The sequence below is a fragment of the Cyclopterus lumpus genome, chromosome 13, assembly GCF_009769545.1.
Source record: "Cyclopterus lumpus isolate fCycLum1 chromosome 13, fCycLum1.pri, whole genome shotgun sequence".
Classification (NCBI taxonomy): Eukaryota; Metazoa; Chordata; class Actinopteri; order Perciformes; family Cyclopteridae; genus Cyclopterus; species Cyclopterus lumpus.
The window spans coordinates 11,916,140-12,047,216 of NC_046978.1; the positions used below are offsets into that span (position 1 = coordinate 11,916,140).

Sequence of the window (131,077 nt, forward strand, 5' to 3'; positions counted from 1 at the left end):
GCCGATACTGGAGCATTATGAGCTATTTGTTTTGGAGTGTTGTTTCTGGACAGATTCCACCAACTCCTAAAGGAAATATCTGGCTCATTAGCTAATTGCCCCACTATTGTTTGTCTGCTGCTGTTTTTGTTGTGTTGGTGGTGCTGTGCAGGTAGTGTGTGTGTTTTTTTAGAGCTTTTTTTACTTAAAATAAACACCTGCTGCAGATGAAAAACGACACTATGAGAGTGAAGCAAAACGGTATGATTCAGCTGTTAATTCTCAGTGGATTCATCATTACGAGCGAACCCTTTTCACATTACAGTCATTAGAGCCATTGTTATTGTTATTATTAATTTGAACCCGACGCTGACGCTGTGAATTAGTACAGCCTGTGATCAGATCTTCCCTCTTGCTTCCTGCTTGTTGGTAAATGCAGCAACGTGACCCGAGGAGCACGCCGCTGCTTATTTCCTCCCATTTCCAGGCTTCTCCTGCTGAGCTGCGGAGGCGTGACTCAACCCAACTTCCCCCTGCTAGGCAGAGAACAGCCACGAGGCCCCACAGCTACACCCATGCTGGAATATCAGAGCATCTGTCCCCCTTGCGGCTTGCCTTTCAAACCGCACAACACCATCTTCTCCCAGCACCAGCATCTTTCAAAGGCAGAGCCAATGCTCAGGGAATATATTATCATCGCGGCCCGAACCCATCTGGTGGAGCGACACCTGGGAGGGTGTTTTCACCAGGAGGGGAACTCTTGCCCTGCAACACTAATACAAAATCCCTCCATCACTACGAGTTTTCAATCATTAAAATTCATTTGATTCCTTTTCACTGCTTTCCAGAGAAAGGACAAGTAACGGTGACGATTGTGTTTTTCAAATCTTTTCTATCATGTCTTTTATCGGAGTTCTGATATCAGATATTAAGTGAAAGGAACCATCAGCTATTTCTTTGTTGCCGGTGCAAAAATCCCAAAAGTTGTGTCAATGAATAACATGCTTTGATCTAATTCATCATAAGACCCAAGCAAATTTTCATTTAGAATAGATGACAATCATAGGCAATACAAAGCTCCAATATTTCCAAAAAATGAAATGCTTTCCTCCTGAAGGGTGTTTTGGCAGGATTTGCTCATTACATGGTTCACATAGCTTCAACAAAAGAGGAAATTGGTTTCTTCATTATTCTGTTTCACAACAGGTCTCTATTGGACAAAGATGGTTTTGACCTGAAATTCGTAGATATTCAGATGTTTTGCATTCCTAATGAGACATGAAACAAAAAAGAAGAGTGACAGAAATCACTGCATTTGTTGTCTTTCTGGGGAGAAAATAAATGAGCTTCTACATCAAATACTGAGTTTTCTAGGTTGTGCATGTTAATTACAGAATGATGTGGCCTACACTTGAAATCAGAAACCCAATTGTGTTCATAAACGGGTACACAAGAACACTGATTGTGTATTGATTACAGCCCCCGGATTATAATTAATGTGCCTTATAATGCACATTGATTTATTTTCTCTCCCTATGAAAGGATGGGGACCAAGCATCCTCTTCTACTTGCAGGCATGCTGGACATGTTGGACCACTAAATCAGATGGCATGCAATCTAAATTATCCTTTGCACGCTTCTTCATGTTCATGCAGATACATTTGTTTATAGATTTGATAAATGTGGCGTTTCTAGGCGTCTGCTCTCGGCTGCAGTCTCGTGACACACCACAAGTGGAATAGAGCTCCAGGTGCTGTTCAACATGGTCAATATGCTGGTCAGGAAGCCCTGCTCCAGGTCTATCCAGACCCTCAGATAAAGATCAAAACTAGTATCTTCAGTCCCCATGGGGTCATCCCTGTCTTCTCAGGGCCCTGTGTTCCCAGAACACTCAGCACAATATTAATACATTACTTTCTGTGATTGTTGACTGCCAACTTTTCAAAATGATTATTCTTACAACACGCATGGTTCGGGCTTCGGGTATCCGCCAGTACCGAGTACCCCACTGACACCATGCCGACTCACTGTGTGGAAAGGACAGACTTTTATGTCTCGGGCAACAGGAAGCTTGACTATAATATTGCGAAAAGGAAACTTCTGGTGATTGCAATATTTAGACTAGTGTCTCTCGTGGTTGTAACATTTCAAAAAACTATTTATTGAGTTCTCAGATTATTATTTTTTCTCGAGTGGGTTATTTGGTTCTTTATATTTTTTATCAAAATGTGTTTATGGAGTTAAACCAAAAACGGGCTGATTGCATTGGAATCACTGAAAAAAAGGCAACACATTTTAGGTTGTGTCGGTATCACAGCGGCTGCTGTTCTTGCAATCATGTTCATCAGTTTTGAGAAGTATGTTTAAATAGGTATTGACTGCTTGCAAGAAATGTGAACATTTACACGTCTAACGACAGGTGGGAGTAAGACCGCTGTTTGTCCCGTGTAAAAGTTAACTGTAACTTAACATACATAATGTAACTTAACTTAAGTAGGCATTTTACACCAAACCATAATTTTGTACTAAACCTAACCAAGTGGTATTGTTGCCCAAACAAAACCTAGTAGTTTTGCTTTAATTCACAATTCCATGAGTTTAAAACTATGACGTGTAATGACATTATCATAATGTGCGGATAGGTGCTGTTTGCCCTGTTTGAAGCAATAGATGGTACTGATAACTAATAATGACCATTTTATGGTCTAATTGGAAAAAGTTTTAACCCATTTAAGACTCGCAGGCTTTGTCAGCATCTGAGGGAGCTATTGTTTCTTTTCTGCCCCGCGTTACGTTGTGTTATCCTGAATAGCTTGAGAGTGTTAATCACGAAGTTTTGTCATCGCCAGAGTGGAGATGAGTTTTAAAATCGTGTGAAAAAAATAACTGTACTGATTTAGTTAAAGAGAGCAGTCCATTCAGAGAACGTATAATGAAGCCATTGTATTTCTTATAGGTTGGAAAAATTCTATAATCTTTAGCCATTTTTTGTAATTATTGATGTGTTGAGGGATATTTCAACAACTGTAATTTCTTTTATACAGGCGACAAATGCTATCATCCCAAAAAGGGTTGCCATCTTGATGAAGGTGATGGGCATCTCATGTGGAAGTATAAGTCGGTGTAAATGCATTTGCCAGCCACATGTCCTGTCTTTTATTACAGAACATGTTTTAATAAGATCCTAATGTCACTAATAGTTACTACAAGTCATTGCGACAGCACCAAGAACTCAGTTCAGTCCTGTTGAATAGAACATGTCTGTGATTATGAGTATCGAAAACAAAGCTGATTTAACCTCATACTCGACTCTATGCCAATAAATGTGTTATATAAACACTTTTTTTTCTTTTTTCTCATATTTTCTTTCAGGAGACAGGACATAAAGGAGATGACATCCTGAGAGACTTGAAGATGTCCACCATGCGCATACATGTCATCAACAACGGGGTGTAGAAGCTGGACATTATGATGACATCAACACGGGATCTGTGGCCGGAGCTCCTTGCCATGAGGCCGGGACTGAACACGTGAACTCGTTCAGAAAGTGCTCTTGCTTTTCCCCCAAAGTACTTGGCACAAAGACCAAAATCAGTGCTGGATTTCTCCGGCTGCTGGAGAACATTTACCATGCTGTGAAATGCAGCTTAATAAATAAATAAGCAATAGTGGGGAGTAAGGCTTGCATTTTTGTCAGGTTTGAGTGGCGATTTAATATTGGAGTAACATTCAGGTCTAATTTTAGAATTGTGCATGATTTTCTTTTTATTATTCTAGTAAGATTAGGTGAAAATGTTCATCTGAAATATTTGACATCAACTGTGTTATATTTTATATTACTCTATCAATGAATATTAACACAGTCAGCATTAGTAGCAGCATGAATATGAGCCTTTAGCTAATATGTAACACTACATGAGCATCAAACATAATAGCTCCCATAATTTGTTCTTGTTCATTATGCAATGCATATGTATCTTGTACACGACATTTAAATATTATTTACAACATTATATACATTTGAAATACTGTATACCAGACTTATGAATAGCATTACTCTTTGTATCATAAACTGAGGAAACATGGGGCTAATTTCAGATTTGAAAATAAACAATACGGGGAGTCATACAGTGGGTATCACAGAAGCCATATGCTCAGTCCCCCCCACCGCCCCCCCGCTGTGTAGATTCCAGTGGGATGAGAACATTAATTCTTCATGTGGTCCATGTGGTTGACTGAGGAGTATCTTGTTTACGTCTCTGCACTATATTCATAATATCAAAAACACAATCGCATGACGCTGCATCATACACCATTCTTTCCTTTTGAAATGAAATTCTGTAGAATCACAAATGTCACTTACCCAAACTGTATATCTGAATTTCACTGTACATTCAATTCTAACAAAATAATCCAGAAAATGTTGAACATCAAACATATTACTTAAACTAGAGGAGAGCTGTGAAGCTTCTTTGTCCACATCGATTGCCTTTTATTATTTTTTATACAAGTGAGAAATGTCATCTTCCTCTTATAACTTCTGCAGTTATCACTGGTAGGCTGACTGAATGCATATTGACTCTGCCTGGAATAATAGCTTACGAAGCACAAAGTCTGGCCTATTCAAATACTGCTCCTTTGCAAATGCAGACTCATGAGCTCCACTGAAACCTCCCAGTAATTTGATTTCCACCTCCTTTTCCTCCACTCCGCCTCCCGTCCTCGCTGCTCCGACCCTCCCTCGTTTTGTGTTCTTTCCCTCAGGATCTTCCACCATATGTCGCTCTATCCTTCCTTTGCATCCCGCTTCCCTGCAATGGAATTCATATTTCACAGACGGCTCCTCAGCCATTTGTCTTGCCTACAAATTGAGGGTGGAAAGAAAGTTTCCGACCAGCAGCAGAACAATACGCATTAAAGTGTTCCCTTTGGAAGTTCTCCAATCCGGGGCTCCTTATGTACACTGTCACACACACGTGCTCTTGTTCCATTTCTCTCTTCCCCTGTCTTCTTCTCACTCCTTTTCTATCCATATATCCCTCCCATCTCATCTGCTGCACCATCTGTGCAGCTGTAATAAGCAGGACTCATGTACTCTCTTTCTCTCCCCTAATGATTCTGGCTCATCCCCCCTCTCCAGGCATGGCCCCTCCTGCATGGCTGTTTTGACACGATTTTCCCACGATGGGGCAACCAGGCAGGCAGGCGCACACACACACGCACACACACACACACACTCTACGGGCTGCCATTACACAGAACGCTGCTTTCATCTTTCAGTGAAAGCATGCGGCGGGCATCAATGCGATGACCTTACACGTGCTCTTCTTCCGTGGCGTGTACAAGATGCTTGATCACGCACAATTACTCCGAGAAAACAAAGCCATCTCCCTCTTACAGGAAGAGTGGACAACCTTAGATCTCACAATTCAAGTCTTCACCAACAGCACACTATTGATCTGAGCCAGTATCCACGCTGACATCCCACTCAGCTGGATAATTGGGAAATCGGTGTGAAATATTGTGTGAGATTGGAGTCTTCGGAGACAGTCTGATGCGTTTGTCTTTAGCCATGTCGAGTGTCTAGTAAAAGCACTGTGCCACAGTGCAAATGGTAACAGGCTTTTGTGGTGTCTTGTTGAAAACGAGGAGGATCATCCAATACAACAAAGACCTCTACTGCCCCACAGTGGCACATTTGGGCCGCAGGCCGGAAAGGACATCAAAGGGTAGAACTGTGTGTTCACCCCCTTCTGAGAGGTCGGGAGAATATTTAACAAATAAATAGGATATAGGACATGTTAGGATATATTAACTTCATTTTCAAATAAGGTGGGATTCAAAGACAAGACATGTTTCCATACCTTAAAGGTACAGTATATTTACCAGCCTCTTATCCAGTGCAATGAGATACAACACAAACACTATTCTCTGCAAGTTTAGAAACGTTATGTTCATTTCACACAAGATATCTTTATTTGTGGTTTTCTCTGTGCCGACCTCACTGGATTGGGCGAGACTGGAATAGAAAAAGGTACCGTTACACGTCTTTTATCTACGTTTGGATCTCATGTTGATGACAGATGTGCTTGTGCTGCCAGCAGTCAATTCAATCCGATCAAAGCCCGCCCACACAATCCCGAAGAAGCAGAGTCGCAGGATTTCTTTCTGAACTTTAATTGTTGCATATTTAGAGGTGGATATTTTATGTAATAGAAAAATACTTAGGGCTATGGCCATTACAAAACATTCATACACACTATTCCTACAGTGAAAAAATATTAGTAAACATGAAGTCTCTTGCAAATAAAATAATTAAGGGAGCACACGGTGATCCCCTTCGAAAATGTATTCAAGGTTTTTAAAGCTTTTATGCCATATACTGTTTTTATTTGAAATTACATCCAAAGTGAGCTCTGACAACATTAATAAACATATTAAAGGTTTATGGTTCAGCTCTGAATAAGATATGCTGTGTGAGAGCGAAGTCGATACATTTATTTAAACCATAAAGCCAGAATAAATCCATAGCCACACTTGACAATATCATAGAGAAATATTTAAGAACCAACGAGGAGCCCCGCAAAGAGATATGAAGTTTGTGAACTGCATAAGCAAGGTGCAGGTCTGAGAGATTCCACCGTTTCAAGTTCAAAATCAGCTGAGACAATATTACATTTTCCTTCCATTAAATTAAAAAATATCCTCTTAAGCAGGGAAAATCCTATAAGACGATTCCTCTAGAGTTATTGATTAGAAAAAGCCAGTGCCGGATCAATATGCCTAAGCTATCTCATATCCAGCTGTAGAATGCCTCCAGTTAGCCAATCCTTCCAGTTTAGAGGTCAAGGAGTTGGCCTGTTCTACAAACAATGTACCTACTAAACTAAAGACATAATGAGAGAAACACATTACACAGGAAGACCGGCTCGACGCCTCAATAAGTTATGGATAACGGCATATTGAATGGAAGACGCTGGTAGCCGAGATTCACCATCAGAGGACGGACAGCCTTCCTGCACATCCCCCATCCCGGGTCTCCAGACTGCAGGGATGCTGGTGCGTGGGGTGAGGATTATCCCTGCAGGTCAGAGCAGGTTCCTGCAGCACCAGGAGAACTCTGTGGATAATGAGCAGTCTGTGATGTGTGCTGCAGGGCCGAGTGAAGGCTGAGCCGGGGAGCAGTAATGAAGCCACACAGACGGGAATCAACACGCCTACTATTTTTAACTTCTACATGAGTTTAAGATTCCACACTTTTCTGCACATATTCATGCATCTTATTCTTCTATGTAAATCAGGGAATGGGTGGTATTTTTTATAATTTTGTTTATATTGTATATATTTATATTATATATATTTTTTTTAAATAACTTTATTTATATAGCACCTTTAAAACAGGGTTTACGAAGTGCTCTGCATAGAAGCAAGGCAAAACATAACATCAATACAAGTAAACATTTCAGAAATACAGGAGGCAAAGGAGACAATGCCATATAGGCAATGAACACAATAGAGGAATAGGAAAATACAAATACAAAATAAAGCAGAACAGACAAACTAAAATAGGGGAACCAAAGGGAAACTGCATAAAAGGACGATATCACTTAAAAGCAGTTCTATAAAAATGGGTTTTATAAAGTGATTTAAAAGAAGCTACTGATTCTGCTAGTCTTATCCCCTCAGGTAGGTCGTTCCAAAGTCGAGGGGCTCTGATGGCAAAACCACAGTCACCCTTTGATTTAAGCCTCGACTTTGGAACGGCCAGAAGGGCCCCACCGGAGGAAAAGACAGACTCCTTTCTAAGTCCTTTTTTTCCCTAATTTTCTTAAAGACTCCTTTCTATAGCCATGAAGACCAATACATCTGAAAAATGTGAAGCACTTTCTAAAAGGAAAAGAGTTTGCATGCAGCTGCTGGATCACTGGCGACGACAAGACACCCTGACTTTTACGTCCACATTATGTAATGCACTCGTCACCGCTGCGTTACAATTCGTGCTCTGCCCACGGAACTCGCCTCACACCGTCGTCCTCAGATTTGTGTAATTAAAAAGACCTCATCGCCATGCTGCCGAACTTACATCACAGCTCCATCTCATGACGTGAACACAACACATTTCCGCTACAGCGACGTGGTAATATGCGAGTTATCAAAAGGAGCAGGTCCTACTTGAGTTATTTCTGAAAGCGAGGCCTGAAAACATTAAACCACTTAAACACAGAAGACACACGGCTGATACTGTGTGGGTGGCAGTTATGCATGGGGATAAAAGCAAGAAGACACGGCCTATAGATGCACTCAAAAGCATATTACTAGTGCGATTTCTTCTTTTTTGCATGGACCGCTGCACCCATTGGCCCATTTATAGTCGATCTGTTGTGTGCACTCATGCTCAGGGGAGAGAAGCCGTAGAATCCCTGCTTGGGCCTCATATCTTCATAACCAAGAGGGATGCATTTTCTTATTTGAGGCGCAAATTTCTCATTACTTTTTTTTTGGGGGGGGAAACCATTTGAATATCTATATGGACTTAATTTCATGCTTGACCTGCATTTCACCATAGATGTAAGAAGAAATGCCAAAGACAATGGCTGGCTCGGAACGATCTGAAATGGCCAAATCGGTTGTCTTTGTTTAAAAATAAATAATTATAGTTACATTATTGTTCTCGTTGGCTTCATAAAGTTCTCGAGCTCGTTGACTTTTCTCTGGTGACAAACCAGGCCGATTGTCAAACACTGACACAAAATGGAGAAAGAAAATTAGGAATCATCTTGGTTGTTAAAGTTATAATCCAGTTTTTTTTAAATGTAATTCATGCGCGTAATTTCTTCTGCAATAGCCATTAAATGCATTTACAGCCAGTAATTACTTATCTCTCAAATATGCACATACATATACAGGCACAGTAGATGCAGTATTAGCATCTTCAGTATATAGTCGTACTTATTGTTAGTGACAGATTCTGCCATTCCCATGCTGGATTCAAATTACTTTCGGATTCACAGGAAAACAATGCATGGAAGTAATCCAATGTGATTTTATCTCAATGATGTCGCCATTTACCGTTTGTTTACTCTTTCCACCATGTCACAGCTGTATTAGGTGAACAATAATCCAAAACAAACATCCCACAGCTCCTGTTTCCCATTCCGTCTTAAATGCCATCAGCTCATCATTTTATCCTTTGAGACCTGTGCGTGACATTGTCATACTTGGTAAGTTAATTCTTGAGGTTATGGCCAAAAACATGTTCTGAGGTCAGTGACCTTTAACAAAACAAGGGCAAATCAGTTCATCGTTGTGGTCATCCCCAAGGTCCTAATTCACTAAAGGCGTTGCCGAGATATCGCCTTCACAAGCATGGACCAGACGGACATACAAACCCATAACAATAATACAGGCTGCTACCGGTGCGGAGGCATAAAGAAAAGAACAAAGTACAATTTTGACATGCAATGTTACGTTAAGTGTTGTCTAATAAGCACATGGCAGAGGGGTTGCGGCCGGAGCCGGCTTGTGCCCGATAGAGATTTAACCAAAATGTTGCGCTCGCGCCGGTGATGTTCATCACTGTATTTAGCATGCGAGCGTCTTAATTCCTTGGTTGATTTGTAAACGTGTCTTAACTGTCTTTAGAACTGCTGTGTTTTAACATCAATACATTCCAACTTCAGATGGCATGCAAATAGAAGGTGTGAGTCCGGCTGCAGTTCAGCACCACACTTTGTAATTTATTTTGTTAGTAAGGTCAATACGTGTGGGGAGGAGCTAATGTTGGGATCAGGAAGAGTCCAGAAGTGCCGACATGATCTGAATCTTCTGAAATCAGCAGAGATCATTTACCGCCACGGATAAATACTAAATTATTCATCGAGGGAATTCTCAGTTGATGCCAAATCTTACCCTGTTCCCTCTAAAAAGAGATTTGATTTGGAAAAATATCAGATCCTGTTAAAAAAAAAAAACACACAATTTAGTCAGATGTTTCATGTCCACTTGTTTGAAGTCTGCCAGTGGAAAGGAGTGATTCAGTGCAACCACAGATAATGCAATCCAACCTCATTTGGCCCCTCTGACTCACTGGAGCATGAGAGCGGCTGAGATGACGAGAGGCAGCAGGAGGCCAGAAAACACTCGTGGGCTTCCCGCGGTGAGAGTCGCCCCATACTGGTCCAGGAGCTGCAGGGCCACACCATTGGTCCAGCCAAAACCCAGCTACGCAAAGGGGCAACACAGCCGCTCGTAAGGGACGTTGTCATTTGTGTTTAGCACTTTAGCAAAGCAGCGAACTACAGTGATGGCTGATCAGAGAAATAAAACAAGTGACTCATTTCTGTTGATGGAACGAGAAAGAAAATCAAAGTGAAAAGTAGACGACAAGATCCAAAAGGGTGAGATCATTATTTTTAAAATTTTTAAAAATCAAGATGAAGACAAAGAAGTGAGGAGGGTATATGTGTAGATGAGCATGCAAATGTGTTCACGTTGAGGCAGAAGTGAGGCAAAGAGAATCGACGGGGCTCGCCATGAAATTAAAAAGACTTGTGTGACTATAAGCACATTAGTTTGACACCAACACATGAAAGGAAATACCTGAACTTCATATTCTCCTCCACCACCAGGTTTGCCATCGCCGTTCACGTCATACTGTCATGAGGAAGAAAATTACACATTCTGAGCCAACGGTGTTATCACTGTGCAGCACAAGCTCCGACTTACAGAAACCTCAGACGAGTCACCTTTTCAAACATGGCTTCATACTTCATATACGCCAACCAGTTGGTCTTGATCCAACGCTGGGCCAAACCAAATGCTAGTTGTTGAGCATCCTCTGAGGGCAGTTTGGATAAACCTGGAAATACAAAACTTGCCGGTAACATTCAGCAGGACGGTGATCATAATCATACATTTTGCAGCCAAAGAGTTTTTAGAGCCAAAAAACCTCAAGTTAGATTGGATTTCAAGTCAAATATAAAACAACTTTATGTAAATGCCCCAATTAATTTCTGTCCTGAGGTAGTAATCCACTAAGGAAGGAACACAGCAATGTCCCAGTAGAGGAGACAATGTGGACACACACACGGAGAGAGGCTGCCAAAACTTCTCATTGGATCCTAATTTAATCATGGCACAGCGGTCAGGAGGAATTTGGTGTTCAGTATCTTGCCCAGGGACACTGACATGTGGAATGGAGGCTCCGGGGATCGAACCATCTGATTAATGGACGGGCCATTCTACCTCCGGTCTGAGCCTCAGCCACTGGATGATAACGATGCCAGTTTAAACACCCAGAAGATTGGCTTTATTCATTCGCTTTTTATGAGGGGATACATTTAACATGCCTTCTGGACTTCAGCGATACACACAGAAGTCATCTGGGTGGGTAACACTCGACATAAACATAACCGTTTTCAATTTAACTCTTTAAATACGCAGTTATAAACAGCCTCAAATTGCATCTGAAGGTCTGGTTTTACCTGATGCGTTTCATTTCAAGTCCATGTGCTGGAGTACAAGGCTAAAGCAAATGGGTAGAGCACTACCCTCGGACCGCAGTGCATTTTCAGAAATGATTATGCCAAGACAACCGAGCAACGCGTTGATCAACTGATAAACCATCATCAGTTCAGGTTGCAAGAATGATAGCAGATCCATTTAGGTCAACCTACCGTCGATGAGCATGTGTTGCAGAGGAGGCCACGCGTTGGGGTAGTCCCACTGCTGCCCAGACTGGCTCAGCGACGTTGGAACTCCATTGGGGAACTGGAGAGCACCACTCTTCTGTACACATGAGAAAACCAGCAACCATTAGAGCATGGTCTCAAACTCTTGGCCCCTCGGCCCACGAGTTTAAGACTATACTTGACATCACACGCGTGATTTTCGGACACTTTTATTTGATTGAAGTCTGTGAAACTCCCTCCGGAGAACGGCCGGTCAACGCAGAAATACCGCATCGGAATGTCGAACACTTTGTTCGGCTAAAGTAGTTTACGGTTACGCGCTCGAGTACTTTCTCCAGCCAAAGTACGGGACATCCAGCCCCCCATAATTCACCGTGGATGGTGTAAGTGCAGCGTTCCATTTTGAAATCCGTGAAATGTCACCGGAGAACACCCGCTCAACACGGAAGTCCCGCATCCAAATGTGGAACACTTTCTTTGGCTAAAGTGGTTTACAGGTACGCATTGGAGTACTCTGGCAGCAAAGAGTAGACAAGAGAAGCCCATGTTCTGAAGAACTGTTCATGTTCTGAAGAACCCATTTAACCGTTCATGTTCATTGTTCTTAATAAAATTTAAGATTGGATCAGTTGTACTTTTTTTTGGAATACTTAATGCGGCCTTGAGGCTCTACCTCCAGCAGCCACCAGGTAAGTTGAGTTTGAGAATCCTGCATTAGAGCGTGCTTGGATTTGACCAGTGCAGTGTGTGTGCGCCATCTGCTGGAGCAAAAGAGCACAGTTCATAAAACACAGCATCCTAATAGGGAGGCTTCTCAGCAGGAGGAGGATTCATGGCTCTAATGGTCAAAAGAATTCAAAAAGCATGCCTACTTGTTTTAAATGTATTGTTAATCGTTTTTTTTCTTCATTATTAAAAAGGGAAAAAAGGTTTTGGGGGTAAACATCAGAAATGCTGCTTCACGTCTCAGCTGACCGGAGGGGCATTTAAAGCTGTGCGTCTGATTGACATTGTTAGACCATGTGGGAGGGACTAGGTCAACTAACTTGCCGACATGTTGGTGTATTGTTGGTGGTATTTGGACCACACCAGCAGTAACCGGACCAAAGAGACATTTGCAGCTACGTCTACATGTGGTTCAATGTTAATGCTAAATTGGCCATCTAGCCTGCAAAATGACATGAGCCGTGCACTTTTACTTTAAGTTAGGCTAACCGTGGTGGAGCTGCAGTGGCTAACAGGAGACGAGACATACTGGCCCTCTGTGTGCAAGGACGGAAACATAGTAATAAATCATCCACACTCACTCAACCTATCTGGATAAATACAGGTTAAATGCACACAGACTCACTTCATTTGTTCAGGTTTTGGATACAACAAAAAAGGCTGCTTTAGCTTCTTTTTTTTTTTACCTTCAGATACTGGACTGCCTTCTCTCCCATCTCGGGCCGAGAATAGCACTGTGCCCAAACAGGTGCCAGGTTGGAGGGGTAAAACTCAAAGTGCTTGGAGTGCGTCATCAGGTTGAAGTCAAACCAGGCTCCCCTCTCAGCATCCCACAGCACAGACTCCATCGCCTCCAGTCTGCGGGCGGCATGCTGGTCATACAGTGCAGCTGAGTCACCATCACCTGTCAGGAAACAGCACATCAGCGTTACGCAACACCAGTTTGGAGATAAAAGCAGTGTGCAGGCCACAGTTAGTTCCAAGGTCAAAGACTGCTGGTGCGCTCACCCAGTATTCTGTGAAACGAGGCAAGAGTCTTCTCATTGAGGCACAGAAGAGCGTTGAGGTCAGTGGGCAGGACCTGACTAGTGCCGGTGTCCCCGAGGCTGCCGTTGATGTGGCCGTCCGTGTACCAGCGGGACGTGAAGTCCCAGCCAGACTCTGCACCCGCTTTCAGATCCATCCACAGCCGCTCCTTACAGACTGAGGGCGGGGGGACACAAAACATTATAATGTGGCACTTTTTCATGTGCGTCTTGTTCAGACTGTGCATATTTTACGTTGCCACACGCAGTAAAACATGCACGGTCTGAATTACCTGCGTGTTTTCATTTTTTTAAGAAGGAATGTCTCCTATGTCGACTATTTGTGATTGAGAAAAATATACACTACAAAACAGGAAAAGATATTCTGAAATCTGAGAAAACACTTTTTTCTGACTTATTTTATTTTTTAAACCATCCAAAAGAGTTTTTTTTCTTCTTCTGACAGCTTTTCTTAAATTGAGCGGTCAAGTTGTGTGTTCAATGTATGATATATTCATTACAAGATGGTACTGAGGAATATTCAGAACAGGTTTGTTTTGCACAGATGATCTTTGAATAAAGGGGAATATATTCACCTTTCTGATGAAGAGCAATTTATGTTCTGGACATTCATTCCAGAGCAAAGCACCCAACAGAGTACCATAGCAGGGTGACACTCAACTCTTAAGGTGGACTCAAACAATAAACACTAATAAGCCATTACCATCTGTGAGTCCTTCAGCTAATTCCAGATCATCTGTGTAGGACTCAGGCCTAGAAAAAAAGAAAAATGAAACATGGTGACCGTAGGTTCAGGCACACCCTACAATACACACACCTTTTAAATTAATTTGTATTGTCTACAAGATGCATTTCAGTACATACCTGGGCAAGCCCACCTGCACATGATACCGGTTCAGTACATGCGTTGCTCCATTTACTTTCACAGTCACAGAGCGGTTCTGCATCCAAAATCGGTACTCCTGCTCCAGAGCTGGTAAAGCTGCTCTAAACCACGTTTGTATAGACAGCAGGGAGCAGTGGTTAGACTTCAGACTACTTCTCCCACTCCTCCATATCGTCACACACACTAAATGTAGGGACGTCACATTCTAATTAAATACTGGAGGCGCAGACAGACGAGCACAGATTGAGATTTAATGCGCTCTTTTTTTCCTATTCTGGGAGAGACCCGAGGCAGCTGGACAATGATGATGCTCCTGGCAGGACATCAGCTCAGACCTAAATATCACCTGAGGAACTCTTTATTCTTCGTTGCTTGATAGTAGCTCTCTACCATTAGAGTGAGGAATGGAGGCTGACTGCGCCTTTCATAATAAATCCGCCCACCATTTGGAACGAAGCCATATCTGCAGCAGAGTGATTGAAAAAATAATTAGTCCACAAATCTTAAAATCCCCAGCCGAGAGCTCCGTATCCAAAGTGTACAACCGTAGATTGCTAAATGACTTATTCAAAATGAGCCCGCTGAACTACCTGCAGCAAGCTGGACTTTGTTTTCTTTCGTTTTAAGTGCCATGAAAGATGAAATGTGCTTTGAGGCTTACCTGTTGACAAGGTAGAGCAAGTTTTGAATCATCCCGTGGGCCGTGTCTGTCATCTCCGACAGCAGGAGCCCATTGATGACCCAGTAGGAGTCCCTGTTGGGCACAGAGAGGCTCACATCACTGCACGTGCCGCCCCCCCCCCTGAGAGACGGGCTTCATCGCTTACTCACCAGTAGTAGAGCTCCCTGAAGCGCCCCCCCGGCACAACGACGGGATGCGGGGTGTATATCAGCGAGTAGAGCTCTGGGTGATCTCCAACGCCAGCAGAGATCTGGAGGAGAAATCATTGACGATTTAAAATCTGTGCACGCTTCACTTGAAGGCTGCAACTGACGACTGTCAGCATTGTTGACCAATCTGAAAGATTCTCAGTTAATTTTATTTATTTATTTTATTTATTTATTTTGCAGGGACAATGCACACCAATCAACAGTTGGACTGTAAGTGAGCCAGAGTTAGCCAGAGAGGCTAATTTCCATCTGCTGTCCCTGGCCAGATGTTTTTAAGGCAGCCTAATCATTTGGTCTACAAATCAAAAGATAATAAATGGATTTTTCTAAAGCCCAATTGGACATATTCAAATTGCTCATTAGATCCAACATACAGAACCAAACCAGGAAATATATTAAATTTACAGACAAAAATAATTCACATTAGAGAAACAAATCCAGTGAAATTTGTTTGCACGTTTGTGTGGTGTGAAGGTACAGTATGCCGGGTCAGTGCGTTTGAGCTCTACTCGTCTCCACCTTTCTGCCGAGCGACTTCCATAGCATGTGTATCTTTTCAGCCCAGTTACGTAGTTCTTGGTTTGCTATTCCTCCCAGGAACTTTGGCCTGTGTATATATTTAAAAAAAAGAATCATCAAGTCATGTCAATCAAGCAAACTGAAGAAGAGTGCTCTAAGAATTGGGTCTCACTGGTCATGCCAGTCTGGCGGCGTCCATGACTCAAACTCTGTCCCTGGCTCCTCAAAGTACGCACTGAGGAACTCCTGCAGCTCGGCAGGCGGGACGGTGGCATTCGGCCATTCACTTGAAAGGTTTCGAAAAGCAGACAAAACAACATCTGGAGAAGACGGGGAGCAACAAGAGCAGCCACGTAATTAACAAATATGTCAGGAGAAAGAAGAAAAAAGCTTTACCAACATCTGACTTACCAGGACTTTCCCTCAGCTTCATGTCAACAAAGTATTTGTCATCATCGAAGAGCTTGGCTTGCTGTACCTGATGCAGGATGGGCCCGGCGCAGTAGATTTCACTGGAATTAAGGTATAGAGTTGTGAATTATTAAACAGACATGATGGACTGGTTTAGAAGTACAAAGTCCATCAGCGAAGCAATAAAAACAATTCACTAGAAATAAGATGAGGGTAAAGGTCTGCTGACAACTTGCTTATAGGCCATAATTCAACACAAATATATTAGAAAAATCTGCTACAGTGGTTGAATTGGAGAAAAAATAAATTGATAAAATATGTTAGATTGCGTCACAAACTGAGCAGATCGGTTATTGTTGGAGGCAAATTTAAATTAAGAGCTCAAGTTTAAAGGGTCTAGGGTGGTCCAACATGTCGAGAGAAAATAAATCTGTATCTGCCGCACATTACCGGAACTTTCCATTTGGACTACTTCCTGTTCTTCCTATTCTGTTGATTCAGTCTGTGATCTACACAAACCTTTTAGAGACCCGTCAGTCACTTATCTTACCTGTCACACGGTGGTGGGAAAGCACCATTTACACAGGTGGAAAGCGCCACCGACGACAAGCTAAACAGCACCAACGTGAGCATCTTGAGCCGTGCGCCAGAGTACAGGTACGCGCTTCCTCCAGGTCACAGGTCGTTTTGAAGCGCGCCCCCGCTATATCCGTGAGGGTTTAGTTCTTTAGCTCAAACCCTCGAGTGCTTGAGGGTTCTATGGCAGACATTTTGAGCCCTTTACGAACCCTTTCCGTATTGGTCCCATTAGACGCACTTTGCCAGAGGGAATTACCCACAATTCATAGCAATGCGACTTTAAACATGCAGTTAACAATGGAGACGTAAAACAAAAAATTTAAACTAAGATGAAGGCACATACAGGTTCAGTCTGATAAATGACATGTGCACAGCATTAAGGATTAAAGATGACATGGAAAGCTCATGAAAGCAGGGGAATGCAAGCAGACTATAAACAGATTAATACACATTAGTTTTGTCATTGAAGCAGTTTTGAAAAAAAACCTGGGAGAGTATTAAGTAACATAAATACGTGGTCACGTGATATGTTGCAGCAAAGTGCTGTCCCATTCGTATTCACACTATTTCAAGCCCACACTCAACAGGTGACGTCAGTAAGTCCCTGAGGGTTCAGGTGTCGAGGCCTTAGGGGGGGACACTGGGATCGGGCCTGTCTGAAAAGAGCAGCAACAAAGAGCTGTCAAGGTTCAACAAGGACAACAAAAACACAATAAATTTCAGTGAGCTTTATTAACAAAACTTTCAATCGAATCCAATAATATTCATGACATCTTTTAAACTTAAGTCCATTGTAAAATTAGCTTCACTGAAAAATTTGCCAATTAAATAACCAAATTTTCATAAAAAAAAAAAAAAAAACTGGTTTTAAATTCTTCCTTAAATTTAGAGACTTTTTAAATAAGGTAAACTCCCCTTGAACGTTTCATTTGGAAAACTAAAATAAAAGCCAAGGGCAACTTTTTCAACCCTTTTATAACCATTAACATAACTTTGGAACTTTAGATCTTATCCTGTTTAATTGCCCAAAGGCTCCTCCCCATTTTTTTTATTTTTACTGATGCATCACTGATCAAAGAAATCCCTAATGGACTCCTCCACATCCTCCTCGGAAGATAAGCGGCCAGATTGTACACAAAGCTGTGTTTTCGTAAATGTTTCAGAACCATCGAGAGGATGAACATGTGCATCAGGGCAGCAAGAGCAATAATTTAGCCACCCCACAAATACAAAACAAAAAACACCTTAAAGAATGAGACAATTTAGTTACACAAACTATCCAATTAAATTGCCCGATCTGGGGCAAGATGCTCTTGTCTCAGTCTTTAAGGTTCTCAAAATGGCAGCCACGGGCAGTAAAGCAGCCTTCCATCAAAAGGCAGCAATATGCCAAATCTTAATGTTAAAGTTTAGCTCTGAAAGCATTTGCTGTGGAGATTACTGCCGGTGGCTGACAAACAGGCAGCTGCCAAGTGCCTGCACAATTGGATCCCTGTTCACTCGGCTAATGCTTCATTTAGTTTGAATATGTTTAACAAATGCAACCCTCCCACCACAACCAAAACAGCCAAATCAGATGTACATGTATTTAGGGGACAGCAATAGAGCCGAGAGAACAGGGATCAGTCCTAACCAATGAGAAATAAAATGGTCATTTTAAACTGAACATTGTTACACTATTTGTATTTTTTAAAGACATTCAATTCAATGTGCAAATGTACTACTCCTCATTGATTAGAACAGTGTAAAGAGCATCTCACCATAACAAAAGGGAACCTCGTTCACAAAAAGGTTTCCACTGATCAAACAAGTGGTCAGAGGACCTTAATGCCAAACAAGGTTGTCGTGTTGCATAAAAACACACAACTGTATTCCAAACCCAACATATCACAATAAAGGGCAGACAAATAAGCCATGAACTCAGCAGTCCGAGGTGCCCACGTTATTTTCTAAACACGCAGTCCGACTAATGGTAATATGTAATCCTTCATGCCCATTCCCCCGCTGTGCCATTTTCTGGTTTTTAGATGTTCTGCATCACACTTTCCTCCCATTTGGGCATTATGGGCGTACAAAAAGTCAATAAGCTTCAATAAGTTATTGCCTGAACCCATCTCTGTGCGTTAAGTGCATTTCAACCTGCTCAGTTTGAGTTCTTTTTTTCTTCTTTTAAATGAGGCATATTTTGCTAGCTGGGGTCATTAAAGCCAGCTAGCTTGCAATGCACAGAGAGTGGATTCCTGCTACATTTTAAGTCAGATTGTTCCTTTTGATGCATTTGGCAAACACTTCAAAAGGGGGAACATAAATCCACAGCTTCAACATTTGTGAAGGGATGTAGCTGTGCTTAAAGAGCATAGAGAACGTAACTGCTAATACCGCCACGGAAAACAAATCGTCAATTCGGCTGCACCGAGAGTGAGGAGTAGTACTACTACATGATAGAATATTATTTATCTTCCAATAACACCCACTATAACTGGAGATCTTAAGAGTGTGTCTCAAGAGTCGTTTTCACAAGGTAAGGCTGGTGACAACAAAGAATTCATTACTCAAATGCACAAGCTTGACAAAGCCGTCTGTCTTGACAGAGCAGGAGAATAAGGGCAACAATTTAAACAATCTTAATTTAAGTGCAACATTGAAGAATTCCACTCTGAAGGGGCTAAAGATTATAAGTGTACTCTGCCGCCAAAGGAAATGACATGCACAAGCAATTTTAAAGGTTTTAGATTCTAATAAACTCTGCAATTTCTAAAATGATAAATAAATTCACAGGCCAATATTGCAGATCAAACAAACCAAGTGAAGAAAACAGTCTCCAGTTTTAACAGGAGAAGGGTGTGTATGGGGGGTTTAGTTTGTTGGCCAGCCTTTTATACTTGTTTAAAACAATCTTAAAATGAAGGTATATACACAAGGTGTAAGGTGCACCCCACATGTTGGCTGCACATCTCGCAGAATAAAGTATGGCCATCCATAGGAAGGTGAAACACAGGACCAAAACAAAACAAAAAAGAAATGCGTTCCCACAATTAAACTCCACCAAAACAGGAATCGTCATGACTCATGGTGTTGATGCTGCTTATTCATTTTTAGTGTTCTGATGCTGAAGACCGGAAAGGATCTGGGTCTTTTAGAAGCACAAGCTTCTACACAAGCAACCAGACAGTCTGGCTGTCTGTCTCTTGGAACAAAATCCAGCATCTCTGTCCATGGAACATCCAAGTTTGTCCTCGTTTATCAGCCAGACTCAAGTGCAGCGAAAGCCAGCAAAAAAAGATCAGACCAGCCTCTCTCCTAATCTCCATTTCTTGCAAAGGGATGACCCAACCAATAACAGTTATGAAATCATCTATGCGGTTGGACGTTAAATTAGTGGAACAAATTTTCAATTCGGCGAGTGCATGGCATGAAGTGAGCAAGATGGCGGATAATGACGGGTTATTACTTTAGAACGAGTTTATCTGCTTGTTAAGGCACTTGATACAAATTTGTTAAAACTTTCCAAAATAAAACATGGAGAATGGAGGGTGTCGTATGCGGTCTGGCGGTGCTGGCTTTGCGTCATTGGTGGATATGAATCTTCACAATGTGCACTGATACATTTTCGGCTTGGTCCCGTGCTTTCCTCCCAGTGCTTATGTCTTCAGGGTGTGATGGTGCAGCACAGAGCCCTATAAAAGGCAAATGAGTTCTTCCGAAACGCTTGCCATCAAAATACACATTCCTTATGGTGGCATCCAAAATAGGAAGACAGACGAACTGTACATAAAAAATAAAACGAGAACTCCAGGACGGGGGGAGGATGAAAAAAAGATACAAAGGGGAATGAAGGTTGGACTGATCTGTCGAGAGAAAAGAGGGAAAAATAAGTTAGCTGCTTGGTTAAAATCTAGTCTCGTAACTACAGCTCTATTTACATTAGAAGCCCAACGATATTGACATAAGAGTTTAATTATACACCATGTAGTTCCCACAACAGTGAGGACTTTCCTGGTACAATTTTATTTATTCTTATTTCCCAGGTAAACTTCATTCATGAATTAATTTAACTTTGGAATCTGAAAAAGAACCTGGGCCTTCACTAGTAGCAGATACCCATTAAAAACGTTATGACGTCCCTAGATTTACTTTCTATATTTGTACAATGAAAATATCCTTTCTCGAATTCACTTGAAGGTCGGGCTCAGACACTTCAGGTGAGACAACTTGTTACTATAAGACTATTTCAGTTGAAAAGCTGCAGTCTTTTAAAGTGGTAACAAATGTCAAATGAAAAGGGGATTATTGCTCATCGTTTTCAGTCTTAACCTTAAACACAAGGCGCTTTTCTCAAAAATTGCGACGTTTACTAAAACGTGTATATCCTCAACCACAAGGGGTATTTGAATAATTTAAAATACACTTGAGAGATTAGTTAAGATGTGTATTTTGCAGTATATGTGTTACTGGTTAATGGCTATGGAAGACTGAACACAGAAAAAATATAGATACAAATAAAACATTTCCAGGATGAGTATCTTTAAAATGACGCAGTCGAATGCTTTAAACTACTATATTATACCACAATATGTTACTGTAAGTCACAACCTCCGGGGACACTTCTCACCTGTAGCCCTTTCAAAGCCCGAGCTATTTATCAAAGCGTAAGTCATTTGCATGTACAGTCAATGGAAAGAAATGTTTGTCTGGTTCATATTTTGCTGATACTTTCGACCACAAAGTACAGAACGTTTGAAAACAGAAAGATTGAACTCACTGGCTCAAGGCTTGACTTCTTCGCCACTCTCACTGTGGTACTCTGCCACGTATAGGCTCTTGTCGATGATGCCAGGGATGGGCTTGATCTCTGTTCTGAGCTGCTCCTCAATCCCCTTCAGGTTGAAGCGATCATCGTAAGTGATGAGGTTAATGGCTAGACCCAAGTGTCCAAAGCGGCCTGGATATTAAGGATGTGAAGGTTCAAATCAATATTGTATCATTGTTTGCTACCCAAAATAAGTCTTTGTACAAGAGCGGCTGCACAGAAGAAAAAAAACTAACCACAATTTAAATGCAACCAATATGGGCTCTTACCAGATCTCCCAATGCGATGAAGGTATGTTTCTCCCAGCTTAGGAAAATCAAAATTAATCACAACATTCACAGCTTGAATGTCAATTCCTCTTGTGAAGAGGTCTATAGAAAAAAAAAGGGCAAGAAATTAAAACATATTAGGCATTTGGCCGACAATTTGAAGTATCTGCAGAATAAGAATTTCAAGACAAGCAGCAATTTTTTTCAACCGACATGAGCCACAACAAACTAGTGTTATCAAAAATGTAGGTAAACCTACATATTGATACTGAATGGTTTCAATACTTATTTTCTGCAGTATTGATACACAAGTAACAGCTGCGCCTTTCTGACAAACAGCTATTTCTCACATAGAAATGTGCTCAATGTGGCATACATTTTTCAAAACATTTGGTATCAAGTGGTATTGTAGTTAGAAATGTCAATATTGTATTGTGACAACAGCAAACAGCGCCGTTTGCCAATGTGGACACTCAGGCGTCGTCACAATCACCGAGCGTACGAGTCTCGCAATCCAATCATGGGGCAAAACCCTTTCATTACTAAAACCCAGGCCGACGGCACGCGCTAAACAGAACTGTTTGTGTGCTCCCACAGGTAACATGAGAATAAAATAGATTGGGCTCTTAAGAAACATTTCAAACGTTTCAGTATTACCTTGTAGGAACACTGAACACGTTCACAAAAGACTACAGATAATAGGCTACATCTAAAAATAGTGTATTATTAATATATGCAATATAATTACACATGATACTGCTATAAAGTAAATGCAAATTAGTTCCATTAGTTTTAGCCCCTTCTGCCTCCAAAGGGTGCTCGAAAGCAAAATATTTGTATACATCATAATACGTTCCAGCTTCATGCGGCAGGTATTGCTCTGTGCATGGTAACCATAGCAACCACTTTATTCAACTTCTGACTCTCCTTGCCTTTAACAAGACAAATTTCTCCGTATGAAAAAAAAATCTGGTTTGTATTCAGGCCTCGCAGCACACTATTGTTGAACAAATCAGTTTTAAGAAACACCAATGTTTTTTTTTATTTAAACACATTATGGAGTTGACAATTTAGGTTAAAAAGATTGTAGTGCGGCATAGCTGTATCATTCCTTTAAACATTTTAACCCCAGAACTGTTCCGCTTTGACAGTCCAGCCCTTTTTCTAGTTTATGCCCATTTAACATGACACTTTTTGTAAATTTCATAATAGCAATATATCTAAAAAGGCAAAAAGCAGGAATTATGGTTTTATCAGTTTCACTGAATCTTTTATGGTGACCAAGAGCAGCCTATTCAGTTTAAAAGATGCAGGGAAAATACTGGCCCACACCAAGTCTGGTTAAATGTGTACACTCAACAGCTTCTGTAGTACTTCACAATCCGACTTCTCCATGCTTCACCACTTACCAGTGCAGACAAGATTCCGGCAGAGACCGTTTCTGAAGTCGTGGAACACACGGTTGCGATGCTCCTGGAGATCAGAAAAGAGACGTCATGTAAACCTCAAGTGGTGGATTCTGCTGTAAAACCTTTAAATTGCTGTGGAAGCAGGTTATGAGTGTATTGCTCTATTGTTATGGTCTGTAAAACATTTTATTATGTATTAAGTACAAACTAAGCTGCCAAACTGGGTTATAATTTTAATAAATTAAATGCATTTAATATAGGCTTGCCGTGGCAATTAATTTCCCAGTGTTTAGACATGAACCAAATCCATTATTTGCCCACCCTGTCGTTTGTAAAAAAATATATATTTTCAATGTCGGACGACAGATGTCTGCCAAATACAGAAGAATCCCTGATTAAAGGCAGCCTGTAATAGTAAATGACAAATACGTGAAGTATATGTGTTCCAGTTACCCAGGTGTCAACAGGACTGTCTCATCTGGACAAAACTAGTAGTGGCAGCAACACTACAGAAATAGAGCATTGGTGTGAACTGAAGTCCCACACAAGTAACGGTACATGCACATCTGTGCAATGCACCACTTTAATTAATGCACACCAAAAGTAATAGTAGCAGCTGTTCTAGGACGCATCCATCGCCACCCGGTGTATTTTGGTCTTAAAGCTGGTAGAGCTGGCATTTCTGAGGCAGTACTTTGAGCTGACCTGTCTCATCTTGGCATGAATGTAGAAACATGAATAACCAAGCTGGGAGATCTTCTTGGCGAGGAGTTCCACTCTCTGCGAGGAGTTGCAGAAGATTATTGACTGGTTGATCTGGAGCTGTAAAATAAAAATAAAACAGCTGTAAATCCTGGTGAAATTGTGAGGATTCTAGCCATTTGTCTCATCTAATCATTTACATTTAATATGTCCAATTCAAAACAAAAATGTAAAAGAATTTTATTAGAACTGGTAAAAATACTTTTTTTACAACAGTTTTAATGACACATCTGAAATTGACTAACACAATCACAAAGTTCAGAAAGGCAACACTTACCCTGGAGAACAAGGTGTTAAGGCAATGGACTTTTTGCCTTTCAGTCACATAAGCATAATACTGAGTCACACCCTTGAGTGTCAGCTCCTCCATCAGGTTGATCTCATAGGGTTTCTGCAAGTGTGCATTCTACAAAGGATGTGAAGACGGGAGTTATATTCAAGTTGTGCTACAGATTATGGAGGCAGCTTTGTTGGTTAACAAATGATGAAAAAAGTACTTCAAATAAATGTTTAAAGAAAAAATATTTACCATAAACTTCTGAACGCTGATAGGGAAGGTTGCAGAATAAAGCAAGATTTGCCTCCGTTTGGGCAGGAAGCCCAGCATTTCCTCCATCATAACCACAAAGTCCTGAGACAGGAGCTTGTCAGCCTATTGAGCAGAGAACCATGGGGAGAGGCACATTGAGAGCCATCGAAAGAACGCTTCAAATGTAAAGAAGGTCACACTTGTTTATTTAGGAAAACGCCATACTGGTCAAACAGAATAAAACAAACTGTTACTTACTTCATCCAGAACGACCATCTGCACTTGATTGACTTTGGCCACTCCTTTCTTGATGAGGTCTAAAATTCTCCCAGGAGTGGCAATGATCACATGTACTGTAAAATAAAGAAAGCATTGGTAGAAAAAAAGGCAATAAATAAGACACAGGATCTTCACAAAAGAAAGGCAGTGTTAAGAATTGAGGATTTTTAAATGTATAGCATTATGAATGGATTAGGATCATGTCCATACACTGACAATATTCAGAACAACCACCTAACATTGTGGTTGTGATGTGGTCAGTAAGTTAGTCTCTTTTTGAGAGGACATAAACCATTGACATCCAACCAAAGAGGGCAGAAACCATTGACATCCAACCAAAGAGGTCAGAAACCATTAACATCCAACCAAAGACAGAAACCAATGACATCCAACCAAAGAGGACAGAAACCATTAACATCCAACCTAAAGACAGAAACCAATGACATCCAACCAGAGGACAGAAACCAATGACATCCAACCAAAGAGGACAGAAACCATTAACATCCAACCAAAGACAGAAACCAATGACATCCAACCAAAGAAGACAGAAACCAATGACATCCAACCAAAGAAGACAGAAACCATTGACATCCAACCAAAGACAGAAACCAATGGCATCCAACCAAAGAGGACAGAAATCATTAACATCCAACCAAAGACAGAAACCAATGACATCCAACCAAAGAGGACAGAAACCATTAACATCCAACCAAAGACAGAAACCAATGACATCCAACCAGAGGACAGAAACCAATGACATCCAACCAAAGACAGAAACCAATGGCATCCAACCAAAGAGGACAGAAACCATTAACATCCAACCAAAGACAGAAACCAATGACATCCAACCAAAGAGGACAGAAACCATTAACATCCAACCAAAGACAGAAACCAATGACATCCAATCAGAGGACAGAAACCAATGACATCCAACCAAAGACAGAAACCAATGACATCCAACCAAAGACAGAAACCAATGACATCCAACCAGAGGACAGAAACCAATGACATCCAACCAATGACAGAAACCAATGACATCCAACCAAAGAGGACAGAAACCATTAACATCCAACCTAAAGACAGAAACCAATGACATCCAACCTAAAGACAGAAACCAATGACATCCAACCAAAGAGGACAGAAACCATTAACATCCAACCTAAAGACAGAAACCAATGACATCCAACCAGAGGACAGAAACCAATGACATCCAACTAAAGAGGACAGAAACCATTAACATCCAACCAAAGACAGAAACCAATGACATCCAACCAAAGAGCACAGAAATCACCATTCACATCCAACCAGAGCACAGAAACCCTTAACATCCAACCACAGGGGACATAGCACCTTCCTGTCAAACAAGAGGTTTTTATTTGCTTATCTAAAACCACATTACGTAACAAACAGTCATTGTCTTTAGCTGAACAGGACAGTTTAGAATAAGAACTAACGTGATGAAAATGAACACAGCATTTATTATGAAGTCTGTTTCACAACATCAGGGTAAATACAATGTGTGGCAATTGTGAAGTTTACCCGTTTCATCAAGTCTCATGATGTCATCACGTAGGTTGGTTCCACCTGTGGTTGCCATTACCTTTACTCCACCCATGTGTTTGCTGACCTGGATACTTATTTGGCTTACTTGCAGAGCCAGTTCTCTGGTGGGCACTATGACCATAGCTGCAAATACAGAGACACATACTTGTGAGAACATGCATACATAACCCTGAACAAACTTAGTCTTAATTTGGACACTTGCAGATAGCTTTCGCTTAACTATTAAAACCCATCAAGACATAATTACAGGGAGAACTGTCTTAGGTAAGAACACAATTTTCAAGTGGTTATGTACAATTATTCTGTCGATATCTATAAGAACAATCTATAAGTTCTCACATAGATTGTACATTTCATTACTTTTAAGCAATTTTGTCTTTAAAATCCTTTCTGATTATACCTCTCTCATTGCAGTCATCTATTGCCCTGCTGTGGCAAGTTTGTTTTTCCAGCAATTTTTATAATAAACCATTTAGTCTTTATTTCAGTGACAGTATGACCCTGAGGTGAGACCGCATTAACAGCACAATGTTTTCCAATCCCAGGTCTCGGCATTCTGCTGCTGACACTTATATAGGGATATATGGGCCTTACATTGGGGCATTACTTGTGCTAATTTCCTATTCTCACGAGCCAATGCTTATTTAGAAACACGTCATTTACACAGTTATCTGAACTTAGAAGTGTTTTCTGAATCTGACTTGGCACACTCGAACACACGAAAAAAATGAGTTTAAGACACCTTGATCCATGCATTTGGGCATTAAATACAGTGGAAACAGAAAGCAGTTTTACACATTGGATAATTCAATTAATGTTCTTACTCTATTCAAATAAGACCATACAAATGAGTCTGCAACAAACAAGGATTGTAACTACAGAGACTGATTAGGAAAAAAACTGCCAATATTCCCTTTTGAAATGCTGAATCCTTCAGAATTTGGGTTTGAAAAATGACTGACTTAGGAAAGAGTCATGTGACATTTTCTGCCACAGTAAATGTCACCTTGTATGCAGTCTCTCTTCAGGTCAATGCGTTCAAGTAAGGGAATGAGGTAGGCTCCACTCTTTCCCGTGCCATTTTTGGCTCTTGCCAAGATATCCCTTCCTGACAGTGCAATGGGAATGCTTTCCTCCTGTACAAAAAGCAGTAATGACAGATTCATACACAGTACTACTTGATATGGATGGGTACAGTCAGTGCATTTTTGGCACATAGCCAATTATGTTTGCTCTAACAAAATATTTTCAAAACATTCAATAGTTGGTCAATATAACATGTAGAGTGGATGGAAAGTAAACAAACAGTCCAGGGTCACAGGATCGATAATACCTGCCGATCAGGCTGCACCCTTTTGGGGTATAACAAAATGGGTCAGATAAGGAGAACTCACAGGATCATCAAAGTAATTAAGATACAGTATAGGACCAAGAATGCAGGAGACAACATATAACCCATTAATTGCCTTCTAGTTTCGCTTTCTGCACTTCTGCTCCCTCAGCAATGCAAAAGAGCACTGTGAGGGTCAGATGGAAGATATAAAAACGTTGGCGTTACAGAAGGTGATGTGCAGCATCATTTACACTAAGAATAATACTGATTTAAAAACAAAAATATCAAAATCCCACTCAACATAAAATAAATACAATTCAAATTGGTAATAAGAATGTATAGACTGTATGTTTACACTAGCATTTAATTTTAAGTGGAAGGCTCTTTCATAACCATATTATAACCTCATACAATATTGAACCATAAACGTCACACTAACCAGATTTTAAACAAATCTCTATCGTTAGGTTAAACTTTGACCTTGATGCAGAAAGTATCATTTAAAATCAGCAAAAGGATTTTTCTGATTTTTAAAGTAGTCAGTTTTGGTAACGTATCAAAGTCATGGTACTGGAATGACTGCCAGGTTTTTTTCAAATGCACCCAACTCTATAATTATAAAAACAGACACTTTACGAAGCACAAAGACCCCATCTTGGTTCAGCTGTCAAAAAAGATCAAATCTGAGTTTTTGTCTGCATGTACCTGGATTGGAGATGGCTTTTCCCAGCCCATCTCAAAGATTCCCATGAGCAGCTCCCTCTTTAGGCAATAATCTTCAAACTCGTTGCCTTTAGTTGAAGTCACATCCTGCAATCATAACAATGATTAATTGGCATTTGTTTGACAAGATTTAAACATATCATGAGATTGTAAACTAGTGGATTAAGGGGATAAAGTTAATGCAACAAACTAGCTACACAGTATGAAATTAAACACAATAAATGTAAAACTAAAATCAGTAATTTGCAGATTCATGCATTAAGTTTCTATTTGAGCTTGAATAGAAGCAATGTTAACACTAAAGCATGGTATTCCCAAAAAAAAAAAAATTAATTCAAGTCAAGAAGTCAAAGAACCATCTTGTACCAACCGAAGTTTTCATCCTTGTGTCTTTTGGGGGCAACTTCAAACTTTTCTTCCAGTCATCTCCGGGCCTGTGGAGGGTTATGTTCATGTAAGCAATACGCATCGCAAATACCCGTTTGTAATAATTGTGAATGTTAAGTCCAAATTCTTGGATTTGTAGTATTGAATAACTTACTTGATGACAGCATTAGTTGTTGGGGCCAGTTGAGCGTTACCATTGTTGATTGTGCCTTTCATCTGATTAAGTTGCTGTTGAGGGCCTCCTCCACCTCCACCTGGTGCTCCAGCAGGCTTAACTGAGCCTCTAAGCTGTCCATTTTGGTTGGACAAGCCCAAAATCACTGGGGTCTCGGTCCTGGCAGTACTCATACTTACTTTTCAATTCCAATAGCAATGAAATATTTAACGTCTGCTGGAACCTGTCTAAATTTAAGATTGCAGTTCCCTCTTCGGGACTAAGAATTATCCAAATGTAAATTGTTCAAATCCTGTCACAGCAAGTTCAGCAACAGTGTCGCTGGGTCTGTGACGTCAAGTGTCAAAATAAGCAAATGACCCCATTTAATTTTCAGACAGCTTGAAAACACGTATTTCTTAAGCAAATCAGGTCTTAGCATACAAGTAATCTGCCATTGTCGTATGGAATATCATATACCAGAAGGCGTAGCTAGCGCTCAAGTATTGGCAGACTGTTTAGCTAACTAGCCATCTTGTTGAGCTTCACTGAGCCGCTGCGTCCTCTCAGGTTTCTCCAACACTGAAACATACAGAGACAAAGTGTTAAAAAACATCACACGCGACAAAACATGACAACTGTGTGGCAGAAGGCAAAATGCTGCGTTGAGAGGGCACAGAGGCATATGGAGGTCAAATATAATATAGTGGATAAATAACCAACAGTAGCGCCGGACTGCTGACTTGACGTCAAAGGTTAGCGGACACAGCTGTGGCTCATAGTGTTTTTTAGCTAGCTAGTTAACTGAGGGTGACCGTTGTTAACATGAAGACAACGTTGATATTGAAAATAAAAAATAAATACTTACAGGTACCGTAACTCTAACGCATATGCAGTTTAGTGGATGAATATCTGGACACATTTACGTGTATGTTAAAGCCGGCCGTCTCACCAACGTCAGAGATGAACCTAGCTAGCGTTTGTGCTAACCCCCGAACTAACGTCATCTAATGTTAGCTTCGTGCTAACGTTGTGCCGTTTCGGTACACAACGCTAAAATACGGTTTAAGAATATTTTTTAAACAGTCGGTGTTTTATAATGCTGGTGAAAATAAAGCTTGCCATTGTTCCTAATGTTAGAACAAACTAAAACAACTTGATACCCACCATCAACCAGCTAGCCATCTAACGTTATCTATCGTCGGCTCGCTCAGCCGAATCGATAGCTAGCTAGGTTAGCTAGTTAGGTCTGTTAGCGAGCTAACAAACTGGCTAACGATGGCAAACAGTGGACGTTGATTGCAAAAGTAACCGCAAAACGACGGGGAGTCTGGTTAACAACCACCCAGACATCTAAACAGGCTAAATGGGCACGCACTTACCTTGGATAACTGCGATAATCGGTTCTCTACGCGGTGTTTGTAAGGTGTACAGTTTTTTTTGTAGCTGACTACGAAAGAGTCTTGTCAACCAAACGTTCAAGATGGCTTCCCCTCGTATTTGTACCGCCCCCATCCAACTAATCAGCTGATTTCATTTTAAATCAGCGACTTACCCAGGGGGTGTCCTGTCAAAACGACACGTTCAGACCGTTTTAAATTGGCATCTGTTGATCTGGATCTAGCGAACCGGTAGTTTCGTTGGTATTGTGTGCCTTCATTGAACTCTTTTATTCAAATGAAGGCATACGCTCATGTATTGTATTTATTGTTATACCCAGATTGGGAGTAACAATGTGAAAATAAAAGGGTGATATAAATAAATAGCAAACCCAGAGGAAATACAGCCAATATATTCGGTCCCACCATATTTCCTTCTTCTTTATGTTATTATTATTAATAATGTTATTGTTGTTGTTTTATGGATACATAACTTGACATTATTTTATATTCATTACAGTTAAGTAAGCTGCACTCTACTGCTCCATATCATACTATAAAGCTAGTTTTTTTAAAAGCCTACATAATAATTACAATAATAAAGCATCTAGGGCGGCATGGTTTTCCTAGTTTCATACTAGTGATGCTAGCAACAAAAAAAAGTGCCCATGTCGGGCAGCCACAGTCTGGTCTGCTGGCTCTGGAGCAGCTCCACTGGGAGTTGGAAGTGGAAGGCCTTGCTAAAGGGTTCTTCAGTGGCTTCCCCCAGTATATACTGTCGATGGCTATAGCAAACTTGACTTTCTGCTCCCACCCTATTCTCTGTAAAATCATGGTCAATTAAAAATAATGACTGTGTTGACCTTTTTAAAAAAAAAAAAATTTGTTAAATGATGCAATCAATAAAAATAGAACCGATACCAGTCACAAAGCTGGGTGATGTCTGTGGTGATCTCAGTCACACCAACATGTTATTGTTGTTATTGTATTGTTGTTATGCCTGGATGTTGTATTCATTTGTGAGGGTGTGTCTTTTTTGCTAAAAAAATATTAAAATAATTCAGACCAATTCAGTATGATTGCATTGCTTGTCAAAAGCTAAAATACACAGTTGTGTGTTTTTACTCGGACTTGCATGACTGCTCTGTCATCTTTACAATAGAAAGCCGTATTTAAAGCTTTTGTCTGAGTTGACTGTCTGTTTCCACCAAGCGTACCCGCAATGAAGGAATTGGCAAAGCAAATATAGAAGGACCAGCACTAGCAGGAAGTAAAAGCACATTTCACAATATGGCAGTGTATGCAAGTAACCCAATTTGTGATCTGGCTTTAGACACAGTTTGACAATCAATTTGGTTGCCTTTGTTGAATGTTTTTGCCTGCCTTAAGCTCAATGTATCTTGTTTCCTGTTATAAGAGACAATGCTTTTATTTTGAAGGTGGCTCGCTGAGTTCAAACGGAAGTCTTTTGAATGCAAATAGAGACAGTGAAGGTATTAGTAGGAAATTAGTAATACATGTAAAAAACATCAGTCAAGTGCAGGACCATCTTTCGGTTGTTCAAGTGACCCAGATTTACCCAGATTTACCCACATGGCGGTAACAAAAACCTTCATCTTTGAGGTAAGACATAATTAAGAATTAAAGTGAATGGTAAGGTCTATTTTATACTCTATAGTCGGCCACAATCTGATCTGAATGTCATTTTAGATAAACTTAAAATAAGCAACAAGTCTTACTGTGATTTAGTGTCATGTCTTATGCCCTTTAACTGCTTGTCCACCTTCCAGTCGATAACATCTACTTTTTCAGACATTATAGCATAACTATAACTCTTTCACACTTTCTAAGCCTCTGCTGCTGCATCTGGCATTTTAATGCAATATATGTTAAGGTTTCAAGCAACATGTACCTACTTTCTATATAATTAGGAATAAACTACATTCTTTTTTTAAATAGTCACAAAGTTAAGAAATATTATGCATAGACTACAGTAGCTTAAATTACTGAACCTAAAAATGTACTGAAACAGATGCAGGTCTGCTTCATTGGGTGCATACAGTTTCTTTCCGGTTTACTCACCAGGGAAATACGCAATGAGATAATTCCCTGTAATGTGTCCTATATGTTTATCATAAAAGGAGGGTGATAGATTACATACAGTATGTCTAACCACAGGCTTCAAAAAGACCAATGACCAAACTAATGTAAAAGGTACAACATATATTCTTTTGCACTAATGCTATCTTTGTTCAAATCACATCCCATTTTATTATCTTTCTGATGATCTACATATACAAATTAAATGTAAGAACTACATTTTTGGAAAGGAAATTATATCATAAATGGTATTGAAACATTATGATACAAGAAGACGTTAAAAATGTAGTCGTTTAGGATCAATAATAACATTGACATAATGGTAACAATTATTACATGTACCAAAAACATTTTTCTATTTATAAGGGGAACCGTTATAACAAAAGTATGATGTAAAAAATCTAAATATTAAAAATATATATTCACCAGTCTTATGCAAAGGCACTATTTATTTTTATGTTTTCAGGGTTGTGCATTGACTTTTGAAACATTTGATTGATCTATATATATATATATATATATATATATACACACACACAGATTGTTGGTGTTAAAATAAATAAAAAGTATAAACAAATAGTGTTCATTTATCAGCCACAAATGGATGGAGGATGTTTTGGCATATTTGCCCAAAACATTTCCAACTTAACTGTTATGAGGAAGTGAACAAAATCTGTCCTATTGTGTGTTTCCTGCCTAATAATTTGACTGACAAGACCGGAACAAAGACAATACAAATTGCTTTTGAAGCTAAGCTAAAGCAATTGTGATTTTTGTCATTTCAATTCATTATTGTAAAAACATGTTTTAGAATTAAGCAAAGGAAAATTGTGTATTATTCCACACAACGTGATTCTCAATGATGAGGTTCCTCAAATTACCATGTTCCTCTCTATATTTCACAGCTGGCAGACACAGCGGTGGAGAATTCAACATATACATACGATTATGGAAACGACACAGAACCTTTAATCTGTGATGAGGGTACTGCCATGCAGACTGTGCATGCCGTTTTGCAACCTGTGCTGTACAGCTTGATCTTTCTGCTGGGTGTGGCAGGGAATGGCCTGATGGTAACCGTTCTCCTGAGACGTTGGCGCCGCCTGCGCATAACTGAGATCTACCTGCTGCACCTCGCCGTGGCTGACCTCATGCTCCTTTCCACATTTCCTTTTGATGTAGTTGAAAATGCCGCCGGTTGGCTGTTTGGAGACTTTCTCTGCAAGCTGACGGGTCTGGTGCACAACCTAAACCTCCACTGTGGGAGTTTCCTTTTAGCTTGCATTGGGTTTGACCGGTATTTGGCCATTGTTCATGCCATTCCCAGTATGCAAAGTCGACGTCCGAGAACAGTGCACCTAACATGCGCCACGTTGTGGCTGGTCTGTCTGGGGTTATCAATCCCCAATGCTGCGTTTCTTTCTGTGAGTGCAGATGCCAGACAAATATCTCATCTCTCCTGTTACTATCATGATTATGGGATCTATGCAAACAACTGGGTTTTGACGAATATAGTCTTAGATCACGTGTGCTTTTTCCTACCTCTGGCTGTCATGAGCTACTGTTACACAGCAGTAATAGTTACATTGTGCAACAGTCAGAAAAGGCAAGCAAAGCAAGGAGCAATTAGACTGGCTTTACTCCTCACTCTTGTCTTTTTCTGCTGTTGGCTGCCATATAATATCACCTTATTGATCAAAACTATGGTAGACATGGAGGTCATCTCATATGAAACCTGTGAACCTTATGTCCGACTGCAACCAACCGTTGATGTGACGAAAAGCCTTGGTCTCTCACACTGTTGCCTGAACCCTTTCTTGTACGCCTTTGTTGGGGTGCGCTTTCGCAATGAGCTATTACAGTTACTTTGTAAATTGGGCTGCAGCCATGTTTGCCTCCCTTTTATCCGAGCTCAGGGTCACAGTCGAATATCCACTTCTGACGGCGCAACCAGCACCATGTTCATCTAATGAACGCTCGTACAATGTCAGCTGGAACTGAACCGCTCCCGTTCTACAGTAAATCATTTGTACAGTAATGATGGAACATTTTATAATTTATATAAAATGTTCTGACAGTATAATACCCACTGCTACTGTGATTGCATTTAAAATATGTTTTATTTGCCCAGTCAAGAAAATGTTTATCATTTGGCCAGAAACTGTTTGCTTGTACTTTAGCTACTGCTAATTAAATTCAATAAAGATTTCATATAATATACAGCAACCATGTCCCTTTGTCAGTGTTTGCAAACAACAGTAATTGACACAATAACCAAAGCTAAAACCATCATGGAGATCAGTATTATTCTATTTTTAGACTTCTATTAAACACTGTCTTACAGAACAACTGCAAACAATCACAAATTGCATCTTATATACAGCAAGTATAATTAATTAAATTAATATATGTATATACACACACATATATACATACGTATACATACATATATATATATATATACGTATACATATATATATATACATACATATATATATATATACACATACATACGTATATATGTATATACATACATACGTATATATATATATATATATATATATATATACACACACATACGTATATATATATACACACATACGTATATATATATACATACGTATATATATATACACACACATACGTATATATATGTATGTATATATATACATACGTATATATATATATACATACACATACATATATATATATACATACGTATATATATATATACATACGTATATATATATATACATACGTATATATATATATACATACGTATATATATATATATACGTATGTATATATATATATATACATACGTATATATATATATACATACGTATATATATATATATACATACGTATATATATATATACATACGTATATATATATATATACATACGTATATATATATACATACGTATATATATATACATACGTATATATATACATACGTATATATATACATACGTATATATATACACACGTATATATATACACACGTATATATATACATACGTATATATATATATATATATATATATACACATACGTATATATACGTATATATATATATACGTATATATATATATACGTATATATATATATATATATACACACATATATATATATATATATATATATATATATATACGTATATATATATATATACATATATATACATATACATATATATATACGTATATATATACATATATATATATATATATATATATATATATATATACATACATATATATATATACACATACGTATATATATATACACATACATACGTATATATATATATACATACATACGTATATATATATATATATATACACGTATATACATATATACACGTATATACATATATATATATATACACGTATATACATATATACACGTATATACATATATATATATACACATACGTATATATATATACACGTATATACATATACACATACGTATATATATATATATATATATACACATACGTATATATATATATATATATATACACACACACATACATATATATATATATACACACATATATATATATATACACACACACGTATATATATATATATATATATATATATATATATATATATATATATATATATATATATATATATATGTTGTTATTGTCCTTTGCACAACAGTTTGGTAGTTGGAGAAAAAAAAAATCAATGATATTAAAACAAATAGAAATTTGAGGCACTCTCCTGACTGCCACGCTGTTCCCACGACAACTACACACATCTTTGAAATATACATATTTTACAGTATTTTAGAAAATGGCTTCAAATATGTTATTGAACTGTATTACAGTGCTTTTAAATATTACATTTTTAATCAGTTGTAATCGATATCTTGAACTGATTTATTGTTTTTACAGTTCCTCTTCGAATAACGGCAAGAATAACATTAATGAAAAAATGTGGACACAATGGTAAGGTAACCAAGAGGACACTTTTTTTCTTCTTTTCTTTTTTATGTGAGCTGGATCAGAATGGCATATGGGCCATACCTCCGGGGCCATAGCCAATGGAACTGTCCAGAGATATTCCCCGTTGTCTGAGAGGCTGGGGGCCCATCATACCAGCCTGTGGGTGAGAAGGGGCCATCATCGGACCCTGAGGGGACATTAGAGGACCCTGGGGGCCAAAGGGTTCCCCCGGAATTGACATGCTTCGCTGCTTAGCCTGCATCATCATAATGTTTTGCTGTGCCATCATATTGTGTGAGTGCTGCTGGGAAGACATCATGCCAGGGTATGGATTGGAAGGATGGTGAAGAAGGCTGTTTGCCATCATGGCTTGCTGTTGCTGTAGCTGCTGTTGGGGCGCCATGCCTGTCCTTCCCATCATATGTCCAGGGGGGCACATGGGGCCCATGCCCCCACCAGAAACCATACCCCTAGAGCCCCCCTGAGGAATGCCCATGTTATGGCGAATTCCAATATGTGAGGGGTGAGGCGCCAGCTGCTGTTCAGCCATCATATTCTGTAGGTTTGCCAAGTGGGGGTTGGATGAGGGGCCGCTGCTGTGTGGAGGACCGGAAGAAGACAGCTGTTTGAGGAGCTGCTGTGGAGTGAGTTGCTGGGATAGTGGCCCCTGATGCTGATTCAGATGTGGCTCACTCTTGGGGAAATACTGAAGAGTGCTACTGGGCTTATCAGAAGGAATGATACGGGAGAGATCAAACTCAGGAATCCCTGAGTGAGTGGGTCGTATAACTTCACTTAGATCCGGGCCATCCCCCATGTGCAAAGAGGCAAATGAGTCTGAGGGATGAGAGGGGCGCTGGTGAGGATGACCTTTTCGAAGCAGACTAAGGTGTAACTGCTGTGGTGGTAGAATATCCTCATTAGACTGTGAGAAATTATGTGACATTCCTCCAATAGGTGAGTGCATGGGCCCATGGGGTGGTGGCTGTATGCGAGAAAAGCCTGCTATTTGATTCTGAGATAAAGGTGAAACATTGCAGGGCCCCATTCCATCAGGTGCACCTCCTCCCATCATGGCAGAATTCATGGCAGGCATGCCCATTTGGTTTGGTGAAGAAAGCACAGGTCCAGATGAGTCATGTGGCAGGTGTTGCTGACCTTGGCTTACAATACCCATGGGGCTTTGTGGAGCACTGTGGGGCCCAATGGAGCCCTGGGAGACAAGTATCTGGGAGGTCTGGGGATTCCCCATGTTTCCTGGTGATAAAGCAAGAACAGCATGTGAAAAACCACACTATTAACATTTGAAAAAAGATTATACCATTCTACTCATGAAATATTAATTGGAGGTCTATTCATATTTTTAAACAGCTCTACTCAAATATGAGGGTTTAGGCAAAGAGAAGGTTTTTAATAGCAAAAACCATAGATTTAAGATATATTTATTTAGAATATTTAAAATTAAGAATGAACACACTTTATGATTCTACTGCTTCCTTTCGACACACTGCCAAACTGTATAAGGTGTTCTCTATCTATGTCACAACGTGTCCTTGTTTCATACCTCCAATGCTGACACCAGATAGAAGAGGTCGATCTGGCAGCATCTCATCATCGGAAGTGGCAATTGTTTTGATTGCGTCATGGTAGAGGGGAGTAGAACTGGGCATGGCATATTTGGACATCTGAGACATGATGAGTGTTAAAGGATTCTGAGTTGGATGGTTATCGGGAGAGGAAGTGAATGGCATACTAGGATTCATAGAGCCTGGCTGACTAATCGGTGTGGAGTTGGAACTCCTGGGGGGAAGCGATTGGCCTGCAAAGCACATACAAAATAATGTATTAATATCACAGCAATACAAGGAACAGCATTAATGATGATCCAGCATCAACTTGAATTTTGTACCTGTCTCAGTGGAACTACTTCCCCCATTGCCCAGTACCTTCCCACCGGTTGGACCACCTGGACTTGGGAGAGCCGTTTTAGGAGACGCCCAACCTGGAGAGCCCACAGCCATGGTTGGGGACTTGAGTTGTCCAGGAGAGGCAGACGGAGAGTGCAACCCAAGGCTGGAAGACCCCATTAACTGGGGAGACTTCATGGAAGAAGAGGAAGGAGTCCCAGCACCAGACGCAGAGGGATGAGTGGGGTGATGTCCTGCAGAGGATATCTGTGAGGGTGACTTTAGTCCTGGAGCAGAGGGGGAAGCTTGAAGTGGAGATGGCTCTCGGTTTAGGGATGGAGATTTGAGCTGATGAGGACGAGGCACTGAAGGAGAGCTCCGGGGATTAACATTGATTGATAGGTCAGAGGGGTGTCTAGGTCCAAGGTCTACTCCCCTGAGGACTCCAGTCATCGGCATATGACTAAGTCGCGATGTACCTCCCATTTGATTATGACCTTGCTGGTCAGGTCCAAACATCTCAGGGCCAGGTTGTTGAAGAAAAGGCCCTTCCACCTGTCCTCCAGAGAAGGGACCATGATTGGGAAACTGGAAGGGGCCATCCGGTCCAGGAATCATTCCCTTATTTACTCCTCTTCCATTCTGTGAAGCCCTGATTCGTGAAATCTCTCCATGGCTAAACATCTCACCTAAAGTTCCCCCTACAGCAGGACCTCCTCTGAGCTTCTGAGATAGCATCATCTGCTGTTGCTGTTGTTGAACATTCATCTGTGGGTTCATGTTCATTGTGAGGGTGCTCCCCAGAGGAGAATCCACAAGATCTCGCATCTGAGGACCCCCTCCAGGAGAGCACATAATCTCCCGTGAACCTGGAAAGTCCATGGGGTCTCCTCGAGTGGAGGGTGGACCCCGGCCCATTCCCATATTGTGAAAGTCTGGGCCCCCGGAATTATCTATTATTCTCGAGCCCAGGTTGCCCTGTTGCTGCTGTTTAGCTAATCTGTCAAGTTCAAACCTGGAAAGCCCCTGCATCTGCCGTTTTTCCATGAGGCGAAACATTTCCTCATGTGTTAATAGATGTTCTGGGTCACCTTGCAAGTGCTGAGGCGGTCCACCAGGGTAGCAGCCATGAAATGGACCCCCACCGCCCATGTTGTTGGGCATATCATCGAGCCAAATCATCCCTGGCCTGGTGGGCCTTTGGGGTCCTAGACCCTCCACGGATAAAACTCCCCCTTTACCACCAGGAAAACCGCCTCCTCCTGGTGGCCCTCTCTGCATCTGTCCCAGGAACCTTGGACCACGAGGCCCCTCTTGGTGCATGTCTATCATTCGTGCATTTCCACCCATTCCCCCTCCCATCATATTGCCAGGACCCCACTGCTGGTCTCCGGGCTTGCTGTGGTAGGGGGGAGGGGGTCCTCTCATCATCATAGGACCTTCTTGCATGCCAATCTCTGTCATCATTCTTAAGTGCTGTGGATGTGAGGGGGGTTGTATTTCCTGTTGTCGTCTCTTCTCTTGGTAGTATTCTTCTTGAAGCTTCCTCCATGCTATTTGCTCTGGGGTCAGCCCATCTGGTCCAAGTAAGTGACCCATGTCGAGCCCAGGTGAAGACAGCTGGTGATGGGGATGTTGTGGTAGGTTATGGTGAGAGTCCATGAGAGGGTTGTCAAGGGCAGGTCCAGCAAGGGACTGTGTTTGAGAAATGATGGACTGGAGGGGTTCTTCATATTTCTTCATCCCGCCCATCGAAGCCAAGGCTGTCGACAGCATATTACCACTACCGCAATTTCCAGAGCTATTTGTACCATCCTCGAGAATACCGCTTCTATCAATATTGTTGTTATTATTTAGGTTGGAGGAGTTAGTACTAGCATTGATGTTCGTGGCTCCTGTGTCTCCAGGGCCTCCACTTGCCCCACTGCGCAGAAGCAGCCTCTCTATGTCTCTCAGTGTCTGCAGAGAGCGCTCCCTGTGTTCCAGCTGCTCTTTTGAAAGACCATCCATGTTCCCCGGGCCACTCCTCTGGCCTGGATCACCCTGTAGGTGTGCAGAGAGGATGGAGGGACTCCCCGAGGGAGAAAGGGTAGCAACAGGAAGAGACATACCTCCTGCACCCTCCCCATCTCCAGCTCCTGGGAATGGGCCTGCGGGTGTGGTCGTACTCCCTCCCTCCAACCTATGGGCGACGATACTGTTATTGTTGGAGGCTCCGCCAGGTCTGGTCTGGGAGGATTCATTATCGCAGTGTCCTGCTGATGACGCTGTCCCTGCAGGATGTAATGGGCCTCCAACACCTGCAGAGGCTGGCCGTGGAGTTCCACATTGGGATTTTGGGGTGCCTGTGGGTGGAGAGCTGCTGGAGTTTATCTTCTCAGATAGGTTGGGAAGCTTCCCTGATGAGTGGCCCTGTGGCAGACAAAAGAAGAAAAAACAATTACATTATACAAGTTATTATTTCTACTAGTAATTGCAGTTATTATATTATACAGTATATTGCCTATTTGTTAATCTGCCAAAACAACATATAGTGCACTTTCTTAGTACAAGCATTTACAGCAGTCACAACAACCGCTGATGGAAACAGGAACAAAGAGTTACCGGAGACCAAAATAGCTAAACGAATTAACCCTGCCGCATACTTTGCATCTGTGGTCTTTACTGTGGAAAAACACTTGTACTCCCACGCGGTTTAACACAAACTAAGACAATCTTGTTTAATCTGATGCTGAGCTGTGGATGGCTGACCTGCTCCAACTTGGGGCGTGAAACATTTTGCTGGTGAAACACAAGGATGGAATCGGTCTGTCCTTTCATTACTGCCTCTGCAGCACTGTCAAACAAATAGAGCAATAATACACATTAAATATACATAGCTGTTAACTGGAGATTGAATCATAATGCAAAAAAACTAAAGAAATAGGATTGTTGATGAGAGAGAGAGAGAGAGGCAATCCAAACATTACACTTCTGATGTGAATAATTACCTGCATTACAGGCCTACAAATAGTGCTCACCTGTTAGCTAGGCCAGTTGTGAAAACATACACCACTTGCTGGGAAGGCTGAGGTGGCTGCTTTGTCTTTAGTCCTGGTTCCACTCCACATCCCATTACAGGACCCGCAGGTTCAGACATGGGCACTGCAGACAGGCGATCAGAGAGCCCTTGAATAGGACCTGCCAGGCCACGCTCTCCTGTGAAAAAGCAGCAGCACACTGATTTAATTCGGCTACAGTCGTATTCTGGTTTATAATTGCAATACCAGCGCATCCTTTTGTTTACAACATCTAAACACTAGATGGAGCTAAAACACATGTAAAGCCCTATCAGTGGTGAGGAGCAGCACAGCACTCCAAGCTCCAATCCTCTTCCTTTCAGTGTGTGTGTGTGTGTGTGTGTGTATGTGTGTATGTGTGTGTATGTGTGTGTATGTGTGTGTGTGTGTGTGTGCAGGATCTGAAAAAAAACTAGATAATTAACGGCTTTAGCCTGTTGTTTTCAGAGAAAATAAAATTGAGAGGGGGTAGGGGATTTCTACATGTAATTCATACAGCCTTCAAAGTTACAGTCACAATGACACTATTGTTAGTGAGGTGGAACTGGCAATGTGTTCCTCTCTGTGGAGATGGAGAGACTCACGGTGGGTCGCAGTGTGCGGCTTGTCTTCATCCTCCTCAGTGTCAGGTCCAGAGCACCATTCATCTCCACTGTATGGCTGTTTCTTCTCCAGAACACAGCGCCGCTTACTGCGCATAACACCCTCTAGAGGATAATACACACATCAACTGTTGGACAACAACAGTATATACACACTTTACAGGGTATTGTCCATGTTATTTTCTTTGTATAATTTATTACCAATAGTCTAAACACACCACGGTATTTTCCAGAACCAGAGGCTGATGTACTACTATCTCTAATACATTTTAGCTATAAGATCAGTCTACAGCTGCCTTGACAAATGTAACAAATCACTTTAAATCAGAACAGGAAGTAAAATGGGAAAATCACTTTAAACTAACGCCATTTTTTTTCCTGTGCAAAAAGTGAAACATTTGTAAATCAAACAGCCTGAGCTGACTCAATTAATTAAATAAAATTAAATACTGCAATTATTTGTTCTGCTCATCTCTGTATTGATTGCATCTTCTTTTTCAACAATATGCCATGCATGCTCATCACATTTTGAGAAGCATGAGCTGAAGCTAAGTGACAGAAAACTGCTTTCCAGTCAACACATCAAATGAGCTTGGGTAATCACAGACTTAAAAAAACAAAAACACGCTAGGACAGCAGAGGGAGGGCTGCCCCCTTGACGCAGAGAGGCAGCATGACATAGCTGACCTCGTCTTCTGTCAATGTTTTTGTTGCCAGCAGTGGTTCATCTTAACCAGAAACATGAAAAGAAAAAGAAACCTAACTGTGCTCATATCTTTTTGTCTCCGACTTCCAGGTTTGGTGGTGAATTGATTTGAGTAAAGAGATGTACTTCAACAAGCAGAAATTAGATCACAGAGAATGAGACAGAGACAGAAGAGACTTCCTTATCTCTCATTCTCTCGCTCTTTTGTCCTCCGTTGGTCTGTATTTTGGAACCATGCCTCTCCTTCGGAGTGTGCATGTGTGTTTAAAGAGATTCAAGTGGTACAGGAAGCCCAAATGAGTTTCACAAACTCACATCGTCGTCCAGTCACATGAAGACACACAAGCACGTTAATAACAACAAACAAACCCAAATCAAACACTTTGCACCGAACCACAAGAACACAAATATGTACCGAGGCACTCGCAGACAAAAATAACTTTAAACTCTTCCTAACCACTCATTGTCTCCGCTTCAACAACAACCTCTTTATGCTTACTAAGGTTTTTCTACCTAACAAGCCGCCTCTCCCTCTGAGCACTACAGAAAGCCCAGATGCTTTTTCATCTGAGACACGTCACTGCAGCGCGGGCATGGCACGAACTATCAAAGGCCAGGGGGAAATTCTGATGCTTCACTGAAAGGTCAGGGCTTTTCAGCGAAAGAGAAAACAAGTTATTCTGTCCTCTCAGTCCTTACGTTCACTTCCTGCTGTGGAGGAGGTGAATGCACGTAATCTGGTACTTTGGGTAAAGATTTTGCTGATAGGAAGGTGAAGGAAGTGAACTTCAGCATACTTGGAACAGAGAAACACTGTCTGTACGTCGCACACGCTGACACAGTTTTGGGCGTGCATGCCTTACCTCCTTTCGCATCCGTCTCCAGGGCTGGAGGAACGTCATTTCTTGATTCCCCAGAGTCGATCGAGACGCTCCGCTCCCGCTTGGATTTGGTTTTCTGCATCCCTCCAACGCTGCTGACTGATTGGCTGACAGCCTTTAGCCCAGGGTTGCCGGGAGAAAGCTGGCTAGTTTTGACTCCATGGCTCCCGGCACCAACGCCCTTTGGACCCAAGTGGCCAGCAGCTCCTTGCGGCTGCTGAGCCTGTTGGTTTATACCGGGTATTTGGGATCGGCTGTCACAGGTGACCTGCTTGCCATGATTGGCCAGTTTATTGTCTGGGTGCATTTGATTGGCTGGTGATTTAGGTGGTGGTTTGGTATGGAGAAAAGATGTTTGTCAGTGGAGCTCACATTGCTAACAGGTGACACTGATGGAGAAAAGAAAAAATCATGAGCATCAGCATTTCATAATCAAATTCTGTATCAGGCCATACAGTGTAAAGACAAATTCAGATCACTTCTCTCCAAGGCCTAATCTGGGAGTAATAAAGTGCTGCAGGAATGAATCCTAAAGCATAAATTTGCATTTTGGCAATTCTAGTTAGCTCACATCTGGAAGTTTTTGTGTAGATGCCTGAATAAGCTCTACAGTCATCACAAGCTTTAACATCTTTTAGAAGGAACCAAAGCGATGCCATCTTCCGGGTTTGGCCTCCAAAAATAGGTCATACCTGCAGCACTGGACACAAACCTTAAATTGTGCCTACACTGACGGGATGACTGGCAACACACTCTGGTTCCGGGTTAGGCCTTGAGAGCAACCTCTTCAGCCTGTTCACTCACCTCATCTTAACCCGACGCTCAACTGATACATTGCCATGCTGCTCTCCAGGACACTTCACTGACCACACATGGACCTGGGGGACAACAACAGGGTAATATCATCAGTGGAGCCAGATAGCAACCTTTACAGTTATCTCTCCATCTGTCAGTGTATGTGTCCTCAGCCTGTGGCTCAACATCAACTTCATGAGCGCAGACGGAAAAGAGAGAGAAGTCAAAAGATTGATAAGAGCGCAAGGCCAAAGAGACACTGAGGTAACTGTCCCTTTAAAAGGGAAAGAGAGCAAAGACTGAGTTGAGCTGGGGGTGGGACCTGTGGCCAAGAAGCAGCTCAGCAGTGTTTTAGGTCCCTCCCCCTACCAAACACTTAGCAACCCACAAAAACTCCACCACACATTCCACAACCCTGTCTGTAGCAATACCTGTCTCTCCCTTCCTCACTGAGCGAGACTCTCTCGGTTTCACACTTTTGAGTGGAAACAAAAACAGGCAAATCACAACCCAAAAACTCAATACAAATTTGAGTTAGTAATAGTTAGTCTATTTAGACACACCACCAATCCTCATGGGTTAACAGCATTACCCGCATTTTAGTGCGACCCGAGAGCCCAGATGGCATCGCGTCAGCTCTCGGATATCCAATTCTAGCCTTGCTGGTAATGTCAGCCTTAAACTGAGTAGGATTCAAGCACAACATCAAGAATGGAGGACACTTCTAAGCACATGATTTTCATTCTGGGTTCAAGTCCATAGCTGCAAGCTGTCGCCCTCTTGACACCACCACCTGCCTGTGTCCATAACCTCAAGCTTCTGATTTTAACCTTTGCCCCTGGACTGTGCTTCTCAGTGAGTCAAAGGATCGGCGTTCAGTCTACAAACTAGTTGTACACATTGTTTTCGCCGAGTATCCAACTTGTGCACAGAGCAATAAAACCCATATTAAGTATCTGCAGGTCTCAACAAGACTCAACACCTGTTGTTGGTTAACAATGGCTGGTCAAAACAATCATCACAGCCTGTTCGAAAACATCCAGCAGAGATACTGGTGTGACATAATGCAATCTTGTGTAAACATTTCCACTGGCTTCCATTTTTGGTCCATGACACAATCCCACCGCTGCACCCGACATCGTGAAGTCCCTCGAGTCAGCTGTCCCGCTCTAACAGAATGTGTACCGCTCACTCACCTCGGCGGGTGATGGTAAACACAGCACTGTAATTAGTCATTAACCAATACCGGCTCATGTCGCCACAGAAAAGGTGCCTTGTCCATTGGTGGAGGAGTTCGTCACTCATTAACTCAAACGGGGACAGTCTCACGTCGCTCCTGTTGACAAAGTGTGACTCACTCGCTTTTGTGCAACACAAAGTGGAGGCAGACTAATCATATGGGGAGTCGGTGACCTTCGAGTGGACAGTCGAGGAAAGATAGGTTTATCTAAAGTGAATACCAGTCTTAGTAGATATCAAGGAGAGTTAGACCGTCATTTCTGCTGCAGTTGATATGATCAACAGGGGAAAAGGCGAAGATGCAGAGTGAAATAACTTTGAAGCAAATACAAGTCATAGAAGGCTCTAGTGAATCTAGTCTCTCATCCAGTATTTTGTAAACCTGGAGTAAGGCCTCGCACTACCATTATCCCCACTGGATTGGAGCCTATATTTAAGTGATCAACTAGGAACTTGACAGTGACTTTAACACAGTTAAAGCCTTCTCAGACTGAATTGAGTTTTTTTAGGTTAGGTTAGGTTTTTTTAGGTCTTTTTTGAGTACTGCACCAGTGAATTGAAATAATTGCGACTATTGAAACAACCCTAATGAATAATATGTTATCAATGTTGTTCCTTGACCTTCTGAAAGAGCAGCTAGACAAGGTGCTGGCGTGACTAGCAATTCTTGGTTAGCACATTAATGTTTAACTGAACTATTATGTAGTCACAGGTCTCAAACAAAGCAGCGTTCCCTTTCCAAGCCAAGAAATTATTTTATTTGGAAGAGTCCCAAGACCCACTTTGTGCTGCAACATCTGGAGAAAAGAGCCGCAGACAAGATTATACAATTAAAACACAATGTTTTACATTACTTTATTTAGACCTGTAAACGCAAGCACAAATGAATAACTTGAGTAAACAAATTAAGTAATCTGAAGGTACACGTTATTCATTTGAGTCCTTGGCACTTCTTGATCATACACACAGGTCATCGCCATACAAGTTATGAGGCAACTTCTAAAAGCAACCGGTTGCACCGGTGATGGCAGAGGTGTGTCGTTGCAGAGTTTGGATGCCTTGTTAGCAGCCGTGACGGCGACGTTGTTTTTGTTTTCACCTTGTGAGAGTGTGTGTGTGTGTGTGTGTCCCAGCGAAAACACACTGTACATATTTCTGTGCGTCTGTCTTTGGACAGATTTTGTCACCTTAATAGCATCACAACTATGCAAGATGCAGTCAGGAAACATTTATGCGTGTGTAAATAAGATCTAAATGGCAACCGAGTGCGCCAGGTAGGAAATGGGCAAGAGGCCATTGGCTCCACCACTTCCCACCCACAAAAAGGCATTGTGGACCTGGATAGAACCAACACCAAACTTGATTGGCGTCATCTGCATTAATTACATCCTGACCTCAATGCACAAACTGAACAAAACATTTCATAACCATAATCATAATTATGGTGACATTTGAGTAACACATCTATCAAATCAAAATGACTACTATACATTTAATCTGAAATTTAAAAAAAATAATGATTAGGGACACCCATTTTTTCAGCCACAGTTCTCTGCCAAAGCAGGTTTGAACATTCATTCTCAGTCTGGCCTTTGTGTTCATGATGATAAGTTGCAGAACTCCATCTGGCCTCACAGAGTTGTTTTGTTTTCACGAAAGTCCGCTGCTCTGTTCGAGCTAGTGAAATATTCAAGTTTAAACTGTGCTATCACTATTTCATGATGAAGCTCATAGATGCTGAGCATCCAATGAGTCCAATGGATTAACGCAACATCTCCAGTCAAAGTTGGAGCCATAGCAATACAGTGTTTGGCCACACATGCTCCCAAACTACTCTTAATTGTGGTCAAAGTCCTATACTCTGAAAACATGAATGGACGTTACAATGGACATTCACAACATGGAGAAGATAAAAGCATCTGTCAACTAAAAACTGGAACAATTTTATATTGTTGGGAATAGTGGGTTATATACGTAACACCCCATAGACCCTATTTTTTTTTATAGATCACTCCCTAGTTTCATTCTGTCTCTTTTTTGTTGTTTATTCTATGTTGTAACTAAAATGAGCATCATCTAAAAATCTGCAAATGCAATGTCAATTGTCTGAAAGACAACAAATTATGAACAAATAAATAAATACAAAAAATTATCCAAATAACGTCAGAAATCCTGCATTTCATTCTGGAGTCAGCTCTGCCATCAGAAAATGTCAACAAACAAGTCTGTCTGAGCGAATATTTAAATGAAATATAAAGTCAGTGGTACTGACGGACTGGAATGGTTTCTTGTTTGAATTGCCTCAATTCAAATATATCTGTGTACTTGCTCTGGAAACTACACTTTTAGCTAAAACTAAAAAGCGGTCTCATTAAATCCTACCTTCATGAAGGTTATACTATTCAGGTCTTTGTTGAACTGATCTCAGGGCTGCAACAACGAATCGATAAAAGCAATTATTAAAAGTTGGCAACGAATTGCATTATCGATTCATTGTGTCGCGCGATTATTACGCCACCCAATAAGACATGTTTGAGTATAAAAAGAAAAAAGTTGAGTTGGGAGCCGAGCAACAAAAAAAAAGCCGGTAGAGCAAAGACCATTGGAGAGACCCGTAACATTGTGCGAGAACTAATGGTTCTACAGAGACAAGCCACGCCCCCTTCCTGCCCGCCTGCATGCTGCTGCTCCGGCAACGCTGGAAGCGAAAGTTATCGAGGCGGAGTCGGTGAAACTCCGAGCTGTGTGAGCCTACGGATGATGTTATGAACCCAAACACCAGGGCGTTAGATGTTCCGACGGTTATGGGATGTCCACAACAAGTATAAAGCAGAACTAGTGGTTATTTATTCTGTGGTGAACGGCGGAAATAACTGTTTTTAAGGAGACAAGCCACGGCCCCCCTTTTCCTGCGGTTTATCGTCTTATTTATGTACAATTTCTTTTTTCTATTAAAAATTAGCAGGAATTTACGGTACCTGTTACCTGTGCATTTTCTGGCACAGTTATGTTGAATAAAGGGTTGGAAATTAATACTTTTGTTTTTTTGATCCGATTCATCGAACAAATAATCGACAGATTAATCGATTATTAAAATAATCGTTAGTTGCAGCCCTAATATATATACACATACATACATACATACATACATACATACATACATACACACAGTATTTCCGCTAAAATCAACACAAAAGGAAAGCCCCTTGTACTTGAAGTATTAAGAGTTCAACAAATCTTCTTCACCAGTACTAAGCCGCTTTAAACATGTGCCTGTATGTTCCATAACAGCGGGCAGCCTGTATTCTTGTATAAGAAATGGTACAGGGAGTATAAAGGGCGTCAAAAGATTTCTACAAAAAGCAGGAGAGAAAATCATTGTTTGTTGGGATCAAACTGTATACAATAGGCTGGGTCCTCTAGTTTCAACACAAAAAACAGGCGTGTACAGTTAAAAGACACGCATATCACACAAAACTTTGTAATATTTACTACGGCCAATGTTCATGAAGTACACAATGTTGTCCAAAATATATCCACCTGTTGATTATGTGTGCCCGAGACACAAGGAGCCAGCAGAGAGACTGGAAACAAAAATAGGAGGGCTGGCATTATTATGTTCATGCCCTGATGTCCACGGTTCTTTAAAAGCATGTTAGATACTTAAAAAGCCATCAACATGAAATGTTAAAAGCAGAGTTCAGCTGGGAATATGTTTCTGCAAAGGTGAGCTGTTATTCAAATCAACAAATGTGTTGGGGCATAACATGTCTCCATTTCCCTTTCCTCATTCTTACAACTTGTTTGGGAAACAAATTCAATTTTAAAGTGGGACCTTGTCCAGATACGTCCAATCACTGCTCCAAAACAAATTAGGGAAATAATTAAATGATTCAAAATCCACTGCGCATGGTCTTTACGTCTGAAGCCAACTCATTTTGGAAACGGAAACAAACACACACACACAGTCTTTTAAGAAAGTTCATGGATGATTTGATTTCCAGGTTTCAGAGTGAATCTCAGGACGACGATACAGCAACCATAATACAGGTCAGAATGTATGACTGATGTGTGTGTGCGTGCGCATTAAGAGGCTGAGGTCCTATTTAGTCCCAGTGGGTCACACAGTGCCCTGTATTTTTAGAGCGAGCTGGTATTAATAGACCCAGAGAGCCCGGAGAAGTCGGGGCCAACGGTGAGAACAGAATACGAAGCCAAGTCCAAAACACAGATGCCACAGGGCTGCTCTGTAGATTGACACCAGTAAGCACTGAGGCCAAAGTGTTTAACAGTACTGATGAATGAATAATGTGTATTGACGCAGGAGCGCACGCAGCTGCAACAGTTGAGACCTTTTTTCCGACATCAGCGAGTTAACAAACTGCATTTGCGCATGGCGCCAGTCAGATCGCCTAAGAGAAGGAACATTGGCCGCTTTGCTCTCCAACTCAGGACAAGGCCACGGCTAACACAACATGTATGACTGTTAACAAAATAAATCATCTGTGAAGGACTGTTATTAAGTTGAAATGTGTCCTTGCGGGTTCCTTCTTCAGTTTTTAATCAGATATTATGGTGATCTAATATTCCTAAAGACTGGGTCGGGACCCACAGCTTGGTCGCCAAATACATTTGCTAAATTTATTCCAGTCCTTTATTTAATACGTAGACCTGCTGTAGACCTTAGGGGAACATATGGGAGCCTGATTGATTGTATTGTTCTGAAAATATGTCCGATTTATAACAATGAATTTAATATGAAAGGTACATTATTTTTAACCGAAAGATGAAATAAAACAAGAGCCTGTTAACTTTCATTAAATGTATTTAGATTTATAGGTTTTCAATAACAAATTCATAAAACTGACATTTTCTTTGAAATTGCTGATTTACTTATTCAAGTAAACAAAGTGATGCGGAAATGGCAGAAAAATGGTCAAGAACTGTTCATTTATGCGCAAATTTGCTCCTCTCACAATTCATAGAGAAGGTCTTTTGTGATTGGGTCGCAATGGTTTGCCATTTTTTGTAAAGTTTGGGGAACGTTTTTAACATTCACATCGGGTTCACCAGAGGATATTTGTTGGGTTGAGTTAGGATTCCTATTCCAAAGTTTAAGAGCATCACAAATGTCTGTTATATTATTGAACAATTGAGGAACACAGATATAAAAATTATGCTAAAACATTGTTGGAGGTACTATAAGAATATTGCAGTGATTTCTCCATATAGAGCCAGTTGACAACCAATCTCTCTCATTAATACTTGGTATTGTTGTTTATTGTGCACATTTACAAATTATCAATATTTTTTAAAAAGAAGCATGAAAATATGTTTTTTTTGGTTGACAAATTAAGAACACATTTTGAAACTTTCATCTAGACTCGAGATGAAAGTTTCAAAATGTGTTCTTGATTTGAAAAAAAACTAAGAAAAGGACTTTGTTGTGAAAATAACATGAGTGGCACTTGCCCAGGTGAAGCTGAGCATTTCTGAACTTGTCTCTGAAAGGCAACAGCAAAAGTCACATTGATTTGCAGTAAATATTCATTGATTTGCAGTAAATATTCATTGAGTTATGTTTTTGTGTGAAATTGATGTTTTGTTGGTTTTGTTCTTTGAACACAGTGATTTTGTTTAGAACTGATGCATGGTTCATTTTGTGCACTAATAAAATATATACCTATGATTTGAAGAAATCACATTTTATTTATCCAATTACGAAGGGTTCGGTGAATGCGCTGATGAAGCTTGCAGGGTTCAGTACCTCCAATAAGGTTAAGAACCACTGATCTAGAGCTTGGAAACCTATTTTTTGCTGCCCTGGAAATGTTGTGTTAACCTCATTAGTTCAAGTACTGCTCCCTAAAAATGTTCACATGCAGCTCTAGTTCATCACAACCCGCTCAAATGAAGCGCACTCGACACATCTGATGGTGGTCTTGTGTTACACACATGTAATGTGGGCTATGTGGCTGGTGCAATGACTCCCTTCATGTCCCCCCCCCCCACTTAGTGAGAATCAGAATATACATCTGATCATAAATTTCAAATATCACAACTGGTACTCCTTCTGATGTGAAATCTATAATGAACTGGCTAAATAAAAAATGGCTGCACCACCTTCATGAGAGAGAAATAGAAAAAAGGTTGAAATGCTTCTGTCTGCTGCCATTGCGCTGTAAGAGCTGAACTGATTTGCACACCATGCGACTTTAGAAAAATCAACAAGGACGAAGACTGGGGAGCTCAGCTGGGTTTAAAGATGTTGAATCGGCAATCGAGCCCCTGCCAACTTGCACACATGGAAAAAAAACAAAAATCTACTGACACTGAGGATGTGAAACAGCTTCCGAGTGACAGCCATCAGTACTTTGAGTGATCATTGGTGCCAGCACCCGATAAATCACAACCTTCAGGCTCTCTTTGACGAAAGCAGTTTCAGATCTTGCATGATTGTGTTGGAATCCCAGAAAACCAAAAAGGTGAACAATAAATTCCCTTATCTCTTACAATGTGACCTAATTGGAAAGCACCAACCTTCCATGTCTTATAATATAGCAGCTGATCGCAGATTATGAACTGAGAAACTACTAGCCATCTTGGGGAAATGACCTGGAGTTGGTGCAGCCAATGAGAAGGCAGTGAACTCAAAACTCTTTCACTTTTAGGTAGAGGGATTATTTTTGTATGCCGTCAGCGAGCGAGGAAAGGACACGACTGGAACGTGTTCAAAAGTGTTGCAAGAGGAAAAGAAAAAACACAGAATACTGCATGTTTGGCATTTTTGGTCAGAGCAATGAAGCGAGTATGCTAAAAGTGTAACTAGGCGGGGAAACCCTGTTCATGGATTATTTTCCTTTTCCATTCCCGCCTCCCTTCAATCAAATGCTTGTTCTCTTCTCCCAATATGCACTTTGTTTTTTGAGGAATGTATAAGTGTACACATAACAAGAGGTTACTGCAGGTCAGCACCCATTTCCATAAACACTTAAGAATTAAATGGATTCAGTTGGTCTGATGATCCGTCTTGTTAAACACTTTGATAAAAAGTATTTTTACTTTTATGAAATTTGAATCCACAAACTGGGAGAAGTCTGTGATCTGTATAGCTGCCTTTTCTGTACTCCCAACTCTCAGTCTAGTCATCGGACTTGTTGGTGCTTAACTGCAGTGCATTGTGGGACAGTGCACAGGTGACAGCCAACAACAAAAAAAACATTCAGCACACTAGGGGGGTTGTGGCAGGTTGCTGTGGCAACACAACATGTCACGGGGCTGAATAAATATAGGCTAACCAGTAGGCGATGTGCAGAGAGAAGGGCCTGCAACGGGGGAAAGGCCACAGAGAGAGAGAGAGAAAAATGAAAAGTGAGACATTTGTGAAGATCTCAAAGCAGCGCAGTCTTTTGATGTAGCAGGCCACCGATGACTAAGGAGATGACCTAAGATCTACCTTCCTTTTTACACCAAGGGGAAAGAAACATAACGAATGGTACAAAAAGTACAGAGTTGAGCTGAGGACGATACATTTTTAGCTAAAATATGAACTGATTCCATGAAAGCCAACACTGATTTTATGTGCTACAATCAGGGTGGATACTGCATGCGTTTGTAAAATATGCATTCCGGACTGGATAAACTGGGATAGACGTGGTAATGTGGGCAATTTACTCTGGATTTATTGTCTATTCCACACAAACGTTGATCAACTCAACAGGATAGAAATTAAGTGGTAAGAAGACTGTAGGCACCTCGCCTGTGATTTTGCCTCAGCTCGGGTGACAGGGAAGTACTGGGCTCATTTTGGACAGAGGGTCAAGGGTTGTATCCTTTCCAACACTTTCTGGGAAAAAAGCCAAATAGAGCAAGGAGAAAAAAAAAAGACCAAACTGCAGCCTCAGAAGAGATAGAAGGCCTGCATTACGAAGCATCACAGAAGCAGTAGGCCGATGGACAGCAGCCGCTGAGTGTTGAAGTGAACACACACACCTACCAGTCTGTTCAAGTGAGGACACCCAAACTGTCCGATCTCAGACGGTGTCTCGCTTTTTGAGAATGCACTCCTCACAATGTGGGAGTTTGTCGCGAACGTTTTAAATACGTCCAACACTTTTTTCAGATTTGGCAAATAAACCAAGTACTACACGTTGTTCTCCTGGGGAGCAGTAGGGTTTGCACACAGCGTCTTCTTCCCACTAAACACGTTTACAGTAGCAGTATCCAAAACGTTAGCTTGAACATAACCTGGCCTTTAATAAAGTAGCCCACCCTGTCAAACAACTTGGGGAACAGAAAGACGACAATTAGAGTTAGTTGCATCTAACCCTAGCATGGCCCTGGTACAAGTCATGACTGTAAAACACGGTGAAGGTAGAAAAAGAAAGGTCAGCGCTGAGCTGAAACAATAATACATTTATTTATATAGCACCTTTAAAAACAGAGTTTATAAAGTGCTCTACATATAAGCAAGGTAAAAACATATCAATACAAGTAAACATTTCATAAAATACATGAGGCAATGAACACAATAGAAAATTACAAATACAAAATAAAGCAGAACAGACAAACTAAAATAGGGGAAACAAGGGGAAACTGCATAAAAGGACGACATCACTTAAAAGCAGTTTTAAAAGAAGTTACTGATTCTGCTAGTCTTATCCCCTCAGGTAGGTCGTTCCAAAGTCGAGGGGCTCTGATGGCAAAACCACAGTCACCCTTTGATTTAAGCCTCGACTTTGGAACGGCCAGAAGGGCCTTGAAGGGCCTGAAGGACCTTGAAGGGCCCCACCGGAGGATCTAAGGCTGCGAGCTGGCTCATATGGGGCTAACATTTCAATGATGTAGGCGTGCTTTAAAAGTGAGCAGCAAAATCTTAAAATCAATTCTAAAACGAACAGGGAACCAGTGGAGAGAGGCCAGGACTGGAGTCATGTGATGCCGTCTGTTAGAACCAGTCAGAAGCCGAGCTGCTGCATTCTGGACTAGTTGGAGGCGGGAGATGGATTTTTGATTTATGCCGGAAAGGAGGGAGTTGCAGTAGTCGAGTCGAGAGAAAATGAGTGCATGAATTACTTTTTCCAGATCTGAGCGTGACAATATGGGTTTGATTTTTCTGATTATTCTTAATTGAAAGAAGCAGGACTGGACAATTTTTTTGATCTGTGATTCAAAAATGAATTGAGTCAAACATTACACCCACATTTATGGCAACAGGTTTTAAATAAGCAGCCAGGGGACCAAGTTGACTCTTGATCAGACTGGTGTTATTGTTTGGGGAACTGAATAATATGACTTCTGATTTGGAGTTATTGAGCTGAAGAAAATTTTGAGCCATCCAGCAGTTAACGTAAGAGAGACAATCTAAGACAGAAGATAAATGATGATGCCAGTTGTGAAAAACTTACAGATGGAGAAGATTTAAAAGAAAACCACAGAAAGAGGAAAATTCACCAGGATATTTATTGCAATGGATATAAACAAACAGGAATTACCTGCATAGTGTTTGCACATGTTTGGCTAATTGTATGTAGTCTAACAGACACTTTGTAAAGTGTCTGTTAGACTACATTTTTTTTGGGGGGGGGTTATGTTGGGTTGAATAGTAGAGTGTCTTAGAAACAGACGGAGCCTCCGGTTGAGCTGTAGAATCCCAGTCAGAGCATGTTTGTTTGTGCAATATTTTGTAATACAATTTGCAATACACACTGCTTAGAGGGAATAAAAGTATCCACTATTAAAGCCACACAAAGATGAAATACTATTGAGCATTCATTCAGCAGGCAGTACAAGTCAACGTGAGAACACACGCACACACACACACAGGATTTTATGCAAATGTCGTGTATTGATTCTCCAACAGCACCTGGCCTCACGGTTCTGTGCTGCTAAAAGTCAAACAGATATCAAACACTCCGATACAAAACTAGGACATGACCAACCCCAACTTCACCTAGAGAGGTCCTGCACACTTTTATCAACAAAAGAAATTCAGTTCCACAAGCATGTTGAGCCCTGCTGAGGGTTATAATAGCAGTCAGTTCTGTTCAAAACACTGCGGATGGTTTGGATTTCAGAAGCACCACCACACCCTCGGGTCCTCTAATGGGTGAAAATATCTGCGTGGACAAAGGCTTATATCTACCATTATATTAATGTATTGTATAAGTAGCCAAGAAATTGTGCTTGAACACTCGAAAGCAATTGATCAGTCTGAGCATTAGAGCATCATGCCATCACAGAATCCTCCAAATTATTTGAAGATAAGGTGATGAAAATCCAACTGATATGATGTTATAAGGATTCATATACTGAAGTTATGGAAGCAAAGTATTCCGACATATACAGGATTAAAAAATAAGGCTTGCCCAGGGCCAGTAAAATGCCACGTCGGGCTAGTAAATCTCACGACTGTGGTAGTATTATAAAAAATAAACACATTTTTATGATGAAAGTACCTCAGGAGTTAGCCTTCTTTTATGCATTGTTTTGTTGCTTTTATACCTGTACAATAATTTGTTCATTTTGTGTTTGTTTTTTTAACGACAACTTGAAACATGAGCCATCTCGCTTACTTCTCATCTGTTGAGAGTTGCACATGCACAGTAGTTGGGTGTCAGAGAGGGTGTGGGCAAAACTCCGGCCTCACGGGAAAGGAGGAATGTGGGCTTGTTGGTCAACAAGCCTGTGATCACACCTATACAGTGGGTTTTGTTTCTGGAAGATTCTACGGTAACGCATTGTCCTGTTTGAGTCATCCAGTTGAACTCAGACCAGTTTCAGAATTGTAAACAAAGTCCCACAGATCAAAACGCATCTAATTTATCAGATATTGGGGAAATATGGCGGTATGACGAGAGTAAAAAGAAAACAAGATTTCTCTCCTTGTAACCACTTGGCTCTGCTTTTGAGTAAATCGTACACTTTGTGCACACATCAGTTTTGAATGCATGAAGAAATAATTTAATATCAACATCCAGTTTGACATTTTGTGACACACAACTTTCCCAGAACAGGTGTACTGACCAAGAGGTGAACATCTATCGCCCTGCACCCATGAAACAGTGTACAGTATCTGAGGGTTCAGCACCGCAGTTTGCTTGTAGAGGGATCGAGACCTGCATGCTCACAAGGTCACGGAGCGGTTATTTGGTCCACACCCGAATTCAAGTAGCATTGTTCTCACCTGACCAGACAAACAAACGTTAAAAGAGCCTACATGCGACGCCTTGTGTGACTAAATATATGAATGTCATTTGAAAGGTTGAGAACCAGCAGCAGAGTGGACAGAGTACTCCTTTTTCACAGAGACTGCATGTAAAAATATGCAAAAGATAAGCACAGAGAAAAGGCAAATAACCACAACAGACACTGGGACAATTAATGTGAACCAGAATGCAAGTGTCACAAGAGAACACTTGGTCTAAAGGCTTTCTATTCAGGGATTAGACCGGGGTCGTTGCCTTTTCTTTTCTCTAGGCCGACAGAGTCCAGAGCTTAAGTGTCTTCTGCCCTGTGGAAACATTCTCAATATCACATTATTCTTTCATAGCTCACCTTAGCGGTGCTCCCTGTAACTCACCCCAAAGTTCTCAGATCACCTAACCAGATAAGAAACACTTTGTCAGCAGCAAACTAAATTGGTCTCTGCTTGCACGGGGAGCCGTCTGCGTGGACATGCAGTCCCTGTCACATGCTTGTTTGTTTCAAATCAACTCTGGACAAAAAGAGGCAGGAAATAGGCTTTTCATTCACACCCAGAATATGTCAATCAATACGGCCTGCTGTACAATTATAGACACATTAGCCTTCTCGCTGCTACAAAAAGACTTCTTTATTGTCACTTGTTTTTCATGTAATTTTTTTTATGAAAGAACAAGCTACCAAAGTGCACAGAATTGCTGAAATATCAGTTTGTGAAGTGCTAAGCAATGGATGGACGACAAATTAAATGTGGTCTATTAAGCCCTGTCAGACTAAAGTGTTCATCATTATCCACAACAAACACATTTCCAAGGAGACCAGAGGATAAAACTCAGACATAAACACTAAATAAAAACGTGCACCTACAGGTAGACAGTTGGCTGTCCTTAGAATAAAAGATGCTCCGAGACATCTCACTTCCAGTGGAAAGCACCGTGCCACGTACTGAAGCCTTGAAAGACAATTCGGATCAAGTTGCAAACTCTGTTAGGTGCTATATATAGCTCACCAGGATATTGTAGATACACAAACAGCATGGAGCATGGAGCACGCACACACACACACACACACACACACACACACACACACACACACATAGCGTGGGTGAAGGGAAGAAAGAGAGGGAGATTGTATTTAAGCATTTAATTACTGTATATAATTAGAATAGCTACCATTATAATAGTGGCAACGGTTTATCGTCACATTTACATTGTTACAATTAACTTCAGCCAGCATAACATGTCAGTTGTCAGGTGACCTTATAAACTTAGCTTGACGTCCGGCCGCACCGTACACGCTTGTCTGAGTGGTACCGAAAAACACAGCGGGGCAGGAAATGCCCATTAAAATATTAAATATATACGTTTTCTATTCCATGTCGATAATGTATCTTACGCCATGTTAAACGCTATAACGTTGACCACGGCGGCAGTAAAGGGGCAGACGGTGCGAAGCAGCGCCAGTATCCACAGCATATGTTCTCCAAAAAGCCCCCTCGCGAGTGAGCTGGAGTGACAAGTAGCGCTGCGGTCACGTCACCCCGCTGAGCGTTTAGCTGCTTAGCTCAAACACATTCAAATGTTGCCCTGGCTGCGTCTGTCAGCTCAGCTCTCCCGATGAGCTCGTATTAATAATGCACACATTATTGCGGGGCGGCGGGTTCATGATTGTCGCGTGAACGCATAATGTCGAGCCAGCACCGCACCGCCGCGAGGACAACGTAAGGACACACATGCCCCTGGCGTGAACCCCGGCGGCGCTCACGAGCGGAGACTTGCTGCGCCAGCCAGATCCACGGGCTAACTTAGCATGCTAATTCACGTCTTCGCTAGGCTACTCGCCGTCGTACCACAACTGCTGGCGGACACATGCTAGCTAACAGAGGGGGGTTGAACTTTGTTACAGGCTCGCTAGCGCACCGGGTAGACTTCATAAAAAGGAAGGGAAAGTTACACGAGCGGACGCGTGACGGGGACAGCTCGTGAAACGGGCAAAAACGGCTAGCGCGCTTCGGCGGTGACAATGTTGTGAAAAGCCGTGAGCCCTACCTGGTGCGCGAGATCAGAAGAGGCCGATGTCAGGACTGACGGCCGGTCGACATTCCCCGGAGTGGCCGCCACCGCTTGCTCCGTTCGCCCGTGCTCACTGCGCAAGATGGTCCCGATCTCGTTTGTTTGATAAAGAGAGAGAGATGGTGCCGTGTTGGTTGTTTTTTTTTTTTGGACGGGAGATTCAGATGGTGGTAAATAACGCGGCGTGTCTAGGTTGAAGTTTCGGTTGAAATCAAGGGACGCGTCACCTTACAGCGGTTCATGACTCCCACTATTCAAGATGCAGAAGGGCAGGACGTTGCATTTCTCTGCGAGTCCATATCACTCCCAGCCGCTGACAATAATTAGTGTGGCCACACGGGCATCCGTATGTCACTGGACTGATATGTCATACCGGACATCTGTGCTGGCGGAGAGTCGTTTTTTAAAATTGTTGGTTATGAGAATGGAAATGTAAGGGATATAACTTCCAAATATGTATATATTCATGTTTATTGGCTAATATTTTCAGAAGATTGTGATGTCAACACCCATATATTAAATTTTGTCCCTGAGATTTAAAAGGCACTGCAGGCGCCTTAATCAATCAATAATAATAATCAAATCAAATCGGTGTCTTTATTTCCAGGATTATCTGATCCAGCAAACCAATCACCTTTTCCATCTCAGACCACATTTCTGAGGAAAGCCATCCTGCAGTAGAATTAAAATGAGTAGAAGTAGCCGAAATCACAAACCACAGTAAACGGAGTTCAGACGCTTCAGCTTTGGGGAATCCATTATAAAGTTACTCAGAGTGAAGATCCAGTTGTTGCGCTGTTAAACCTGCGCTTTTTTTCAGTTGATTACTCCCTCTAGTGGTTTGGGTAGCAGAAATAGGCTTGGCAGCATATACCTTCAAGTGAACTTGGGATAAAAAAATTCTTGCTAATGTTTTAAAATTGAGATGGAAGAGGTTTCATACAATTAGGAAAGGCTGCAGTTGTACTGCAGTTAAGAACACTTCTGGGGTAAATCCAGGAGCAGCAGACGTGCCAACTTAGCCCCACCAAAGTAATTGCCATAGTAATGTTCAGTTGGAGGGCAATACCATTTTTTTGTTTTCGTCCGGATGTTAGGTGCTTCTCCAACCTCTAGGATGTAGCTTTCCAGATAACCCACAATCAAGTTTTATTTTTACCTTTTTTTGCTGAAAGGATGAATAAGAAACCCTGATTTCATATTAGGGAAGGACACATGCAGAACAAGTCGTATATCATTGAAGAGGCAATGATTTATACTGAAAGGACATAAATAAAACACACATCTTCAGCGGATACTGGTCAGAATGGAGCTGTGAAAATAGTCACAAACCACAGAAGGGACTTGCTGAGGCTCCCTGACCTGCAGACATGGTGCGAGAGCAGGCGGGCTGTTTAAAGGCCTGCAGGAGACCGACTACTGCCTTCATGACCTTCTCCTTCCAGACAAAGCACTGCCATTAATTAGCTGAGGAAGCCCCATCACACCTGTTGGCATCAGACATTTTAATCATGCCATTGGGTAGAGATGTAAACTACATTATTCTGTCATTATATGCCAAATCATAACAGACATAAGCCAAGATACGCTTTAATTTGTTTGAATAAATTGAAGGATAAGAAAACAGCCCTTTGAGCTGTCCAGGTTATTGTGTACACACCAGTTGTCAATTGCTTTTAATCCAATAAAATAATACTCTGCTGCACATTGTTTTGATTCAATAATGTTGGTCTCTAGGCATCACTTCGCCAAATAAACCAACCCGAAGATATTTAAGACTGAATAAAACAGTCCACAGATAGACTATCCTGCATTTTGCGATGAAAATGCAAAAAGATGCTGTGGATTCTCTTCCACTGTTTCCCCTGAGATGTGTTTTATCTCAGTCCATTATTCTCTGCTGGTATATGGCAAGCAGAGGAATGAGCTCAATTAGGTGAGGAAATGAGAGGAGAGGAGAAATTTGGACCCCGGTATTTGGAGAGAAAGAAAATGAAACATTGGAGGAAGGTCAAGAGAACATAAGAAAGGAGCAGGGAGAAAGAGAGAAACAGAGAGGATGAGAAAGTGAAACTATGTTGTCATGGAAACTGGCATGGATCTGAAGAGCAAAACAAAAATGTAAATTGGTTTATCCTTCGGGAATGTGATGGTGCTACAGGGAAGAAATAAGCCGGGAGGTGTATTTAAGAGGGGACCTTCCATAACTTTATATGCAAATAATAAGATTTGAAACAAAAATAAATGTATATTAGCAATGATGATGACAAAACGATGGATCTTTTAGGGTATAGGCTTATATTGACTCATGTACATTGAGGCGGAAGCTGGGAGAATGAGCCCTTAAGGCTGAGCCGTTTCCTGCATTTCTAATTAAAACATGGATCAGTTTGGGAGGTGCAGAGGTCAGTGTGTGAGTGAATTACTAATACAAGTAAACAACTTGTGGCTCGGCACCGTTTCCCAGGTGCGTCATTTTCAGGTTGGCATTTAGTGATGGAAAAGCGTGTGAGTCATTTCACGCTTTTCATTCAGAAATCTCACAGATGGACACGACTCAAGCCAAAATGTCGGGGTTATCGTCTTTAAACAGCCACCTGTCAGCATGCTGCAAGAAGTCCGTTTTTGGTAGGAAGCAAAAAAGGAAAAACGTTTCTGTACCTCCTCATTATTTTACCCATCACCTTTGTGCTTCTTCACACTGCCAAAGCCTTTGCATACAGGACTCCACTGCTCCAGAGTCCTGTATTTTACATGCACTTGCTGCGTCACTTCTTTTCTGACGAAATGAAACTACATAAAAACAAAATACAACATTGGAACACTGTAGTCATCTTGACGTATATCACAGCATTATCAGTCATAATCGTATATATATCTCAAACAGAAAAGGATCAACTTGAGAATGCATTGAAGCACAAAACATAGTGCCAATGATACATCAGTAGCTGGCATTGATAAATAGCTTGAATAACTTAATAATCAGCAGCCACGTGCAGATTAGTGTGTGTGGGGGTTTTTGGTGAGAGAGTCATTGTAATTGGGGAGAAGCGGTTGCCGAGGCGGCTGGTGCGGGCACCGATGCACAGGAGTGGTACCTCAAACAGGTGGTTTCCCAGATGGGCAAAGTCAGCAACAATCATGTTCTCCCTCTCGTCCTTACTTTAAACTCATGGAGGTCTTCGATGGAGCAGAGCCAGCAGACACAGAAAGGACAAACTGCTTTGAAAAAGGAGGAGGCAGAGCCAGGCCAAGCAGTGTTGGATGCTGAGCGGCTTTTCATCGATAAGGATTTGGACAATTTGCTGTGTGACATGTGTTGGCTGCCGGTGTCGAGACAGGAGGAGAATCTCTCAGTCGAACCGGTAAAATCGACTCAACTGTGTACACAAGGTGGTACTGTTGATGCACGGGGGGACGAGCATCTGGGTGCTTGTGGAAGTAAATCAAATCTCCACAGTCTTGTTTGTGCTATGATTAAGGTTGTTGGCGCACCTAAATACCCATGCGGCCAATTCTCTGGAGTAGATGGCCAACATTTTTGGATTAGGTCCAGACAGGAGGTGAATTAAGGTAATGTTTAGTTTGGGGTTCAGTGATTATCACTCTGACAGCAGACTGTGTCCATTGAAACACGAAAAACCAAGAGGTCACAATCGACTCCCTTAATGGGGATGAGCTGGTTTCTAACACGATTAGCTCCATGAACCCCTTGTGTTAACTGAAAAAGCTAAATGTAATGTCCCCATGATGGCAAAATCCCCATGATCCAATCAACAGTCAGCTGAGAACATGGAGTTGGGAAAGCAACTCCGAAGGGACTTAGTTGATCCCTAAGCAGTACTCACAGCAGTCTAGCTCAGGGATTGGGAACGTTTAGGTATCAGTGGAAGCCATGATGATCCCATTGCTCTCAAAGAGACTTGTCTTCTGGTCGAACTGCACACGTTCTGATTTCAGGAGTTGTTCTAGAGATGTATAATTGCTGTCAAGTAGAGTAAACTAATCCTTCACTAAACGTCATCCTACTGGTGGTCACAGTAATCTCGTCCTGCTCACGTTCTAACATGAAGCTCCACAACACAACAGGAAGTGGGCTCTCTTTTCACTGTGGACCACAAGGGCATGCAGTAGATGGCAGTAGAGCTACTCTGATGAATTTACATCATGGTCACAGTCACTGTTCCCTTCCTTCAGTGACAGCCTTGATGTGACTCATTGAAAAGCAGGAGAGTTAAAGTTGTTATTGTTCACGTTGGGCTCCAGATGGCTTTCAAAAACTGGCCGATTTCTTTTCAGGTTTTGCATAAGCTGCCATTTGGGTGCTGTGTTGGCGTCACATTCCTAATCCTCTGCAACACACGCCAACGGCACAGAACTGGTTTAGTCCTGGGGTTAAAGCACAAATGTATCTTTTGTGGATAAAACTAATTGCTCGTCCACAAATTAGTATTGAACACATTGAAAAATGGAGTGAAAGTATAGCAAATAAGTACTACAGTACAAACAGTATTCTGTTCTCTAATTTCCCAAAGGTCTGTTTAATGATAGACAGCATTCTTTGTTGTTTATAATAACTAATAACAATAACAAATAATGTTTTCATTAAATCGGGGCTAATCCTATAATCTACATGTAGGAAGCCTACAAATCAAAATACCTTTGCACGATGACGTGCAACATCCGACCAGTTGCAACTGTGTGTATTTGTGGGTAACGGGTGACACTGAGCAGGCCGTGCCTATGAAGTTCAACGGGGCCACGTGAGGTGAGGTCCTGCTCTATTTGTGAATTGAAAGCTTGACCCTAAAGAGGTTATGGGGACTGGAGGTGTTGCCGTGACCTCTCGTGGAGCTCTGAAGGCCTGGCCCACCTCTTTTAGGTCTCCAACAAACACAGTGAGTGCAGACATTCTTATGGCAGCGTCTCCCTTTGAAACAACCTGGAGCGCATTAAACCCTCTTGTCTCTCTCCCATTCTCCCCTCCTGGTTGTGCTGTCTGTTTTTACTTTGCGTTGTTCATATTCGTGCCATTATGACCCTCCTCCTCCCGCTGCGTCTTTCGGCATCCCACAATGCATTTTGTTGAGACTGACTGCGGGACAAATGTTTTCGCGGGTGCTGCTGAAGCGTATAATATGGGTACAGAACTGTTCAACAAAATTGGATGTTGAGATTCATTTTATAATATAAAACAGAAAAGAGACAACAATCTCATTGTATTGATCCTGGCAGAAATCTTTTCCCCCAACCCACATGACAGAGCAGCTGGCTGAGAGTGGCCTCATCTGGAACTGCCATCAGTCGCTTGTTAAATGCAGTGTGCGAGTGGAGCGGGAACAGGCAGCATGCGGTCTCAGCCAATCCACAGCCAGACACTGGGAACTGTGCACACAGGCTGCAGGTCACAGAGCAGTTTGTTTAGTGTGTTTGTGTGTGTGTGCTTGCATGTGGGCTACATGCCTATGCTGGACCGGGCCGTGATATAGAATCCGGCCCGCCTCCACCCCTCCACCCCTCCACCCCCCACCCACACACTCTCTCTCTCTCTCTCTCCGAATCCTGTCTAGGTAATTGATCCCAGACTGGACATTGGAGTTGCCAGCAGCGATTCATATCGTTTTTATCTTTTAGACAAGCCTTCTACAGCTTCCAGATGGGGGACGCACTCCGGGGTTCGAGTTTGTTTTTAAAGAAGAAAAAAAATTGTAATGCTTTAATGTCTTTACCTTACAAAAACCATGCAGCACGAGGAGAAACCTACTGGAGTGTGGAGGATTTGTGTAACTCATTGGCCATGAAGATAGTTTGTTTACCTTTTGTTGGTGTTTGTTTACGTGGCTACTCTGTGTGAGTGGAAGCATGCCGGTGACAGTGGTTTTGGAAAAGGGTTGAACTTGTGCAGCGGCCCCTGAGTACAGCTTTATGTTGTCGCGTGTGGAAACAGGAAAGGATTTACAAAACATCCACATCTATTCTTTTATATTCCATCTTTAGAGCAAATTAAACGTATAAAGTAACATGTTGCTTGGTCTGAAAATGGTTGTGTACATACCCATTGCTGACGGTAAGTATTGCAAAGAAATACTTTGCGCCACAATTCGAAATGAAACTCTTCAAACAAGTCTGTGATCCACTCTGAGAAACGATGACATTCTCCATTCAAAGTTCAGTTTTCCAAAATGAAAGTCGTGAATACCAACAGTTTATGTTCCGACTGCGACAACACAAGACTCTCTCTTCTCATAATATTCATTGGGTCTAAATAATGAGAGGAGGAACACAATTACTGCCCACTTTACAGTCACCTTTCCCACCCAAAAAGCTCTCGTGACCTCCTTCATATAAATGGCAGAAACCACGTCGGAATGAGCAAGTCTCCATTTTAGGAGCTTGTAAAGGAGCTGAAGGGAACAGCAAGACGGGAGGAATTGATGGTGGGCTTTAAGCTTTGTCTTAAACATCTGTCACACGTTACTGTGTCTGAGATCACAAGAAACTGTCCAGCTAGAGTCATGAATACAGATGAATGACATATGAAAAGCATATTGTTCATTAATCATCTTTTCTCTTATACTTTTTCTTACCTTTTGCAAGAAACTGGCTGAAACATGACTCAAATCATATATTTTTATTGGCATGTAAAGACCTTTACTTGAAGCCAAATGCCATCTAATTACTGGTCTTGAGTTAAAGTAGCAGTGAAACTCAGAGGGACAATAAATCTGTTTTCCTCAGGTATTCAAGAGGGTGACTTGATACAGAAATGGCCATTTTGTTGGTGAAGTATTCCTTTAAAAAGTCAACCGACCTAAAACTCCACCACTGTGTGAAGACAATATGGAATGACTTTTGTTTCTACATTATTCATCACTTTGAAATGAAATCAATGAAACACAATCTGTTTGTTGTCCTTGCTGCTGGCGAGGTTTCTTCCAAACATGGCGTGTAGGTTAATCCTGCTTTCACTCACTCAAAGTGACCATGAAACTTGAATGGTAGAGATCAATTTATTCTGTTTCCTTGTTGCAAAAAAAAAAAAAAAAAAAAGCAGGGTTTTATTAGTGTTTCTTCGCAGCAACAGAATCAGCTGCATTTCATGAATATGTCAGCGTGAAAGCTGATCACCATGTTGTTGTGGTTCTGACTTGAGCCAACGGACGGTTATGGCTGCACATACACATGAGCAGCTGAGCAAGTCCATGTTGGGAGTTGTGAATTGAGCTGAGATCATAGTTGGTTCCATTAAGTCACTATAGATTATAGATATATTTCCTCTCCGGCGACAACACTTTTTAGCACAAATTCTTATGAAGCCATAATTATTATTAGAAGTTGTGACGTTGTCAATTTGAGTGTAATTGCCTTGCTTATTAATTTTTTTAAATTTTAAATGAAAGAAGATTTTAATGATTTTAATTATATTCACTTGTATTTTAATGCATTTTGATATGTATGTGTATATATATATATATATATATATATATATATATATATATATATATATATAGTACAAGACATCAAAATAAACATCACAGATTCAATCGGCATATTAAGCGGCTCACATGAGATCCTGACCAAGGCTGAGAAGGACTATCGGATTTCTGCCAGTCTCGAATCAGCGAGCGACGTTCACACCCCCGCTCGCACAAATTACTGGTGTGCTTGTAAATTATACCCAGAATTTTTTTTTTCCCTCCCCAGAAAATGAAGGAGTTAAACCATGTTTGACAACTCCATTACGCCAGTGGAAACAAAATAGTCAATTTACTGTCATGCTTGAAGTATTTTTGAAGCTAATTTTTGGTTTTCGGGAAAAGTCTCCACATATAAATTGTTGACATGACACACAATGTTGGCTTCTGTTGAGGGAGTCTGATTTACAGTCGTTCATCTGGAGATAAATTGGATAATAATACAAATTGTTCCCCAAATGCTGCACTAGAAACAGTTTGAACAAGAAAACAAGGGTCACAGCGACGGGGAAAATGTCATCCGACACCGAAGGGAAGAAGAATTCAGCATCTTCCCAAAGTTATTTAAACACCTGGGTTTCTGCATGTTTTAGCCCATTCGCCACACATCACTTGACACAGGTCGTTTTTGAAAGCGTGCTGTAGTTTTAGGCTTTTGAACTGTGTTTCATCAAATTACGGGTATTATATAGTTCCATTCCTTTTCGAACATTGTGGAAATCAATATGCAAAGGCTTTACATTGTGATTAAATCATCACAGTAAACATTGTTGTCACATTGATGGACGATAATGCAGAAAACGACAGCACATCATTGTCATCCCTTTTGCAAAAAATACAAAACAAATATGATGTTCACTGTAATGGATGATTATATTGCATTTATTTAGCAGCTGCCAAAGAATATAGCGAGATAGATGTCATGAAAAATATCTTAATACAAAAATGCATTGCATTACGTATTAAGGAACATTCACGTCTCAGTAGTGTCAATGTCTAGAAGTGTTGTGTGTTTCATGAAGTATGGAAATGATTATCTGGAGGAATCAATGTTTTGGAAAAATCGCAGTAGGAAAATGATCAACAGATAACTTTATAAGAAGATTAACAGTCACATAAAGACTCCATGATGTTACTAAATGCAGCAACGTAAATATAATGTGTAAATTATTAAGCTTTTGAGGTGTATTTTTTCAATGTTTTGGACAATCAGGCTAGCTGTTTCCCCCTGATTCCTCTAGTTATGCTAAGCTAAGCGAACAGCAGTTTAAAATGTATAAAATAAAGTTGAACTATTCCTTTAAATCATGCAACAACAGTGGCATGGTCCTTTAAATGATTGCCATGACGACCAGTCTCAAGACAACTCCCTGCCAAGGCTTATTTAACATAAAAGGACAGAGAAAAAAAATCACACAACCATCTGATTCTTTAGCAACTTTTTTCACAGAAAACCACAGTAGTTATAGAACATGCGCAAATATCGTAAAGATCGAAAGGAATATTTTTTAATATGTTATGTTGTCCATTTTGCCAAAATACACATTTCGTTGTAGTAACGTCGCAGCAGGACCTCTGTAGGACCACGCAGGCCCAAATAAATAATAAAGAAAACCACTGTGTCGACCTCGCGCTCCCAATCCAATGTGACGACATTCTGACAGAATTAATTAACGAGAGAAAGTTGACTAAAGCGCTGGATTGTTGCTGCTTCTCCTTGTTGTCTGCCCTCAGCTGCCATTCGGAGACTCTGGAAAACAAAGAGGCCTACCACACACCACCTGCTCAGAGAGGATTGTGGGTACGAGCTACTGTACACTAAACAGCTGAACCGGGAGTAGTATGAGGGTCCCGTGGGGAGAGGGGCCAGAGAACGAGGGCGGTGTCTGAGGGGATTGGGCGGGGGGGGGGGGTCCGCTGGTCCAGACAAAGTGGTCTTGTGAAAATGGTTGCAGAGGTTGTGGCTGCATGTATCATATCTGCTCCCCAGATCCTGATGGACAGTGGTCAAGTCTGCGCTCAGTACATAAATACTCCACGCTACATTAGCCGCCAAAGCCTTTCCACATGTTGTTTGCAGAAGGCCTCCATGGTGCTTAAACCCCAATCCCCATCTGGCTCTTTCCAGGTCAATCCGTCCAGGACTTCACACGCGTTCCCCGACATGGACCTGCTTTCTGCTTCACAAGAGTGCCAGGCCCTCTGTAGTCCAGTGGTTTACACACCCAACTTGGCACGTCGCAAGTGCCACTCAGACCAGCGCGCTGTAAAGAAATGACCACAGCCAGACCATGTGTGTAGCGTTACACTGTGTCTTGACATCGAATCCTTCTGAAACCAAAATAAACAACTCCTGTTCGATCCAATGTGGGTTCTATTGTTACAGAGCTCTGTCCGTGTAAACATCTTAAAACGAGGCAGAATAAGAGGTTCTTTCCACGAGTCTCAAGAGAACCACACTTGAGTCAAGTAAATCGTTTCCACAAGTGGATTTTAATTTGGAACAAGTTCAATAATCTAACTTCTTCTTCTAAAAAAAACTAAAACCAGATGTCAACCCTAAATATTAAACTAAAGCTGTAAATTGTGTGCAGTGATCATCAAATGCACTCCAGTTTGGCTGTCGGAGCACATTTGTTTACAGTAACGGCCTCTGAAAGCCAGCTGAGCTCATCCATTCAAAACTACAACACGTCTTCTCAGTTATTACAAAGCATTTCATCATTACAATAGGTAATTCGCTGGTAGATGGATCTTTTTGTAACCTTTAGACAGAGCCAGGCTATCTGCTTATAAGAGTAGTATTTTCTCATCAAACTCTTGAGAAGAAAGGGATTTGACTTATTTACCAAAATATTCAGCTATTGCTTTAAACACACGGATGTGTGATGTTCTACTTTTTGATGATTGCTTTTAATGCAAGTCACTTAATTATAATGATTTGAACACCACACTGACTTATTTAGTCACTAATTCTAGTCCCACACTTGACATTTGTGCACGGCCGCAAGAGCGCAGAGGTTATCTGTAACACAATATGTTGTGCCTGTGCACTCCTGGGGCTCAGTTGAGGAGAGGCCCCTTCCTGCCGCCCTTGTCCCAAGGCCAGTCAGCTGTGGCTGTGCTCGGTTGTGTGATTCAGGTAGAGGCCCAACAGGGAGCCTTCTGCAGAGGAGGCCAGCGTATAGTGAGGTCTGAGGCTCTGAGATGAGGAGGCTAGGAGGGGAAATGGGGGTCATGGGCCCCGTGCTTTACGAGCACAAGCCCCTGCACGGCCTTGCTTACCTCCGCTCGGCCTGCCTGGTAGATAAATGATGATAGAGCAGAAATATACGGTGGGCTGGCGAATATATGTTACCCTGCCTGCCAGCCTCACAATGTGTGGTCCCTCACATAACTGTCAACTCAAGAAAAAGCAGCGAGGAGGAGGATGAGGAGGATGAGGAGGAAACCTCACAGCTGGAGCCAGCATGAGACGTGTGAGGACGGCCACACTTACACATACGAGACGACACTGGACAACTCTGATAAGGCCTGAGTTACAATAAAGTTACAAATAAACACATAGGCTGTGCAGCACTGTGAATCTCTATCTCATTAGATGATAAATGAAAACACACATCCTCACTGTGAGCCAAGACTATTTTTCTCATCCACAGATTGAATCATCTGCTGTTAAGCTTTAAGCAACACATTCCAATACAGGTGGTCCTCTGAAATGAGAGGTTAGCGTTGCTTTCTACAATGCCAGGGGTAGTGACTGATCTAATCACAGGGCGCGCTCACGCAACACACCTGTTTTGCCAGCGTTGCCAAGCACTCAAAGTCGGGCCGGGTGGCACATGTTGGGGTGGCAGTAATGTGTTACCCAGATCCCTATGTAGTCCCAGCAATATCTTGGTCTGATTCTGCTCTCTCATCTGCTGCCAAGAACAACAACAACATTTGCTAGAGCTTGGCCTGGCTGGATCCACTCAATGCTGCACCTGAGAGCTTTTACAGGGGCCAGATAAGATGCAACTTGTGTTCCTGACACCCCACCCCCACCCCACCAAGGTCAACCAACACCGGCCAGCATCCAAGACGTTTTGTTATTCAACGACTCACATTTTCCAGTCTCTTGTTCTTCACGATTTTCTTTTTTTCTTTTTTTGTTCAAAGTTGCAAACTGCCAGGCAACAAATCAGGCAGGCAGCCAGCAGATGTGGCAGGCCCTTGTGTGCAGGACTGCAGCACTTAGAAAGGATGTGCTTCACCAGTGAAGAATTCGGTCAGTTCTTTACATTATGGGGTCGCAGCTGCAAGATGTGATATTGTCAAGGTTGTGTCAGCGGTCTAGCCGCACTGCACACAGGCTCACATTTTTACGATGCACAAAATGAATTTATTACATTGAGGATAATTGTATTGCTTATGTAAGGCCGAGGTCAGGTCAGATACAATAAAGCTAAAGCGTTTTTAATGGGTTTCTGGAAGGCGGGGATGCATAATGCTGCCCTTCACAGTCAATAACATGTATTGCGAGCCATGCCTATTATATACCCTGGGGTACCAGCCAGTGCAGTGCAAATAACTTCAAACTGCCTGCCAACAAGTTGATAGTTCTTTCCAAATGAAAACACCAAGTTTAAAGTCTCACAAATGTATTAACTCCCAATGAACTTGTTCTCTTTCTTTTCTGTATTTTCTGCAGGAAAACAAGCTGCACACTCTTTGGACAACCACGCTGGAATAAACTACTCTTAACAGTCTCCCGACTACCCCTCTTTGATGTCTTTCATACATAATCTTCAGGTCAATATTTTACATTTAAATGTCATCTTCCAGTCCACTCTGCCTCAGAAACCATATTGTTTTATAATGCATTTTATGTCTTCCAACAGCCTTCTAAATATAGTCCTGCATTTCCCACCAAAAAAAAAAAGAAAAGCTGAACGCTTAGTCCTTACTAATTAGAACCTCCTTCGCTGTCTGGGGCTGACTCCAGTAAGAGCAGGTTTATGGGCTTCATGCAGGGCAGCACTGCCTTTGCTTTTGCAGCAAGCGGTCCCAAACACCAGCCCGAGGCTCAGAGGAACAGAGTTAATAATGGTGGCTGCTGCCTGGCACCACTAATGATGCTCACCGTTTGTCTCCTCCTTAATCTAGTCTAAGCAGAGTCTCTATGCAAGATACTTGCACGAGTGTCCTCCTCCAATAAGCATTTAAGGAACTTAATATCCATGCATAAATGATGCAAACACCCATGCATGTCTACGTGTCTATGTGCACTGCTTCCATCATCCACACACACGTGTCTACATTGGAAAAGGCATGATGCCGGGCTGAGTCTTGAGAATGTGAATCAGCTGGGATTTTATTATGGTTGCATGCCTCTCATATGGTAAATAATAATTGGCATGTGTTTGCCAGGGATGCTCCTCGCTGCTTACCCCGCCCTCGCCGGGCCCTGGTTTTCCATTTCTCTGAAGTAATGGAATTTCTAAACAGGCTATCGCCACCGGTTTATTCAATAATATATGAAGCGACGGCATCATCCTGACACCCTACACCTTTCAGTCTCAGGTCGAGCCACTAGCCCAGTCATGAGTGGACGAGCTGGAGAGACAGGTAAAATGGAGCAACGCTGGGGAGGTGGACGCACCGATGAATAATTTAAAGTGAATCCAGTGTTGAATGAAACAATTCTCTCCATCAGTCCTTTAGCCTGCGCTCAGTCACCCTCAGCGTGTAGCGCAGTGTGGACTGCAGAGGGGACACACGGTGATAGGCTTTAACGGGCCTACTGACTTCACGTTTCCAGTTGAAGCTTCGCGGCACAACGGGAAACCCGAGGATGATCCCTCATTTCTGCTTGCTCCTCTGCTGGCTGGCTCTTCCTCTACAAGGTAAAAAGATCATTGTACTTCAGCTTTCCTAAACAACAAAGATGTCGAGTTGGAGACAAGTTGAGGCGAGTTCCTCTTCATCACAAACTGCTGCCATTGTTATGTCAAATTGCTAAGCGCAGCCAGAGGGAGGGACAGCAAATTTGATCCATCAAATAAGCCGGAGGCAGATAAACTGCGTGTGCATTTAATTATGTGTTGCTTATCCCCATTCCCAACGAACTGTGAGGTCTTGTAAAAGTTTTCTGAAGACGCTTACTAATAAACATCTGCCAATACTGCGCCTGTTGGGGCTGCTTTTGTCGCTGCGTGGAAAAAAACAACACCAGAGCTCTTCTCTCCTCCTAGTAACTGACTCCGGCTGTCTTGCGTTACAGGTCTGGAGGTACTCGACCCGGAGGATGTGGAATACATTCGCTCCAACGCCACAGCGGCAGCGGGAGGCTCAGTCACCTTGGACTGTGGCTCCACGATGCCCACCATCTTCATCTGGGGCTTCACCAAACCAGGAACTGATAATAATGTAGCAGTGGCTTACAACTACGGGCAAGGCCCAAAGCTCCAGTCTCAGTCCGGCCACTTAGGCCGCATGCAGGTGCCCGTTAACACCTCTGCTTTAGTCATAGAGGAGCTTCAGAGCGATGCACAGGGGATGTACACCTGTCAGGCGTTGTATGATACGGACAGCGGGGCCAAGATAACTTTCTACTTCACCCGGCTGGATGTGGAGGACGACTGATAGTAACTCTCTGTTCACATTGGTGGCATCTAATCGTGCAGCCATGGCCTTATTTGCCCAGGATTTGAGATATCTGTCTGACCCCCGCCACAATTCAGTGGATTGTGAATGGAATTTCACCAGTGGAAAATGTACACATCCAAATGTACTTTCTCACCATGGGAAGTTCTTCGTTGACCTTTGAAAAGTAACTGAAAATTAGCGGCAGTGACGGGACTGAAGCCGTAACAACAACGGCGACCCCTTCAGGCGACGTCACCGCTGCTATTGAGGCTGTTTTAAATTGATTAACAGGATTCAATCACACTCTGCGTTGATGTCTGGAAAACATTCATTACATACCGCTTTCTTACTGCTACGAGGGTTGAGACTCTGGCACGGCTTCTTTTTTCGTGACGTCTTTGATGGCGTTCCATGGTCCCTCTGCTCGAGCCTTCCTCATTGTAACCCCTAACGTTGAGCTCTAACTGGCACTTCTGCAGATACGTTGATCTTGGGCGATTGGTTAGCAAAAATATTACTATAATACAGTAAAAATGCTTTTGCAACTAGAGGAGTCGCCCCCAGATGGCCATTAGAAAGAATGAACGTTTAGGACAGCATTGGCTTACCAAGGAAAATTAAAAGTATATATATAGTTGCAATATTGGAAGTATATGATCCAGCATTTCTGTACCTTGACCTATACAAAAGGTACTACAAAACTGAATATCTCAGCCTCTGCTGCGCTGACCTTGACCTTAAATCTGTTTCCTGTGCTTTCAGAAAATGTTATCGCGAGTCCAACACAAAATACTTGGGACCACAGCCTCAATGTGTCTTGAGAAAGAAACGTTCTGGTTGCTCTGGATAATCCACAGACCTCGTAGTAGTATACTTTCTAGCTAAGTCTCTAAAAACAACCATTACATTGTGTTCCGTCGATTATCCGGAACAACGTTGTGTGAGGCTCTTTCTGGAGAGACATAAGCATCGCAACTCACTGTATTAGGATGGAGGCAGAAATCTCAGAAACTCCAAACCTGGGCAAATAAACCCAAAACTACCTGCACTAATACCACAAGTCTTGAGTGAGAAAATGTGTTGTTTTTTTTCTTCATCATTTGGATGACTCCACCAGTGGGTGAGACACCGGACTGGAGTGTCACACCCACTGAATCCCTTTGATCAATGAAAGCCATCGTCTCCTGCAGTCTTGGTAGCATTATAAACTTACAAAGCGTGACACCATGTAGACCTGAGGTTGCAGATTTCATTTCAAATGCCGAACCAGTCCTGTATTGTGCTCCTTATTAAAACCATCTGGATAGCAGGTTCAGTAGACAAGACTATTTTCTGTTTGCTTTTCTTGAAATGCATTGGTCATTACGGTTTCTGCTCTATTCTAATTACCACCCCACAGTGTTGCTTTTCTTTCTCTAAGTGCATTAGACTGAGCTTGTTATTTCACTGCTGTGTGATGTCACTTCCAACAGAGCTACAGGCACATCCAGAGCAGAATGACACATCAACATCTTTCAGAGCACCCCGCTCGAGGCTGCAAACTGTCATTCCTAAATAACCTCTGGGGGACATTTTAGTGCATTTGAACCGTTTGATACAGTGACAGAAATCCTGACGCATAAAACAAATGTTCTCTTAAATAATTCATCCGTATAAAATAAACACATCATTACTCAGACACTCTAGAGTGCTTGTTGAATACAAAATACTACACGGCTGATTTGTTTTTCAGCGAGTGGGTTTTTCTGAATCCCTCCTGACGCACGAATACTATTAATTTTATTGTTGAAAGTTGGCTCGGGTCAACAGGTCCAACCTGCTCGTCAGCAATAAGCTCATTATTGATCCAAAACAGTACGATCACACGCTGAGAAGGGAGAACATGGCGGCAGATAAATGGATGCAGCTGGGATAAAGATGAGACAGTGTTTCCCTGATTACCTCCAACAGGTGCAGTCAACAAATGTTGCGGTTACAGTGCGGCAACTGAATGCATCAAGATTTGAGCCAGACATTGAATAAATAGCGGATATGGCGGCAACGTACAGATCATTAGCCTCATGCCGCATCATGAGCTCATCACTTGCAGAGATCCGCTGGAATGCCGTTGGAGTTCATCCAACCACAACATGCTTCACTTGAGGTTTGTGACATCTCCAGGATGAAACCGCCCGGGGCTGAATAAAGCAACACACTGCCCGATTCATACGAATTGCATTCATTCAGGGCGTTCTGGAGAAGGGAGAGAGAGGAAGAATGGTGGGCGGAGGGGAGAGGGACTGGCGTTAACAGGTCGGCTCTGCAGCAAGGGGCAGAAAATTCCAGGGCAGACAATGAGCTTTCTTGTTCCCATGGGCTCCTTAATGAAGGGTTGTAGCTGCGTGGGTAGAGGGTGCAGGGCAGGGCCGAGGCAGAGTGCCGACTGATAGATGTGGGAGATGGAGGAGCAGCTCATTTAGAGACAACCCTGCCCTTATCTTCTCCTCGTCAGCCCAGCCTGCATCTGTCAGCATCCCCTTGTCCCTCCCCGGACCATTTCTCTTTCCAGCTTCATTTCCTTCCCATTGTTTAGTTCCTTTTTTTCCCCCTCCCTAATGGCAGCGAGAGAATCAGAATGGACTCTCGATTGAACTGCTGCATGGAAGTTAAATAAAAGAAGAATGGGAACTTAAAGAGACTGGTGCAGAGAATGGCCAGTTCTTCCCATCACTCACTGGGTCGCGAGCCACTTTGGGTTTTTTGATCCACAGCTCAAAAACTAAAATAAACTTATTGCTCTAGTGAAACACTTTACCATCAGGGCTGAGAAACTCCTAGTAAAGAACTGAGTTTAAGCCATCGAGGCTAAAAATAACAGCCGGAAGAGGCTATGCCACGCCTCAGCAGCAAGCGAGTAAATCCGGGTGTCAGGAATACCCCGTGTACCATCAGGGGGAGGAGAGATGCCAGGCGAGCCGGGGCCTGAGGACTGGCAGCCAGCTCTGGCACAAACACAGGGAGACAGGCACCGGGCATGGAAAGCCTGCACCGCAGACATCCTCAGTGAAGCGGGGCCAACCCCGTCATCTGCCCGCTGCCATCCTATCAACTCCAATCAACCAGCACATCATGGAAATTATTTTAAAACCAATGGAGGGTTTAAGCCTTCAGAAAAATGGGTTTGGCAAAGGCAGGCTGAAACACGAGATGAGTATATTACAACTCGTTTCATGAATGAGTTATCTGCTGTAGTTTCACACATCACGAGCATCACACAACACGACTTTGACTCAACTCATCCGCCGTCTGTTTCTAATATACCACTAACCATTTTGTTTTTTTACAGCGAAATATTAAATCTACATCAGAAAACGTTGCATTTTAGCAGCTCCAACCTTCAGTTCCCAGAAATCATGGAATGTAACGTCATTAAACTGGGACAGATGGCCAACCTTTCCAATTTGAGATTACTTAAAGGGCCAGGCAGCTAAATCACAATGTATTTTGTCACTTAGATCCTGCGCATGATCTTTGATCCATAAACAATTTCCATTAAATCACTGCTCTTCACCATATTTTTTTTAAATAAATCAACAATGTTCACTTGTTGGGGCAACTTCTGAAGTGAAAAGTGAAAAAAACGTGGTTGCCACATGAATGACAAAGGATAACGTTTTCTCCGGATGGAGCATTCGCTACTATCTTTGTCAGGTCGTGTTTAGATATAGTTTTCTTTTTTTCTTTCTGTGGCTGGAGATTTGGACCAGATACCAGAATTTCACCTGGTCAGATAAACGTCACCTGTCATAACAACATAAAGGATGGGAAAGTATCACGTTGCTGGCAGCGGAGGAGTTTTAACATAATAAGTTCTGCGTGAGAGAGCCGCTCACACAGATTTGATGCAACTTCCCCACTTCTCCAACAGATTGGGGCCAGCAGGTCAACAGTGCTCTCGAAGCAACGGTGCATTTTGCGTTAAGTGATGAGCTATCAAGTATTCACTGAAGCAAAGAGCAGCAGCCCTTAATCTGAACAGTGAAGGGAGTGTTCACCCTATTCAGGGGTCACTGCAGTGGAACAGCCCATCAGAGGGCCACATCAAAGGCCTGACATAAATATCGATGGTTTGGACCGAGGCCGGGAATTTCACTCCAGCAATCATTCGCTGGACGCCGCACATGAAGGAGGGGAGGGAAAGACATTGAAAACAGTTGCTCGTTTACTCTTCCATATCTTCTCTTTATATTATTACAAAACTTTACACAGACAATTGCTAATGGAACACAAAAGGGACAAAACAACAACAAAAATCTAAAGTATTTCTCATTCAAAAAGGCATAAATAATATAAAAGACAAACTTATTTTTACTTTAAAACCGATACATTCATATGAAATAATATTTCACTACTACAAAAAAATAAATAAGTCGTCTCAAGAGTTTGTGATCTTTTGCGAGAGTCTTCCCCCCCAGTGGGATATCGTGTCTGTCTTTGAGCCCCTTTTCCTTTGCTCTTGGCGTGTCCCTCCATTTGGCCTCGCTCACAGTCTCTTGTAGTCGCTCTCTTGTCACACCGTGTTCCTCTCAGCTCGGTCCGTAGCACATCGAGTGTCCTCGTCACCGTGACGTGCAGTGTCTCTGACTCGCCCATCGCTGGTGCTCTTCCTCTGTGACATTCCCACCAGCGTCTTCTCTGCCGTGGTTTCCCTTCACGCTGCAGGAGAGTGTGTTTGTGTTACGGGCTGTGTTCAGACCTCCTGTGGGCTAGGCTGGATCAGCTCGCCTGCCAGGCTCCTGCTGGAGATCCACCCAGGCTTTTCGTCACAGTCCAAGTCTGGCATGCCAAGACTCTCCCAGCACACCACGGGCCCCTCCATGTCCATGCACTCCAGCTCCTCCTCAGCTGCACAGAGAGAGAGAGAGAGAGAGAGAGAGAGAGAGAGAGAGAGTCTTTGTTTTACACTTCATATTAAAAAAAAAGACAAGAACAGATTCGGGAGAGGCCCACAGTGTAATTTGTGGCGATGCTGCATAGTTTGTCTGCATACAACATGAGGATTGGTAAGGACACAACAAATTACAAGTAAAGCATTCAGAACATCTTTGGGTGCGATTTTATAAAAGTGTTGAACCATGAACGTGGCGAACGCTGGAGCATAAACAAGAAAAAAATAAATAAAAATAGTTACATTTATTAGACTAGTTATACGTGACCTTTGTCTTTGTCATTTAAACCCACCATAAGCATTTAGGTGCTGCTAAAGAGCACTTAAGGACACTGAGCCCAGCCGCCCTGTGAGTCTTAAAGCAACGGTACTGTAGAAATTAAGCTATAGCCTGGAGCTGATTAGCTTAGCTTAGCACAGAGACTGGAAGCGGGGGCAAACAGCTAGCCTGGCACTTTCTAAAGATTTAAACTGTTAGTCACAAATTAAAATATAAATAAAGAAAAACAAGACGAAAAGGATTTTCTTTCAAGACCTTTCCAGTTGTAATGCAAAGCTAAACTAAGCTAGCTGTAGCATTAGATTTACCTGAATGACATGAAAATGGTTTCGATCTTCTCATCTGACTCCGCAAGACACCAAATGAACATACTAGAGATATCAGACTAGTCCTTTTTTAAGCTTAAAGTTACAATAAGCTATGGGTTTGATACAGTATATAGTGTTATATCTGTAGGTTACTGTAGAAGCCATTAGTCAACCTGATCGCAATGTTCTTATTTTGCGTTATGTTTATCATAAAACACTCCACTGGCCACCAAGAGACCCTTCTACCATCCATACAATAAAAGGTTTCATTGCAATGAAAACTTATTGAAATGAGAAAACATTTAATAACCCTTTTGAATTACAACTACAAGCCTTTTCTTCTCTGGTCATGTTTATGTCCTTTTATAAACTAAATAGTATCTCCGCTGGCAATAAGAAGAAAAAAGTTATTTCTGCCTGAAGCTGATGCATGTTATATTATATAGCCTAGTGAAGAAATTAATTGGTGTACCTGAAATTATAGTAATAAACAGGAAGTGAGAAGTTGCAGTTCTCTGTATCAGTATCTGCAGTGAGAAAACACCAAAAAGAGAGAAGAGGAAGAAAAAGACAAATGTGTTGGAGGGGGGAAAAAGACAAAATACTAGGAAAGATTTTGTGGGCATTTGATATAAAAATGTGTCTCACCAGTATTGTCTGCTGGACAGTTTTCATTGTTCCCGACCAGGCAGCAGGAATGCTGTGAGGGCGAGGACTCCCTGTGCTCGTCTGACTGGCACCCCGCGTCCACTCCCCGGTCTCCAAAGTGCATGTGACCGTCGAGGCCGTGGCATTGCGACGAAACCTGGCCCAGAGGCACCATCTCCAGGCCGTCCTGCTGGCATGGCGCCACGCGATGCATTACAGGCAGAGTGCCGCTGGAGAAGGTGCCATTGGTCTTGTTGTAACATCTGCCCAGAGACCGAGAGAGATGGAAAGAAAAGTGGGACATGTGTTTATAAAAAAAGGTGCCAGTGCATTGCTGAGTGCTCACCCACTGACAACTCTCAGCTTCTTTTTGCTTCACACACTGCTCTGGTTCTTCCACTCTGCAGACATCTGTGGGTTTTCCGCCAGACACAGAAAACCCTTGCATTAATACCCCAAACGGTGTATGAAACGATGACAGCTCTTAACACAACGGGAGCTGCAAGTGTGTTCCACAGTCCAGCTGGAGATTAAAAGGTCCAGTACCACTGCCTCTAAATATCTAGGGCAAACCCGGAGAGCTGCACGCAGCCAGCTTCCCCGTGTTTCACTGAACTCAGCTTCCCACTATCAACACGTGATTGGATTGTGACCACACTCCCTCTTTTCCCAGCAGCTGGAGGTAAATAAACACAGGGCTCATTAGGGCTGCTGGCTGGGTGCACACAGGGTAAACTGTGATGGTGGGGACCCTTAAGTACATAAACAGGACTAAATATCCCCAAGGCTCATCTTTTTAAAAAATGTCCGAGGTGCTTATGTGACAAACGGCTCAGAAAGTTTTAACAAATCTATTTTTAAATGTATATTTTATTATGCACCCTTCAAGTAAAACAAATTGAAAAAAGGATAAATAATTTTCCATTGCAGATTTCTGTTTCTGAATAATAAACACCAATAAATTCCCGGATTTCTTGAAAGAAATAAACCCAGAAATAAATTGTCCCAGATATGCACACAGAGCAAAACATGTCACACAATGCTAAATTTAGTTACCATACCTATTGTTGTTGCAGAGGTTCTGACAGCTCATACAATCAGACGACTCCGTTTGGGGAAGAGCTGTGTACATGCCTCCACCCTGACGAGAGAGCACAAACACCACAGTCAGACAAATCAAACTGCATGTGCAGCTACTGCAGTAAAATACCCGGCCATTTACAACTTGAATATCATGGATATGAATAAGGCATGCAGTCTTCAGGTTTGTGGTGCTTTGTGGTGCAGCACTCACGTTATGTTGGGGGTGGGGGTGCTCGCAGTCGCGGGGGCTGTGGGTCAGGGTGCCATCGTGGCCATGTAGGTGGCCAGGTGAGAACAGGCTGCCGGAGCCGTTGAGCAACGCCAAGCCGTTAGGGAGCTTGTGGTGGAGGTGATGGCACCCTTGGGGTAACATAGGACCGCTGTGCCCATAGCCACCGTGGATGCCCCCATTGATGCGGCTGCTGCCAGGCAGAGTGGTGTACTCGAGGACGTGGCCATTCATCTCTGCTGGCTGGTACAGGTAGCCGGGAGGGTCATACTCTACAGAAGGGGGATAGAGAGAGCGAGAGGAGGTGATGGAGAGGCAGAACAGCTGGGATAGAGGCTACAAGATAATTATAACTATATGATAATCGGCAATAGTTACAGAAACACAGAATTAAGAGGCACATTTAGCTGACAGTGGTCCTATAAAAGAGTTGTTTACCTTTCTTGCACGCACTTCTTTAATCTTTTGGATGGTAAATGTCAATTTTTTTGCATTTGAGGAGCCACTTTTAGCAATTTGTCAATGTGGAAATGTTGTCTATGTTCTTGTAAAGCAGCTTGTCAAGACAATAACGCTGCACAAGAGTGTATATTTCCTGCAACTAAACCAACTGCAGTGCGTCTCCTTCACGCGCACGCCCAGTGTACGTGAATGGTCATGTGATCTGCTTTTTCAAAGGTTGCCGTGTCGACGGAGATTGTTTCTGTTTCAAAACTAGCGAAACCTATTAGTGTGGAAGTAGCCCAAGTCATTTGGGTGAACTCCAATGCATTCTCACACAGAAAGTGAGCACCTGTGATTCAATCTTGGCTTTTCCCCAAAATCTATAAGCTACAAAACTCCAAACTATTTACAGACCCAAGCGGTCTGGGAAAGAGTCCATCAAACGATGGCAAAACACTTTTTGCGAGCAATGTGGGATTCATATATGTACTATGAACACGTGGAATATGCTGCACATGCCGTCTTGGGGCCAACTTTTTTTTGAGACACTTAACATGGAGTTAACTCTTTGTATGTGAGCTAGTGCAGCAAACTCATTTTAGCTACAGTAGAGCAAAACACACACACTATATGATGGATGGTTTTGAAACGCATTATCCAAAATCTCACACTGTAAGCAGGAACTATGCTTCTTCTCTGAACACTCACTGTGCATGTTGTTCTGCTGACGATTCCTCCACAGACACATGGCAATGAAAGCCAGCAGGATGAACACCATCACTCCCAAAATGCAGCCCACAATCAGGTACAGCAGTCCTCCAGGTGTGCTGGGAGGCTCCCGCGGGTGAGGGTAAGGTGGGGTGATGGGGTGCTGGCTGGGCGACCCGGGGGCCTGACGCGCTGCAGCAGAGAGGGAGGAGGGGGACATGAGGAATAGCATTTTTCACCCACTAGCAACCAAGCAAAACAACAGTACCGAGCCGTAGAACGCAAACCATTGTTGTTGCTCTCGTAAAACTCAGTACATTTATGTTGTGTAATTATGCCCATTGTACCCGTCATTAAAGTTACGGCCTTCGCAGAAACATTCCTGGACTTCTGATTAAGTGGAGGTTTGGTTGACGCACAAGTCTTTTTCTCGCGGAGGACAGCTTGCGTTCACTTACCTTTGGTCTCACAGATCATGACGTTGCTGTATTCGCTCTCCCCCCCATCATTAAAGCACTGCATCTTGATATCGTAGGAGGTCTCCGGCTGGAGATGGGCAATCATGTGCCAGTGTTTTGCACCTGAGAAAGGCGGAAGAGAGAGATGGGGACAAAAGGTGAGAACTCACTTCCTCTATGAGCCAGCGGTGACTCGCATTGCTCCAAATCCTATATAAACTCACCATCAGTATTTCCCTCCTTCTCTTCCGTCTCTTTATATCTCACACCTCAGGTCATGTTCTTTCATGCTCGCTCTGTCAACTCCTGTCTCTCTCTTTGCTTGAGCCCCCCTACCCCCCTGTCAGTCCCACCAGGACCCAGACAGTTGCTTTACTCTAGATGAGCTCCATATATGGCAGCGTCATGTTTGTCCTGGCTTGCCTCCAATAATCCCACTCTACACACACATACACACACACACACACACACACACCACTGCTGCACAAAACAGGACTACTACGTGCTTTGGAATCACAGATGAGACGCCAATCTACAACAAGGAAATGCTACGTTTCAAACAAATGAGGCAGAAATAAGGTGTTGTGCTGCATTTGGTTTAACATGATATAATAAATCACTCCAAGTCGGCTAGGTAGATTTTATCTGTCGCGAGTGGGAACAATAAAAGAACTAAGCTGCTGCTGAAGAATAATCCACTCTGTGCTGTAAATCAGACTCACAAATACACAAATAATCACCAGTTATTAGTTTTGTCCTCGTTGAGGCAAAGTTCATGAAAAATAAAAGTGAGGTATTTAAATGAATGTGTTTTTATTCCTCAAAGTATCAAAATAAGAATTGTGTTGCTACTGACAGTATCAAAAAGTGATACTAAGTGAAAGCACAGAATGAGTGATTTTAAGGTAAAACAACAACCCTTGATTGAAAATAAAAACAAAAGTCTGCCAAAGCGTCTTTTTTTACTGCTGGGGGTGCCCAAGTTAAATTATAGGCACAGTTTAAGGAGCCCTGAGGTGCAGACGGCTTTCAGAGAAGCCTGATCCTTGCAGCCACAGCAGGCTGAATGGACTTGAGAGGGTACTGTAGTCTGCCATTTGTATTGTGAGTTTCCCCTCGGGGACAATAAAGTCCATAATCTAAATGTTACAACTTAAAAAGTGTCTTTGACACTGTGGCTGGTATAAAAGCTAGTCGTTGTTATTAGTTGTACAGATCTAAATAATTAGATATAATGTGGAAGCAGGTCATAACTACACGTACACTGAATTCCTGTGGTAAACAGTAGTGGTGTAACGGGCCACTGTTAATACGTATGGATATCCCCTCGCGGTTCGTGACCGCTGATTAATTACAATTTAGCGTCAACCATAACAGTGTGAACTAAAGTGTTACGACATTCAGTTTTTATGAAGACAAAAACTGATGACGATAGCAAAGTAAAAGGATAACATTGAGAATTTTTGATGGTTTACACTGACTTCAGAGCGGTTGAAATTATTTTTTGGAAGGCCGGAGCCTTGAAGGCCAGCTGCTATAAACAAATCAAATAATCTCCATCTGGCAATATGGATCATTAATGATCTGCAATGAGTTTAGATCTGATCTCTGACTCATTATCCGAACTGTGAGTTTTATGATGCGTTGCACCACCAGTAAACAGTAGTAAGTGACACAGATATTTTAAAAAAACATACATTTTCTTAAATGGATTTAGACAATTTATAGACTTAATGCATTGACATCTTTTGACCTTCAATTCACCAAAAGCCGTGACACACACACACACACACACACACACACACACACACACACACACACACACACGAAAACTAGACTTTCGGTACACATAAGAGGAGAGGGGGGCGGAGTGAAAGGATGTCCCTCCCTCCCTTCCTGTACCAGGCTCCACTGTTAGCATTCCACCCAGCAACCTGAGCCCCTCTCCTCGGGCCGGGCTCATATTTCAGCTCCGGCAACCATTTATTAAAAACAGATTTCAGAAAGCCCTGGTGCCCGTGGACAGCACTCTCGATAAATCAAACGGCAGAAATGCTCCTCTTCACTTTACCCGCTCTTGACAGTGAGTATCCATTACCCTCGCAACTCCCAGTTTATCTGCAGAGCGTGAGCTTAACATCCAGGACGGGACGGGGCTGTCGACAAACAATCTACACACTCAAATCTGCCGTGGAAACACAGACACGTGAACATTCAAATGTGTGTTTCCACTCACCTTCGACCATATCTCTTTTGTAGTCGCTGTCATTGTCGCTGTCCGTGGGCCGGTAGTAAATGTAGAAGCCCTGGATCGGAGTGTTGTTGTTACTCGAGGGGCTATACTGGATAGGGATGGAAAAAAAAGATTACGTTAGACTACAGCAATCTAGTGTGCAATTATTATTCAAAGAGAGGACATTTTCCAGCAACTAATGGCCGGGCTGGTTATCAGCAGATGTGCAGGACTGCAAGCAAAGATCGTGATTGCGCTTTCTGTCTGAGAGTTCAGGAAATAATGAGACTGTCTGGCCTAAAGTAAATGTGGGGAACTATCTGCAGCCCAAACTGTGGTGAGGAGGAGAAATAGATTTTTAGAGTGGAATCCAAACGTAGACGGACAGGGCCTCTTCATCGCTGTCAGAGCAGAGCCGCTCAATTAAAAAGGTCTGATTGAGAACCACCAGCAGCTCAAACACAGGTGAGACACTGCACTAAGGACATTAATAGGGTCCACCTGGGCAAGATGCATCAGGTAGGCTTTGAAACAAGGTTTGACCTCTGAATGTTATCTGTATCCCAGTCATTCACTCACAGTCCAGCGCAGCATGATCTGTGTGTCACTGATGGGGTCCGTGGCTGAGATGTGTGGCCCGACCACAGGGCGGTCTGCGATACGCTGGCTGGCTTGTGGCACCTGGTACGGCTTGGAGGGAATGCTGTGAGGACTCTCGCCGTACATGTTTATGGCGACGACGCGGAACTTGTAGGAGGAACCTGAGAGAACAAACAGTGTCACAGAGCAGCGGCGCCGAGCGGTGACTTTTCATCTTGCGGCATCCATCAATAAATGATTATATATATATATATATATATATATATATATATATATATATATATATATATATATATATATATATATATATATATATATATATATATATATATATATATACACATACACACACACACACACACATATACATATACATACACACACACACACACACACACACACACGGTGGTTCTAGATCTAGAAACCCGTATCTGGGCAGAGGAACCACATTGTGCTTCACAGTACTGCAGAGAACCCTTTGGAACCACGTGGAAGCTCACCGGGCTCCAGATTGCGGACTTCCACAGACAGCTTGAGAGGTGAGATGTTATCCGCAGCCACAATCCACTCTGCACTGCGGCCGCGTCTGTACTCCACGCGGAAAGCTGTGATTGGAGACCCGCCGTTGGCTCTCGGGATCCAAGTGACATACACCGAACTTTCAGTCGCCATGGAGATGGTGGGGCGGTCAGGGGCCTCGGGCACTGAAAGAGAAACAAACAAGGAATAACCCCTTGAGTCGCGCAAACTTCTGTGAATCCAATTAAAAAACACACAGAGAGAACTGGAAAAGCCTCACGACTTTGTTCCGACTCATGGATGGAACAAGTTCACAGAGAAAGAAAAAAAAAGACGGCATCATGTGGAGGAATGTGTACTTACTGCCTGGGCTCTTAGCCACAAAGTTAGAGAGGGCAGGAAAGAGAGAGAGAGAGAGAAAAAGACCAATGTGAGCAAAGTTTGCTTGCAATGCCAGTAAACATGCACAAAAACAGATATGACCTAAAAGCTGTGTGCAATCTCACAGCTTTCTGCTTACAGCATCTTTCATCCAGAGAGTCATTACAGGGTGTCAACGACGGTGTCACTGTTTGTACTCCGCGGCACCAAGAAACAAAGCAGACCACATCCAAACATCTAACTCTGAGATCCATTCAACATGGTCCGGTCATGAACCCCACAAAAAAAACTACACGTCAGAAGGCCCAGAAACGTCCCGCGATCATTGCCGGCTCACAGTCCAGCTGCAGACCTACCTCTGTCGTGTATGACGACGCCAAAGTGTGTGTTGGTGGTTTTGTCCTCTGGGGCTTTAGGGGGCATCGAGATGACGGGAGGCTTGGCCGGATTCTTGGTGGCGGTGGTGCTCTTCTCTGAGAGAGGAGGAAGAAAAGCGGGTAAGAAAAACAAGGCCCAACAGGTCTTCGGGGCCATCGGTGCCACCAAAAAGCGCACCGAGCCGCTCTGGATGCCGTCTCTGTGTGTGTGAAGTGACTGCGTAACGGAAGCACTGCGCTCATTGCAATTAATACATTTTAAAGTAAAGATTTTTTTTTAAACTATAATTTTGTAATGTATACATTTCTAAACATGGCTGTAGCCATCACTGGCGATACCAAGATCATATCCTCGTTAATGCTTTGGGGTATTTGAGGTTTTTATTTTTATACACATGTATATTTTCATACATTTGGTGGCTTTTAAAAAAAGGCTGATTTTTATTTCATTTATGTTTTTGACTGTAGGCAAAAATATGTATTGCACAGAAAATACAGAATAAATGCCATTAAGATCAAGTCTGGTTTTGGACTGGTTGGTAGTTTTTTTGGTCCAAGACCATTTTGTAAAGGAACCACCCTTGGGATGAAATCATATCTGTGGTTTTTGGCAGTAGTTTACATATTTCTGACCAGGGGACAACCCTACTGTGGTATAGCATTATTGTTAGTCCTTGGAAAATTTGCGGTTGCTCTTGTTTCTATTTGTCTCAAAAACACAACAAACTTTCTTGAAGTCATACATTATGATACTATGGTACTGAGGATTATGATTGGATAAGATAGTAGAAGTAGTAATGTAAAGGAATAATCCACCCTTGGATACAGAATATGGTTGTATACGATAAATTTTGAATCATCCAGCATCATTTTGAATCATCCAGCATCATTTAGTAACAACGTGTATTCACTTATTCTCAACCTGTCTCATCTGCTTCTACTTCAGTTATTAACATTCCTCAGTCCACAGAAACCATAAACCAATTTTATTTTGCCAGATGCTTGAGCCAAACGTTAGCTTTGTTGAAAATACTTTATTGTGCTTCCTCCAAAAGTATATTCTTTTACACCCCAAACTCGAACAGGCTAAGTGCTCTGCATATTGTTTTTGATTCTGATAAGACTGCTATCGCTCAAGAATGAGATGCATGTTTCTGCTTCTCCTCTATTAAACGTCATCCCGAACGTCTGTTTAATATCTGTGAAAAATCTGGAAGTCAGACACAACCAGATGCTCTTTAACTCAGAAGAGATGACACCAAAACTCGACATTTACTGTTGATGTTTTAGGCAGCTGAAAATGTTCCTCTTTTTATCGCAGTGCTGGAAAAAGTGGTGAAGTGGGGTCTTCCAGTGGTCAGTTATTCCCGAGAATACCACAAGAAACACTTAACAGCCTAACACACACTGGCGTAGAAGTCCCATTGCTATTAACGGTTGGTTCAACTGTGTTTATGCTTTTGTTGAGAGCCCTGTGGTTAGACTGACCCTTGCCGGTGCGGAAGGTGAGCATGGCCGGCTGGCCCTCGCCCGCCGAACTTCGAGCAACCATCAGCACCTCGTAGAGACTGGAGGCCTCGAGCTCCGACAGCCGCAGGGTCTTCTCACTGCCAGGGACCCGAACGGTCTGCCAGCTCCCCACCACTGTTCCCATTTCATCGACCTGACACACACACACACACACACACACACACACACACACACACACACACACACACACACAAATCACACAGGGAAAAACTAAATGATCTCTGAACCCTCCACAGTCTACATAACGATCAGGGAACGGCTTCAGGAGAAATCCCGGGGAGAATTCTGTCACAATTTCCTACAGAACGGAGCACGGCTGCCAACAAATGTCCTAACTTGTAACGCTGCAGTTTTATAGTCAAGAGTGAGCTTTTCACTAAAGCAAACACAATCATTTTAAACAGGAAATACCCAACCTTTCAGTCAGTTAAGGTGCTTTCCCTACCCTCTTTATTTAATAAACTAATTACATTTGCCCACTCTCAGTTGGTGAAAGTACAATCAGTTTTTAATAAAGCGTGTATTTTCCTGCTCACCTTGCGGTATTTGACAAAATAGGCGTTGATTTGACTGCCTCCATCGCGCCCCGCCCTCCACTCCAGGTCGTACATATCAGGCTTGTGAGTCTGCGGTGGACTGGTGATGATCGGCGCCTCTGGAGTCGGACGGCCGTTACTCCTGTCAGCCGGCAGACTGATCCCGCCGCCCTCGACTTCGGTGAGGAAGGGCTCGTGGCCCTCGTCGCTCTGCATGGGGTGGAGCGACGGCGAGGCCTCCAGCAGCACACCGGCAGTGGAGCCCAGCTGTGGATCTGTCAGGGAGAGCAACGGAGGATTATTACAATATAACTGGAGTCGGCATCCAGATACACAAATCTTTTAACAACGCTGGAATGAAAACAGAGGGTGACAAAATTCCTTGTTTATTCCTCCTCGAATGGAAAATAAAACATTTAAAAAAAGGAAACCAGGTTTTACCAGGTCGTCACTAAACTTGAGTTATCAAAATGTCTCAATGTTCAGAAGAAAAGTGTGAACCTTGTTTAAATTTTAGATTTCTGAAAGAAGAGGAGAGATTATTTTTAAGTAATAATAACATTCTCAAGCAGCAGCTGACACATTTGGAAAGCCATTTATAAGATTATGGAAAAACAATCGGATTGAGTTATGTTGAATCTCAACATCTGTGTTACATTAACGCAAATCTTTGTACAAAATTGCACATATTTTATATACATTATACTGGGAACCGTTGCACATTCCTGCACAAAACTGTGCAGCTCTTCATTTTTAAGATATTTTGTTCAAATGTTTCCTGATATTATTTTAGTATTGCCACTTTTTATTCATGTTTCTTGACTGTTGCAGAACTTGCTTGTATATTTTATGTTCTGTAACTAAGTTTATGGTTATGCACCAGAACAAGGCAGATTCCTTGGATGAGTATTTTCTATTTGGCAACAAACCCAATCCTGATTTATTATCCATTTTCCGTACCTCCAGTCAGTGACGAACGCAGGTGGCCCTGCAGGTCCACCAGGGCTGGAAAGTGTTGCATTTGGAACAAGCCTTTTAATCTACATAAAATAATATATGCAGCACTACATAATCATGCTTTGTTTGTTTATTTCATAAAATGTTCGTCAGAGCCAGAGTGGTCCACCTGGACGAATCATGCAAGCTGGGAGCCTAATTACAGCTGACACCGGTTTGGCAGAGCCCGGGTGGAATTTTTCACAGACATTTGGAGGACACTGACCACAGCCAACATGAACAGGGGCTGCTCCACTCTTGAGCCACACAGACCACTGAGGTCAAAGAGCACCACCATTGAATATTAAAGCCCTGACAGTGAGAAAGGGATGTGAAAGCAGCGAGGCTTGCCACGAGGGCACACTGAAGGGTCTAGTTTTGGGCCGTTTTTGTGTGAGGCACTGCCGGTTCCCTTTGTAAAACCAGCAGGCCCGGAGCTGGTAACAGTAGACCTGATCCAGGGACTGCGGGCCAGCTGCCACACATTCCACACGCCAACCATTAAAATACCGGAGAGAATCAGACCCCGGCACTACAGCCAGTCCGACACACTCTCCTGCTCGTTTCCCTCCCTCTGCCCTCACCACAGCTCTGACTCAGAGCTTAGCCACAGCCGGGGCTCCTCCTCCAAAACACTGATACAGGAGGAGGCAATTTGGGCCACTGACTGCCTGGACCTCACTATAGCTCTGTGCTGATGGGGTGAGAAAGTGGGAGCTTTGATTAGGGCTGTTACTAATGAGTATTTTCATTGACCATGGTTAATCATTTGGTTCAGACAAAAAAAAGTCTTAAAATTGCCTATTCTGCCAGACGAGCAGTCCAAAACATATGCATGGTTTATCAAAATGTTGCTCGATATATTTTTGGACTAGTCATTCGGCCCTTTTTGTGGCTGTAGATGGGCCGCTGGCTTTGACATGTAGGAGCAGGGAGGAAACAGCCAATCGCATGAAAGAACAAGGACGCCACATCTCCCCTGTGGTGCATCCCACTTAACGGATGAAAGCGGGGAGTCGTCATGGTGACGGAAACAACGAACGGCTCTACGTGATGAGATACTAATAATACCACACCGCTCACTCCAATGATAGTGTTTACTTTGAATGTAAAGGGCATTGGATAAGCGGCGGCGCCTGGTACCTAAAAAGCAACAGAAGACAAACTGACCTCAGAGGGGGCCGGGTACGCCTCAGCTTGTCAGTTTCATATTTTGTATATATCTGCAGCAAAAGATATTCAATCTCATTCCTCTTCCACTAGTTTGTAGATGGGGATAACATGTTTTGCAGTCAACACGCTGATCCAGAATGGAGCGAGCGGCTGGGGAGGAGCGTCGTGATGTGTTAATAAATAAAAGGCAGTTGTGTATGATGTTGACAGCTGGGTGGTCTGGTCTTCGTCATAACCCTCCACGGCTACTCCTTACATTCCAGTGTCCGGGGGCTTATCCCCGACAGCGTGCACAAAGCTCACCTCTCAAGCTCAGTTCAAGGCTCAGGAGGAGGCTTGCCTTGGCGCACACACACACACACACACACACACACACACACGATGCCTTAACCCTTTCCAAACAATTTTTTGAAACAATTTTGCAACTAAGTGTCGATTCTTAAAAGGGCCCTTTTTGTATCTTTAAACTCTCCAGTGTCTGCGTACAAACTCACGTTGTTAGTCACGATCTTACTGTACAGTCGCAATGAGGAACTGGATCCAGTTCAGAGTAATTTTGGGAACGGCAGGGTTGAATTACTTTTTTTTAATCTAATTTAACAAACAAAGCCAAACATTCTACAGTACCTGCCAATTAAATTAAATTCAGGGTTTCTGTAATGTGCATGTTTCTGGGTTTCTGGGAGATTGAACGGGCAAATAAATGATGTCCCCTTTTGGTTTTGCACATGTGAGAGGCATCCTTCTCTATTTTCCGGCCTTTTATAAACTGATTAATTGTTTTACAAAAATAAAACAATTTTGACGGATTAATCAACAATGAAAATAAGCCCCTAGAAATTGGCACACTCTTTGACGTGTTGTTATTTGCTGCCTGCCTTTTAAAATCCCTCAGTGGGTTTCAGGCATTCATTGAAGATGTATTCATCACCAACAAAGCTGACGTGTGATCGCTCCAAATTGAAGCCCAGAAACAGATTAGTTTAAGATGACGATACACACACCTGATTGCGTCGTAAGCATTGCGCATGACTGTGCCGAGCCAATCCCGTTGTCCAGCAGACACTGAAACAAGCCCTCGTCCTGCGGCGTCACGTCCGTAATAACGAGTGAGGGTCCAGAGATCTGGAAGCGGTGCGATGGGGTGATGGGGTTGGCGTTGAACAGCCAGGTGACGTTCGGGGACGGGTTTCCTGTCCCTATGCAGGTAAAACGAGTGGAGGAGCCGCGAGGGACGAGCTGTTTGGTCAGGCCCTCCGCGATAGACATGGGCTCTGTGGAGGAGAGGACGATTAACATCACCACGGGGTCGGCTGCATTGCAACCCCCACACCACCGACACCCTTTCTTGTGTTCTTCTTACCAAGAACATTCACAGTATACTTGGCGCTGGTCACCGTCCCCTGCTCGGTCTCAGCAGCGCAGGCGTAAATCCCCTCGTCGGCCCTCGTCACTGCGACAAAGGCCAGGTTGTTGTGCTGTCGTTGGCGAGAAGGCCCCGGTGTGACCTCCTCACCGTTCCTGAACCATTTGGCTGCTGGCGCGGGGCTTCCAGACACGATGCACTCCAACGTCAGCGGCTGTGACTGCTGCACCCAAACGGTCATTGGGGCGGTGGGGTAAACTACCCTCACTGAGGGGGAGGAGTCTGAATCTAAAACAAAAAAAATGAACAGCGTTAGCAGACGATAGGAGAACACGCAGCTGGATGGGAGAACGTCCGAATCGTGAATAAAATGTCGTCAGCCTCACGTTTCACTGACAGCTTGGTGCCATGAGACTGCATGACGGTTTCCCCAGTCACGGGGTTGAATGCACCGCATTTATACATGCCCTGGTGCTGGTCCGAAACCGAGATAATCTGCAGGTTTCCTGACGGAAGCACTAAGTAGTCATCTGAAAAGAGAAGGACACGACAGCATGAGGGATGGCACAGAGAATATCGAGATATAGCTTCATGAGCGAGGGAACAATGACACAAGTCCATGGGATTATGTTGGTGATATTAATAGTAAAGTATAACATTTTCTAGATATTCAATAGAGAAATTATTTATAGGTAAAAAACAACAACTGATACATTTATAAAAAATCATCACATAGAGGCAATAATAAACCTGCTCTTTAATTTTCAACATTTCAAATACAACAAGAAATGGGGTCAGCAATAAAAGAAACACACCTGTTGACACTTCTATCCGCTCCCCTCGTGCTCTCAGTCGGGGTAGTGCTGGAGGGACGCTGTGCGGTAGAGGACACTCGATAAGAACAGAGCTGCCTTCCTGCACTGACAACGACCGCCGTCGGCCATCTTCATACTCTGATATTTCTGCAGTGACAGAGAAGAGGACGCCTTCAGTTGAACTCGCTCTCTGTGCAGGACGTTTCACATCGAGAGCAAAGGCGAACAGCGCTACTTGAGCCGAGCGGTTTGTGTTGGATCACTTGGTTTGTTTGTTGTGAGCGATTCCATTCATGTCTGATAAAGTTCCAGATCAGGGTCAACCCCCTTAGTGTCGTTTCTAACAGCAAGCCGCATCCCAGCAGGAACATAACACACTACACAGGAAAGCCCAAGACTCATTAAGGATACCGGTCAAGAGGCATTTGGAAGGGCGCCCGAGTAAAACTCCGACAGCTTCCTTCCCCTCCGCCACTGAGCAGCAGGCAGCCAAGGACAGGCATTCTTTCTAAGTGTTCAACACTCACAAAATGGCCTTCCTTTTTCTCAAGGCAACTTCCTCTTGTTTTCCCTCCACTCTGCTTTGAAGTGAGTAGACGTATGCACAAAAGGGTCATTCTCTGCATCCGTACCTGCTATGGCCACGCGCGCATGGCGGCTGGCGATGGCCGGCCCATGGTCGATACGTGCCACGCACTGATAGACGCCCACGTGGCTGGACTCAAGGGAGAGGATGGTGAGGGAGCCCTCGTGGATCTCCACGCCGGGTAGGGTGTCCCGGTCCAGGGGACGGCCTCTGAAGCGCCAGGAAACCACTGCTGATGGAGGACTCGCCGAGCAGAGCAGATGAGCAACAGAGCCTCGACTCTGAACCAAGGAGGCGGGCTCAGAGCGGAAAGATGGATATTGAGCTGGAGAGGAGACAGAACTTTCAATCAGTCATTTTGTCGTAGATGCTTGCTTATTTACCCTAAATTAAGATATTTTTGTGATTAAGTTTGACTTTTAGGAGATGCCTGCTGTGATCATGTCATCATGGTATCTGCTGATTGACCTGCCCTAACACCAGGGGCCAGATGTATAAATGCATACAAAACACGCATACATGTGGCTTCATAAATCTGTCAAAAAGAATGTGTATGCATATTTCTTTCTTTGCGTGACCCTACATAGAGTTCATGCATATGTTTTGAAACAAAAAGAGGATCGAAATGACCACTCTAAAGCTGCAATAGTTTTATTGTTGGCCACATGGTAACAGGAAACTCCACATCAAGCTTAAACACAACCCTAACACATCCAGCAGACACGTTTATGATCATCTGATGAATGAAAGTCCAATATTGACCCCCCTTTCTGCTGATAACTGCCCTGTTGCTGCTAAAAACTGCTGAAAACATGCATGAAAGCTGCAGAGTTGGTGATCTATGTGCTGTCATCACTATGACGGACACCTTATATTAAATAATAATTTGCTCCATTGTTACTATAAACATAATGATTTATGTTTTTATGAAAGGGGATCACACACGCACACACACACACCACTTCCATCCACATTAGGCTGAAAGGACAACAACTTACTGGAGCAGCCGATAAGCAGGGACTGGCTGAGACACAGCACAGTGGACAGGAGGACCCTTAGGCCACTGTCCATGGTGCACTTTGACCCCTGCCAGCAGCCGTGTTACCCAACACGCACGGCCTCGTTTGGAAAGCAAACCTGCAACACACGGGACAGAGAAGGAATACGTCAGACCAGAGCTCTGCATGGAAACGTGACAGCCTCTGCACATGAGCAAAAGAAGAGATGAGACGGAAGTAAACGACATAACAAGCTGGAAGAGGATTTCGAAGGTGGATCTGTGCCGGGGGGGGGGGGGGGGGGGGGGGGGATTCCAAATGAATCCTGTACGACAATCCTTCTAATCTTCACGACACATCCTCTTTACACACTCCTTGATCTCCACCTCCCACCCTCTCCTCTGACCCCTGTTCTCACCCACATCAGTGTCTCCACGGAGGCTGGAATGTCCAGTCTCTTTGCCCCCCTGCCTCCCTCTCCCACTGGGCCGCTGAGATCTCCCGCTAATGGAGTGGCCATGGAGAGACTGTCGCCTCACTCTTAATATCACTCTCTTGTCACACTGTGTTGCTTCCTCATAGGTTCACTGTAGCCTGAAGTGCAGGCCTAGACACACTGGAGGGCACGTAATTAGGAGCATTCCTCTATCCTTTTCAACCCGACCCCCACCGACTGCGGCACCTCCTCCTCCTTTTTCTAAGAGTAATCCGGGCGAGCTTTGATCCCAGGTCCCTGGTTGGTTACCAGGGTTTGAGCCTGAGGCCGGAGGAACAATGGCTGTCCAGCTGTGATATTCACACTGGCGCTTCGGTGGCTTGCAGACGCCAGCGGAAGGGCCGACCTGGGCTGAAGGGGTGGGTCAAATTAAAAGGATGATGTCTGGGTGGGATGGGTGAGGCTGAACAGGTTCCTAACCTTCCTTCTGCAACATAAACATTGTTTCATCAGCAGGTCAATTTGTTTAGCCTCCTGTCAAGGCCGCAGTGCGGCTAGGAAACACCTCGTTTGAGAAATGTTCGCAATTTCTTAGATTTGAAGGTGACCTCTTCAAATTGCAACAAATCTTTACCATTGACAATCTAGAACAAGCAAAGGTTCTGCTTGTTAAACACTTAATCAACTATCATAAATGTTGTCGATTGATTTTCTATAGATTGATTGTTCCTCTCTGCTCTCTCTCTATGAGGAGGAGGACGAGGAGAGAAGAGGCAGGAAATAATAAACTCTCCCAGCTCACGCCCTCTTGTCCCCCCGAGGTCAAAGGTCAGGGAGCAAAGAGAGAGGGTGGACCAGCGGGTGTCTGGTGGCCCTGGAGCAGCCCCCAGAGGTCACTTCCAGCTCTTTCTGTTTCACTGGCACACATTTCCCTGTTTCTACACACATTTACCAAACATTTACCAAAACAAAGCAGGTGGAAGAAAACAGTTTTGTTAAAATATGTCCTTCTCAACTATTTCAGCTTGATTCTGACTATACAATGAACAATATGTCATTTTTTAGTTTAATACATTATGCGCCGCACGGCTCCAGTTTGATTTGTGCATGCTCCTTCGAGCAGATCAAACCCACATCTTGCAGGCTAGCGTTTCTCCACCCCGCGAGTTGCAACAGGCCCTGCACACTGCCCCCGTGTCATCGGTGGAAACTATCTTCCTCCCGTTGCCGGAATAATGATATATAATTACAACAACAACGGCGCTATATAAAATGCACAGCCAAGCGCAGGCACCTTGGCACAAGGTGTGATGAGAAACCGGAGCCGACTCTACAACTCCCACCTTTCTATCTTTTCTTACCAGTTACTTCCTCCCAGTGGGCGTAGCAGTTGGGCACTACAGTCCCGACTGGGTGCCCTTGTGTAAACACACATACAGCTGCCTATCTGGCCCACCGATCTGACTCAACGAGGAAACACAGGGGCATCATTCCTGCTTCTTATCGGCTTGGCTTTCCACCGACATCCGCCCCGATCAAGCCGCCTCAGTGGAGACAGACACCGTGAGGATATCTTGTGTCCCTCATCACAGAGTCGTTCCGATGCTGGCAGCACCTTACGCATGGAAAGGCAAGTCCCGCTTCTTCCTGAGCAGACGCCCAAAGAAAAGCTGGAGTGGCTCTTCGGCAGAGGGGAAGTCTCTGTCAAATGAAGGCTGATCAGCCTGAGAACCGTCTCCTTTGGTCCTGTGTTGATCTGCGGCCAGCCCACTCCCTCACTGCACTGCTCCCCCTTCTCAAAACTTCAGACTACCCTACTTAAATGAAGAAGAAGAAAAATAATAATGTGTGTGCGTGCCAGATTTCCTCCGCCTATCCTAAATCTGATCTTTTCTTACCCTCCTGTTTTTGCACTTATGTTGTAGATGCATGGCCATTCTCAAGGCGGGATCGAATGCTATAAATTGAAGAGACATCCAGCATGCAAAACAGACTCTGTTGAAAGCTGATATACAGACACAGGGACAGTTTATGAAAATAAATGAGCTTAGTGTCAGTGGGTTCAAGTGGAAAAGTTCCTATTTTTTTTGGGTGTGGGGGTTGACCCATGTCTGTTTGGGAAATGTTTGACTGACACCTGGCTTAAGTGTGTGAAAGCAAGGAAAAACAGCAGCAGTCTTCTTCCACAGCTTGAGTCCCTCTTTTAGTCTTCATAACCTCGCATTTTTTTACTTCTTTTTTTTGTAGTTTAGCCTTCATGCTCCCTCCCACAGAAATCCATAGTAGAGATGTACTGTTGAGAGAGGCAGGACCTAAGTAGTAATACAGAACTCAGACACCATATAACCCTGGTAGGACAAGAGGGATCCATGGTGATGACACTGGAGAAAATAAAAACACACCGACAGGCTGCCCTCAGGGAAGGGAAAGGGGCTTGAGTTGTGGGGGGGGCTTAGCACCTGCACTCTTTTTGGCCTCCTCTCTGCAGGAACTACTTAAAGACCCATCTTCCCGCATGCGGGGCGAGCCCATATCCCTGTCATATTGGGTAAACAGGGACAAAAGCAACGCAGCGGAGCATCAAAGACCTGGAGGGAAGAACAGGTCACAACTGGTGCTGCTGACTGGGCCTGGCCTCGCCGCTTCACAAGACTGCACAGCTGAAAAAAAGTCAACAGCACACATCAGGAAGCAGCTCCGCCGCTGATTGGATAACAGGGGCAATCCTGACTGCTCTTATATATCCCAAAAAAAACAGAAAGTCCGTAAATCGTAACAAACTGGATGAACACGAGTTGGACATGAAGACGTTCAGGTCGAGGGAGCAGTGGGGCGTCTGAGACAGAGCGAGCCTTTTCTGGTATGATGGTCTAATCTGACCCGTGCGCTGAAGCTGATTCACATGCTATACCCCAAACCTGTCTGGACTCGCCCCACATCTCACGGACAGAAGATCTGCCGCACATGCATTCCTCAGCTCCACAGAGAGAGACAGATGGAGACGGACACACAGAAAGAGACAGAGAAAGAAAGAAAGACACACACACACACTTGGAGAAGGGAGATCAATTCAAAACAAGAAGATGAGTCATTAGGAGAGGGGGGGGGGGTTGTAGAGCATACGTGAGAAAATAGAAAGAATGGCTCTCCGGGAGAGGGGTAAAAGGAGACGGGAGTAAAAAGAGGTGAAACATTCTCGGGGAGGTGAAAAGTTGCCAAGCCCCGACTCATTTCTCCTCCGTCTTTATTCGGCTCAGAGATAGACGTAGAGATAATGGCATCCACGTCTGCCAAAACTGATTGATGATTCAGCCTTACTACATTCAGCCGGGCCCAAAAACCCAGGAAGAGTCTCCCTGAGAAAGGAGACTTTAGGGGACCATTATGGGCTCCTTCTGTTGGTCTGGGTGAGCCCACTGAGGCAGCCCAGGGCCACATAGGAAACTAATGAGTGGAAACGCTGGGCCTCTGGTATGGCCTAACTCCGTCTGATTAAAGACTGAGACGTTATTAAAAGTGGGACAGACTAATAGAAGGAGAGCGAGCTGAAGGAGACGAGAGAAGGAGACACATGATTTGGAATCAAATAAGGGAATTAGGAGGGATGAAAAGAGGGTCTTTTTTGTATAAGAATGAGAAAATGACATTCGAAAGGTTTAGACTGCCATTGTCTGATCCTGATATCCTGCAGAAAGTTAATGTATATAATTATAATATAATAAATAAATAAACCTCAACTGAGTGTGACTGCCGAAGACAAATGAGATACATCTTCAAGGACGGTGTGCTTTTCAGATACGGCTGTGTGTGCGTCTGCAGGGGTAACAGTGGGGCCAAGCGGGTCCCAGAGCCCGGAGACACCGCAGCCCTGACAACACGGCCGTGGTGTGGGATCAGAAGAGAGGAGGAATGAAAGGAGAGGCCCCCGGGGATCAGACAGTCACATCCCACAATGCCCTGTTTACCAAGGACACACAGCCCCCCACCCCCCTCGCCCCACCCCAACATCTCCGTTCACCAAAGCCCGACCCTTCCAAAGTGCCGGGGCCGGGACCTGGGAGACAGCACTAATTCTGCCCCGGGGCTTGTTGGCCGAGAGGGCTGAGAGGGGAGAGAAAAGGAGGGAGGTAGAAAGACTGAGACAGAGGGCAGAGAGAGTGGGGACTGAATGGTACAGTATGTAAGACCCATCTTAATTGGAGATAGTTCTGCGTCGCCTTGTTTTTCCTGGGAATCGGTGAGGGGGAGGGACAGGAGGCTGGGGAGGTACGGTTGTTTCCCAAGGTCCTGAACAGCGGGATTAACGAAACTCAATAGCGGCCTCGGACACTGGAAACAGATCCCCGGGTATCGCCACCATACAAGGCCACCTCGAGACCTTTTGAAAGCGCATGTAACTAACAACCCTTCCCCATTGTCGGAGCTCTCTGGGCCCTTCCGGCTGATTTCACAGGCCTTTCAGCCCACAGGGGAACGTCTGCTTCAGACGGAAAAGGTAATTCTGATGGAAAGGAGGAATGCACAAGAAGGACGTCTCGCCCGCAGGGTGTGTTATAACACTGATCTCCAACATGTGCCAAGAGTCTGATTCATCACGCCAGGCGAGTGGGGAGCTGGGATTGTGCAGCCGTGGCACCGAAGCAGAGGAGGCCACAGATTTACATTCCTCAATATCAACCTTGATCAGCGAGAAGATGGGAAAACACGTTAGTGCGGGGGGGGGGGGGGGGGGGGGGGGGGGGGGGGGCTCGGAAATGTCCACCTTCTGTGGGGCAGTCAAAACACTAACTGTGTTTTTAAACGCTGTTGTGTGGGCTGTGGATTAGAGGCATACAGTGATCTGATCCAGCTGCCCCCCGCACCCCCCTCAGTCGTGCGTCCCTCCCCAACTCTCCTGGATTCCATCACTGCCCGAGTCTCCACGGCAACAAGCTGCGAAGACAACAGTTTCTGCTCAGTCTCCTCCTGATCGGTCCCTGGCTGCGGCCCAAAAGTACTTTCAAACTAAAACATGTATTATATAATGTAATTTCAAACATGTGCTATAAAAAAAATAAAAAAACGAAAGGGTGTCCTAATGGACACTAACAAGAACTTTTGCAATGTAAGTATAAAACAACAAACCCGGACTAAAACTGCTATTAGGGTGTCGGCCTCATCTTTGTCACTTGAGAGGCGTGAGAAATAAAAGTACACATCTCTCAGAATGATAAATAGAGTCTGCAAATATAAGGCAACGATGGCTCTATATTCACAGGGGGGAGGATTCACAGCACAGAGTGTAGCCTGAACTCCACAGCCAGCCGCTGGTACAAAAACAAACACGTGTAAAAAGGTTAAAATATAATTTGTCTTCTTCACCGACTCCACAAATCTCTTGCAAAAACCCAAACAAACAAAGCAGCTGCCTTGTACGAACAGGTTGGAGGACCCCGAAGATAAATATGCAGTCCCAAACAGAACCTGTAAATGCTTTATTTGGTTTGTCTAAATGTTTATCAGTCTCGCCTTGTAACACTCCGCGCTTGTTGTGCGGCAATCGAGGACACACACACACACACACACACACACACACACACACACACACACACACACACACACACACACACACACACACACACACACACACACACACACACACACACACACACACACACACACACACACACACACACACACACACACACACACACACACACACACACACACACACACACACACACACACACACACACACACACACACACACACACACACACACACACACACACACACACACACACACACACAGGGCTGCTCACTGCTGCGGGGTTTGAAGGTGAGAGGGCTTTTGGCAGATGGCGCAGCTCTTTGAAGGCGCCAAAAGAAGCACACCCATGACAACAGCAAAACACAGCAATGATACAGAAACCATGGCGTATGCTAACTCAGTGCAATCTCTGTGCAGGTCTGCGTGTGTGTTTGCTGTCGTTTAAGAGCACCACAAAGAGATGACATTGATTTATTTAATGATGAAAGGTGAGCCAGAGTTGTGCTTTCATTCGTCAGTACAGCCCGCAGCATCCCGAGTATCTGCTGCAGTCGACCCAGAACAATGCAGAAGGCTGGACCAACCATCTGTTTTATTCTTCTTCCACTCACTTTGGATATCTTTTATAAATAAGGGCTTCCATTGCTCCCTAAGGGGCCACATCTAGGAGCAGGGAAGGCCCGAAATGGCACCCACAACCACAGGCCCGGAGGCAAGCGGCAGCAGAACCCACACCGCCTCACACTCTGATCTGGGAGAAAAACAGCCCTTCAAACAAGTAGCCTGTTTGTCAGCCCGGAGGGGAGTGCCAGCCACTAGTTTTGCCTTAATATAGTCTTGCTGATCCCTGTGCTGGCTTTTCAGCAGCACACACATTCTGGTTCGCAGAAAACCCATGTCAGATGTGACTTATTGGTTCAGCATTCGAAATAGAAAGCTGTGGTTGCTCACAGTTTCAAGAAGTAAAGACTCTTAACTCGTGGGAGCCCAGCGCTGGGGCTCCCAAGTCATTCATATTTAGTGGGGTAGGACTCAGGAAGGGAAAAAAATGTATCAATCTTGCAAACAGGAAGACAGCGAAGATACAAATATTAAAAAAGAAAAGAAAAATCCCCATGAATGTTCCAAGATACTTTGCAGCGATAGCTGTCAGAAAGGGTCCGGTTCAGAAGTTCACTCCCTGAAATCTTCCCGAGGGCTGAAGAATCACTGAGAACGCGAGACAAGGCGGTGGAACAATGGTTCTCATCGCGCATTCGCTTGACAATGACAAAATATGTTGTTTTTGGCGAGAGGCGAGCAGCATGTAAAAATGCCACGTCGAAGCCTTCCTGGAGAACGTTTTGTTCCCTCTCACACGCGTGGTGTCCTGCATCACGGTAAAGGCACGTATCTTATCGCTACACAAGCCAAAAAGCACTCGCTCGAATGTCTGGGAGCACATAAATGTTAAAAGGCATCTACGGAAAGTAAACTTTAAAAAGACTCGCAGTGGGCTTCAAACGGCGCGGGACCAACAAAGTGTTTCGCAGTCTGTCGGTGTCTTTTGGTTTTATCAAGTCTACCAGCAGTAAAAAAAAAAAAAAGACAGTGGGTTCTTTCTCCATGTGTGTTTAGATTCCCTTACCTACCACACACACACAGAGAGAAGAAGCAGACCTCCTCACGCTGCCTATCTCGAGCCCGTACGGCTTCGTCCCGCTGAAGTTCAGTGGCTGGCTGGAACATCTGTTTCTGCTGCTCCAAAAAAATGTTTGTCTTAACAATTACGCCCTGATGTTTCTCATTTCATTTCTCAAACCTCTCGAAAGTCATTATCCAGTTTCAGGTCCTTCAAGGACTGGATCTTTTAGAAACTCAATACGACCGTCTGTTGAAAGCCGGCGTATACATCGGGGCTACAGTCAGCTCACCTTTGACATTTCGGAGGAGTCATACCGGAGGAAGCTTGCAGCCTATCTGTAACCTGCTGGAGTAACATGCTTGCATAGTAAAGAGAGTCAACGGCGGGCTGTTTGGATCATCTATCAGAAGACAGGGGGACCTGGAAGAAACGGGGAGGGGGTCCCACTGAGAGACATATGCGTTGTGGAGTGAAAATAATGGCAGTGTGAGCTTGGCGCAGATAAGAAGTGCTACTAGTGACAGCTTCACATAAACAAGGGTGACACCTTCAGCTACTGCGTTTGCCTTCACAGCCTCTTCAACACAGCTTCAATTTATCCAATTCCACTCACAGCTTGTTCCTCGAATAAATTTAGGGAGGGTGGAAAGAAAGGCCTTTTTTGTTTTGTTCGCCCTGCAGCTGCAGGGTGCACTCACCGACCCAGCAGTCGAAACAACTCAAACTCTTTCTCTGACCTGCCCATCTTTCCCATCGACCCCCTGCTCATGGCTGCTGGGTGTTGTCAATCAGCACTCCCTGGATCCTTGAACATGGGGGCTCTTTGGCACGCTGCCCAAACCTCCCCACTGCCCGTTTGAGCTCTGGCTCTGTCCTTGACGAAAGGGAGCCAAAGCTCGCAGAGTGAAGGCCGGCAGCAGAAAATGGGGAAAAAGACTGCAGTATGACTCAATCTGTGAGCAATGAGAGTAAAAGTAGGGTTATGAGTCAAGAGTTCAATTTGATTTTGGGAATAGCTGCTTGGCGGGTCAAACGCTAACCATGCAGCAGTGCACTGCATTCTACTCCATTATACTAAGTAGCTGAAATGGATTAGCCATCCGAGTTTTAGAAAATGAGTAAGAAATATTGTGATGATGATGAAACATGCGGTGGCTGCTCAAAGTTTGGATTTTTCTTCTGTTTTATGGCTCTCGGAACATATTCCACAGCCAACGGTTGATCCTTTGGAGCAATAATATGACAGATCACTGCGTGAAGCCAAATAAACAACCAAACCACTTTGTGATTTAGGTTTTGAATTGACTTTCGCTTCAGGGCCAGAGCTGAGGTTTGCTGCCTGGCCTCGAATCTGTACGGCCTGGTAAACAGGAGAATGTAGTAGGGGCCCGGACTGTACATTTAGACACACCCTCTTACATGTGTAGGGCAACAATTATTATATTACCATTACTATTTTTTGGAGTTAGCGATTTTTTGTCTATAATTCCCAACGTATCAAAAGTATTGTGAATTAATTGTCTGTCAATTGTTTTTTTTTAACTAAAACAAGTGTTATACTCATATTTTACTTATAGAAAACCTCACTTCCTGCATTTACTTTTAATAAAACCCAAGCGTTACCTCAACTGCTACTATTCAACAATAATTTGTCATTGTTGGAGCGTATACGCTTGTGTGATTATAATACTGCATCAGGGAAATCAAAAGAGCCATTATGAGAGCAGTGGCTGGCATCATTACACATGCTGCTTACATTCAAATTGCCCACTTAACATAGTTCTCCTCCAGCAACATGTGTTTATCATTAGCGAGCACCCTAATGGCTCAAACATTATTCGAGCTGGCTTAATGGCATAGTCGTGCTTTGTTCGGGTCTGTTTGATAAGAGCTGGGCCACTAATGGTTTATTAATTTCCCTACGAGTCACACGAAAAATAAAAACTTGAGTGAGTCTCTGTCATTGTCTGATTCAATCGCATTGCCAAAACGTAGTTACTGTGGGGGAAAGTCTGTGGGGAAGCTATTGGTGCTGCAGCTTGGATTTAGGAGTTTATTTTGATGTATTTTCTATGAAGAAACTGCCCCAACAACATTATGCCATGTGGAAATATTACAAGCAACAAAGGAACAACTCAATTTCTCCACAGACCCGAATTCAATGCAGCCAGCCGGCAGTAGTTACAGCGAGGGTGAAAGGTTTTCAAAGAAAAGTTGGAAATCACGGAGCGAATTATGTAGGAATGAGGCAGGTTGAAGGAAGGCAGCCACTGGAAAAAATAAATTAATGACAACACCTTACTAGAAAAGCTATTGGAGCAGTCTCTGTATTGAGACTCAATATCAAAACAAGAGGGAGGCTTTCTCCCTGAAAGTGAACGCCGTCAGCGCCCGAGCCTTGGCACAAAGACCAAATCTCTCGCTGCCCCAATATTGGGGAGCACTGAAAGGATTTGAAAGGCATCGGAAGTGTCTTCTTGTCCCCCACCGATGCAACAATGCACGAGCAACTGTTTGAACTTGAAAAGTGTTTTATCTGAGGGCAGCCATGCGTGTCCCACTGACTGGATGTCATGCGTTGGAGAGGGATTCAAGACTTTGTTCTCGATAACTTAAGTGTTCAGTTTTCTGAGTCACCCCTATGTAACAGAAGTCCCTGTGAAGCTCTGATGGTAGGGGTGACCGGCAGACAGAAGAAATTAGTGGAGGGAACTAAGTGAAGAGCTCGTCTCTGCAGCCACGACATTGCTATCACGTCCACTCTGTCATCCTTTTTATGTGTGCCCTGAAAGACCAAAAGTCTCATCTTGGTTATTACTGCGTTTGTTTACAATCCTCAGCATGTATGGCTGAATGTATCTGCATGTATAGTGTATGATGTGCTTCACAAAAGAAAATACAAAAACAAAACAAACTTTACCTTTTTGACATAAAAAAAACAAACAATAAAATGTGATAAATGTTACTTTTTTTAAAAATCTCAATAAAAAAAAAAACTATCAAGTTTGGAGTTGCCAGATTTCCTGCGGTGCAGCGATGCAGATCACAACGCCGCGAGACTAGAGTCGAATAAGATCATGTGCAAACACTTGCAAATTCAGTCTTGAGCTGTTAGCAAGGGATTATTGACACATCAAAAATGTTTTATTATTTTTTTAATGGAATTTCCCACATTGAAAGCAGAGCGAGATGCTGAGGAAACGTGTGAAATTGAGCCAATAAGAACAAATCAAAAGCGGTTTGATGATCCGACTACTTTCACACATCTGCATCTTTAAAGTGGTAAAGAAGATTCCCCTTTCCCTCCCGTGATTTTATCCGTTGTGGAACAACATGGATTTACCAAACTAACCTTTATGACACCCTCAGGGGATTCATCTAAAACAATAAAGCCTCTCTGTCTTTAGAGTGTAAGCAACTAACTTTCTGCACAGTGGTGACTATGGCAGAAAGCTGGCTCCTGAAGCAAATCCATAACAAAAGTATACCTTTAGAAAAAAGTAATGCTTCTCAGATCTCCTGTCCATGTCCACCGTTTATGACTGTGACACCCATGTGTCAAAGGAGGGACTATTTGCCATTTCTAAAAAATGCTCTTTCATCTTTAAAAGCAGAAATGCAGCCGCAGGCCATCTGTGTTCAACTGGGATGTTCAGAGAAGTGTCCCTGCCTTTCCAGAGCTGTGTACTAAACACAACCCGGTGCACTGATCCGTGTCAGAATGCATAACTATAACAGCTCAGTGTTGGATAATATTGATAATATGAATGTGTTGGGCTGGATTTGAACAAATTACAAAGCATTATTTTACACAATAAATACTGTTTTGTTTGTGTTGCATTTCTGTCTGCAGACAATAATTTAACAAAGATTTAGTCTGAAGTCAATAAAATCAAAATGATAGGATAGTAAACTACAAAAGCATATTCCAACACTTCAAAAAAGCATATGTATTTTTCAAGAATCAAAACGATGTTATGGAGCCAACGTAACGTGAACGTTTAGTGAGCATTGGTAGTCAGCGTAAATCTATGTTATGTGCATGTAACTGTAGATATAGTGTATATTATGGACGGTTCATTCATGAACATAATATTCATATGTGTACACGCGCCCCCCCCCCCCCCCCCCCCTCTCCGAGGCGCTGGTCTCCACTTCCACCAACAATACAAAGTTAGGAAAACACGGACATGTTTAGGAAAGCAGATTAAAGTGGCACCGTGGAGCCAGTCCGCTTCTTTGAACGTCACTTTTCCTTTTGTTGTGACCAGAGAAACACAGCTGGCCTGGCGAGCACCCCGAAGCCTCCCCCACCCCACCTCAACCCGCTCCCAGCCAGCCGGCCGGGTCTCCCCGGTACGCCTGCCACCCTTCGCCCGTCCTTACCTCTCTTACAGGAGGGCGAAAGCTGCGAGCCGTCGGGCGAATCAGAGGCAGAACACATTCTTCTGGAGGCAAATCCGTACGGGGCCCTCCATTAGACACGGGCTCAAAGTGCAGGACGACGGGAGGAACATGAACACAGCCAGAGGTTGACGGAAGGAAGGGGAAAAGGAGAGTTGTTCAGACCCAAGGAGCTGCTCGGGATTCGGGGCCACGGTGCGACAACTTCCGCTGCTGTCAACTCGAGTGGAGGTCGTGGAGAGTGTTCTCGTGGGAGGTTGTGAGTCCGCGTGTCGGGGGAAAAGCTACGTTACGTCCCGGCTTGGTCAACTCTGTCTGTTACTGTGACTTCTCGGTCTCCGTCTCTCTACCGCTGCCTCCTCCACACACGCATCTTTGAAGCCAGTGTCGAGTTGCTCAGCAAATCAGCGCAGCGGCGGTGCTGGTCGTGAAAGCAGGAATGTCCCAGCCCCACCGCTCCATACGCTGCTGGAGAGGGGCGGGGGGAGGGGGTGGCACCCACAGCGACTGGGCATTAACAAGTTTACCAGTAACCAGGAAAAAAAAGCTTCCTCTTTCCTCTTAAGGGCAGCGGGCCTGTGACTTTATCACTCCACCTGAACGCATTGTTTTCTCTTGATGAAATATGGATTCATCAGTTCCTCTCAAAACTTAAACATATAGTGCGTGTTTTCTTTTCAATTAGACGTGTTTATTGATCTACTAAACTACTACTAGACTCTAATGCTCACGTGTTACATCATTAACCAAGACCAAAACAAGTATACACAATTACGGATTATTCAATTACACACACCTTCAGTAAAAAGTGTCTTTTTGGGAATTAGTTGAATGCTCTGAAGAATGTCCAGTCAGATGAATATTAATCTGAACAGTTGCCACTGTAGTTTCTGGGGATGGGATAACATAACAATGCTTTTTTTGTCATCTACAATGAACTGTTATTTCTTGCAGGCAAGCTGATCATCATAAGAAAACCATCTCAACAAAAAACGTAATCTTTATGATTGAGATCAGCTTGATATGAACACAAAGAAGTTCTGCTCTACAAAAAAGGGGAAGAAACTTAACCATAACTACTTGCATGTATGTAAGTAGCTTTACTTTACTTTACTTTACTTTTTTTATGAACAAGAAGTGCACACAAGTTTATATTGTTTGTACCTCAGGCTTCATTCACTTTGTGAAAAATGACTGATAGTTCCACCTAATGCACAAACAGCCTCAAAGCCATAAATGCGGTTCTAATTTGTCACCGTGCCTTGTAATGTAGATAACACTATCTCTCACTTGGCCCATTGAAATTAATTCAACTTATGTGCGAGGGGGATGCTTAAAGAGCTCATAGCTACGGGTCATTTCTGGCATCAGACCTGTTGGCTGGCTGCACCTATTTCCTCATCACTCGGTGAAATGCCTTCACAGAGAGGCAGAGGGAGAGGAAGAGTGTGAAACAGTCATCTGTTGTGCGTATTGGCACGAGTAAACAGCATAATTATCTTTGAGGCAGTAATTATGTGCCCCGGCGTTGGCCCGGCAGGCGACGGCGAGCCCACCCTGCTTCAGACAGCAGGTGCAGCTCACCATCTGACAGCTGACTCCGAATGGAAGGTGTGACCCAATCCTCCCGAGGCCGGGCCGACCCAATGCTAGCCTTCAGGCTGTGAGGGCCAAAGCCAACAAACCAGCAAACCTCTGACACAGGAGGACATGGAAAACAAGATGGAGGAGGAGATGGAGACGGGACTGACGAAGGACGGATGCTTCAACTCTGTTTTCACTGTTAAACAGTTTCATATCATTGTCAAGTGTTTTTTCTCACTTATCAGCTCCACTTTCTAGTGACATCATATATTAAAAAAGCTTTAGCAATCGTATCGTTATGGATAAAGATTAAACCGCATACTTGATGGATGATTGTGGTTGGAAAACCCTTTCATGTCTCATTAGACATTACAGCCCACTTTCTATCATCGTTTTTTATACAAGTGATTCATTTTCTTCAACCCTGTGATGGCAAAATTGTCTCCCTCTCTCTCTCCCTTTTCTCTCTCTCCCAGGGTCAGAAGCTGGTTGGAGATGGAGACGGAGGCTTTGGGTTCAGAGGGGGGTGAGTGGGGTGATTGGACACAGTCGCATGTGAAAGGCCAGAGAGCGGCGAGTCCACAGGGAGCAGGGTCCACACACAAAGGGCCAGGGAGGGGTCGTGGGGGCAGGAGGGGAGACCGAGGAGGAGAGGCCGCGCTGGGAACCAAAGCTGACAGCACAGACACTTCTCATCCACTGGGGGTTCGGCTGTCTCTGGCCCCCTGGGGTCCATGATCACTGGTGGAGCTGCCAGCCACAGCAGCGAGCTGCTTACTCAGAGCAGAAGCAGCAGAAACACTGAGCACACAAAGCGACAGTGACCTCTGGCCCACATTTAACTGATATGAATGTTGTTTTCTGAGTCATACCAGCCCTGATCAAATAGCAATAGACTGTGCCACATTTAGCCAATACAAGAGGACTTGATTACAACGCAGAGGCTGGAAAGCAACAGCAGTTTACAGTTTATACATTCAAATACTGACTGTCCTCATGCAACGTCCTGATTTAGATTTAATTAAAGAAGGGAAGGAGGCAAGAGACCTGCTAACAAGGGTCTTTGTCTCAATCCGCAGCCTGGGATTGTTTGGTGTGGGTACCTCTAGCTTGCTGTCCTTTGCTCCGAGGTTGATAAGCCTCGGACCACTGTCAACAGAGTGTTTATGACCTGCAAAGCAGCCCTAGGTTGTGTTGACTCTGTCAGCAGGGACCTGGAGGAGGCCGGACTCCCAGTGCTATTAAAAGGCACTATCAGATAACATTTGTACCATCCCTCTGTTTGTCAGAATGTTGTGGATTCGTCAACAGAACAAAATACCAAAGCTTAAGTTTTGTTTGTTGTAATTGTATGTAATTACTTGAAAGCAGATGTTGCGGGTTAAATTTAGAGGGTAAAATGCCATGAACAAGCACTTGTTGCCATTATTTTTCGAGAATGCTTCATCATAGAGTAGGACAGCTACCAAGATTTATATTTATTTTCTAAGACGAGGACATTTATTTGCAACTTTTAATGCGTTTTTATAAGACAAGGAAAATTGTGCGAGCAAAGACATAAATATACGAGAGTGAGAAAGATCACAATACTTTACAACAGAGACTAAATGGATTTCCCCTTGGAGGGCAGTATATCTCATGACCCAGACAGGTGTGTGCAGTGAGTATGGGTGTGTGGGTTGTGCTGTTCTGTGTGTCTGGGTATGGGTCTGCGGTTGTGTGAGTGCTCACGGATGTGTAAAAAAGAAAGAGAGGAAGAGAAATGTGAGGGCACGTTCCTCCATCTGGTTTCTGCATCACTGTGGTGGGATCACATTATCCATCGTAGGCTCTCTGGGAATTTCATCAGTCTGTAACGTCTCACTTATTCACATGTCTCTGTGGGCTTTACCATGTAGAACAATCCTGAGTGTCCCTCCTGACACTGCATTGACCCTGTACATCCTCTGGCCATCTTTAAAGCTTCCTCCTGTCTGCTTTGGTGCCTCTGTAAGGACTGTACAGGGCATCAAACGGTGTAAACTCCAGTGTTCACACTGTCACTATTTGCCTGCATTGTCTACAGCTCAACAATATATATATATATATATATATATATATATATATATATATATATATATATATATATATATATATGTATGCATTCACTGCTTTGTCAATAGGGGTGCTAAACAAACAAGGGAGAGACAGTCAAACTAACACATGTTTTTGCAGTTATTCGTAAGTAACAAACCTAAACTCATAACCATGCCTTTAGATTATCTTGTTATATTAAATGAATAAAGATTTTTTTTTTAAAGGACAAAGCTCAGGATAGCATTGCATATCACGGTATAAAGTGAAACGTTTATTGCTGTAATAAGACGTTTTTCTTGATGTTGTAACACAAAACCTTTCTTGTTATAACAATATGCTTTTTATCTTGTTATAACGTAAATATTTCACGTTATAGAAACGTATGTTTGAATCTGGAAACGATGTCCACCGAACAGATTTATTTGAGGAATTTAGCTCATTTACAGGATTTATTAAGTTCCACTTCATGCTTGGTTTGAGACATGGTGAGCGTCTCCTGTTACTGAGCACGATGGATGATATATGATATATATATATGGATGATATGATATATGGATGATAAGTATGCGTACACTACGTATGCGTACACTACGAAAGGGGTTTAAAGTGCACCGGGCTGTACAGAGGAAGACCGGGTCCGACCCTCTGGCTCTCTGCACTGCATGACGTCCAAAAAGCCCAGATTTATAATGCACTCCCAAATCGTACGGACATGTTGTTCCGGTCTCATCCCCGACAACCGAATCAGCACTGACGTGACGCTGTCATGATATAGCATTCAGGAGCTGATTGTAGTGGGTATCTGGGGAGTAGTGGAGCAGGAAGAGGCCGAAGTGAAATATCATTCCTATTAAACACTGATGTTTCCTCTGGTCCCACGGGCTCATGACGACCTTGTGATTTATGGTGCAGCAATGGAGGAGCAGATCAGAATACAGCTGCCCCATAGCTGCACAAACATGTGTATACCGGACTCGAGTTGGTTCAATTCACTACAGCTATTGGAATGAATGTGTCCTGGCTGTTGGACTGAAATAAATAAATAAATAAAACAAATGTATCCGCATTTCTTTTCTCTTGTGTTTATTTGCCTGTGAATCCAGGGATTATGTGGGTAAAAATGTGACGCTTGTTGCAGCTAACTGGCTTTTTCCAGCTCATTCTGAATGGCATGAAGTGATGTAGAAAATGAGCCAGATGAAGCGGATTAGGACCTGAGACTGCTTGCGCTTATCATCTCCCGTAGCACTGGAGTGTAGCCATGGAAACAGGAAGTGAGAGGCAAGCTTCCAAGATGGCCACCAGCTTGTGAATGGGTGCATTCCTCAACGGTAGGGCGTCTGCGTGGAGGGAGGAGGGGCCAGCGTGTGTGTGTTTACTCCAAAAGGGGACTATATAAATAGTAACTGCTGCTGTTTTAAGGACTTCCTGTCACTAGGTATTCCATAAAACAGTAGTTAAATAAACAATCAGTTTCCCATTGGGGCTGCCTTGTCTATACTGACGTGAGCTCTGCAGTGGGTTCAATCCAGGATCCCGGTGTGTAGATTTAAAGCCCCAGACTGGAGTCATGGAGCTGTTACAGGTCACCACACTCTTTTTCACTTGCAGTCCGTCTGGTCATATAACCTCCACACACAGACTGGGCCTGAACTCCACATTCAGCATGTTTTTATTCTCTCTGCTATGTAACTTCTCTACTGACTTTTAAACTTTCCATTGTTTTGTTAAGCAAGCTGTGCATGTGGAGCTCCTCTTCTTGCCGTTGCAGTGCAAGGATTCAGGGCACCATTATTATCTGAGTGGGACTTCATTCCGAGTGTTACAGTTAGACGAATAAAAATGTGGACACCAGGAGAAAAAGCATTTGGACGTTGACGCAGTTTAGTTGTTTAGTTTTTTAGGTTGTGTACCACAAAGCATTAGATATAAAATAATACAATTAATATTAGGTTGAATGGTTGACTTTGGTTTTAATTTATATATCGGATATTTACAACCACTTTGAGGCCACTCAAAGCCAGCGCTCCATCACTTTTACATGTAATAAATCCTCAGAACATTCAAAGATACGCTCAGACTTTTTCGAGCTTCTCTTAAAACAATATACTGAATATGTACATTGAAAGAGTTTTGGTTCAATGCAATGGTTTCTCTTGTTCATATTGTTCAGAGACCTCCTCTTAAAGCACTTTCACTGTAAGTGGACTAATACCAAACCTCATTCTGTTCATTGATTTCTAAATACACCAAAAGCAAAGCAATGAGAGAAATAAAGTATTTCAAAATGGCAGTATTTGTAGAGCAAAAATGTATCTATGTGTTACTCAGCCAGCAAACACCGTCCATTGAGGCACAAAGGAGATATTCTATGCCAAAAAGCCTTAGATAACAACTTAATTTGTCTAACTGCTGAAGCCTTATATTATCTTTAACTGACTGTTGTAATACATTGTTTACGCACAACATGGTTGACAGGTAAAGTCAAAGTTCCTTCCAAATTAACATTTGAATATTGTGTTTAGATATCAAAATGTGAATGTGTTCTCGAGGATAGAAAAAATAGAACAATTCTATAGAGAAAGGAGAAAAAGTATATTAAACCATGTATTAAGTCAGCCATAATGGTGGTTAAAAACCAAAGGGCAAAAAGCTTGGTTCCCTCATCTACATATATACACACACACACACACACACACACACACACACACACACACACATATATATATATATATATATATATATATATATATATATATATATATATACAAATATTTGTCAATACACAAATACACAAACATATACCAGCTGGCATTGTCAAGAAGGACATCATCCATCATGCCGCCTCTGTTTTAGACATGGCCATGAAGCTGTCAGCATGCATTCCTGACCACAGCTTTTGCAGAGCACATTTGTCAACCTCTAGGGGAGTACATGCCCAAAATGTTTGGATTTTTAAACTTATCTCATTTTGGCCTTTGGAAGTTGTTGGCATCCCACTGGGGCTAAACTGATCCACAAACAGTATGCTTTGTTATCATTGGAGGCCTTAACGGGTACAGTCCGATCCACTGGAGGCTATTCTCATCATTCTTTTTTATTTTTCAAGAACTTGAGTGAGGATGCGAATATTGGAGAATCGAGGCCAAGGAAAGGATGTCAGGGTGTGATAGAGCATGCAGGGCCCTCATCTTCTTTCTTTTTTTTGCCTGCCTCTCCCAACACAGACAGCGCCCACATCATGGGACAAGTATCACTTTTGTTTGTGCGTCGCACAGGTCAATCACACCATCCAGGAAGATATACCATCTATGTCTCTTCCGCTATTTCAGATGTGGAGCCTCAGTCGCAGGGCCCCCAGCAGGGGCCAGGTACACTATCACTGCAGAATATCTCCAGATAGTCACTGTGGAGCCGCAGGAAAGGGCCCTGCATGCCGATATACTGTACATGTCTGTCTATATTTTCCTTTTGTCTGAGCGTTTTTTTTAAAATGTATTGATGCGTGCTTTTGTCTCTCCGAGACAACGATGACCTCTATTTTTTTAGACATTTGTTGGGTTCAGTCAAACCCCCCCCGGAACAGGATAGGCTGTAGAGAAATCTCAGGCAGATGTAAAGTGAAGACACTGATGTCTTCATGAAGTTTTTTCTTTTTTTCAACCTGCAGCTCATGCTATCTCACCCAGCTCTGTCAGCATCCTCTTTTTTCTCTCCCTCATGCCTAAGAGACAAGCTAGATCCGTGAACAATCTGCTCCATCCTGCAGGCCGCGCTCCCCTCTCTGCTCAATAAATTGCAGCTCCCATGAGGATAGCTGAAAAGACAGTACAAGTGGGAGCCAGATAGAGCTGTCTGAAAGGGCTCCTGTTTCAAATTAGGCTTGCTGGACAAAAGTCACCTCGACCCCGAAGTTGAATACATATCTACTTCCTGTATCCCATTTCCTCAAGCGTCGTGGACGGACACTGGAAGGTGAGAGCCAGTGTGTTAGTGTCACTGTGCCTGTGGTCTGCTGATCGGGGCACAGTAAGGCAGTTTACAGCCATGTTAGAGGAGAACAAAAAGTTATCTCTAAAGAGGCATGTTTCATGGCTGGTGTGCTCCCACAGTTAATGTCAAGGCCCAGCATGAGTTCACTGGACGTCCTCCCTCGTTGTGCCTCCGTGCCCTGATGGACTGAGCTCACTGCAGCGCTTTATACTTGGAGTATAAAATGGAGTGAAATGGATTAATAAAATGTATTGTGTCAGCACATGAAACATTGCAGGTTTATAGCCTGACCTATTTCTATTTCGTCACCAGATTAGATTTTTTTTTCCAAAGTCTCCTCTGAAAATGGTCAAAAATTATTGTGATCCAAATACAAACAAAGGGTTTGCTCCACAACCAATATTCAAACTTAGCTGTGGAACCTGCTGTTACTAAACTCAAACTAAGTTATTCTCTGTTCTGAGGCTGTTATAGGTTTGTTAGGGTCATTAATATGTCCTAACAGTCTATAGTAGCTCTCCACTGCTACTAACATTATTTTTTTTATCTCTAATATTGAATTCTTAATTTCTTATGTTAATATAGCCAAACTACAGATTCGGTCTTTCAACCTCACACATTGAAAGTAAGCAGGGTGTGAACTTATGGTTGGCCAGTAATGAACAATAATCAAGTGAGGGGAAGGTGTGTGAATCAGAGAGCATGAGACAAAGACACAGAGAAAGAAGCGGATATGTTTAGTTTAGTTTTTAGTGTTAGTTTTGAAGGGAACCTGAGCAGCCGGGACAAATTGGTCGAAAGAGAGACGTTGCAGGTGAAATCTCTGTCTCTCAGAGTGGATCGATGGCACAACATGGACCATTCAGGCAGATCAGGTGATACTGGACTGTTTGAGGTTAGTGGGGTAGGGGGGCAGATACAGGTACAGTACATACCAGCCATAATGCTTTAATAATGACCGATCGCTCCTCGGGTGCTCATGGGGGATTCTTGTCACAGGGTCAGGGCCGCACGGCTAACACGAGCCAGACATCCGCCATCATGACTGTCCCAAAAAAGCTTCATGTGACGTCAGTCTTTTTTATTAAATCTTATTTAAAATGGTATAATTCTAAAAAAATTATATTTTGGAAATTTTATACAAGTGATTCATTTTCTTCAACCCTGTGATGGCAAAATTGTCTCCCTCTCTCTCTCCCTTTTTTTTTGTGGAAATTTAGACATGGAACTGTTTTCATGAAAATTTAAATGGAAATTTCTTTTCATCCTTTTTTCCTTCAAATGTTCTGTGTTGATTCCTTTCTTATGTGTAACTATATGTTGATGTTGTTGTCTTAGCAACTTATTATTATTATTAACTTAACTGGTAAAATAAAGAAAAATATAAAGAATAGTTAAAAATCAATCAAAATTATCTTCAATAGTTGTGAAGAGTTGGGCCTATGAATGATCATTTTGGTGTTTGGGATAATGAACAACAGTAATTTATTTGTTCAGCCCGTGTTTGTTGAAACCTCGCTGTGGTTCATTCCCCCAAACACCAAAATGATCATTCATAGGCCCAACTCTTCACAACTATTGAAGATAATAAGATTTTTTCCATTTAGAGTTTTAAAAAACTTGTATATTCAATTTGTCGAAACAGTTTGTGCTGCATAACACAAACATTTAATAGCCACACAACTGCACTAACTCAAAACACTTATGATACTGTGGTTGCACACATATATTTACTCGAATGAAAGACTTGCTTTTTTGGCCTGCAGTGCAATCGTTTGGCTGCAGAGGATATTGATTATGCTGCATGTTTGTTCAGAGGAAGGATTTTACTTGTGGACATGAAGATGAGAGAATAATGAGGCTGAGTATAATTATTACCACCAAATGAAAACCCATTTTGAGGTAAAGAAATCCATTAACAGTCCCAACAACAACTATCCCATCTGATATGCATCAGGACCTTGCACAGGTCATTATCCTTGTTTTCATCTTGCTGTATCTCTCAGTATGTTATACACACCAGCTTTGTCGATGTGGGCACTCAGAGGTTACCTGTCAACTTGTCCCAGAATGAGCATTTTGGTTTGCAGGAATTCTCTGGGACTGCACATTGATCGAGTTAATCTCTTCTGTCTTAATCTGGCTCAGGGATATTAAGACCAGCCTCTGCGGCCCCGGTCACATCACCTCTGACCCCCTCTGTAATCCGCCTCTCCCATCAGCTCATTAAGCCCAGGGAGTTCACACCTCTTGCCATGTTGGGCCCAGCTGTGTCTCCCCAGTGCCCAGGCCGGCCTGGGGTGTCAGGAAAGGCTGCCGGCTTCACAGGCACGACGCAGGCCCTGGTCTCTGATCTCTGCTAAAAATGCTATAAATCACAGACAGGAGGTGATGGTCTTAAGTGCTCATTAAAGTAGGCAATAATAAATGTGGAGAGAATGAAAGGCTCTCTCTACCTGTCAGCCTGGGCTGGTTAATGAGAGGAGCCTGTTGTACTTTACTAATGATGGATGATTAAGAAAAGGGTAGATGGAGTGTTAACAAACGTTTAACTGCAGAGCCGCAGTCATAAATGTTTCACAGCGACAAAATGCACCACAGTGCTTCCTTTGACTGCATAACAATACCGTGTGTTATGTATTCATAATCAGAATTCAGCTCGAGATTGCATCGTGGTGTCTGATTCATTTGAGTTTGTAAAGTGTTTATGCTTTTGGATGTCACAGTGAACACAGCGGCTCAGTTGTTTAAATAGGATTTTGGCTTAGTTTGGTAGACTTTGATAGACATTTGCTAATGAACAAGACAAATCTTCTTACGTCCATATTAATAACATAGAAGGTGTTTGCTGTAAAATCTCTATGTGGGTTGAGTTATACAGTAAAAAACTCTGATGGAGCCTCAATGAAAACTGAGGTCACAGGCTACTGTAGCCCTGCTGATGCAATTCACTTGTTTTTCTTCCTTTTGGAACAAAACAACCACACTATTCCTAAAATGATTAGTTGATTAACTAACAAATTGATTGAGAGAAATAAGCAATATTGTTTTAGACTACATTTAAGTATTCTTAAAAAAAAACATTTGCTTGTTCCAGCTTCTTAAATGTGAAGGTTTACTGTGTTTCCTTATCTCTTTGTAAATTAAATGTATATTTGTGTTTTGATTCGATTTATCAAACGAATAATCAATAAATACTGAACATAATCATTCATTGGAAAAATTGGAACCTTTCCTCATAGCTTTTTTTAAATATGAAATCTGCATGAGAGTGAACATGTCAACAGACAGAGCAACATGCCTCTCAGAGCGCAGAAACACGACACACGCAATCAAACAAACATGCACATATTCATTACCTGCACACACCAGCTGCAGGAAAGATAATATTGGGCTTGGTGGTTTGGGTGACGCGGTGTGGATTAGGAAGCAGCGTGGGTGTGAAAGAGCTCTCTTCAGAATGTTATCGCACCACAAACTCCTAGGCCGACCCAAAGACCGCTTTCCCCGTGCAGCCAGGTGGGACGCAACATATCTGAGGAGTCAGTCTAGTACTGAATTACATTACATGCAAAAAGAGATCCCACTTGGTTCATTTGGATTTGATGTTCTCGAATTTGATCTCTTTCAGATAAGCAATACTTTATATTGCAAAGAATGCTTTTAGTGCATGTTAGTGAATGTAGGCATGCCCCACTGGCTAGCCGACAGCCACTGCGCTGCTAACGGCGGTTACAGTGTGATGACACTGCCCCAACCTACTCCATTGCAGAAGTACCCACCCTGCGGTTCCCCCTCAGGGGAACACTGTCAGCTCTGTTAGCACCTTTGTGCCGTTAGCACTTTTGCGCCGTTAGAACCGTTAGCTGCAAGCCCAGAGCCGAAATGCTCCCAATCTCGTGTATAGCACATTTTAAGCCTTGCTTTTGATGTTTGCAGTAAAACAAGGGAAATTTGATTGATGGTGTTAGAAGTCTACTCTCTGACAAAGAAATGTACTGTAACCTCAGAAAAGCTACATGTCAGCTCACATCATGATCCTGCTTTTGTGAAAACATCAACTCAGTTTGAGAACTGTTTTCTATCTAGAAAATGAAACACAAGGAGACAGAGGGGAGGAAAGAAAGGCAAAGAAAAAGAGAAGTGTAGGCCTGACTGGATTAGGAGAAGGCCTGTTTTTCCTCTCCATGTCAATGCACTCCTGCACCACGATAGATAGATAGTGACGGGCTGCCAGTTGGTTTTCATTACATCCTTTGCACTTTAGAACTACCCAGAAAAAACAGCATCCCTCCCTTCCTCCCACCCCCTCTCAACTGAGTACACTTTTCCATCTAAAAGAAGGGTATGAAATTGTTCCTGAAAGTGAAAGAAAATGTCCAGAGGGGACTTTTTTCAATGTATTTTTCTAATATCCTCTTCAGACTTGAAGTCTCCCCCTGCATGCCTTTTTTCTTTTAAGTAAAACCCTGTCATCTACCCCATGGGGGCCACGCTGGAATGCTACTTCAATATAAGATCTGTACCTTTGCATTCTCTGTAACTCATGCCTATGTGTGTCCAAATGGGTCTCCCCACGGGGGGAGAGAGGAAGGCAGAGGGGAGGAGGCAGGGAGTTTTCTGTCAGGGATATGGGAACAAGGTGGAACTGTGCTTTGTTTGTTGCCCTCTGCGCATACCGACGCAAAATTGAACAGCAATAAAATAAGGCACAGATGTGCATTGCTGGCTCAGACTTCAATTGTCCGCGACCTGGGTGGAGGCCTGGTCACGTCCTATTAAAAGGTGGATTGTCTGACTCTCTCTCCCCCACTCTCCCTCTCTAAGGCCTGTTATCTCTCCAACATGCTGTGCTGCCTGGATGCCAGCATATAGCGCACCGATAACCACAACCAGAACATCTCCCCTCATAGGTCTCCTCACCCTGTTCGGCTCGAGTCACGCCATGCTATACCTACGGGAGCGCGGCGCTTCAAAGAGAGCAAACTCGCACATGCAACAGAGCCACAGCAGGCAGATTTTTAGTGGATAAGACAACTCCTGTCTGTTCTTAGAGCAGCATTGCCCTTTGACCCTTTGGCTTTAACGTTGACAAACAGAACTGTTCATTATTTCAATCAATCAGAAATCCCTTCCTGTGTGCGCCCCCTGCTTTAAATCACTCGGCATTAGCTGCTTGTCTCTGCAAGGGTTGGAACTGCAAGAAAATCAACACAATGTAGAAAAAACATAGACCTTGATCCAAGTCAGTGGAACAGCAAATATGCCATTCAGATGAATAAAACAAATATATAATCTAAAATCAACCTTGGCCCCAGCTCCAAGGGCCTCGGGTACGTTGCTGTATGGTTCTGATGAACACACCAGTGGCAGTTGTCCAGGCTCAAGCTGAAATGTTTTCAGCTTGCAGGGACTTATTTAGAGTAAAGCCTTTGCCATCACATAAGCCTTACATCTGTTTTGTTTCTGCATAAGAAAATACAATGCAGTAAATTGACCCATAAATCTCTTTGGATGTTAATTTAAACAGTCCTTGTTGGCTTTCCAAATTTTTTGTTTGTGAGCACATTCACATGGACTCTTTACTTTTTACCCCCTTCCAGAACTGTAAATGCAGATCCCAAGAAGATGCAACCAGAAACTAAATCAGTATATTCTTTTATTAGAAATTAGAACTTCATGATCAAAAGTGTCTTGTGGACATTTATTAGACATGGCCTGATTTAATGATTAAAGTGTGTGATTCCAGGTCACTATATCACAACCTGAATAGTTTTGTCTTTATTTTGATCCATTTGTGTTTTTGTGTTTGCATATAAAAACACATGTCAGGAAGAGAAAGGGAAAACCAGAAGATGGTCCAAATGGCCATTTACTCTGCAGCTCTAGCCAACCACAGGAGGGACAGTATGTGACGTGCTTTCAGCTCCAGAGCCTGCAAACTTTTCCAGATTGCATATCTGCCTCTTAACTCTGCCAGAACCTTCAGCAAGCATCAGTCTGTTGATGCAAAGCAGAGTCATTACAATGCCTGCCCAAATTGCAGAACTCATTGCCTCTCCAAGCTGAGGCTTCAGTGGGTTTGTCTGCACCAACAGACTACTATGTACTCTTATCTGCTGATGCCGAGAAGCAGAAGATAGGGATCAAGAGCTACAGAGCTACCGGGACGGGAAACAGGATCGCTCAAATGACACACAATCAAGTAATCCCTACACTAATCACACTGATTAGTTCGCTCAAAGGGTCTGAATATTAGCTTTGAGGCATCTTTCTTTTCCTTTCATCTTGGGCAGTTTGCTCTGTTAGTGGAAAAAGAGCAAGTAGTACCGCAACAAGACTGAAAAGGCTATAACCACTCAGTTTAATCTTGGAGGGAACATTTTCAAAACTTAGTTATTTCTTACTTTGCATGAGATTACAAATTAATATTAACATGCATCATCTCTATTCTTTGGATGATATAGACTGGACTTATTCAACAGTGAAAAACAACAAGCACCATGAGTAGGAAAGCATAATTTTTGTATTAAATAATAACCACTAGCAGCATTAGCTGTTCATTATTTTTGCTCAAATAGTTGTGATTAGTAGCTTAAAGAAGCCTTGTAAAAATTGTAATGGCTGACTGTGTTTGTTCAGCTGCCAAAAGTATGACAAGGATAAACATACAAAGGTGCATATAGAGCAGTAGCTCCGTGTACATTTTGTAATCTATTGTCAAGGAGGTGTAAAGCTGTGACCCCATGACACAATGTTTAGTTTGTCAATAGCACCTTGAAGTGGATTCATACATGCTCAGTGAGCACCCATAATACATTCTAGAAGCAAACAGAAGTAGTGAACAGAAGCACAAGTGAACAGTGCTAAGTGTGCGTCTGTCTTTGAGAGTCACCCGAGCGAGTGGTGTGTGTTGTGAGCCTGTGGGCCCCTGGTTCAGCAGGTTGTGTGTGAGAGCTGCTGGTGCTGTGAGACCATCCCGCGGTGTGAGAGCGGGGCGTTGGAATCATCCGAACCCCCTGCCGCAGCTCCAACATCTGCTCGCCGGCCATAACCAATCAGAGGGAAGAGCTCAGAGCCGCAACGAATCGGCCAGCGTGGTGATCTTTTCAGGGAATCCTGGTGGAAGGGGTTGCAACAAAAGCCAACCCCCACCGCCCTGAAACCCTCCCGATGTATCCACCCTCTCCATCCTCCCCACAGCCTTCTGGCTTTGATATCTTAGACCCCTGCGTGGAAGGATAGCCTCACTTCATACCCCCATACAGACCCTCATCCATACAAATAATCCCATGGATCATGACAGAAAAATGACAAGGATTTTAATATCCTGAGCATGGTTGACATACATCTACTTTGCCGTTTGAAAGGTTGTTTGTGTCCTTTCTTTACCAAGGATAAATTGGGGTATTACCATGCTGGAATTCCAGGGCTTCGCCCGGTGAGACGGCTCTCATCTGCAACCCCAGTGCTCAAACTGTCTATCTCGTTACTCATCTCTTATCTAGACATTCCCACTCTAAGCTGAGATAAACTCTGACAGCCTGAGGATACACAGGCGTCATCCAAGCAGATAGACATAGCAACAGCCGTTTTCCAATATGATATAATCAGACCACAGAAATGTAACTCATGCATAGTAAATCAAAGTCCTTAAGATGATGAGTTGTGTCGGAGGCCATCGTTTGATTTGTGAAAATAAATGCACACAAACTGGCGGACTGAACCAGACAGACCCGTAAGAACCATCCGGACAGTCAATCCTCTGGCCAGCCTATCTCAGCAGGCTCATGACATGGCTCTCTCTTGACATCTGAGGATTTGGCAGAAAGGCAAAGAAAGGATTGGGTTATGCAGAAGGTATTTATGAGCTGAAGTAATGGAGGGACAGACAGAAGACACAGGGATCACATCGAAGTATGTGGCAAAGGGCCCGTTGACACAATCGGTACTCGCACATGGATGACATCCACTCTATCCCGATGATAGGCCGTGACCATCTAGAATTACGCTGTGCTGAAATACGTCCGTACATTCGCCTCTACGAGCTCATGTGATCCTGTTGATCAAAAGTTTAGTTAACTCTGCCAAACGATGCCACATTATCGCCCATAAATCATGCTCAAAAGATATACGATACCTCCATTTCTCTCCTCCTGAATATCACAGAGCTTTTCTCTTGTGATGCCTACAGAGAAGTGCCACTTTCAGAGGGTAAGGTGATGATTGTTGCTCTGTCGTGGAGCTAATGGAAGGGGCGAGAGCTCTTTCGAGTCTTGTTTGATCTCCGTAAACTGAGCCGAGGGCATGAATCTTCCACATTAGGTTAGCAGGTAAGATAAACTGAACCTTGCTTGATGAAGATCTACTGATTAAATCCTCATACGTAAATAGAGTGTGCAGGTTTTCTAATTTACTGTTTACACTTTGTGTGATCTCAACAAGCTTCTCTCAAGTGATCAGGCTGTCATCAAAGAAGAAGGACGTCCTGTGGCTCTGGTTTCAGAGCAGATGTGCGCGGGTATCGGGGATCACCTGGGGAAGCCTCGGCCTCCTGGCAGGACCAGCTGCCCTCCTAAAACAGGTGCCTAATAGCTATAAAATCAGGTTCGGCCAGTTCATCGTTACCACTTGAATTTACACATTAGTCAACCCTCTCCCTTTCATCCTCTAGGCTGTCAGCTCTTATTTATCTAATTGGTGTTACTGGTGAAGAGGCACTGACCTGCCGCCCTTCACTCCTTCCACCAGCTTCCCTCCCTCACTCCTCCACGAGGCCCCTGCCATCTCAGCGGCCATCAGACATCATGTCTCCAATCCATACATGCAAGCCCACTACTTTAATGCACCTCTGCACATTGAACTCTGTTTAACCCCTGGTGATGAGCCTCTGACAGATCCGACCTGGTTGACCGTCTCACTGCTGAGAGACAGAAGGGGGCCACTGATCTGGCCTTTAGGAGTCCAGTTTGAAGGCTTGTCACATGCCAAGAAACCGCAGCAGTTCATTCTGCTTTGAGGCAGAGTTTAACATCTGTGAGAAGTTATCACGGCAGGAATTACATGCTCCTATGACTCAGCACTTTTAACGCTACACAGTAAGAGCTATAAGGTATATGTAATGAACATTTGATTTACCAGCACACTGCCAAATGACGCTGCTGATTAGCCCCATCAGTGAACTCCAAGGTATTACTTAAATAGTGTTCCCAACACTGTCTTAGGTGAAAAAAATATTTAACAGGTTGCATCTTCAAAGTTATTTTTGTAATGTCAAAGTCTATCAAAGTAACATATGGGTGCTGATGTTATACATGGGGCTAATCATCGACTTTTATTCTTAACACTGGCTGCATTTTTTTACAGTGCATTATCATCAGCTCCAAACACAGCCCTACTCTGTTGGTTCTCCCATGTACGAGCCACAATGCACCAACTCCTGGGGATGGAGGGGAATAAATCCAAATGTAGTGAGATCGGCAAAGTTACAGACAGAAGGTTGACAGGAAGAGAGGCATGATTTCACTGCGCCGGCGCTAAGAGGGAGTTTCAAAATCGAGAAAGCAGAGAAGACAACAGGAGGGGGGTGGAGTCAAGTTGACTGCCTGAGAAACGAAAACTGGCTCACTGAAAGAGTTTCAGTCAGGAAGGCACAGTGGCTGGTGGGTAATTTATAGCACAGAAAGGCTTGTAGGGTGAAAAACATTATTTTAGCGGCCCCCACATCCTAATAGAAGACAGATGTGGAGGGATTAACAAAGACCATTCCCCCTTCTCTTTCTCCCTCACTCCCCTCTCCCTCCCTCACCCCTACCCCTCTCTCCCTGGAGTCCCTACTGTCTCATTTTCTTCCACTCTCTCTTACATAGTCAATCTCAGGCTTTTCCTTCGCCCCTGCTGCGAGATGCACTGGGAATACGAGAGCAGTCAACACTCTGGTTTTTGAGGTGAGACTTCGGGAAGCGTCACTGAGCCTTTCCAAACAGTCCTTTTTGTTTATCTCACTCCTGCTCGTGTGCAAACAGAAGCTTTGTGGTTGCTGATGTCACTTCACTCCAGGGGTTGCCTTGCCGGATGTCAGGCAGCAACAAAACAGCATGGCATCACTTTAATCCACACTCTCTCACTCACAAGTGGAACCTTGGTCAGTGCCCCTTGGCATGGGAGATTGACGCACAAGGTGCCCTCGAGCCTTAGTTTCCAATGTGTCAGTGTGTTGGTATTTGCTAGCGACATGCACAGTGTCCTTTCAAATCTCTTCACGGGACTTAGGTGGGTTTCGGAAAAAAGAGCGTTAAACTAACATGTGTCTCTTGGATGAAAGTCCTGTGTTGGTCTGATCCATCCACCACCCCTCTCGCCCGCCCACCTTTAGCATACTCTCACGCACTTTATACTACGTCACATGCTCTTACCGTCTACTTATGCAACGGGGGCGGGGGGTGACATTGGAGTTTGCTGAAAGCCTGGTGCGTACAGCCACTGAATGTGTCCTATTGGGCACTGACCAACAGGCTGTATTTGACGAGTTGGGAGTGAGAACAAAGCCTTCACGACCTACTTTGTTTTCCCTTTACAGTGAGCTCTCCAGGCCCACACAAAGGTGTGGTTACACAGGAGATACTCTTGTAATGTGGCGCCAGAATCTTCAAACGCTCTTTATAGTTATAGCCAAAGTGCCATTACCTGGCCTGGCTTTGAAGGCCCACCAAACCGCAATGTCAAAACCCATATCACATGGGCAAACCAACTGCAGCGCCAAAAGACTGTCGGATGAGAAAGTAGGACAGATGTTTCAAGTCAGTCGGAGTGCATTAATCACTCAAATGTGTCGAGCGAGAGAGCTGCCAATAAAAAGGCCCTGCGTTCCCTCTAGCAGAATGGTATCAGTTCCAAAGTCAACACATTATGTCAATTGAATAAGATCATTTTCACTCTTCCCTCCACACTTACATCATCACCTGGGAATAAAACCTCTGCAGCCTCAAAATACCTCTGCTGCTGGGACGCAGGATGTGGAGTCACGGCAGGTGCTTCTGGGAAAGTGAGTGGTAGCTTTGTGGAAGCTTTTAATTTGTGAACGGTTCACTGCATGTTTCAGTGTGTGTGTGTGTATAACTGTTTATCTATACGTAGTTGTGTTTGTCTTTAGCTGTACTTCTGTCTGTGTGTGTGTGTGTGTGCATGCGCGTGCGTTTGTGTGCGTGCGCACGCGTGTGTGTGTGTGCGTGTGTGCGTGCGTGTGTGTGTGTGTGTGCGTGTGCGTGCGCACGCGTGTGTGTGCGTGCGTGTGCGTGTGTGTGCGTGTGTGTGCGTGTGCGTGTGTGTGCGTGTGCGTGTGTGTGCGCGTGCGTGTGCGTGTGTGTGCGTGTGTGTGTGCGTGTGTGTGTGTGTGCGTGCGCGTGTGTGCGCGTGTGTGTGCGTGTGTGTGCGTGTGTGTGTGAGAGAGAGCAGCAGCGTGTCTGTGGTGGGCAGAAACTCAAACCCTCTGATCTCGTCTCGGAGTCTCCTGCCTCCCAGCTGTCACTGTGCCTCTGGCATCCTACTCAGCCTCTCGCCCCCCGCTCAGCTCCCTTTGAAGACCGCTACCCAGGAAATTGAAAGCTGTTTTCATAGAAAGACAACAGAGGAGAGAAGAGCAGCACAAACACTGCAAAAAACGGAATGTGTGAAAAGAGGTTGATGGAGAGGTTTTAGTTTAAAAAGGGTTAGAGATGTTATTCGGTAAACTGAAGTCACAAAGTAGGCGTGAGGAAAAGAATAGAAATACACATCCTACTGCAGCTACTGTATGTATGCAAGCCTTAGGATGAATGTATGTATTTACTATGGTATGGTATAGCTACACAGGCAAGTTTAGAAAGTACTGTCCAAGAGTAGTACCGGAAAAGCCATATTGAATATGTAGGCTTAAATGTTACCAAATGCTAAATGAAGTGATGTCTTAAATTATGATCAAAAGCAGTTATTCCAAGAACTGCAAAGACATACAAGTCCATAAAAGTCCATACAAAAACAATAAAAAACAAATATAACAAATGATAAATAAAAGTAGGAATAAGCTTAAGAAAAGCATAAGCATAAGAAATATTAGCAATAGCCATGAGGAAAAAAATGTAAACATAAGTCATCAGTAATGATGCCCGTTGGTATAGAAGGGGTGCTGGTGTCTGACCACATGTTCTCCGTGTTTCTACATCAGATGAATCTGCCCTCTGACCTTCGGGCCTCCCAGGGAGGGAATGGCTCTTACAGTAGTCTCCTTGAAACTTTCCCTCCTCGCGTCTCCCAGACAATACAGAAGTGTGCCAGAGCGCCGGGGTTCCTGTAGTTCTGCTGAGGTTTACACTGGAATAACATGTTGATGATCCATGTCTCAGAGGACATGAGCCAGGCACAGTGCAGATGGTTGTGTGGTTTGGCCCAATAGCGGACAGCTCAGAAGATGGGGCAAACAAACGGAGATCGACAGGTGGGCGTCGCACAGGCGTGGAGCCGCCAGGACGGCAGTCAGATGGAAAGCAGCAGCAAAGGATTCTGATTGGCATCTTGGCACCAAGCGTTAGACAGGCAAGCGGGTCTCCCCGCCAACAGTAATGTGTGCCCCATTAGATCTGGACCACAACACTGACCAGTTGTTCCAGAGGGGAGAGAGCTTGTGAAGCGCTCCTGGTCAGGACTGTAAAGTTTATAAACGCAACAGATGGGTTAGCAGACTGTTAAATAACAAGTAGAGCGTTTGGTTACTGTTTATGGTAAAGAGTGACTTTCTGTGAGTACAGATTACTCCGTGATAAAAACAGAGACAGTGTGGCGTCACAATGAGTCATAAAAGTATTTAGTTCAGAAACAAAGAGATTTTAAATGTTTCTCTTTTTCCTCTTTTTCCATCAAAGACTACTAAGGAAGAAATCTATTGTAGAAGAGACGGATGTGGAAATGCTTCCACTGACAGAATCCACAATAACCCATGATGCAATGCAGCCAGAAAACGTGGTACATTTAAGGGTGTGTCTGTCTTGCCATGGCTGTGCTATCACTATCAGCGTCCTCAAACATGCACATATCCCACAAGGTATTGAGTGCAAAAAGGAAACTGGAGAAAGGAAACAAAAAAAGTGGATTTACCAAAACAGGAAATCCACTATTTGATCAGAGACTTGCAGTGGACTGAATATCGCAGACAGCAGTGTGTACGTATCAGAGGGTGGATTCAAAGGCAACACCCCAAAATAAGTTTAATATTTCCCCCCCTCCTAAACTCCTAAATGTGACATGTTTTCTCTCTGTACCGGATATGTTCCCTCTATAACTTTATTATGTCTGCCTGGGTTTCTCTCCAACATTATGAGTTGGAGAGAAATGAGGACATATGTCCATTCATGAGTAGACAAGAGGGCACCCGTGCACTACAACCCTCCCCTTCTACAGTTACACTACAGCGCCAGCTGGACCAAAATATTTGCAGGAGTAAACCATTACATGGCTAAATATGAGTAAGGGAAAGCATGAAACCATGTAATTATGGAGTAATGCAGCCTGAGGGGCTGGAAGATTAATTCGCCCAACTCTAAATGTTAACAGTTGCACAAGGGCACATTTCTTCTCCATTCACACAACAGACTTCCATGGCGCCTGCTAACGGGATGAGCCTTTTTTCTTTTTTCTTTGATAACATTCAGACATATCATAATTTCTCGTAACAGTAGCAGCACAAGTCAGAAAATGAAACCCATTCTGTATGATTTTCCAGTGATAAATGGAAGATATTAGATGATATCCTTACAGTTTGTGATTTTGCTAACAGACTAAACTCAGCAACAGTCTGTAACTCTGTAACTTTGCCTCCCACTGGAGGTCATGAGTTCACAGCATGCAGCCTCTTATCACCTTCTGATGTCTTTTCTTTTTCAAGCTGCCTCTGTATCCATGGCAACAGGTTTACAATGGTGAACTGGAGACGCACACCTATTCATGCACATGCACACAGGTTGAGGAAAAAAAGGATATAACCGACTTGAGAAGCGTTTACTCACACCACAAAGGGACATGTGCAAACACATTGGGACTGCTGCACCGAGATGAAGCCAAGACCGCAAACACACGCGTGGATGAAACAGACCCCTCAGATATATTTATTGAAGAAGAAATCACAGTTGTATCTATTGTTTATCTATTTTATTTATTTTTTGTTCCCCTACTTCTAAAGCTTTCCATCATTAGTAAGATATATCTTCTGTGTTAAATCCGTTTGAAAAGTAAAGTAAAGTTGTGTGCTCCTCTCGCAAATATCTCCCAAAATGTTGATGATCTATTTATTAAATTGTATATAATGTTGCAAGTCACACAGCAACCGATGTGGACCTTATGATTCTAAAACGTGCTTACGTTTTTCAGTGCTGGGGCAGGCAGTCACATGATCTTAATATTTGCACACACTGCCATTGTCGCTGAAAGGAAGGTTATTAACCTCATGACAATAGAATCCTTGACGTTGCAAAATATGTTTTTATGAGGTTAGAAGGGCAAAATAGTGAAACTTGGCAAAGGAAACAAATGATTAATAGAAGGTTTTGACATTTTCACAAGGCCATTATTTTGTTGTGAATTATAATGATCTTGTTGTGTGTATTGCATCTTCTATTCTAATAAAGAGAAACATCAAGAAACAATACAACACTGAAGAAGATCAGTCTTTCTCTCTGTCCGTCTCCTCCAGTCTCTAATCAACAGCAATAAGTGTTGTGACCTGCGTCCCCAGGTGTGGAGGTGAGGGGTCAGAGCTTTATGGTGGAGTGGGTGGGGGTCAGGACCTGTGCTCTGTGGAATTTGGGTGTCACCATGGCAATCACAATGGGGCGGTGAGAATGACAGGTAGCCCCCGGGGGCTGTAAATAGCAGATATGCTCCCATACTTATGTGAAGGGGGGGGCTAGAAGCCTGGCGTGGCTCAAAACAGGAAATGAGTACAAGAGGCAAGGACGGGGAAAACAAAAACAGACAAATGGGAAAAGATGATTGCATTTGAGGAGCAAAGGAATGCCACCGGCTCAAGGGCAGAATCTCCCGCTCATTAAAAGTATGAATTCAAAAGTGTATAAGGACTCTTCAGCTACAGTACTATAGTCTGTCAATATATGAATTTGTTTGATTTATCTGTTCAAGCATAAATCACAAAACAGAGTATTGGAGAAAATAGATGAATCGGCACAAGTGACTTTAAAGGAAAAAGTATGTGCTACAACATGGAAGTGAAGTTGACAGAACTGCGTCACAAAAAAACAATAAGGAACATCAAAACAAAAACACATGAGCGTATGAGAGCACAATCATACAATGTCTGTTATTTTTGAGGCCTGAATTCATCTGAGATAACTTTCCTGAATCAGGTAACAATGGTAAAACCTCTCTTTAGGATGTGGACGACTTCAAGAGATTACTACTAACGAGAAACATATTCCCGAAAACCTAATCACACAAATCGACGTAATTCAGTTATACACAGAATCCATATGGCCATTGGATTATTTTCAGCTCCATTAGTGAACTTTCAATTGTTTCCATTTTTCCCTCTTTTTTTGGCATGCACAATGACTCCACCCAACCGGCTGTGGAGCTCTTATTGATCTGTCTGAACTATCCAAAATAGAGCTGGAAACTGGATACTGCAGCTCTTTCTGCACTCTGTCAGTTGATCCAAGAGAGAATAAGGGACTCAGGTGTATACAAAATAAAGAGATGGGGAGGGATGGCCCATCTCTCAAAGAAGGGAGGGAAGGGTGAGTCCTTCACCCACCCCCAGGGGAGGTCATAGTCCCTGGCCTCTGACCTCCCTCTTAAAGAAGGGAATTTAGGGGAGGGAGAGAGAAACATGTTTGAGCAGAGCGAGTCGCAGAGGACCAGGGGGAACAAAGAGTCGACACAAGCAGCACGTCACCTAACACATCTACATTTAAAGCAGGGCCAACAGAAGTTGTAACAATCCTCAGTGTAGGAGAAAATAACTTTACAATAAAGCCTGAATTTAAAGCATGGGAGTCCCATATGTCATTTTTGCCCCATATCATAAATGTAACCACACATATATGATGTGTACAACAGGAGTGTTTTTTTAGTCATGGACAGTTCCTGCAGCCTCGTTCCTGTCTTTTTGTGAAATCAAGCATCCTGTCATCACATGTATACCTGAGTGATGATGATCAGAGTATCTATCGCTCTGTGCTGTCCAGCCTTGGAGCCACTTCAGAGGTTTGTTCGTCTCTGCTGTTCTTCCCTTTTCTTCTTTAATCTGCATTAAAGGGCCCGGGTGACCCCTGACCTCTCACGCAACTGTCTCAGAAGGCATGTGCCTTCCAGATGTGGACGTACCTGACTTCCAGACTGCAAAGGTCCAAGCAATTCAATGAGGCATCAGTAGATGGCAGCACACAAAGTAGTGCAGAAAGCAGGCCGTTGTTTGAAAATGTGCAATTCTTCCAAGTCTCTTGGTGCCTGGCTGCTCCAAAGGCGCGTTCAGTGCAAGGAGAATTTTAGAGGCTGCGCTTTTGCAAGCGTGCATCAATAGATGCAGATTTGCCGTGGGCAACGCAAACTGAGGCGAAGACACATCCGCAGGCGTTGTACATGTATGAATCTGCTTCATAAATAAACAGAGAGAAGAGGAAAAAGCAGAGTTTCTGGTATAAGTTCTGAGAAACACACACACACTATGCACACAACGTCATGAAGACAACACTGCTGCCTTGAACTGATCAATCCTTTCCCTCAAAGATTACAAAACATTAGGCTCCACTCCGTTTGCCTCCTAAAAAATGGGCCTAAATAAGGCTCCAACCTTCTTCCCTGCTAGTTTCTTCTTCTCCACACTCGTCCTTCCCCTTCAGCTCGATGACAGTGGGTACAAGCAGTCTGAGCTGTGCTCTCTCTCACGGAAGAGGAATTTCAACCCATCCTGATCGGTATATTCACCATACATGTATGACTTTTTCCTCCCTCCTCCCGCCACCTCTCGTCACTCTTCATTAGGGAAGCGGGTGCACATTTTCTCAGTCCCCAAAGCTTTCAGAGCTACAACACACCCTTTCCCTGTCCGATTAAGCACACTAACAAGCTTAGCCAGTGTGTGAAAGACAGATTTACCGCCGTTCCTCTATGCTGGTAATTATTGGCAGAGCACACTGTAACAATTCTGGTTATAAAACCGCTTACTGCTCTGTCACGGTCCACCTCCCCACTGACCTCCCAACCTCCATCTCTCCTTCACACCCTCTCTCTCTCTGGC

At 43.1% G+C, this 131,077-nt stretch overlaps 5 protein-coding genes across 13 annotated transcripts; 1 reads left to right on the forward strand and 4 right to left on the reverse strand.

Moving 5' to 3' along the window:
• Positions 1-6,207: 6,207 nt before the first annotated feature.
• On the reverse strand, positions 6,208-17,395 carry treh (trehalase (brush-border membrane glycoprotein)). 4 transcript variants are annotated; one of them, XM_034549327.1, is made up of 16 exons: positions 17,306-17,395; positions 16,149-16,249; positions 15,910-16,057; positions 15,738-15,825; positions 15,159-15,259; positions 14,989-15,081; positions 14,674-14,790; positions 14,306-14,428; positions 14,145-14,194; positions 13,404-13,598; positions 13,082-13,299; positions 11,655-11,766; positions 10,725-10,837; positions 10,579-10,632; positions 10,067-10,200; positions 6,208-7,099 (listed from the first exon to the last, which is right to left on the reverse strand). In XM_034549327.1, the coding sequence occupies exons 2-16, from the start codon at positions 16,168-16,170 to the stop codon at positions 6,976-6,978; spliced, it is 1,692 nt and encodes a 563-aa protein (XP_034405218.1). In that variant the 5' UTR covers positions 16,171-16,249; positions 17,306-17,395; the 3' UTR covers positions 6,208-6,975. The 4 variants fall into 4 exon arrangements, 3 of the variants coding, with proteins under 3 accessions (XP_034405218.1, XP_034405216.1, XP_034405217.1); XM_034549325.1 differs by having other exon boundaries at positions 16,699-17,330; XM_034549326.1 differs by lacking the exon at positions 6,208-7,099 and adding an exon at positions 7,692-9,933 and having other exon boundaries at positions 16,699-17,330.
• A 45-nt stretch (positions 17,396-17,440) lies between these two features.
• ddx6 (DEAD (Asp-Glu-Ala-Asp) box helicase 6) lies at positions 17,441-30,461 on the reverse strand. The gene is made up of 14 exons (XM_034549328.1): positions 30,328-30,461; positions 28,946-29,527; positions 28,775-28,838; positions 28,387-28,491; positions 27,355-27,484; positions 26,325-26,471; positions 24,765-24,859; positions 24,507-24,629; positions 24,255-24,383; positions 23,921-24,037; positions 23,216-23,279; positions 21,807-21,908; positions 21,490-21,669; positions 17,441-20,575 (listed from the first exon to the last, which is right to left on the reverse strand). The coding sequence occupies exons 2-13, from the start codon at positions 29,137-29,139 to the stop codon at positions 21,494-21,496; spliced, it is 1,446 nt and encodes a 481-aa protein (XP_034405219.1). The 5' UTR covers positions 29,140-29,527; positions 30,328-30,461; the 3' UTR covers positions 17,441-20,575; positions 21,490-21,493.
• Positions 30,462-31,822: 1,361 nt separating this feature from the next.
• On the forward strand, positions 31,823-34,632 carry LOC117741352 (C-X-C chemokine receptor type 5). The gene is made up of 2 exons (XM_034548346.1): positions 31,823-31,947; positions 33,330-34,632. Exons 1-2 carry the CDS (start codon positions 31,918-31,920, stop codon positions 34,392-34,394), a joined length of 1,095 nt encoding a protein of 364 aa, XP_034404237.1. The 5' UTR covers positions 31,823-31,917; the 3' UTR covers positions 34,395-34,632.
• Positions 34,633-36,052: 1,420 nt separating this feature from the next.
• Positions 36,053-59,200, reverse strand: bcl9l (bcl9 like). 4 transcript variants are annotated; one of them, XM_034548128.1, is made up of 9 exons: positions 58,826-59,200; positions 44,346-44,419; positions 43,524-43,930; positions 41,937-42,059; positions 41,314-41,491; positions 41,045-41,129; positions 38,296-40,705; positions 37,951-38,205; positions 36,053-37,643 (listed from the first exon to the last, which is right to left on the reverse strand). In XM_034548128.1, exons 3-9 carry the CDS (start codon positions 43,846-43,848, stop codon positions 36,445-36,447), a joined length of 4,575 nt encoding a protein of 1,524 aa, XP_034404019.1. In that variant the 5' UTR covers positions 43,849-43,930; positions 44,346-44,419; positions 58,826-59,200; the 3' UTR covers positions 36,053-36,444. The 4 variants fall into 4 exon arrangements, with proteins under 4 accessions (XP_034404019.1, XP_034404021.1, XP_034404022.1 ...); XM_034548130.1 differs by having other exon boundaries at positions 59,082-59,177; XM_034548131.1 differs by lacking the exon at positions 58,826-59,200 and adding an exon at positions 56,601-56,985.
• Positions 59,201-77,157: 17,957 nt separating this feature from the next.
• On the reverse strand, positions 77,158-106,584 carry cdon (cell adhesion associated, oncogene regulated). 3 transcript variants are annotated; one of them, XM_034549318.1, is made up of 19 exons: positions 106,126-106,584; positions 94,150-94,288; positions 93,198-93,476; positions 92,566-92,712; positions 92,137-92,280; positions 91,748-92,038; positions 91,389-91,658; positions 88,216-88,490; positions 87,638-87,812; positions 86,129-86,245; positions 85,373-85,576; positions 84,852-85,033; positions 84,276-84,381; positions 82,040-82,162; positions 81,582-81,773; positions 80,412-80,701; positions 80,179-80,258; positions 79,118-79,380; positions 77,158-77,838 (listed from the first exon to the last, which is right to left on the reverse strand). In XM_034549318.1, exons 2-19 carry the CDS (start codon positions 94,220-94,222, stop codon positions 77,684-77,686), a joined length of 3,366 nt encoding a protein of 1,121 aa, XP_034405209.1. In that variant the 5' UTR covers positions 94,223-94,288; positions 106,126-106,584; the 3' UTR covers positions 77,158-77,683. The 3 variants fall into 3 exon arrangements, with proteins under 3 accessions (XP_034405209.1, XP_034405210.1, XP_034405211.1); XM_034549319.1 differs by lacking the exon at positions 77,158-77,838 and adding an exon at positions 78,893-78,996 and having other exon boundaries at positions 106,126-106,563; XM_034549320.1 differs by lacking the exon at positions 77,158-77,838 and adding an exon at positions 79,464-79,528 and having other exon boundaries at positions 79,308-79,380; positions 106,126-106,563.
• Between the last annotated feature and the right edge of the window lie 24,493 nt (positions 106,585-131,077).

Bases quoted from the DNA above. Each gene is read 5' to 3' on its own strand.
- treh (XM_034549325.1), bottom strand. From the start codon at position 16,781: ATGCTCACGTTGGTGCTGTTTAGCTTGTCGTCGGTGGCGCTTTCCACC. The intron at 15,260-15,737 runs GTGGAGACGAGT...TTTCTCCTCCAG, and splicing joins GGAAGTCGCTCGGCAGAAAG to ATCTCTGCTGGCGTTGGAGA. The intron at 14,429-14,673 runs GTGATATTTAGG...AACGTGGTTTAG, and splicing joins AAGAATAAAGAGTTCCTCAG to AGCAGCTTTACCAGCTCTGG.
- ddx6 (XM_034549328.1), bottom strand. From the start codon at position 29,139: ATGAGTACTGCCAGGACCGAGACCCCAGTGATTTTGGGCTTGTCCAAC. The intron at 27,485-28,386 runs GTACATGCAGAC...CTTTTTGTACAG, and splicing joins AAAAGCCATCTCCAATCCAG to GAGGAAAGCATTCCCATTGC. The intron at 21,670-21,806 runs GTAAGAGCCCAT...CTTAATATCCAG, and splicing joins TCATCGCATTGGGAGATCTG to GCCGCTTTGGACACTTGGGT.
- bcl9l (XM_034548128.1), bottom strand. From the start codon at position 43,848: ATGCACCCAGACAATAAACTGGCCAATCATGGCAAGCAGGTCACCTGT. The intron at 41,130-41,313 runs GTGAGCACTATT...TTTGTTTGACAG, and splicing joins ACAACTGGCCTAGCTAACAG to TGCTGCAGAGGCAGTAATGA. The intron at 38,206-38,295 runs GTACAAAATTCA...TGTGCTTTGCAG, and splicing joins AAGTAGTTCCACTGAGACAG to GCCAATCGCTTCCCCCCAGG.
- LOC117741352 (XM_034548346.1), top strand. From the start codon at position 31,918: ATGGCGGTAACAAAAACCTTCATCTTTGAG. The intron at 31,948-33,329 runs GTAAGACATAAT...TATATTTCACAG, and splicing joins CAAAAACCTTCATCTTTGAG to CTGGCAGACACAGCGGTGGA.
- cdon (XM_034549318.1), bottom strand. From the start codon at position 94,222: ATGGACAGTGGCCTAAGGGTCCTCCTGTCCACTGTGCTGTGTCTCAGC. The intron at 82,163-84,275 runs GTGAGTGGAAAC...CGCCTTTCTCAG, and splicing joins CAAAAGAGATATGGTCGAAG to GTGCAAAACACTGGCACATG. The intron at 81,774-82,039 runs GTAAGTGAACGC...TCTCTGCTGCAG, and splicing joins CATGATCTGTGAGACCAAAG to CGCGTCAGGCCCCCGGGTCG.